The 101690-nt window shown below is 50.3% G+C and overlaps 1 protein-coding gene across 1 annotated transcript; it reads left to right on the forward strand.

Moving 5' to 3' along the window:
* The first annotated feature begins 11144 nt into the window (after positions 1–11144).
* LOC119715172 (scavenger receptor cysteine-rich type 1 protein M130-like) lies at positions 11145–96110 on the forward strand. The gene is made up of 12 exons (XM_072030365.1): positions 11145–11505; positions 11736–12050; positions 12159–12485; positions 12566–12880; positions 13006–13346; positions 13826–13859; positions 13947–14255; positions 14608–14643; positions 14905–15045; positions 15699–15794; positions 16501–16653; positions 96022–96110. Exons 1-12 carry the CDS (start codon positions 11145–11147, stop codon positions 96108–96110), a joined length of 2517 nt encoding a protein of 838 aa, XP_071886466.1.
* Positions 96111–101690: the final 5580 nt, after the last annotated feature.

The following is a 101690-nucleotide window of genomic DNA, read 5'->3' on the forward strand; positions in this document are numbered from 1 at the left end:
AGATCATTATGGTACTGTGCATTGTAACAGTGGCTTATGAGACGATGAAATATCTGGTCATGACTCTAACTTGGTATTTGTACTCAGCAACGTTGTCGACTCTATACTTTGGAAATGATACCTCGGAAACTATTAGCAATCATACCTATTGCCTTTTTTCAGCAGGGAGTCAATCTGTGGAGGGGAAAGGGGAAGATATTTTTTCTTACTCGTTCACTCTCCCTTTCTCCTTCACCACCCCTGTATCCTCCTTGATCACTCTCCCTTTCTCCTTTCTCCTTCACCACCCTCTTATCCTCCGAGCTTGTTACAGTAGCTCTCCAAGATACTGAATATCCTTGGGATACTTAGACCAGCATGGTCTTCTTGTTATGCCTCCCGAATGTGCTTCAGGTTTTGCTTAAATTTAAACAACTGCTTAGGAATCTCATCCGGAGATCTGCCCGGAGGCAGTATAGTTGTGAGTGGCAGGGAGTATGGGAGGATATGGGCAGGCATTTAGAGCAGTGGGCACCTGCAGGTTTTTGGAAATTCACCCCTGAACAACTGCAAAATCCTCAAAAACTGGTAGAATGCTTGAAAGAAAGGTGTCATGACTCTGGCAGTTCCTAAGTGACACAAATCATTGTAACGTGCTGGGGCCTGGCTCATGCCTATCGAGCTGCAAATGATATTACTATCAACTCAGTGACAGACCCTGTGGACACTCCGAGTCCTGTGAAAGATCCAATGGCCACTGCAACCCCTATGATGGACTCTGCAGCCGCTCTAGCTCCAGTTCCTGCAGCCACTCCAGTTCCAGTTCCTGCAGCTGCTCCAGCTCCTGTGGCTGGGTCAGAGAAACGAGCTGTAGCAGTGCAAGTTGCCCCTCTAGAGGAGGTAAAAAAATGGTATAGGGATTCAGGTCGTTTAGAACACAGAGAGTCTTCTGCCAAATCTAGGTATAGAGATGACGATGCTGGGCCATCAGGGATTCAGGAGGAGGAAGATGAGGATGCCAAAAAATCAATAGTAACTACCCAAAAGCTATACCAGCGTGAGCTATGAAATGTACGAAAAGATTTTGGTTGTTGCATAGGTGAGCAGCTTGTCACCTGGCTGCTCCGGTGCTGGGACACTGGAGCCAATTGTGTGGAATTAGAAGGCAGGGAAGCCAGGCGGCTGGGATCCCTTGCTAGAGATGCCGGCATTGACAAAGCAATTGCAGATGGAGCACAATCTCACAACCTCTGGAGGCGTCTCCTCTCAGCTGTGAGAGAAAGGTATCCCTTCAAGGAAGAACTTTTATGTCTACCAGGCAAGTGGACCACTATGGAGAAGGGAATCCAGTACCTGAGGGAATTAGCCATACAGGAGGTGATTTATTAGGACCCAGACCTCAGAAAAACATCCACAGATCCGGATGAAGTCAGGCGTACACGACCCATGTGGCAGAAGTTTGTACGGAGTGCACCATCATCATATGCCAGCTCATTGGCAATAATGGCCTGGAAAGAGGATGAGGAACCCACAGTGGATGAAGTGGCTAAACAACTCTGGCAGTACGAAGAAAGTCTCTCCTCTTCCTTACAGGCCTGTGTCTCAGCTGTGGAGAAACTTTCAGAAGAATTCCAACAACTTAAAGAGTTTATCTACCTCCTTATCTTCCTCCCCACCTACACGAACCAGTGTCCACCAACTAAAAGAGAATACGTTGGAGAAACTTCCTGAAAAGGTCCACCAACTTGAAGAGAGTTTATTTTCTTTCCCACCTGTACAAACCAGTGTCTCACTGTAAGCATTCATCCGCACAAGGAAGACAATATGGTGGGTACACACCCCGTGCCACACTGTGGTTTTACCTACGTGACCATGGAGAGGACATGAGAAAATGAGATGGAAAATCTTCCTTGACCCTGGAAGCACGGGTATGGGAGTTGCAAAAGAAAACAATTGGGGAAAACAGGTTCTCTGAAAAATTTGCTGCTCCAATTTCCAGCACGCAGTACTTTAGACACAGAAACAGAGATTCTGACTAGGATCAGAGGGGCACTGCCTCCAGCCAGGGGGAGGAGAGGGACAACTGAGTTTATTGGACGGTGTGGATTTGGTGGCCTGGCATGTCAGATGCACAGAAGTATAAGGCTTTAGTAGATACCAGTGCACAGTGTACTATAATACCATCAAGCTATAAAGGGCCAGAACCCATCTGCATTTATGGGGTGATGGGGGGATCCCAGCAGTTAACTATATTGGAGGCTGAAGTGAGTCTGACTGGGAATGAGTGGCAAAAACATCATACTGTGACTGGCTCAGATGCTCTGTGCATCCTTGGCATAGACTATCTCAGGAGAGGATATTTCAAGGACCCAAAAGGGCTTTTGGCATAGCTGTCTTAGAGACAGAGGGCATTAAACAGTTGTCTACCTTGCCTGGTCTCACAGAGGACCCTTCTGTTGTGGGGATGCTGAGGGTCGAAGAACAGCAAGTGCTAATTGCTACCACAACTGTGCACTGGCAGCAATATCACACCAACCAAGACTCCCTGATTCCCATCCATAAGCTAATTCGTCAATTGGAGAGCCAAGGAGTGATCAGCAAGACTCATTCACCTTTTAATAGTCCCATATGGCCAGTGCGAAAGTCTAATGGTGAGTGGAGACTAACGGTGGACTATCGTGGCCTGAACAAAGTCACGCCACCACTGAGTGCTGCAGTGCCAGACATGCTGGAACTCCAGTACAAACTGGAATCAAAAGCAGCCAAGGGGTACGCCACAATTGATATCGCTAATGCATTTTATTCCATCCCTTTAGCAGCAGAGTGCAGGCCAGTTTCCTTTCACTTGGAGGGGTGTCCAATACACCTGGAGTCGGCTACCCCAGGGGTGGAAACACAGCCCTACCATTTGCCATGGACTGATCCAGACTGCGCTGTAACAGGGGGAAGCTCCTAAACATCCGCAGTACATCAGTGACATCATTGTCTGGGGTGGAACAGCAGAGGAAGTTTTTGAGAAAGGAAGAAAATAGTCCAAATCCTTCTGAAAGCCGGTTTTGCCATAAAACAAAATAAAGTCAAAGGACCTGCACAAGAGATCCAGTTTTTAGGAATAAAATGGCAAGATGGACGTCGTCAAATCCCAATGGATGTGATCAACAAAATAACAGCTATGTCTCCACCAACTAACAAAAAAGAAACACAGACTTTCCTAGGTGTTGTGGGGTTTTGGAGAATGCACATCCCGAATTACAGTCTGATTGTAAACCCGCTCTACCAAGTAACCCGTAAGAAGAATGAGTTTGAATGGGGCCCTGAACAACGACAAGCCTTTGAACAAATCAAGCAGGAAATAGTCCATGCAGTAGCCCTTGGGCCAGTTCGAACAGGACCAGATGTAAAGAATGTGCTCTACACTGCAGCCGGGGAGAACGGCCCCACCTGGAGCCTCTGGCAGAAAGAACCTGGGGAAACTCGAGGTCGGCCCCTGGGGTTTTGGAGTCGGGGATACAGAGGATCTGAGGCCCGCTATACTCCAACTGAAAAGGAGATATTGGCAGCATATGAAGGAGTTCGATCTGCTTCGGAGGTGGTCGGTACTGAAGCGCAGCTCCTCCTAGCACCCCGATTGCCGGTACTAGGCTGGATGTTCAAGGGAAGGGTCCCCTCTACACATCATGCAACTGATGCTACATGGAGCAAGTGGGTTGCCCTGATTACTCAGCGGGCTCGAATAGGAAACCCCAGTCGCCCAGGAATATTGGAAGTGATCATGGACTGGCCAGAAGGCAAATACTTTGGGATATCATCAGAGGAGGAGGTGGGTCGTGCTGAAGAAGCCCCACTGTACAACCAGTTGCCAGAGAATGAAAAGAAATATGCCCTGTTCACTGATGGGTCCTGTCGTATTGTGGGGAAGCATCGGAGATGGAAGGCTGCTGTATGGAGTCCTACGCGACGAGTTGCAGAAGCTGCTGAGGGAGAAGGTGAATCGAGTCAGTTTGCAGAAGTGAAAGCCATTCAGCTGGCTTTAGACATTGCTGAACGAGAAAAATGGCCAGTTCTCTATCTCTACACTGATTCATGGATGGTAGCAAATGCCCTGTGGGGATGGTTACAGCAATGGAAGCAAAACAACTGGCAGCGTAGGGGCAAACCCATCTGGGCTGCTGCATTGTGGCAAGATATTGCTGCTCGGGTAGAGAACCTGGCTGTGAAAGTACACCACGTAGATGCTCATGTGCCCAAGAATCGGGCTACCGAAGAACATCAAACAACCAGCAGGTGGATCAGGCTGCTAAGATTGAAGTAGCTCAGGTGGACCTGGATTGGCAGCATAAAGGTGAATTATTTATAGCCCGATGGGCCCATGACACCTCAGGCCATCAAGGTAGAGACGCAACATACAGATGGGCTCGTGATCGAGGGGTGGACTTGACCATGGACGCTATAGCACAGGTTATTCATGACTGTGAAACATGTGCTGCAATCAAGCAAGCCAAACGGTCAAAGCCTCTTTGGTATGGAGGACGATGGCTGAAATATAAATATGGAGAGGCCTGGCAGATTGATTACATCACACTCCCTCAAACTCGCAATGGCACGCGCCACGTACTTACAATGGTGGAAGCAACCACCGGATGGCTGGAAACATATCCTGTGCCTCATGCCACCGCCCGGAACACCATCCTGGGCCTTGAAAAGCAAGTCCTATGGCGACATGGCACCCCAGAAAGAATAGAATCAGACAATGGGACTCACTTCCGAAACAACCTTATAGACACTTGGGCCAAAGAACATGGTATTGAATGGGTGTATCACATCCCCTATCATGCACCAGCCTCCGGGAAAGTTGAACGATACAATGGCCTGTTAAAGACTACCTTGAAAGCAATGGGCGCTGGGACGTTCAAAAACTGGGATACGCATTTGGCAAAGGCCACCTGGTTAGTCAATACTAGGGGATCTACCAACCGAGCAGGACCTGCCCAATCAAACCTATTACGTACTGTAGATGGGGATAAAGTTCCTGTAGTGCATGTAAAAAATATGCTGGGTAAAACAGTCTGGGCTACTCCTGCCTCAGGAAAAGGCAAACCTATTTGTGGAATTGTTTTCGCTCAGGGACCTGGATACACTTGGTGGGTGATGCAAAAGAACGGAGAGGTGCGTTGTGTACCTCAAGGAGATTTAATATTGGGTGAGAATAGCCCATGAACTGAATTGTACCATGTTAATTAGTATATTATACTGTATGTTATCACTACCATGATTACTATAGGTGACTAATTAGAATGTATAGAAAAGAGTGTAACCTGAGCATGACATAAATGGTATGGAATAAGGGGTGGATAGATGTCCTGGTTTCAGTTAGCACAGAATTAATTTTCTTCCTAGTAGCTGGTGGAATGCTGTGTTTTGGCTTAGGATGAGAAGAGTGCTGATAACAACCCGATGCTTTAATTGTTGCAGAGCAGTGCTTATACTAAGCCAAGGACATCTCAGCCTTTTGCTCTGTCCTGCCAACGGGCAGGCTGGGGGTGCAGTAAGAGCTGGGAGGGGACAGACCCAGGACAGGTGACCCAAACTAGCCAAAGGGGTATTCCATACCATCTGACGTCATGCTAAACAATATATAGGGGTGGCTAGCCGGGGGGAGGGGGCCGGACTGCTCGGGGTTAGGCTGGGCATCGGTCAGCGGGTGGTGAGCAATTGCATTGTGCATCACTTGTTTGTACATATTATTATTACTTTCCTATTATCACCATTGTATCATTATTTTTATTATTGTTATTATTTTTTTTATTATTATTATTTTCCTGTCTTATTAAACTGTCTTTATCTCAACTCACGGGCTTCACTTTCCATTTCTCTCCCCTGTCCCAGAGAGGGAGGGTGGAGGGTGAGCGAATGGCTGAGTGGTGTTTAGCTGCCGGCCGGGTTAAACCACGACATATGATAGGCAGGGACATGTTCCAATAGCTCATATGTGCTTACGAGGTCACTGTCAGCTGAAGATCTGATAGGCCATGAGCAGGCCCGTGGCAGGTGAATGTTCTGTGATAACAGTGGTGCCTGAGTAGTTGACAGGCCGAGAGCAAGGATGGCCTGTGCTAGACGCTATGAGGACCCTGGTTCCTGAGAAGCTTGCGGGTCAGGAATAAGCACATGGCTAGTGTGGGTCTTTGGGAGCTTATGATGTAATGTCAGATATGGCACCCCATGCTTGATTTCTCCTGAAATCCAACAGAAACCCCAGGCACCTGTCTACTGGTGCATCACACTACTTCATTGGGAACAGAAACCAAACAGGTGTCTATGTGGTGCTCAGGTCAGTGGTGCCTGTGGAGCTGACAGACCAGCAGCAGGCCCACAGCTCTCGTAAGAGCTTGTGAGGTCACTGTTGCCTGAGAAGATGACAGGCAGGATGGAGACCCATGCCTGGGGAATGTACTTGTGATGCCACTCTTGGCTGAGTAGCCGACAGGGCAGGAGCAGGTGCACGGCCAGATAAGTTCTTGGGAGGTCACTGGAGCCTGACTACTTCCATGGAGAGTATGCATCAGCTGCACGGATATCAGAGAATCACAGAGTCATAGAATGGTTTGGGTTGTAAGAACCCTAGTGACCATCTAGTCCACACCCCCTGCTACAGGTAGGGACACCTTCCATTAGGCTACACGTGCTTATGAGGTCATGGTCAGCTGAGGAGTTGATAGGCCAGGAGCAGTCCCCTGGCCTGTGGGTGTCATTTGGATGCCAGTGGTGCCTGTGTAACTAACTGGCTGAGAGCAAACATGGCCTGTGCTAGATGCTGGGAGGATGGGAGGACCCTGGTGCCTGAGAAGCCAGGAGGCCAGGAATAAGCACATGGCTGGTGTGGGTCTGTGGGGAGGTCATTGGTGATCAATTAGCTGATAGGTCAGGGCAAGGCCCACGGATTGTACAGGTACCTGTGAGGTCACTGGTGCCTGAGGAGGTGGCAGGCCTGGAACAGGCCAAGAACTTGTGTAGGTGTTTGTGAGGTTATTGCTGCCTGAACACAGGCCAGGAGCAGGCCCATGGCAGGTGAATATGCCATGGCATCGCCTGGAGCTGTGTTGGGTAGAATCATGAAATAGCCCGAGTTGGAAAGAATCAAGGGTCAGTGAGTCAAACTCCAGCCACCAGACAACAAAATAAATTATTTATGTATCTAAAAAACTATACAAACTGTAAATATATATTAAAAATTTTAAAATATATAATGTATATATTCATAAAAACCAAACCTTTTACATATGTATAATACATGTAAAATTAATGTAATGAAAAATAAAATAAAATAAAATAAAATAAAATAAAATATATAATATAATTAATATAATATATTACACTGTAATATAACATAATACTGTATAATATACTGGAATACTTTATGTAATATAAATATATATCAAATAAAAACATAATCTATAATATAATATCGGTAATTATATATTATATAATATGAACTATATAATAATACATAAAATATGTAAGAATAATGTTTAATCTAATAAAATAAATAAAAATATAATATAATAATGTATAAGTAATATATATATTGTATATATTCAGAAAAATGTGTGTTCTATTAAAAATATAATATATATGTGTGTGTGTATTTATATATATATATACATATATACATATATATATACATATATATACATATATATATATATATATATATATATATATATATATGTATATATAGTAAACTATACGTCTGAGAGTATTGTCCCAAAACTTCTTGGACCCTGCCAGGCTTGGAGCTGTGAGGAGGCTGGGAGGCACCGCAGGGCCATGCCTGGGCACGGGGCCAGGAGGAAACCACCGTCTTCCTGCCCGGGCGCCATGTCACGTGGGCTGCGGTTTGTGCACCTGCAGTGGCAGGCAGGCTCCAGCTCCCGACCCGCCGCGGGGAATAACGGCCCCTGGGTGACACGCTGAGAGCCAGGGAGACGCCTGAGGCTCTGGGCTGCAGCTCTGCTGCCAGGGCAGGCCCTGGACCAGCTCTGGCTGCTGCCGGGACCCCACAGGAGGCTCCCTGGGGAGGGACGGGACAGACAGCATCCCCATCATGGGGCTCTGGCCCTGCCCAAGGGCCTTTCCCAGCTGCTGCTGCCAGCACAGAGGGGGCTGTAGCAGGGGCAGGGGCTGGTCCCTTCCCAGCCTGACACAGCCCTGCTGCAGGACCAGTCCCCTGGATCCCATGGCGCAAGGACAGCTGGACAATCGCACCTTGGGCTCTTGGATGCTACAGCTCAGGAGATGCTCCGTGCTCCCACAGCAGGCTGCAAGGGGTGTCAGAGCCATCAGCCCCCACACCCAGCCCTACCCCATGATGATGTCCCACCGCAGTGACGTGAGAGCCGCAGTGGAGCCGTCCCTCATATATGGTCATGAAGAGCACTGGAGAAGTTCATTGGAGAGCTGGGCTGCGTCGGAGGGGAGATAAGTGCCGATAACGTCTAAAAAGGTGCCTGCTGCTTCGATTGGCTCCTCCTGCAGCTGGGACTGCATCTGCACAGATATATTGCCCTCCCATCATCTCCATTTCACTTTGGGTCCCCAAAAGCTCCAGCAGCAGGTCCGTGCTGTCAGGACAGGAGCCTGAGGATGGGGACAGAGGGACTCCTGTCCCCTTGGGTACTGTGGCTGTTCCTCTGGGTGCAGCCATGCAGAGGTAAGTGCCAGCTTCTCTGTTCCGTAGCCTGGGGCCAGTGGGCAGCAGTGGGTTCATTGGGATCCCTCTGGGAGTGGGGTTGCTTTGCAGGTACCACTGAAATGAGGGGTAGAATGTTCTCAGTCCCTCAGCCTGTGCCTGTCATGGATGGGAGAGTGTAATCCATTTCCACAGCTCCCATGTTTTTGGCAGCCCATGTCCAGTTGCATTTCTAGACACCTTGTCCTCAGGTACCCTTTTGGGACCCCTTGTTCCCCAGCACCAAACCTCTGGAGCTGGAGGAGGCCCAGGTGCTGACAGCCAATGCCTGGGGTGTCCTGGAGATGTTGCGTGCTGCTCCCTGCCCCTGCGTTATGGATAAACCCTGATCCTAGGAGGGAAGGTTGTACCCCCAGGCAAAAGGTGACTGGGGCTTCTGCACCAAAGGTGGCAGAGAGGTATCCTTCCTGGGAGGCCTGGCCAAGGTTAGAAGCTGGGCTGACAGCAGGAATGAGGAGAGGACACAGGTTGGGGGGGTACCTTGAGATTGACTTGGTGCCCCCTGTACAGACAGGGAGCCCTAGGTGTTTTGGTGCATTTTGGAGGAGCCTGGGGCAGTTGGGCCAGGGGGAAAGTATTGGTCAGGGAACATGAGGCTGTTCAAGGGGTGCTGGACTGGGGAGGAACAGGAGCCTTGTGCAGGGCTGGGGGAGGTATGCAAGTGGGCATGGGCAGGGGCAGGGAGCCACTGGGGTGGGAGAAGATGCTGAGGGCTGTGGGGTAGCAGATGGCTGAGGAGGACTGGAGCTGGGCACTCCCAGCCCAGCGCAGCGAATGGGGACATCCCACTGCCCCAGGGACAGCCCATGGGAGCAGGGCTCCCACCCTGGGGTCTGTGACTGTGCCTGATCCAGGGACAATCTGAGACCCTCACTGTGGGGATCAAAGCTCTCCTGACCGTTCCCCTGTTGATGTTTGAAGGGGCTGCAGAGGTGAGGCTGGCGGATGGCGGCAGTCGCTGTGCTGGAAGAGTGGAGGTGAAACAACAGGGCCAGTGGGGGACCGTGTGTGGTCTTTCGTGGGACAAGAAAGATGCTGCAGTGGTTTGCAAGCACCTGGGCTGTGGGGGTGCTCTTGGAGCTCCTCAGTACGGACACTTTGGGCCAGGATCTGGGCCCATTTGGATGTTTGCTGTTGATTGTCGTGGCACCGAGTCTGCCCTGTCTGACTGCAGTCACAGAGGACGCGGTGAATCCTACTGTTTTCACTATATGGATGCTGGAGTGATATGTTCAGGTAATCGCTCAGCCCGTTCCCCATGTTTTGGGGATGGGAAAGGGGAAAAGGGTAACACCTCTTAGGTCAGGGCACTGATAAGCTTGGTCTGTCACTGTTGTTGTCCCACATCCCAAGGCAAAGCCCAGTGGAGCCCAGCCCAGATACCCAAACCCAGACCTGTCCTTGAGCTGGAGCAGTCAACCCTGGGGAGGTGCCTGGGGCTGGGAGAGGAAAGCCCTCACCCTTCCCCACTGTGCTGCCTGGTTCCCATCTTTCTCCTCCATTCACCCAGGCCCTGTCTGGCAGGCTGGTCCCTATGCCAGGGGAATCTAGAGCAGCTCCCCCAGCCACCAGCAGCCTCAGGGAAGGGCATGCAATGGCCCAGGACTTTTGGGTTGTACCCCCAGCAGACAAGAGAACCTTGGCCAAAGCAGAGGGGCTGCTCAGAGGGCAGGAGCACTGGGCTTGGGCAGAGGAACATGGTGGCAAGTGGCACCTTGTTCCTGTCCCGGGGTCACCCTATGAGAGCCAGCCCCTGGAGACATGGCCCCTCCAGGCCTTGCTGACCCACTGCTCAGCCTTTCCTGCCTGCTCTGTGCCCCAGGGGCTGTGCCAGCACCTCCTGGCTCTCCTCTCTGCCTGCCCTCACACCGGGAGCTTGTGTCAACCCATGGCTTCTCTCTGCCTGCTCTCCTGCCCTCTGTCTGGCTGGTGGCTGGGGACGTGCATGCCTGGCACCACACTATCCCTCCCTGAGGACATCCCCCCCTTTACCTGCTCCCCAGATGTGCCCCATGTAACAGCAGCTCCCCAAGAGCCCCAGCAGCCCCTGGGAAAAAGGGGCTTTTTGGCAGCTCCAAGGATTTCTTCTAACTGGCCTGAGACCAGAACCTGGCCTGGGGCAGAGCAGGCTACAGCAGCCCCCAGTGCCTGGGCCCATTTCCGTGGGTCCACGTGCTGCAGGTGTTGCAGTGCTGGGTCTGGAGCCGGGCAACCCAGGGGATCCAAGAAACAGTTTATTTGAGCAGTGAACACTGCTGGGGGTTGGGAGAGAGGGCAGCCCATGGGTGCTGGGCTGGATTCTGAGGATCAGCAGGGGGGCTCTGATGTGTTTGTGCCATCAGCACCCACGGAGAGTTACTGGGCTGGCCATGGGGCTCTGCATGTGGTCACCTCAGGGATGAGGTGGGAGGTGGGCATGGAAGTGCCAGAGGGCTCTGGGAACTCACAGGTCTCCTTGGTTGCTCCAGGATTTGTCCGGCTGGTCGGAGGGGACAGCCCCTGCTCAGGAAGTGTGGAGGTCTACGACAGGGACCAGTGGAAAGCTGTCTGTCACTCCCACTTCGGTGCCAAAGCTGCCGAGGTGGTGTGCAGGGAGCTGCAGTGTGGCACAGCCCTGTCTGTCCATGGGGCGGCTCAGCTGGGAGAAGGGTCCCGTCCTGTCTGGGACAGAGAGCTGCAGTGTGTGGGGAATGAATCCACCATCCTCTTCTGCCCCTGGGGGGCCTCCAAGGACAAGGCCTGCACCCACAGCAGTGGCACTCATGTCACCTGCACACGTAAGGACTTGGGGTGGGATGATGGCCACGGGGGTTGTGGTGGTGGAAGGAGAGCACGGCAGGAACTTGGCTGTGCTGGGTGGGGGACAGGTGGGGTGAAGTGGTGGTCTGCAGCCCTAAAATGAGAGTGCTGCAGGAGGAGAAAGGCACGCTGTCCCTTTGGCCTCTCCTGCAGATCCTGTGGGAGCAAGAATACAAATGTGACCTCTCTCACCCTCCTTTGTCCCCAGAGTACACAGGGCTCAGGCTGGTGAACGGCAGCACAGCGTGTGAGGGCAGGGTGGAGGTGGAGGTGCTGGGGACGTGGGGGACCCTCTGTGCCTCCCGCTGGGACCTCTCGGACGCCCACGTTCTGTGTCGGCACCTCGGCTGTGGCTTTGCTGAGTCCATTCCTGGAGGAGGGCATTTTGGGAGAGGAACCGGCCCCGTCTGGAGAGACTCGTTCCACTGTGACGGGACTGAAGCCCACCTGGGGCAGTGCCCGGTGACTGCCCTGGGGGCCTCGCCGTGCTCCCAGGAGAACGCTGCTGCTGTCATTTGCTCAGGTGAGTGCTGGGCAGTGCTGCAAAGTCCATTTGCCCCTGGAGTGTGACACGGCCACCCAAAGCTTTGCACCCCATGGCATCAACAGGCTGAATTTCTGCTCTCACCAGGCCTGGTTCACCACATGTCTGTACGGTTGGTGGGTGGAGGGAGCCGGTGCGACGGGCACGTGGAGGTCTTCCAGCACGGGACGTGGGGCAGAGTCCTGGATGAGCAGTGGGACATGCAGGAGGCCAGCGTGGTGTGCCGGCAGCTGCAGTGCGGAGAGGCAGAGGCAGCCTACACCCCCGTGAGGGCCGAGCGAGGACGAGGACCTGTGGGGCTGCGTGGGGTGCGGTGTGCAGGGCACGAGGCTGACCTGAACCTCTGCAACACCTCCTTGCCTGAGAGCATACCGGCAGCAGGGATCATGGAGGACGTGGGGGTCGTGTGCCAGGGTGAGTGGTGCTGCACGTCCCCCAGGTGCTGGTCCGAGAGGGCAGCCAGCCCCTGACGGCCGGGGTTCTCCCCGCTGCAGGGAGCCGGCGGGTCCGGCTGGTGGACGGGGCTGGGCGCTGTGCCGGGAGAGTGGAGATCTACTACCAGGGGCACTGGGGCACCGTCTGTGACGACGCCTGGGACCTGGCTGATGCCGCTGTCGTTTGCCGCCAGCTGGGCTGTGGAGGGGCCCTGGAGGCAGCCGGCTCTGCTCGGTTTGGGGAGGGCTCCGGGCAGATCTGGCTGGATGGCGTCAACTGCTCCGGGGCTGAAGCTGCTCTCTGGGACTGCCCTGCCGAGGCCTGGGGGCAGCACGACTGCGGGCACAAGGAGGACGCAGGAGTCATCTGTTCAGGTCTGTGCTGGGAATGGGGCTGGGAGCTGGGGACAGTGAGGTCGGGGTGAGGGCAGAGCCAGGTAGGGCCAAGGCCATCAGTGGCTGACATCCAAGGACATCCCTGGGGCCTTTCCTACTTCCAGAGTTCATGGCCTTGAGGCTGGAGAACAGCAACGGCTGCTCCGGGCGCCTGCAGGTTTTCTACAACGGGACGTGGGGCAGCGTTTGCTCCAACTCCATGACCATTGAGACGGTGTCACTGGTGTGCAAGGAGCTGGGCTGCGGGAATGAAGGAGATCTGGAAACAGATTCTAACTATGCCGAGCTGTCTGGCATCACGTGGCTGGATCATGTGGAGTGTGGGAAGAGCAACAGCTCCTTCTGGCAGTGTCCCTCTGCTTCCTGGGATCCGCAGTCGTGTACGGACCGCCGAGAAGAGACCAATATCACCTGCAAAGGTAAATCTGAACCATCACAACACCAGGTCCTGTTCCCCACTGGGCATGGTGAAATGCAGAGAAGGAACCCAGAGGGGCTGTGACTTCCTGCATTAGACCCTGTTGCTACTGGTGCACAAAGGTGACTTGAGGTCTCAGAGCCACCCATGTCCACCAGCAGCAGCCAACAGCTGGGCTGCCCTCTGCCCCTGTGAGAGGCAGAGCCATCTCCAGGAGAGTTCTCATAGGAGACCATGTGGGTATGGGCAGGAGTTTGCACTCTATGAACAGCCTCCTGCTGCTCTGTGAATCAGGGACCCTGTGGGGATGCGTACTCAGTTCCTGCACACAGTGCTGTGTATGTCCCCTGAACAAATGAACAAATAGTGTGCTGCTGCTGCCCTGACCCAGGCAGCAGGGGCACGTGTGAGCAGAGGTCAGCTCTGCTCTCTTTTGCACGACCCCTAGAGCATCCCTTTTCAGCCCAACTTCTCTTTCCTTTGGGACATGGACAGAAAGGCCACAGGTGGCTGCATGCCCCAACTCCACCAGCTGCACAGGTAGGGAGCTGCCCCTGCACGTGCCCCCCTCACCTGCCAGGGCTGTCCCAGCTGTCCCGGTGCCATGGGACATCGCTGCCTCCCCAGACAGGGAGAAGATCCGTGCTGTGGGAGGCAAGGACGGCTGCTCGGGCAGAGTGGAGATCTGGCACCGCGGCACCTGGGGAACGCTGTGTGACAATGCCTGGGACATGCGGGATGCCGAGGTGGCGTGCAGGCAGCTGGGCTGTGGCCCCGCGCTCTATGCCCTGGGCCAGGCTGCTGCTGGAGAGGGGACAGGCCCCATGTGGCTGATGGAGTGCAGGGGGACGGAGCTGTCTCTGCAGGACTGCTGGGCCCAGCCAGGGGACAGCGGTGCCTGCCAGCATAAGGCAGATGCGGCTGTGCATTGCTCAGGTGAGCAGTGGGGCTGGGAGACATGGCTGGGGGCTTGGCAAGGAGCTGCCTTGGGTATCTGCCCTGCTGGATCCTGCTGCTGGCCTGAGCAAGGGTGTTCCTGCAGAGTGGGAGGCTGGTGGTGGGTGGGGAGCAGCCTCTGTGGGGCTGGATGTGCCAGCACATCCCCTGGGCTGCCTGCACTGTCCTGTGAGCAGCCCAGAGCAGTGGTGCTGGGCCCTGTCCCTGCAACCCTGCCCAGCCCCGCAGGAGGGACAATTCAGGTGGCACATGCTGGGGTCATTTGCCAGAGAGGCTGCCTGGTGCCACAGCCCCAGCCTCTTATCCCAGCTCTCCTTCTGCTCCCCTGCAGCTGCACCCAGGACAGCAACATTACCCCCACAAGCAGGTAAGCTGTCCTTCCCCTGGGCTGAGTCTGCCCACGGACAGGCTGTGACCCACATCCAGGGGAAGGGGCTCCATGTTGGGCTGTGAGACTCCCAGGAAATTGAGAGAGCTGGGGGAAGTCTGTGATGTACCCAGCAGGGTGGGAGCTGCCCCATCACCCAGCCTTGTCCCCCCCAGCCCCTGCTGCCTTGTGTGGTCAGGAGTGGTATGTCCTGCCTCCAACCTCTCCCTTGCTGCCCCTGCCGTGTTCCTGCCCATGCAGATTCCCCACGGGGCCGTCCGACCACCAGCAGCGAGGGACTCTCTGTGCCTGTCGTCATCTGCATCATCCTGGGGGCCCTCCTCTGCCTGCTCCTGGCCCTCCTGGCTGGGCAGGTGCGAAGTGCCAGGGCTCGGCGCAGAGGTGGGTTCTTCCCCAGTGGTCCTGGGGGGGAGATGCCTCCTGGCACGGCTGGGGGTGTTGGTGTCCTGGGACACAGAAACAGAGCCGTGTGCTGCCTCCTGCCCCATGTGCTGCCCCACTGACTGACAGACCATGGGGAACCAACATCAAGGGGTGGAGAGAGCCCAGAGCCTGAGGCATCTGTTCTGGGGTGAGGAAAGAAATGTGAGATCTGGTCTGGGTGAGACGGGGAGGATGCACTGCTGGCAGTGCTCTGGGCAGCTCTGGCAGGAGGAGCATGGGGCAGCGGAGTCCATCACCGTGGTGTCAGCCACCTCCCAGCAGGGCACAGGCTGTGCTATTGCTGTGTGGGGCAGAGATGGAGCATCTCTTGGGAAGGGAAATGATGGAATTGGTGCAGGGTCTGCACTGGGACATGACCCAGGGACGAAAGGGGCACAAGGGCTGTCTCCAAATGCGAGACTGACTCTGCCCCAGACCATCTCCATGGGGATGCTGCCCTCCCTGGGGATGTGGCTGCAGTGCCGACACAACACAGTGGGGCTGTGCTATGAGGACAGCCCTGTGCTGGCCCCGATAATGGGTCTGGGGGAGCCCATTGGGGTCCTCTCCCTCTCTGCCCATTCCCAGACCAGCCCTGCCTCTGTCCCCAGGCTCTGGGAGAGCTGGGGAGCCCTTCCCTGAGACCGTGTATGAGGAGATCGCTTACAGCCTGGCGTGGGAGAAGCAGCCGAGGTTCAGTCTCTCAGGTGGGTGCAGGTAACCTGCAGGGGCACATCTGCTGTGTCCATTCTCCCTGTCTCAGACCAGGGCTGTGCCCTGCAGCTCCTGCCCATGGTTCCTGAAATGGTTGGACCATGGGGTCTGTGGGAGAGCATCCAGGTGTTGGCCCCAAAAAGGAGCTTCCTCCACACCAGCTCTGCCCATCCCAGACGGGACAGCCCCTCTCTGCTTGTCCCTGAACCAAGGACTACGTGAAGGGCTTTCCCAGGGCATCTGTTGGAGTCCCTCTGAGAATTGTCTCTTTGCAAGGAACTGGTCTCCTCCCCATGCACCCCCAGCTCTGTGGGTGCCCATCCCCAGCAGTGCTGACCACCAGTCAGGGCAGCAGGGCTCATCCCACAGCACCCACTGCAGCTCTCTGCAGCCTCCTTTTCAGAGGGGTCCCTGACCCAGCTGCAGCCCTACCCCAGGCACAGAGAGGAGGAGGATGGTCTGGGGCCAGACCCAAGGATCAGATGCGGAGGGGGGGAGAAAGGTCTCCATTTCTCCTCCCTGCAGACAGACCAGACAGACAGCAGTGCCACCGAGTGTTATCATCAGAGCTGGAAGCATGAAGGCTCTGCTGTGACCCTGACACCAGCAGCATGTCAGCCCTGTGTCCCCACACACCCTCCTATCCTCTGCTCTGCAGAACATCTCTTCTCATTGCCACCACCTTCCCTCTCCTTTCAGATGTCCCTGTCCTGCCCGGAGGTTACCCAGCAGATGGCTATGATGATGCTGGGGAGGTTTCTGACCCTGGGGAGGATCCTGTCCCTGGGCAGGGGGACTGGGAAGTGCGCAGGACACCAGAGGAAGGAGATGGGCCCAGGGATGCAGCCACAGGTGAGAGGGCAATGCAGCACTGCCACTTCCTAGATGCCAACCCCAGGCCTAGGAGAATCCATGCCATATTGAAAGCCTGACCATCCATGGAGAACCTGTCCTGGGATATTTTGTGGGGGCTGGGAGAATGGGCCGAGTGTCTCAGGCTGGTGAGGACGAGGAAGGTGATAAACAGCCCCGAGGGGCACCCCACAGGCCCATCCACAGCAGCCTGCCTTGATGCTTACAGGGGGAAGCCTGCACTCCTGGAGACGTGCTGGGGACCCTGGAGCTGATGGAGACACCTCGTCACCTTTCCTGGGGACCACGGGCTATGACGATGTTGAAGAGGTGTCTCTGGCATATCCCCATGAGGACACCCAGGATGTGACACCAGAGTCCCATGCACAAGAGTTCCAGAGCCCCAGGCCAGCAGAGCCCAGCCCTGCTGAGCAGCTGGGTGCAGCTGGGAGGGAGGAGAGCTCAGTGCCACTGGGAGAGCCGTGAGTGCCAGGGAATGGTCTCCCTTTTCCAGCAGTCAGCAGACGCACATGGGTATTTCCCCTCTTCGTATTCCCCTGTTTTTATGCTGTGTGTTGGTATTTCCTCATATTAAAACCCTCTGGGGTCTTTGCCCCAGGTCCAGTGCTTCCCTGCCCAGGTGTCATGGTGTCTCCCTGAGGCTGATGGAGGGGAGAAGAGCTCAAAGATGCAGCAGTTGGGAAGGGGCACATCTTAGAGCCAGCAGGATCGTGGTCTTGCTGTGGTGTTGACAGAGCCCCTGGTCCCTGGACACTATTCCTACTGACAGAAACATTTCTGTCCTGCCAGCCACAGGCAGTTTCCAGACGAAGTGGATCTTTGGGAAGTTCCATGAGACACTCACTGGCATTTCCCACCCTCTGCTGCCTTGGGCCCCCATGGAGGCCAAGGATGCCTGCCCAGCACCCATGGGCAGAGATACCTCAGCTGCAAGACTTGAACAGGGAGATGTCTTGGACCCTTGGGCAGGATTTGGCACCAGCTCCTGCTAGTGGGTCCCCACAGCCCTCAAGCTCTTCCCCAACAGGCTCTTCTGCTGCAGGCTGGGAAGTGCTTTTGGTAGTGGGATGGTGGGCTGGAACACCTATTGGAGCATCTATTTAATCCCTTTGGGTCATCTCTCCTGGCTGTGTATAGTCTCCTTTGGGTGAAGAACTGTCTGGAGGGCCATGGAAGCCCAGCGGGTTGTGGTTAATGGAGTTAAGTCCAGTTGGCGTCCCGTTACAAGTGGCATCGCCCAGGGGTTGGTACTGGGGCCTATCTTGTTTAATACCTTTATTAATGACCTAGATGAGGGGATTGAGTGTACCCTCAGTATGTTTGCAGACGATGGCCTGAGCAGCCATTCCTGCAGCCTCTGCCCATGCTGCCCACAGCCCCCCAGCTGGTTATGCTGCTCTGTAGAGCAAGGGGGCTTTGGTGAGTGGAGCCGTGGGGGCACTCTGCAGGGCCGTGTTGGTCAGGCTGGGGAGGCAGAGCCAGCTGTTGGGGGCACTGCCACTGACTGCCTCCCACACAAGTGGTTCCTTGGCCATGGATAGCTGGCACAGATAGCCGGCCTTTTTCAGAGTCAGAGACTCATGGAATACTCCGAGCTGGAAGGAACCCACAAGGGTGACCCACTTCCCATGTCAGGTGATGCACAAGTGACCCACTTCCAACGTCAGGATATGTTTTGGGGTGATTCACTGTATTAAATCCATGAAATTTCACCAGAGGTGTAACAAATAACTCAACAGAGAGCTTTCCCCATGCCTGCTGTGTCCCTGGAGTTGCAGATCTCTTCTTTGCCTGTTCCCACCCAGATTTAACACCTCAGGGTGGCTCCACCTGGGACGTGCCCGTGCTCTCTGGCCTCCATGTGCTATTGACTCCTGGGCACACACTGTCACTGCCGAGTGCTTGGGCTCTCCTGGCAGCTCCCACTTTCCTCCAGAAAGAAGCCTGCCTGCCATCATCCCTCTCACCTATTGTGTATAGAGGCAGGTGAATTCACCATCTCTGTGGGTGCTGTCCAAGAACAGGGAACAATGACAGGTGCAGCCTGGCAATGCTGCACCCTGGCAGTGCTGCTGTGGCAGGACCCTTCTTCCCTCCACCTCTGCAATCTGCCACGTGCCCCTGAAGCTCCACCACAGGTCTACAAGGAAGGGTATCAGGCAAGTAAGTCAATGCATGGTCCTTTCTTTTATTAAAATACACAGAAAGCCTGACCCACAATTTTTACAAAGACTTGGAGTCACGTGAGACAGGTACATACAGTGTAGGAAGGTATGAACAATGATATTTCTTTGTGGGAAACACTATGAGAGATGAGGAAAAGGCAGAGGTGCTCAATGCCTTCTTTGCCTCAGTCTTTAGCGGCAATACCGGTTGTTCTCTGGATATCCAGTACCCTGAGCTGGTGGAAGGGGATGGGGAGCAGGATGTGGCCCTCACCATCCACGAAGAACTGGTTGGTGACCTGCTACGGCACTTGGATGTTCACGAATTGATGGGGCAGGATGGGATCCACAAAAGGGTACTGAGAGAACTGGCAGAGGAGCTGGCCAAGCCCCTATCCATCATTTATCAGCAGTCCTGGCTATCGGGGGAGGTCCCAGTTGACTGGCGGCTAGCAAATGTGACACCCATCTACAAGAAGGGCCGGAGGGCAGACCCGGGAAACTACAGGCCTGTCAGTTTGACCTCAGTACCAGGGAAGCTCATGGAGCAGATCCTCTTGAGAGTCATCATGTGGCACTTGCAGGGCAAGCAGGCGATCAGGCCCAGTCAGCATGGGTTTATGAAAGGCAGATCCTGCTTGACGAACCTGATCTCCTTCTATGACAAAGTGACGCGCTGGGTGGATGAGGGAAAGGCTGTGGATGTGGTCTACCTTGACTTCAGCAAGGCTTTTGACACCGTCTCCCACAGCATTCTCCTCAAGAAACTGGCTGCTCTTGGCTTGGACTGGCGCACGCTTCGTTGGGTTAGAAACTGGCTGGATAGCTGGGCCCAAAGAGTTGTGGTAAATGGAGTCAAGTCCAGTTGGAGGCCAGTCACTAGTGGCGTCCCCCAGGGCTCGGTGCTGGGGCCGGTCCTCTTCAACATCTTCATCAATGATCTGGACGAGGGCATTGAGTGCACCCTCAGTAAGTTTGCAGATGACACCAAGCTATGTGCATGTGTCGATCTGCTTGAGGGTAGGAAAGCTCTGCAGGAGGATCTGGATAGGCTGCACCAATGGGCTGAGGTCAACTGCATGAAGTTCAACAAGGCCAAGTGCCGGGTCCTGCACCTGGGACGCAATAACCCCAAGCAGAACTAGAGGCTGGGAGATGAGTGGTTGGAGAGCTGCCAGGCAGAGAAGGACCTGGGAGTGATGGTTGATAGTCGGCTGAATATGAGCCAGCAGTGTGCTCAGGTGGCCAAGAAGGCCAACGGCATCCTGGCTTGTATCAGAAACAGTGTGGCCAGCAGGGCTAAGGAGGTGATCGTCCCCCTGTACTCGGCTCTGGTGAGGCCGCACCTCGAGTACTGTGTTCAGTTTTGGGCCCCTCGCTACAAGAAGGACATCGAGGTGCTTGAGAGGGTCCAGAGAAGGGCGATGAAGCTGGTGAGGGGTCTGGAGAACAAGTCCTACGAGGAGCGGCTGAGGGAGCTGGGCTTGTTCAGCATGGAGAAGAGGAGGCTCAGGGGCGACCTTATTGCTCTCTACAGATACCTTAAAGGAGGCTGTAGCGAGGTGGGGGTTGGTCTGTTCTCCCACATGCCTGGTGACAGGACGAGGGGGAATGGGCTTAAGATGTGCCAGGGGAGTTTTAGGTTAGATGTTAGGAAGAACTTCTTTACTGAAAGGGTTGTTAGACATTGGAACAGGCTGCCCAGGGAAGTGGTGGAGTCACCATCCCTGGAAGTCTTTAAAAGACGTTTAGATGTAGAGCTTAGGGATATGGTTTAGCAGGGACTGTTAGTGTTAGGTCAGAGGTTGGACTCGATGATCTTGAGGTCTCTTCCAACCTAGAAATTCTGTGATTCTGTGATTCTGTAAAGAAAAGTAAAAAGAAAAAAAAAATAGAAACAAATAGAAAGGTTATTGGGTATGTATACAGTTAACATTAAGAACACAGACAGTTTATTCCTTCTGGAAAACCTCCAGTCATCACTTTCCATACTACATCCTTGAGCTCCTGATTCCTCATGCTGTAAGATGAGGGGGTTCACTGCTGGAGGCACCACCGAGTACAGAACTGCCAGCAAAAGATTAAGGGAGGAGGAGGACATAGAGGGGGGCTTAAGGTAGGCAAAGAAGGCAATGCTGAGAAACAGGAAGACCACAGACAGGTGAGGGAGGCATGTGGAAAAGGCTTTGTGTCATCCTTTTTGTCATTCCCCTAGAAGGGGGCTTAGCTGCCTCCCCGTGCCTCACAGAATCCCACTGGAGTTGGGATTCCTCTCCCTTGGTTCAGGTGGGCACAAACCAGGCAGCATGTAAGCTGCTTGTCTCAGCTCTCAGCACTTTGAATGGAGAAAGAGACCAAGAGGGAGCTGTTCAGAGGCAGACACCAGGTAATATTGGAGATGGCAGAGTGACATCTGAGTGACATCTGAAGTGCCAAATTCCTCTGGGCCATAAACAGATATTTTATTATTGCATATACAATATAATATAGCTGCAGACATTGATCAATAGCAAAGAAATAAAAGTCAAACGATGACTTGGTTGCCATCACTGAAGGGTGGTGGGACCACTCCCATGATTGGAGTGCTGCAATGACTGGTTATGGGCTCTTCAGAAGAGACAGAAGAGAAGGGGTGGTGGTGTGGCTCTCTATATTAGGGAGTGTTTTGATGTTGCAGAATTCAAATCTGGGAACATGATAATGTTGAGTACCTATGGGTTTGGGTCAGTGGGAAGGCCAACAAGGCAGGCAACATGGTGGGGATATCTTATCGACTGCCAAACCAGGATGAGGAGATGGATGAGGTGTTCTACAAGCAGACTTTGAGCTGGTCAGGACACTGGTTGGCAGAGTCTCTTGGGAGGCAGTTCTGAAGGGCAGAGGAGTCCAGAAAGGCTGAGCACTCCTCAAGAAGGAAATCTTCAAGGCTCAGGAGCAGACTGTCCATCCCCATGTACCCAAAGATGAGCCAGCATGGAAGAAGACTGGCCTGGCTGAACAGAAAGGTATGGCTAGAGCTTAAGAAGAAAAAGAGAGTTTAGAACCTTTGGAAAAGAGGGCAGGCCACTCAGGAGGACTATAAGGATGTTATGAGGCTGTGTAGGGACAAAATTAGAAAGGCCAAAGCTCATTGGAGCTCACTCTCACTACTGCTGTTAAAGAAAGCAGAAAATGTTTTTATAAATACAGAAACACAGAAAGGAGGACTAAGGACAATATCCATCCTTTACTGGTTACGGGAGGAAACTTAGTGACAAGAGATGAAGAAAAGGCTGAGGTGCTTAATACCTTCTTTGCCTCAGTCTTTAGCAACAAGACCAGTTGTTCTCTGAGTACCCATCCACCTGATCTGGTGGAATGGATGGGGAGCACAATATGGCCCTCATAATCCATGAGGACGTGTTTGGAGACCTGCTACAGCACTTAGATGTACACAAGTCAATAGGGCTGGATGGGATCCACCTGAGGGATCCCATTCCTCATCCTTCTGTAGAGAGGTGGGCACTGGTCTATTCTCCCACGTGCCCTTTTATAGGACAAGGGGGAATAGGCTAATGTTGTGCCAGAGGAGGTTCAGGTTGGATATTGGAAAAACTTCTTTACAAGGAAGGCAAGAGGAGCCTGGCCAGGAGAGATGTGAGATTTGGGGGAGGAAAGAGGAGCTTGGATAGCAGAAGGTAACGATTTTGGAGAGGTAAGAATATTCAGGTAATGTTGATCCTACCATAAAGCTGACTTAAAGCAGTTATGTGAGGCCCTTACCCTATTTTAACCTGATACATTAATACCTAAATCTAAATGCCACTCCACACCCTGACAGGAATCCACTGCTCTAATTTTTGACCACAATATCCCTTGAAGCCAAAATTAGTCCATCATCCCATTCCATTACCTTTCTTCTCTTACTCACCGTCATCCCTGCCCTTTACACTAGCATTAAAATGCTCTATTCAACCCTAGTCTTCTTGCAGACCTAAACAAAACCCTCAAACAAACAGCTTGCCCATACCCTAACCACAGACCTGACACCCAAAGCAGAACACCAAACCTTCCCACTAAACATCTGCTTAATCTCTCACCCAGAAGGGTTCATCATAGTCCCCAATGTCATACATGAACAATTATTATCCAAAGCCTGTCTTCCTGTGCATTAACCTTCTCACCTTTAACCCTTATCCTAACCCTTAAGTTTAGGTTCTTGTTCCCTTGGGGCAGGGCAGGAACCGTGAGGTTGCTGTGCAGTCACATGGCATTCAAAATGAATGTGAGGGGCCATGGATTTGATCAGCTTCTAGGCCACAAAGAGAAGATGGGTGAGAATGCTCTGATGAGCTCAGCTGTACCTCAGGATCTCCCGAACCAGCAGGAGGATTGGCCTGTGAAAGGGAATGTGAGGTCAGTTCTGTCTCTGCAGCTGATAGGGCAGCAACAGGAAAGTGTCACAGAAAGGGACTGTGAGGTCACTTTTGTCTGAAGTAGCTGACAGGTCACACTTCTACCTGGGATCTGTACTTTTCAGCTGATAACTACCAGTGGTCCTGGTAGGCCAGCAGAAGGCACCTGGTTGGCATGCTGACTGTGGGATCCCCTCTGCCTACACACCCAGGAGGACCCAGACAGAAAGAAGGCCCAGATATGGGTTGTCCTGTCCCTTTTACTTGAGTCCATAAGTGGACAGCGGGAGGCACAAGGCTTGGGTTTGTCTACACAAGAAGCTGCAAGGCCAGTAGCAGGCCCATGGTTTGGAAGATGCTGGTGAGGTGACTTGGGTCTGGTTGGCTGACAGGCCGCAAGAAGGCCAATGGTTTGGGAAGCCTACTTTTGGACTGGTTTCCACCCAGGTGGAACTTTCTTTGGTGGTAGGAAAGAGCAGGAGAGAAAAACCTGCCAGAAAATGCACCTTGGAAGGTTGGCACTGGCCATGAAGAGGAAGAAATGTCCCTCAAAGTGTTGTGCTGTGGTGCTAGAGGTCACCCAAAGAGTGTCTTTGATCAAAGACCATGGCTTTGTGTTTGAAGGAACAGCTGGTGAGGGTTGACGAGACATAGGTGAAACCACGGAAATGCCAGGATGAGAGCAAGGTGGTGAACAGAGATGGGTGTCTGCAGCCTTCAGGGAAATAGGACAAAGTGTGGGGCAGCATAGGAAAGTCTGGAGAGGACAAAGTGGTGGGTGCTGTCAAGAAGGGAAGGCCCCAGCAGCCCTGACATTTTTGTCCCCTTGGATAGAGCTTCTAAGGAGATGAAATATAGTCATTGCAAGGGGGCACATTGCTTTCCTGAGACCCTGTGCAGAGGCAGGAAGGAGTCATACCACTGTTCTTCTTATGGCATCACACTGCCCACCACACCCCACAAACACCCAGCAGGAGCCCAGAGCCAGACATGGGAGCAGGACATTCCCTTCCAGTGGCTGGAGTCAGGACCTGGCCCTTTAACTTCACCACAACAAACCCAGACTTTTCTCAGCACAGTGCTTTGCCTATCTGTAATCATGGCCTCCAATTATCTGCCCTAACAAGTCCCTGAGGAGAATCTCTTGGTAACGGCCCTCAGTGGGGCCCATTAATACTCCAAGTCACTTCAACTTTTCCTTCTGACTTTACTTGCTCAAGCAATTGCATCATTCTCCTCTTAGTATGTGACATTCACAGACTGAGTACCAAAATCCACCATGGAACTCATTACAATGCAGAAACTCCTAAGGAAACATATGTCTTCCATAGTGTTATTCATATCCTCAAGACTTGGACAGCTAATTGGAGAGCTTTCATGGTGTAGTTAAGGAGGAAGATTTCAAAAAGTACTTAAAAAAAAATCTCTTCTAATTTTAAAGGATGAATTTTGTTGCATTTCAGTTTTGAGCATCTTTCTTCAATTGATATTAATCAAGGACTTCTCCTATGGAGACATCCATAGGGAGGAAAAGCAGACTCTTGAGGTCTGACAGCGCATGGACAACCTTGCTCCTCACCACCCCAACCCTGACATTTCTCTCATTGGCCACCTGGTGTTTGCATCACTTTTCCTTACACCAGACTTCTGCACTGAAGTCTGCAGCTGGATGTTAGAGCCTCTTTGCACCAGCTCCCTCCTGCTTTCCTTAGAGACCTGGCTGCACACAGAAGGGTTTTTCCCTATTTCAAAACAATCAACAGGAAAACATGCAGCAATTTTCCAAACAGAAAAACAAGTTCCTCATCTTATTGCTCTTTACAGATACCTTAAAGGAGGCTGTAGCGAGGTGGGGGTTGGTCTATTCTCCCACGTGCCTGGTGACAGGACAAAGGGGAATGGGCTTAAGTTGCTCCAGGGGAGTTTTAGGTTGGATCTTAGGAAGAACTTCTTTACTGAAAGGGTTGTTAGACCGTGGAACAGGCTGCCCAGGGAAGTGGTGGAGTCACCATCCCTGGAGGTCTTTAAAAGACATTTAGATGTAGAGCTTAGGGATATGGTTTAGTGGGGACTGTTAGCATTAGGTCAGAGGTTGGACTCGATGATCTTGAGGTCTCTTCCAACCTAGAAATTCTGTGATTCTGTGATCTTGTATGTCTCCAGTCAGGTTTATCTCACTGGCTTATCCTCACAAAAGCATGACTGTAAATTAAGTATTTTATACTGATTGATAAGAAATTACAGGTATTAAGATTAGTATTATTCCATATGATCTTAATTCAACAATAAATGATGAGGAGCTTGCTACAGAAACAATTAGGCAGACTGCTAATCGATGGGCAAGCTTGAACTCAATGAAGCTCAAAGCAGCAACTGGGTCAGTGAGAGCAGTCTGAATGATCAAAGAGTAAGGGGAGGACAAAGCAGGAGAACCATGGGAAGTGCATAGGTCCAGACAGGCATCTGGAAAGGGGACATTCAACAGGGATTGTTTGTTCAAGGTAGGTGGAAGTACCTGGAAGATGAGGGAGTACACCATGATGGAGAAAGCAATGACAATGCAAGTATAGGTGAACATCAGTATTTCTTCTCCTGTGATGAATAGAGATCCTGAAAATTCATCTGAAGGATGTAAATCCTTTGGGGCCAGCCATGGCTCTGGAAATTGAGGTCTGTGAAGCTGTAGGACTCCTGGTCTCTTGCCTGGGTGATCCCCAGCACAGAGTGCCTGTGTCCCACAGGTCCAGCCCCACTCCCCAGGCCAGCACAAGAGGCCTGGCCCAGGCACAGGGCAGCTCCAGATTCCCCTCCAGGATACCATTTGCCATCAGTCCCAGCACCTATGGGACACTCCCAGGCCAGTGAAAGGCCAGCTACTATTTGCTAGGCTATGTGCAATCCAGAAAGCATCTCGCAGTCCTTCAGTGATCTCTGTGTGACTCTGAACCATGGTGAAGCCCAGAAAAGTAACAGGCCTGTCCAGGGAAGGTGAACTGGGCTGTATTTCTGACACTATCTTTGGAAGATGAGTGCAGAGATGCGGCAGAGATGCCACTGTGGAGACATCAAGACTGTCACCAAAGTACACGAGATTTGAGGGCTAAGAGAAATGCAAAGGAACAAGGGAACAAAGTGGAAGCCAAAAGAGAGCAACTGGGAAACAGCCATTTCCCGCTGCTGGCCATGGCCGTGGCTCCAGGGAAGCAGCAGCCCTGACCCAAAGGCAGAACAGAGGCAGATCCCAGTGGGCAGTGAGGGACAGCCCCAAACGCCACTGGGGCTGCTCCTCCATGTGGCAGCTGAGCTCTTGGTCTGAGCTCTTCGTGTATGCTGGGACTGCTCCCACAGGTGCAGAAGAGATGGGAGGAGATAGGACATGAGACCAGTAAACTTCTGCTCTCTTCTTTATTGTCGTTATCTGCACAAGAAGCCCAGTTCTATAAGTACATTAGAGGATTGGGTCAAAATTTAAAAAAAAAACAAAACAAAAAAACTAACATAGCAGACACTAAGAATAAAAGTAAGTCAAATTCACCAGCTTTAGACAGTATTAATAAATAAATAAAAATCAAATAAAATTGTCCTAACAGTTCATTTCAGAAAACGTCAGAGTCCTGAAATGATTGTAGGCACATGATTAATGTAGAAGAAGAATGTCTGCAAATACTTGCTTTAAGAATGTATTCAAAGAGTTTCCTCACTGCACCCTTGAGCTCCTGGTTCCTTATGAAGTAGATGAGGGAGTTCACTGCTGGAGGCACCACTGAGTACTGAACCACCAGCAAAAGATTCGTGGATGAGTATAGAACTGCCACCAGCAGGTCCGTGGATGGGGTGGAGAATGAAGGGAACTTCAGGTAGGCAAACAAGCCAGTGCTCACAAACAGGGGGACCAGAGCCAGGTGAGGGAGGCACGTGGAAATGGACAGTGGCAGTGTTCACCCTGTTGGTCCTCCCTGTGTTTCCTAGGAGGCCAGCACATCCCAGACCCTCCCCAGCTCTCCACACCTGCCTCTAGTCTCCCCAGCTAAGCCCAGCCCAGCCCAGCCTGGCCCAGCAGAGCAGCTTAGGCTGGGATGGCAACAAAGCATCAAATGGAGAAGTGGGGGTCAGTGCAGTGTCCCTGCTGCTGCCATCTGCAGGAGATACCCCCTTATGCTATTCACCAGGGAAGCCTGCAACCACCCAGTCCAGCCGTATTCCCCAGAACAGCACCACACTGCTGGCCCTGGGGCTCCTCAGGCACCACCACTGCACACACACAGCACCCTGCTCTGCTCCCAGTACACCCCATGTTCCACCCAGCCTTGTCCCATGCCAGCACATCTGGACTGGCCTGAGCAGCCATTCCTGCAGCCCCTGCCCATGCTGCCCACAGCCCCCCAGCTGGTGGTGCTGCTCTGCAGAGCGAGGAGTCTGTGGTGCATGGGGCTGTGAAGTACTCTGCAAGGCCGTGCTGGTCAGGCTGGGAAGGCAGAGCCAGCTGGTGGGGGGCACTGCCACTGACTGCCTCCCACACAAGTGGTTCTTTGGCCATGGAGGGTGCGTACAGATAGCTGGCCTCCTTCAGAGTCAGAGACTCATGGAATAGCCAAGATGGAGGGGATCCACAAGGATCATTGCATCCAACTTATTTGCAATGTCATTAGATGTTTTCGGGTGATTCATTGTATTCAGTCTACAAAATGTCAACTGAGGTATGACAATGCAGCAAACTGCTTTCCCTGTACCTGCTGTGTTCCCTGCAGTTGCAGAACTCTCCTTTGCCTGTTCCCACCCAGATTTAGCACTATATCTATACTTCAAAAAGTTATCTTTACTTTGCAATATCCATGAGAGTAGCTTTGGGAGAAGAGCTGAGCCTTCAGGCACTGCCCTCAGCAGATCCCCTTTTATGCTGCAGATGCTGGTACGGAGCCAGTTGTATTAGAGAATTGCCCCTGGCCTGTCCCTGCCTGTGGACACAGAACTGCCCCAGAGCAACACTGTGAGCAAGAGACAACAAGAGCAATGAGTCCTCGCAGCAACACGAGGGCTCTGTAGGAGAGTACAAGGTGAAAGGGAAAGACGAAGCTTGGGAAAGACGAAGCTCTGGAGCTCCTTGACAGTGCTGCTGTGCCAGGACACTTCTTCCCTCCACCCCTGTACACAGCCAAGTGCCCCTGCAGCTTCACTGCAGGTCTCTGAGGGAAGATCTCGGGCAAGCATATCACTGCAGGGTCGTTTTTTTTATTTAAATACACAGAGAGCCTGCCTCCTTGTTTACACCAAGTCCAGGAGTCACATGGGACATGTAGATACTTAAATGAAAGAATATGAACAAAGACATTTCTTTGTGGACAATAATTTCATAAATAATAGAAAGAAAAAAATATACTCAAAATAAAAAACAAACCTGCATCTGGGCCTTTAATCAGTTACATTATGAATGATATGCAGCTCTGCAGAGAAGATTCTTGTTCTGGTGGACATGAACTGTTCAACATGAGCTATCAGTGTGTGTTTGCATCCCAGAAGGCCAGCTGCATCCCAGAATTCATCAAAGGATGAGTGGCTAGCAGGTCGAGGGAGGTGATTGTTCCCCTCTACTCTGCTATTGTGAGGCCCCACTTGGAGTACTGAATCCAGGTTTGGTGCCCCAGCACAAGAAGGATGTTGATCTGTTAAAACAGGTCCAGAGGAGGGCCACAAAGCTGATCAAGGAGCTGGAGCACCTCTCCTATGAAGGAAGGCAGAGAGAGTTGGGGTGGATCAGCCTGCAGAAGAGAAGGCTTTAGGGTGAATTCATTGCCTACAAACCACCTGTCTGAGCTGGGGCAAAAGCCCAGTGCAGGGAACGGTGGTTACGAGGGGCTGTCTGTGATGATGGCATCTTCTCAGTAATTAAAGGGGGCATAATAAAAGATGGAGAACAACTCTTTGCTCAATCAAATAATGACAGGGCAAGGGGGAATGTTTTTAAACTAAAAGAGCAGAGATTTTGATTAGAGGTTAGAAGGAAATTCTTCACTCAGAGGGTGGTGAGGCACTGTAAGAGGTTGCCCACAGAACTTGTGAATGCCCCATCCTTGGAGCTCTAAAAGGCCTGGGTGGATGGGGCCCTGGCAAACTTGATCTAGTGGGTGGCATACTTGCCCATGGCAGGGGGGTTGGAACTAGATGATCTTTGAGGTCCCTTCTAAACCAGGCAGTTCTATGTTTCTATGTTTCTATGATTCTAAGACAGGCAGTTTATTCCTTCTGAAAAACACTCATTCGTCACTTTCCACACCGCATCTTTCAGCTCCTGGTTCCTCATGCTGTAGATAAGGGGGTTCACTGTTGGACTCACCACCGAATACAGAACAGCCAGCAAAAGATTCAGTGAGGAGGAGGACATGGAGGGGGGCTTCAGGTAGGCAAATATGGCAGTGCTGGTGAAAAGGGAGACTACGGCCAGGTGAGGGAGGCATGTGGAAAAAGCTTTATGTCGGCCCTGCTGTGAGGGGATCCTCAGCACAACCCTGAAGATCTGCACATAGGACAGCACAAGGAAGACAAAACACACAAATAATAAAGAGGCACTAACCACAATAAGCCTAGCCTCTTTGATATAGGCATCAGTGCAGGAGAGCTTGAGAGTCTGGGGAATTTCACAGAAGAACTGGTCCAGGGCATTGCCTTGGCAGAGGGGAAGGGAAAAGGTATTGGCAGTGTGCAGCACAGCATAGAGAAAAGTACAGCCCCAGGTACTTGCTGCCATGTTGACACAAGTTCTGCTGTCCATTATTGTCCCATAGTGCAGGGGTTTGCAGATGGCAACGTAGCGATCGTAGGCCATGATGGTGAGAAGAGAAAACTCTGCTGTGACAAATGTGACAAACATAAAGACCTGGGTAGCACAACCGAAGAAGGAAATGGCCGTGGTGTCCCACAGGGAATTGGCCATAGCTTTGGGAACAGTGGTAGAGCTGGAGCCCAGCTCGATGAGGGCGAGGTTGACGAGGAAGAAGTACATGGGAGTGTGGAGGCGGTGGTCACAGGCTATGGCGGTGAAGATAAGGCCGTTGCCCAGGAGGGCAGCCAGGTAGATGCCCAGGAAGATCCCGAAGTGCAGGAGCTGCAGCTGGTGTGTGTCTGCGAATGGCAGGAGGAGGAACTCATTGGGGAAGCTGCTGTTGGACATTTGCTGCTTCTCAGCATAGCAGCCTATTTATGGAGGAATTTAAAGAGGCAAGTTAGATAGTGTTTTCTGAGCAAAACCTAAGCCATACCTCATTGAAACATCCTCAACAAGACACACTGCCTTTTCCAGGGAAGAATACATGCTTCTGCCTGGAGCTTTTGATTTGGTTGCCTAAGAATGCCTAAGAGACCAGGTTAGTCAACTTCACTCTCTGGAAGGGTCAGTACTGCCCTGTAGGTACATGATAAAGACCACCAGGGACTGGTGGTGGTCTCTGAGACAGGTACCTGCCCCAGATAGCAGGCTCTGGGAAGCAGAAAGACTCCCCCTTACCCTTCTGGGTGGCCTCCTTCCTCCCACAGCATCTCCCCGCAGTGTCCTGGGCAGCTGCCCAGGCAGGCTGACTGCTGAGCCTGGCAGGCAGCAGAGGCCCTGCCCCGGCACACATTCCCTGGGGCACAGCAGGGACCCTGCTCTGCACCACAGCCCTGGCCACCCGTCTAAACGCCCGGCTGCAAAACTTGCAGCAGGCCCCACAAGAAGTAAACCTCATGTTTTGTCCCTCTGACAGCTTTGGAAGGTAATCCCTGCTCTGGAACTTGTCATTCTCCTCTTATGCAAAAAGCTCCTCCTGAGTCCTGAGTCCTCCTGAAAGCTCCCATAGGCTGTGGGATTTGCCAGCAAATCTGGAGATGGCACCAGGAATAACAGCTGCGTTTCCCTGCAGCCAGAGACTTACCCTGTTCAGGGTTGTGAAGATTTCTCTCGCAGTCAGCTCTCAGCATCCCCCCTTTAACATCTCCCTCCCTTCTCTCAGCTGCCCTTGTCCCCTGTAGGCAGTGCCCCCAGCCCTGCTGTGCAGTGCAGAGGAGCTACTCCTGGGCAGAGCTGTCTCTCTGCCCACTTGCCATAAGCTCCCCTTGGGCCCAGGAGCCCGGCCCAGCTCATCAGCACAGGGAGCTCTTGACAAGTCCCTGGGACTCCAGAAAAATCAACTTTGAATCACACTCAAGCAGTCTTTTGGGATACAATCACTTCTCTAAAGTTTTGATCAGGACTTATTTCCAGTGCTGTCTTTGCTCCTAATTCCATAGAAGATGTTAGCAGGAGAATCATAGAATCATAGAATCATAGAATATCCTGAGTTGGAAGGGACCCTTAAGGATCATCAAGTCCAACTCTTGACACCGCACAGGTCTACCCAAGTTCAGACCATGTGACTAAGTGCACAGTCCAATCTCTTCTTAAATTCAGACAGGCTCGGTGCAGTGACCACTTCCCTGGGGAGCCTGTTCCAGTGTGCAACCACTCTCTCTGTGAAGAACCCCTTCCTGATGTCCAGCCTAAACTTCCCCTGCCTCAGCTTAACTCCATTCCCGCGGGTCCTGTCGCTGGTGTTAATGGAGAAAAGGTCTCCTGCCTCTCGACACCCCCTTACGAGGAAGTTGTAGACTGCGATGAGGTCTCCCCTTAGCCTCCTCTTCTCCAGGCTGAACAGGCCCAGTGCCCTCAGCCGTTCCTCGTACGTCTTCCCCTCCAGGCCTTTCACCATCTTCGTAGCCCTCCTCTGGACACTCTCCAACAGTTTCATGTCCTTTTTATACTGTGGTGCCCAGAACTGCACACAGTACTCGAGGTGAGGCCGCACCAGCGCAGAGTAGAGCGGGACAATCACCTCCCTCGACCTACTAGCGATGCCGTGCTTGATGCACCCCAGGACACGGTTGGCCCTCCTGCCTGCCAGGGCACACTGCTGGCTCATATTCAACTTGCTGTCTACCACGACCCCCAGATCCCTCTCTTCTAGGCTGCTCTCCAGCGTCTCATCGCCCAGTCTGTACGTGCAGCCAGGGTTTCCCCGTCCCAGGTGCAGGACCCGGCACTTGCTCTTATTGAACTTCATGCAGCTGGTGATCGCCCAGCTCTCCAACCTATCCAGATCCCTCTGCAAGGCTTTTCCACCCTCATTCGAGTCCACAACTCCTCCAAGTTTGGTGTCATCAGCAAACTTGCTCAAAATGCCTTCTATTCCTACATCCAGATCGTTTATAAAAATATTGAAAAGTACCGGCCCTAAAATGGAGCCTTGAGGGACCCCACTGGTGACCGCCCGCCAGCCTGACGCAGCCCCATTCACCATAACCCTTTGGGCCCTGCCCGTTAGCCAATTGCTCACCCATCGTATGATGTTTTTATTTAGCTGTATGCTGGACATTTTGTCCAGTAGGATCCTATGGGAAACCGTGTCAAAAGCCTTGCTGAAGTCCAAAAAAATCACATCAGCTGGTTTCCCTTGGTCCACCATACGGGTGATCTTATCATAAAAGGAAATCAGGTTAGTTAGGCAGGACCTACCCTTCACAAACCCATGCTGGCTGGGACCAATGACTGCTTTGTCCCCCAGGTGCGCCTCAATACGTTCGAGAACCATCTTCTCCATGATTTTACCAGGCACTGATGTGAGACTGACAGGCCTGTAATTGGTAGGGTCTTCTTTCTGACCCTTCTTGAAAATCGGCACAACATTTGCCAGCTTCCAGTCTACCGGGACCTCTCCAGACTCCCAGGATCGTTGAAAAATAATTGAGAGAGGTTCCGCGATGACGTCCGCCAGCTCCTTCAGCACCCGGGGATGAATCCCATCCGGACCCATGGACTTGTAGGGATCCAGGTGGAGTAACAGATCCCGCACACGTTCAGGGTCGGTTGGGAGTTTGTCATCCCCACCGTCCCGGTCCTCCAGCTCAGGGCACCCTGGGTCCCGAAGCCCATCATCGGCATTGAAGACAGAGGCAAAGAAGGCGTTAAGCGTCTCTGCTTAATCATCTATTCTTGTCCCATTATGTGACCAGACACCCTCAACGTGAAAGGCAGGGTGAATACCACCTCTTCCAAGCACTTGTAGATATTGGTGGGATGCTGTGGAGTGTGTGTGGGGGAAGAGATGACATGACTTTTCTGCAGAAACTCAAATCTCTCTGTCTACATATGCTACAAAACCACTTGTCAGCCCACAGAGTCATAGAAACATACAATGCTTTGGGTTAAAGGGACCTCAAAGACCATCAAGTTCCAGGTCCCCCTGCCATGGGCAGGAAGAAATCCTACTAGTGTTGCTCAAGGTCCCATCCATCCTGGCCCTGGACACTATCAGGGAGGGGGCATCCAACACTTCTCTCGGCAACCTGTTCCAGTCCCTCACCAACCTCCCAGTGAAGATTTTCTTCTTTAGATTTAATGTAAATGTACTGTCTTGTAGTTTAAAGGGATTGCCCCTTTCCTAGAGCTACAATCCCTGATAAAGATTCTATCCCTATCTTTCTCCTATTTTTCTCCCCCGGTTCTGTTAAGGAGAGTCAGGAAGACAGTGGCTGCGTTGTACTTCGCTAACAGCTGGGGATAAACCACAGAACATCTGAGGACACAAACCTGACTGACAATTGATAAAGGAGTCAGTGAGGGAACCAGACCTGGTCAATCACACTGACTGAAGGTAGCATGGGAGAGAGAGAAAATATTTATTCCAGTGAGATTATCTGATCAGGGACTTGTTGGTCTGGAAACCAATAGAAAAGGGGGAATGCTGGTTAAAGGGTATGAGAAGAGGCTGAAGACACTTGGGTTGTCTAGTCTGGAGAAAAGAAGGCTGAGGGGTGACCTCATTGTCCTCGACATCTTCCTGAGTGGGGGAAGTGCTGAGGGAGGTGATGATCTTTTCTCCTTGGTAACTGACCACAGAAGGTATGGGAATGGCACAAAGCTGTGCAAGAGGACATTCAGATGGGACATCAGGAAAAAAAATTGTACTGTGAGGCTGGTTAAATGTGGAACAGGCTCCCTAGATGGGGCTGATGCCCCATGCCTATCAGTGTTCAAGAGGCATTTGGAAATTGCCAGAAATTAATCAGGGATTATTTTTTTTCCTATATATATGCCCAAAGTAATGTATATTTATGTTCACAGAATCACAGAATTTCTAGTTCATAACTATGAATATTACTATAGAATCATAGAATATCCCAAGTTGGAAGGGACACATAATGATCATTGAGTCCAACTCCTAGCTCCACATGGGTCTACCCAAATGTTTTTATAAACAATGTGGATGTAGGACTAGAAGGTGTTTTGAGCTAATTTGCTGATGATACTAAACTTGGAGGAGTTGTTGACTCCATTGAAGGTGGAAAAGCCTTGCAGAGAAAGATTAGAGAGCTGGGCAATCACCAACTGCATGAAGTTTTAAAAGAGCAAGTGCTGGGTCCTGTAGCTGGGATGGGGCAACCCTGGCTATGCTTACAGACTGGGGCACTAGACGCTGGAGAGCAGCCCCACAGAGAGAGATCTGGGGGTTGTGGTTGACAGCAAGCTGAATATGAGCCAGTAGTGTGCCCTGGCAGGCAGGAGAACCAACCGTATCCTGGGGTGCATCAAGCATGGCTTTGCTAGTTGGTTGAGGGAAGTGACTGTCCTGCTCTACTCTGCGCTGGTGTGGCCTCGCCTCGAGTACTGTGTGCAATTCTGGGCACCACAGTACAAAAAGGACATGAAACTATAGAAGAGTGTCCAGAGGAGGGCAATGAAGAAGGTGAAGGGCCTAGAGGGGAATATGTATGAGGAGCGGAAGAGGTCACTTGGACTGTTCTGCCTGGGAAAGAAGAGGCTGACGGGAGATCCCATCGTAGTCTACAGCTTCCTCACGAGGGGGAGTGGAGGGGCAGGTGCTGATCTATTCTCTTTAGTGACCAGCAGGGCCCAGCGCTTGGTCTTCTTAAACTTCATGCAGTTGGTGATCACCCAACTCTCTAATCTGTCCAGATCTCTCTGCAAGGCATTTTCACACTCAACAGAGTCAACAACTCCTCCCAGTTTAGTATCATAATCCAATTAGCTATAAACACCTTCTAGTCCTACATCCAAATTGTTTATACAAACATTTAATTGAACTGGCCCTAAAACGAAGCCTTGAGGGACCCCACTGGTGACTGGCTGCCAACCTGATGCGGAGCCACTTACCACAACTCTTTGAGTCCTACCCATCAGCCAGTTATTCACCCAAGGTATGATATTTTTGTCCAGCTATGTGCTGGACATTTTGTCCAGTAGGATCATATGTGAAACTGTGACAAAAGCTTTACTGAAATCCAAAAAGATCACATCAGCTGGTTTCCCTTGATCAATTAGATGGGTGATCTTATCATAAAAGGAAATCAATTTTGTCAAACAGGACCTACCTCTCACGAACCCATGTTGACTGGGACCAATGACTGCATTGTCCCCCAAGCACACTTCAATAGCTACCAGAACAATCTTCTCCATACTTTTACCAGGCACTGACATGAGACAAACAGTCCTGTAGTTACCAGGGTCTTCTTTCTTGTCCTTCTTGAAACTGGCACGACATTTGCCAACTGGGACTTCTCCACATTCCCAAGACTCTTATAATAATTGAGAGAGGCCCTGTGATAATGTCAGCCAGCTCTCTGAGCACTCTGGGATGAATCCCATCTGGACCCATTGTGGTTTAACCCGGCCAGCAGCTAAACACCACACAGCCATTCGCTCACCCTCCCCCTTCCCTCTCTGGGATGGGGGAGAGAAACGGAAAGTGAAGCCCGTGAGTAGAGATAAAGACAGTTTAATAAGACAGGAAAAATAATAATAACAATAATAATAATAATAACAATGATGATAATAGTACTACTACTAATAATGTGTACAAACAAGTGATGCACAATGCACTTGCTCACCACCTGCTGATCAATGCCCAGCCTAACCCCGAGCAGTCCGGCCCCCCTCCCCCGGCTAGCCACCCCTATATATTGTTTAGCATGATGTCAGATGGTATGGCATATCCCTTCGGCTAGTTTGGGTCACTTGTCCTGGGTCTGTCCCCTCCCAGCTCTTGCTGCACCCCCAGCCTGCCTGTTGGCAGGACAGAGCAAGAAGCTGAGATGTCCTTGGCTTAGTATAAGCACTGCTCTGCAACAATTAAAGCATCGGGGTGTTATCAGCACTCTTCTCATCCTAAGCCAAAACATAGCATTCTACCAGCTACTAGGAGGAACTCTGTCCTAACTGAAACCAGGACACTGACACCCATGGACTTGAATGGATCCTGGTGTAGCAGCAAATCACACACACTTTGAGGGTCAGTTGGGCGTTTATCATTTCCACTGTCACGGTTCTCCAGCTCAGGGCACCCAGGGTCCTGAAGCCCATCCTTGGCATTGAAGACGGAGGCAAAGAAGGCATTAAACATCTTTGCTTTTCCTATGTCCTTGTCTGTGAGGTGACCTTCCCCATCAAGTAGAGGATCTATTTTTTCTCTGGTCCTCCTTTTTCTATTCATATATTTCAAATAAAACTTTTTATTGTCACCCACAGATGTGGCCAGCTTCAACTCTAATTGGGCTTTGGCCACAGGAATCTTCTCCCTATGGGTCCGGATGCGAACAGCATCCCTGTAGTCCTTCCACTTTGCCTGACCTTGCTTCCAACAGCCATACACTTTCTTTTCACCCCTCTGCTCTAGAATAAGATCCCTGGTCAGCCAAGCTGGCCTTCTTCCCCACCTTCTTGACTACCTGTGTTTTTAGGATGCAGTGTTTAAAGACTGACCAGCACTGATGGATGCCGACACTTTCAAAAGCAGTTTCCCAGGGGACCTTGCTAACTAGTCCTCTGAGCAGCCTGAAGTCTGCTCTCCTGATATCCAGGGCTGAAGTTTTGGTAGCAGTTTTCCTCCTGTCACAAAACTTTTAAGCTCAACCACTTCATGGTCACTATGACCAAGACAGCCACCAATATCCACAGCCCCCACAAAACTCTCTGTATACTCCAGCAACAGATCTAGGAGGGCACCTTTCCTAGTTGTCTCCCTTAACACTTGCACCAAGAAGTTATCATCGCGGTGCTTTAGGAACCTCCTGGACCTGCTTGTGTCAGCCTTGTGATATTCCCACTTGACATCTGACAAGGTTTTGCACTCCATCACTTAGCTTATCACAGGCGGGCCTTATTTTATCCCTTTTCCCCTTCAACTCTAGTTTAAAGCCCTGTCTATCAGCCCCGCTAACTCCTGGGCAAAAATCCTTCTCCCCCTCTGAGAGGGGTGCATCCCATCTGGTGCCAGTAGGCTCAGTGTCTCATAGACCTTCCCATGATCAACAAACACAAAGTTCTGCCAGTTGCACTGGTCCCAAAGCCACGAATTAATATGGCGAGTGTGTTTGTCAACACTGATCCCTCCTATCAGAAGGACAGAGGCAAACACAACCTGTGCCCCTGATTCTTTAACCGGTCACCCCAAAGTCCTAAAGCCCCTTTTGATTGCTCTTGGACTTCTCCTTGCTACTTATTACCAGCCTGAAAAAACAGTAAAGGGTGGTAGTCAGAAAGCTGTACCAGGCAAGTGACTTTCCTTGCAATGCCTTTTAACCAAGCCACAGGGAGGCAGCAGACTTCCCTGTGGGCTGGGTCCAGTTGGCGTATCAGGCCCTCTGTCTCTTTCAGAAGGAAGTCATATAATCATAGAATCATAGAATATCCCAAGTTGGAAGGGACCCATAAGGATCATCAAGTCCCACTCCTTGCACCGCACAGGTCTACCCAAGTTCAGACCATGTGACTAAGTGCACAGTCCAATCGCTTTTTAAATTCAGACAGGCTTGGTGCAGTGACTACGTCCCTGGGGAGCCTGTTCCAGTGTGCAACCACCCTCTTGGTGAAGAACCTCTTCCTGATGTCCTTTCTGGCTCCTGGTGGCTCCCGAGTGGCCTCAGTGCAGGAAAGAGCCTTGCCTGCCTCAATGTCCTCTCCACTACAGAACACATCTACCCTGGAACCGATCTCCTTATTTGTGATCACAAGTTTGTGATTTCTTTATTCTGGAATGCCTGGTAGAGTTTCTGAGAAGTTTTCAGTAGTAGCCTTGTACCAGCTGTACTCCAGGTTCCCTTGGGGAAGAACATTGTTTTGAGAATTACCCCACTCACTGGGTAACCTTGAGAAGCAGGGATTACAAACACCATAAAGGCCTCAAAGCACAGGATTGTCATACACTCTGACTGCACAGTCCAGCCCCTTCTCCCCTGAGTCAGAAGGGACCTCTGGAGGTGTCCACTACCATCATCTTCTCTGAGCCGTGATAGCTTTACAGGTAGACGACATTAGCTTTCAGCATCCCCCCCTCCACGCTGCCTTTAACATCTCCCTCCCTTCTCTTAGCCACCCTTGTCCCCTGCAAGCAGTGCCCCCAGCCCTGCTGCGCTGTGCAGAGGAGCTGCTCCTGGGCAGAGCTGTCTCTGCAGTGCTGCCCGCTTGCCAGGAGCTCCCCTTGGGCCCAGGAGCCCGGCCCAGCTTAGCAGCATAGGGAGCTCTTGACTCGAGGGAACTCCAGGGAAATGATTTTGAATCAGGCTGAAGCAATCTCTGATGTCCCCTCTCTGAGCTGGGGAGAGACACTTATTTCCAGCAATGTCATTTCTCCTACTGGGAGAAGATTCATCAAAGAATCACTTTGTCTTCTTCCACTTTTAGGCAGGACACCCAGAATGTGACTGGCAGGGATCACATTTTCCCAGGCTAAAGGAAGTGACCACAGGGAGTGTCGTGGTTTAACCCGGCCGGCAGCTAAACACCACGCAGCCGTTCGCTCACCCTCCCCCCTCCCTCTCTGGGACGGGGCAGAGAAATGGAAAGTGAATCCTGTGAGTTGAGATAAAGACAGTTTAATAAGACAGGAAAATAATAATAATAAAAATAATAATAACAATAATAATAATAATGATACAATGGTGATAATAGGAAAGTAATAATAATATGTACAAACAAGTGATGCACAATGCAATTGCTCACCATCCGCTGACCGATGATGCCCAGCCTAACCCCGTGCAGTCCGGCCCCCTCCCCCCGGCTAGCCACCCCTATATATTGTTTAGCATGACGTCAGATGGTATGGAATACCCCTTTGGCTAGTTTGGGTCACCTGTCCTGGGTCTGTCCCCTCCCAGCTCTTACTGCACCCCCAGCCTGCCTGTTGGCAGGACAGAGCAAAAGGCTGAGATGTCCTTGGCTTAGTATAAGCACTGCTCTGCAACAATTAAAGCATCGGGGTGTTATCAGCACTCTTCTCATCCTAAGCCAAAACACAGCATTCCACCAGCTACTAGGAAGAAAATTAATTCTAACTGAAACCAGGACAGGGAGTCAAGTGATGCATCTCATTTTGAGTTTGATGTCCTAGGCCTGTAGTGGGGCCCAGAACCTTACTTCTCAGCCACAAACCCACACAATTTCAGATTTCTTTCACCTCTGCTCAGATATGTAAAAAATAATATAGGCTAAACTCCCACAGTAATTACAGGAGATAGAGAAGAGCAGTGAGTTGTTCAAACGTAAACACCATTTGCCATTTGAGGTGCACAAAGATGTCTGTCCTAGCGGTAATCCTTTAAGTTAGGACTTCAGAGACTGGGAATGTAGGTATTAGAGTTTTGTCAGTGCAGACTGCCTAAAAATGTGGCCTCCCTTTGTGCCTTGTCACTCATTTGGGAGCTGTCCCTTGTCATTTAGCTAAATAATATAAACCTCCCCTTTAACATATCCCTCTCCTCCCCAAAATTGGGAGTAGATTAATGGAGAAGTGGTAATTTAGAGACGGCACTTTCTAAAAGGTGTTTGAGAGCTTAGGCACATGAGTGGACTGCCCTACATCTAGTAAATTAGGAAGCTCTATCAATTGTCTTGAGGGTAGAGGGGCCTTACAGAGACATCTTGATAGATCAGAACGTTGGTCAGTCACTACAATATAAAATTCAATAAGAACTAATGCCAGATTCTGTACATCAGACCATGTATTCCTGAATGTACATATAGACTGAGGGACAAGTGGATGGAGCATAACTCTGAAAAAAAGGGATCTGGGGGCTGTGGTTCATGGTAAGCTCAAGATAAGTTAACAATGTTCCCTGCAGGGACCATGGTGGACTTGATCCTGCGGGAGGGCAGCATAGCTCTTCAGGAGAGCCATCTTTGGCCCCTTCAATATCTGCTTGCAAGAGTCCTTTGGAGTAAGGTCCTGTATTGAAGAGCAGTCCAAGAAAGGTGGTTAATATTCCAGGACCACCCCCTCCAACATCAAGGGCAGTCCAACCCAAGAAAAACGAAGTCAGGTAAAAACGGCAAGAGGCCTGCATGGATGAACCAGAAGCTTCTCACCAAACTCCAGTGCATAAAAGAAGCATAGAGAAGGTGGAAACAAGAACAGATACCCTGAGAGGAATACAAAGGCCTTGTCTGAGCATGTAAGGAAGAATATCGGAAAACTAAAGCCCAACTCCAGTGGAATTAGGACAAGGATGTCTAAGGCAGTAAGAAGAGCTTCTAGAAGTACACAGGTGACAAAAGAAAGGTCCTGGAATATGTGGACCCACTGCTGAATGAGGCCCAGGATCTGTTGATACAGGACAGGGAAAAGACAAGAGGTGTTGAATTCCTTTTTCACATCAGTCAGTACTGGCAAGACTGCCCTTCAGGAATCCCTAGTCACGAAGAACGGGGAGAGTCTGGAAGGAAGATGTACACTTGGTGGGAGTGGATCAGGTCAGGGCATACTTGACCAAATGGGATACACATATCTATGGGACCTGACGGGATTCACCCATGACAGCAGAGAGAGCTGGCTGATGTCCTTGTGAGGCCACTCTTGGTCATCTTGGATCATTCCTGGTGAGTAGCAGAATGTCCATCCTAGCTCCAAGAGGTATTACATGCAAAGGCAAATGCAATGTTTCCTAACATTCTCCACACCATCAGTAAAACAAAAAAAACTTTTAATGTTGTTTAAATAGCTCGATAAATGCATATCTTTTTAATTATGTCTCAGACTTTTTTTTTTTTTCCAGACTCATTTAGCCTCAATTTTGCCTTCCAGACAAAGACTTTTGTAGCCTCTTCCGTCTTCTAAGACTCAGTCACATGTTAAAGGAAAGATGAAAACAAAACACTCTTCCAGACAGCTGTTGCACTGGGGTTCTCCAGGGATAAGGTGTGTTAGTGCAGAGGGTAAATCATAGAATCATAGAATCATAGAATATCCTGAGTTGGAAGGGACCCTTAAGGATCATCAAGTCCAACTCTTGACACCGCACAGGTCTACCCAAGTTCAGACCATGTGACTAAGTGCACAGTCCAATCTCTTCTTAAATTCAGACAGGCTCGGTGCAGTGACCACTTCCCTGGGGAGCCTGTTCCAGTGTGCAACCACCCTCGCCGTGAAGAACCCCCTCCTGATGTCAAGCCTAAACTTCCCCTGCCTTAGCTTAACTCTGTTCCCGCGGGTCCTGTCGCTGGTGTTAATGGAGAAAAGGTCTCCTGCCTCTCGACACCCCCTTACGAGGAAGTTGTAGACTGCGATGAGGTCTCCCCTCAGCCTCCTCTTCTCCAGGCTGAACAGGCCCAGTGCCCTCAGCCGTTCCTCGTACGTCTTCCCCTCCAGGCCTTTCACCACCTTCGTAGCCCTCCTCTGGACACTCTCCAACAGTTTCATGTCCTTTTTATACTGTGGTGCCCAGAACTGCACACAGTACTCGAGGTGAGGCCGCACCAGCGCAGAGTAGAGCGGGACAATCACCTCCCTCGACCTACTAGCGATGCCGTGCTTGATGCACCCCAGGACACGGTTGGCCCTCCTGCCTGCCAGGGCACACTGCTGGCTCATATTCAACTTGCTGTCTACCGCCACCCCCAGATCCCTCTCTTCTAGGCTGCTCTCCAGCGTCTCGTCGCCCAATCTGTACGTGCAGCCAGGGTTTCCCCGTCCCAGGTGCAGGACCCGGCACTTGCTCTTATTGAACTTCATGCGGTTGGCGATCGCCCAGCTCTCCAACCTATCCAGATCCCTCTGCAAGGCTTTTCCACCCTCATTCGAGTCCACAACTCCTCCAAGTTTGGTGTCATCAGCAAACTTGCTCAAAATGCCTTCTATTCCTACATCCAGATCGTTTATAAAAATATTGAAAAGTACCGGCCCTAAAATGGAGCCTTGAGGGACCCCACTGGTGACCGCCCGCCAGCCTGACGCAGCCCCATTCACCATAACCCTTTGGGCCCTGCCCGTTAGCCAATTGCTCACCCATCGTGTGATGTTATTATTTAGCTGTATGGTGGACATTTTGTCCAGTAGGATCCTATGGGAAACCGTGTCAAAAGCCTTGCTGAAGTCCAAAAAAATCACATCAGCTGGTTTCCCTTGGTCCACCATACGGGTGATCTTATCATAAAAGGAAATCAGGTTAGTTAGGCAGGACCTACCCTTCACAAACCCATGCTGGCTGGGACCAATGACTGCTTTGTCCCCCAGGTGCGCCTCAATACGTTCGAGAACCATCTTCTCCATGATTTTACCAGGCACTGACGTGAGACTGACAGGCCTGTAATTGGTAGGGTCTTCTTTCTGACCCTTCTTGAAAATGTTTTTGAGTGTTTAGAAACAGTCATGGAGAGTGTCTACAAAGCATCAAGGGTTTCTGTTTCTCATACTGTACCCCATGCCATGTAGGTTGGAATTGTGCAGGACATGGTAATGGGACACAGCCAGGAGAGCTAACCCAAAGTGTTCAAACTGATGTTCTTCACCATCCAGAAACCCCCTGCAGCCTACCACCTGACTACCAAAAGCATGCCATGCACACCAAATACACCTGTGAAGAGCAGCTGAGAGAGATGGGATTACCTTGAAGAAAAGAAGACTCCAGGAGATATTACTGTGGTCTTCCAATGCATAAAGGGGGCCTACCCACATGTGTAGTGACTAGACTAGACTAGAACAGAGTAGTTTAGTTGGAAGAGACCTTCAAAGATCATCTAGTCCAACTACCTGACCTCTTCAGAGCTAAACAAAAGTTACAGCATGTCAATGAGGGCAATGTCCAAATGCTTCTTGAACATTGACAGGCCTAGAACTACAAGCAGGTCTCAAGGAATCCTATTCCAGTGTTTGACCACCCTTACAGTACAGAAATTTTTCCTGCTCTCCAGTCTGGACCTCCCCTGGTGCATCTATGTGCCATTCCCACACTTTCTCTGATCAGTTACCAGTGAGAAGAGGTCATCATCTCCCTCTCCACTTGCCCTCCTAAGACAGTGGCTGAAAGCAATGAGGTCACTCCTCAGCCTTCTTTTCTCCAGACTAGACAACCCAAGTTTCTTCAGCCTCGCATCATAGGACATCCCCTTTTACTAGTATTCCCTGTTTTCCCTTGGTTTCCCAACTGACAAGATTCCTGGTCAGATAACCTCCTGGCAGAGGTTTCATGGCCCCTGTCTGGGCTCTATCCCTGCACCAGCCAGTCCCTTCTGTCCCACACATGGTCCCATGGCCCCACTGTTCAGGCACAGCACAGGGAAGGGTGTGGTCAAGGTGGGCAATGGTCCCCCAGCATGATCCTCGCTGCAGCCCTTGCTTCCCTTTCTCTATAGCTCTCCCCTTCCCCCTGCGCCTGATGCCTGCCTTCCCCTGACCATGTCCCATGGGGGGTTTCACAGACATCCCTGCTCTGGGGTCTGAAAGTGTCTGGTCCAGGGAAGAGGTTGGACAGGGTTGGCCATTCCACCACACAGGCAGGGAGCTGAAGGTGAGGATGGGGGTGGCCTGGCAGCAAACCCCAGACATAAATCAGAGTGAGCAGCCAGTACTAGGAACAGCCATTGCTAGAGGCTGGGGATGACGAATGTCCTGGGCCACCTTCCCATGTTAATCATTCCACCAATGGCCCAGAGTGACCACCTGCCTCCTGCACTTGCATGTTACTCCTGTCCACGAGCTCTGCACCACAAATGCCCTGCTGTGAGTCCTCACCCAGCATGGCCACACAACTCAGACAATATCTGAGTTTTCCTCTGGCAGAATAGGACCTACCACACCTGTCCCCTTCCTGTGGTCCCTGTGGTGCCCAAAGCTGGTGGTGATGCTCTGCAGAGGGAGGGGCCTGGTTTAAAGCCATTCTCTCTTGTCCTGTCATTATTGGCCCAAGCAAAAGGTTACTCTTTATCTTATTTATAAGACTCCTTTAAGCACTGAAAAGCTGCATTGAGGTCTCCCAGGACCCTTCTTTTCTTCAGGCTGAACAGCCCCAGCTCTCTCAGCCTTTCTTCACCGGAGATGTGCTCCAGTCCTCTGATCAGCTATGTGGACCTCCTCTGGACCCACTCTAAAAGATCAACTTCCTTCTTGTGTTGGGGACCCCACACTCCAAATGAGGTCTCACAAGGGCAGAGCAGAGAGGCACAATCACCTCCCTCATCCTGCTGGACACTCCTCTGTTGATGGAGCCTGGGGTGCAGTTGGCTTCTGGGCTGCAAGTATGCACTGCTGGCTCATGTCAAACTTTTTGTCCACCAGAACCCACAAGTCCTTCTCAGCAGGGTTGCTCTCAAGGAGTTCTTCTCCCAGTCTGTCTTCATGTCTGGGATTGCCTAGGCCCAGGTGCAATGCCTTGCACTTGGACTTGTTGAACCTCTTTAGATTCACATGGGCCCACTTCTCAAGCTTGCTCATGTCCAAACAGATATCATCCCTTCCCTTTGTTGTATCAACAGCACCACTCAGCTTGGTGTCATTGGCAAAGTTGCTGAGGGTGCACTTGATCCCACTGTCCATGTCTTCTGATAATAATATGAAACAGTGCTGGTCCCAAGACAGGCCCTGAGGGACACTACTCCTCACCGGCCAACACCTGGACATAGAGCCATGGATAGCAATTCCATAGAGCAATGACCTCCACCTGATAATAAAACAATTTCTTCAGCCTGTTCCTGACCACAACATTGGAAGAAGAACCCAACATCCAGGCACCAGCACTGAGGAAATATCCTTTTATTAAAGAGATGTGACAGGGGTATCCAACTATACCTTAACAATAGATACAGATACAAGGGCCTCTGGGTAAAAAAGAGTGGGTTTAGGCCACTCTGCAGAAGTGGAGTGAAGGAAGAAAAACAAGATTATCGCAGAAAAAAAGCACAAAGACCAGAGATGAACTGGAAATCCCTTGTGAAGAGACGTGCAGCTTACTGCTGCTGAAGGACTACTGGTTAACTCAGCTTCTTCAGTGCATCCTTGAGCTCCTGGTTCCTCATGCTGTAGATGACAGGGTTCACTGCTGGAGGCACCACTGAGTACAGCACTGTCACCACCAGGTTCAGGGATGGGGAGGAGATGGAAGGGGGCTTCAGGTAGGCAAATAAGGCAGTGCTGGAAAAGATGGAGACCACAGCCAGGTGAGGGAAGCACGTGGAAAAAGCTTTGTGCTGTCCCTGCTTGGATAGTATCCTCAGCACTGATCTGATGATCTGTGCATAGGAGAATAGAATAAAAATAAAACACCCTGAAGCTAAAGAGAGACTAATCAGAACAAGCCCAAGTTCTCTGAGGTAGACATCTGAGCAGGAGAGCTTGAGGATCTGGGGGATTTCACAGAAGAACTGGTCCAGGGCATTGCCTTGGCAGAGGGGGAGGGAAAAGGTATTGGCAGTGTGCACCATGGCATTGAGAAAGCCACTGCCCCAGGCAGCTGCTGCCATCTTGACACAAGTTCTGCTGTCCATTATTGTCCCGTAGTGCAGGGGTTTGCAGATGGCAACGTAGCGGTCATAGGCCATGAGGGTGAGAAGACAATACTCTCCTCCAATCATGAACAGAAAGAAAAAGACCTGGGCAACACATCCTGAGTAGGAGATGTTCCTGGTGTCCCACAGGGAGTTGGCCATGGCTTTGGGAACAGTGGTGGTAATAGTGCCCAGGTCCAGGAGGGCGAGGTTGAGGAGGAAGAAGTACATGGGGGTGTGGAGGCAGTGGTCGCAGGCTACAGCTGTGAGGATGAGGCCGTTGCCCAGGAGGGCAGCCAGGTAGATGCCCAGGAAGAGCCCGAAGTGCAGGAGCTGCAGCTCACGCGTGTCTGCGAATGGCAGGAGGAGGAACTCTGTTGGCAAGGTGCTGTTGGACATTAAATGCCTCAGGGCATGGTTGCCTGTCCATGGAGGAAAATGCACAGTCAGGACAGGGTCTCTGAGAAAAATCCACTCTGTTTCTCATGGAGTTCCTGCACACTAACTTCCATTCTTCCCTTCTCAGGATAGCATATTTCCCTCTCCCCAGCTGGCACTCTGCCCTGTGCTGGGTGAGTGCACTGTAAGGAACACAATTCTCTGCCTAAGTGCCAGCATCTGCTCCTCTGCTGACCCCCAGCCTGCTGCCCCAAATTACTTACATATGCAAGACCTCCAGCGCAAGAGAACAAACAATACAGAGAGGTGGACGGAAAAGCAGCATGACTGAGAGAGGGGAGGGAGAGATGAGCAAGAAGAAAGGGGTCACCCTGCCCAGCCGTGCCTGCTGCCTGCCAGGCAGCACCAGGGCAGAGCAGTGGCTCACAGCCGTTTGCAAGGCAGTGGGACAGGGCACATGGCAGGAGAGGCAGACCTTCTTTATTCTGGGGCTCTGTCCATCCAACAGGCAGCTCCTGCCCAGGATCCCCCAGCCCAGAGGGCAGAGGCTCTGCTGGGTGGGAGAGCTGAGGGGGGTTGCTCGGGGATGGAACCTGCACTGCAGGGGATGGCAGGGAGGTGCCCGTGTATCCACTGCAGCAGGGTTTCCTTTTTCAATTCCCTTTCTCCCTGCCCATTTCTGCTGCCTGCAGGAGTCCCCTCCAGGAGCTCTATTTCTGTTCCCATGCCTGTGCCCTGCCAGTGCTCACACACCCCATCCCATCTGCTGTCTGCTCAGCTCTGTCCTGAACCCTATCAGTGTGTGCAGGTGCAGAAGAGCAGGTCACACAAACCCTGATGAAACTGGGAAGGTGATGCTGCTGCATTATGGACTGAGGGTGCTGAAGGCACTTTTTGAGGTTCCTCATAAAAATTGAGGTGACAGAAACTCCATATCTTCTGTACTCTGTACAGCTCTGTTTCCATTCCTATCCTGATGAACCAAAGAAACCCGAAAGCACAGCATCAGGAAAGCCCAGACCACATCAGGCAGCCACAGACTTGATCTTCTGTCTGAAGAGTCCCCTCTGATATGGTCTGGGAGTGCTGTGGTGCTGTGAGCATCCTGCCCCAGGCACCAGCAGGACCCTGCCCTGTCCTGCCCTTGTTGGGGGGCTTCTTCCATCCACAGCTTCTTCCTGCAACACCCTGGGCAGCTCCCCAGGCAGGCTGAGTGCAGAGCCTTGCAGGTGGGAGAGGCTCTGCCCCGGCACACAGCCCCTGGGGCACAGCAGAGACCCTGCTCTGCACCACAGCCCTGGGCACCCCTGCCTGAACCCTGCCTGCACAGCCTGTAGCCAGCCTGGTGATTAGGAAGCCTCATGTCCTGTCCTTCTGACAGCTTTGTCAGGTAATCAGTATTCCAGGGAATATCCCTGTCCTCTGTACTAGAGAAGCCAGCAGTGGTAGAGAAGCCTGCATGGGAAGTGGCAGCTATAGAAGAACCCTGTAGGATATTGCATTACCTGCCCTTACACAGACACTTACCATGTTAGAGCTGTGAAGATTTCTCCCACAGTGAGCTCTCAGCACTGCCTTTACACTGCCTTTTTTTTTTTTTTACAGTGCCTCCACACTGCCTTTAACATCTCCCTCCCTTCTCTCAGGCGCCCTTGTCCCCTGCAGGCAGTGTCCCCAGCCCTGCTGCTGTGCAGAGGAGCTGCTCCTGGGCAGAGCTGTCTCTCTGCAGCGCTGCCCAATTGCCAGCAGATCCCCTTGGGCCCCCGAGCCTGGCCCAGCTTAGCAGCACAGCTCCATCCCAAGGCCTCCCTGTCTCTACCCCTTCAGCCTCCCTAGAGGTGTCCCTGGACCTCCAGGGGAATTGACTTTGAAAGTGAAGCAATCCCTAATGTTCCTTCCCTGCACTGGGCAAGGAAACTCATTTCCAGCACTGTCATTATGCATTGTCAGATGAACAATATGGGGAATGACACAGAATCACCTTTCCATGTCCTGGTTTCAGGCACGTATTCCACGTATGCACGTATGCAAGGACCTTTTCTTCTCCCTGGTGAGGAAAGAGCTTCAGCTTAGTCAACCAAGACGTCTCATTCTTTGCAGTCCAGAAGCTAGAAGGGGGTTCAGCCCCCTCCCATGCCTTACACAAGCCCACAGGATTCCTCTTGCCTGGGCACAAACCAGGCATCTGCATGTAATCTGCTTGCCTCAGCTCCCAGCACATTGAATGGAGACAGAGGCCAGGAGGGAGCTGATTTGCCAGAGGTGGCCAGAGACAGATGCAGGTATCTGTATGCTCTGATGGATTAATTGTGGGAGCCAGGGAGCATCCGGGAGCATCATTTTTAAGTGCAGGGAGATTTTCTTGGGCTAACAGAAATGAGAGCAGATGCCTGCATTTAGCACCACTGAATCTTTTTAGTGTCCGTTAGTATTCTCTGAGCAACCTACACTGCTTTCACTCGATGATATGGAGTCATGTAGCACAGGGAGAGCTAACTTTCTGTGTTTACAATATCTCCATTACTGACCATAATGGCAGTGGCCTCATGGACATCTCCACATTGCCTAAGCCAATTCAGGGAAGGTTCTTGATTTTGTTATGGCCAAATACTGGGCCTGTAGCGCTACATCAGATGTCAAGACTCTCACACAAAACTTCCTGTGGCTGGAAGGGCCAGCACTGGTCCTGGGAAGGAAAGCCATCCCCATCCAGAGCAAATGCATGGCAGAAAACCAAGGCAGCAATTGCAGACAGTTTGCTCCCTCCCTCCACTTTTACTCAGCCTCTTGATGTCATTGAACAAGCCAACAATTTTCACAGAGAGCCTGACAGCAGCACCTGGTTGTCAGCTTCACCTCTGCCAGAGGCCTTCAGGGGCTGCAGAGACACACCTGGCAGCAAATCTGTTTCCTGCCAGGCCTGCCCAGGGCATCCCAGCTCTGATTCTCTCTGTCCTTGGGGACAGCAGGGTTTGCTCTCTCTGTTGGCATCCCATTTCAACTGTACGTTCCCAACTGCTGTCCACTCCAGCATGTCTCTGGCTTCAAACAAAATCTTTGCACACGTGGAGTTTTGGAAATTTGTTACCAGGCTTCCCAAAGGAAAAGAAACATCTTGGCCTGATGTCAGAGCTGAGGTACATAAGGAAGGAGATAGAGGACTTAGGTTCCAGACCTCAAAGCAGCATTTCTGGGCCTGTTCAGGAGGCTGTTAGTGGAGATCTCATTGTAAGTAGCCCTGAGAGGCAGAAAAGCTCATTGCCATAAAACATTCCTCTGCAAAAGTTGCATGCAGATTTCAAGAAGGTCCACAAGATGAGCTGGGGAGCTGAAGCTTGCTTAGTATTACTTTGGTTGAGGAATCTTTTCCAGAGCATGTCCTCTTAGATCTCATAGCTTGGAGTATTGATAAGAAGGTGACTGAAAGTGAGGGTAGACCATACCTGACCACCCGCAATATTTCCTAGGATGAAATGACCACATCTCTGTGTGAAAGGAGAGAAGTGGGTCCCATTTACCTGGATTCAATACAATCCCCCACAGTATTCCTTTTTCCAATAATAACAATGTTAGAGGGATAGGCCAATTGAAACTCCATGATGTCCAACAAGGACAAAACCCCATTTCTGCTTCTGAGGTGGACAACTGCCCTACCATGACACAGGCTAGGGGGTGTATAGATATATAGAATAGAATTTAAAAGGATCCAAACAAATTGAACCAAATGGAACAGAATAGTTCAGTCTGAAGGGACCTTCAAAGCATATCCGGTAAAAGTGACCAATATATCACACAGAACTTCTAGAATTTTCTAGAATTTCTAGGTTGGAAGACACCTCAAGATCATCAAGTCCAACCTCTGACCTAACGCTAACAGTCCCCACTAAACCATATCCCTAAGCTCGACATCTAAACGTCTTTTAAAGACCTCCAGGGATGGTGACTCCACCACTTCCCTGGGCAGCCTGTTCCAGTGTCTAACAACCCTTTCGGTAAAGAAGTTCTTCGTAACATCCAACCTAAAACTCCCCTGGCGCAACTTAAGCCCATTCCCCCTCGTCCTGTCACCAGGCACGTGGGAGAATAGACCAATCCCCACCTCGCTACAGCCTCCTTTAAGGTATCTGTAGAGAGCGATAAGGTCGCCCCTGAGCCTCCTCTTCTCCAGGCTGAACAAGCCCAGCTCCCTCAGCCGCTCCTCGTAGGACTTGTTCTCCAGACCCCTCACCAGCTTCGTCGCCTTTCTTTGGACCCGCTCAAGCACCTCGATGTCCTTCTTGTAGCGAGGGGCCCAAAACTGAACACAGTACTCGAGGTGCGGCCTCACCAGAGCCGAATACAGGGGGACGATCACCTCCCTAGCCCTGCTGGCCACACTGTTTCTGATGCAAGCCAGGATGCCGTTGGCCTTCTTGGCCACCTGAGCACACTGCTGGCTCATATTAGGCTGACTATCCACCAATACTCCCAGGTCCTTCTCTGCCTGGCAGTTCTGCAACCACTCATCTCCCAGCCTGTAGCTCTGCTTGGGGTTGTTGTGCCCCAGGTGCAGGACCCGGCACTTGGCCTTGTTAAACTTCATGCAGTTGACCTCAGCCCATCGGTGCAGCCTATCCAGATCCTCCTGCAGAGCCTTCCTACCCTCGAGCAGATCGACACACGCACCTAGCTTGGTGTCATCTGCAAACTTCCTGAGGGTGCACTCAATGCCCTCGTCCAGATCACTGATGAAGATATTAAAGAGGACTGGCCCCAGCACCGAGCCCTGGGGAACGCCACTAGTGACTGGCCTCCAACTGGACTTGACTCCATTTACCACGACTCTTTGGGCCCGGCTATCCAGCCAGTTTCTAACCCAACGAAGCATGCGCCAGTCCAAGCCAAGAGCAGCCAGTTTCTTGAGGAGAATGCTGTGGGAGATGGTGTCAAATGCCTTGCTGAAGTCAAGGTAGACCACATCCACAGCCTTTCCCTCACCCACCCAGTGCATCACTTTGTCATAGAAGGAGATCAGGTTCGTCAAGCAGGACCTGCCTTTCATAAACCCATGCTGACTGGGCCTGATCGCCTGCTTGCCCTGCAAGTTCCGTATGATGACTCTCAAGAGGATCTGCTCCATGAGCTTCCCTGGCACTAAGGTCAAACTGACAGGCCTGTAGTTTCCTGTTCTGCCCTCCAGCCCTTGTTGTAGATGGCTGTCATATTTGCTAGCCGCCAGTGAACTGGGGCCTCCCCCGGTAGTCAGGACTGTTGATAAATGATGGTAAGCGGCTTGGCCAGCTCCTCTGCCAGTTCTCTCAGTACCCTTGGGTGGATCCCATCCGGCCCCATCGACTTGTGCACATCCAAGTGCCGTAACAGGTCACCAACCAGTTCTTCGTGGATAGTGAGGGCCACATCCTGCTCCCCATCCCCTTCCACCAGCTCGGGGTACTGGGTATCCAGAGAACAACCAGTAAATTGCTTTCTCCATCATGGCCATCATTGGCCATCTCCATGAACTCAATCATTGCTTTCTCCATCATGGTGTACTCCCTCATCTTCCAGACACTTCCACCCGTCTTGAATAAACAATCCATATTGAATGTCCCCTTTCTAGCTGCCTGTCTGGACCTATGCACTTCCCATGGTTCTCCTGTTTTGCCCTCCCCTTACTCTTTGATCATTCAGACTACTCTCACTGACCCAGTTGCTGCTTTGAGCTTCATTGATTTCAAGCTTGCCCATTGATTAGCAGTCTGCCTAATTGTTTCTGTAGCAAGCTCCTCATCTTTTATCACTGAATTAACAACATAGAGAATAATACTAAACTTAATATCTAGAATTTCCTATCAGTCAGTATAAAATACTGACTAATACTTTACAGTCATGCTTTTGGGAAGGTAAATCTGACTGGAGACATATAAGATGAGGAACTTGTTTTGCTGTTTAGAAAATTGCTCCTTGTTTATTCCTGCCTGTTATATAATAAGGAAAAATCCTTCTGTGTGCAGCCAGGTCTCTAAGGAAAGCAGGTGGGAGCTGGTGCAAAGGGGCTGTAACATCCAGCTGCAGACTTCAGTGCAGAACTGTGGAGTAAGGAAAAGTGATGCAAGCTCCAGGTGGCCAGTGAGAGAAATGTCAGGGTTGGGGTGGTGAGGAGCAAGGTTGTCCATACATTGTCAGGCCTCAAAAGGCTGCTTTCCCTCCTAATGGATGTTTCCATTGGAGAAGCCCTGGATTAATATCAATTGAAGAAAGATGCTCAAAACTGAAAAGCAAAATTCACCCTTTAAAATGAGAGGAGACATTTATTAGGTGCTTTTTGAAATCTTCCTCCTTAACTACACCATGAAAGCTCTCCAATTAGTTTTCCAAGTCTTGAAGACTTGAATAACACTATGGAAGACATATGTTTGCTTAGGAGTTTCTGCATTGTAATGAGTTCCATGGTGGATTTTGGTGCTCTGTCTGTGAATGTCAGGTACTGAGAGGAGAATGATGCAATTGCTTGAGAAAGTAAAGTCAGAAGGAAAAATTGAAGTGACTTGGAGTGTTAATGGGCCCCACTGAGGGCCATTACCAAGAGATTCTCCTCAGGGACTTGTTAGGGCAGATAACTGGAGGCCATGATTACAGATAGGCAAAGCACTGTGCTGAGAAAAGTCTGGGTTTGTTGTGCTGAAGTAAAAGGGCCAGGTCCTGACTCCAGCCACTAGAAGTCCTGCACCCCAATCTCTGGCTCTGTGCTCTTGCTGGGGGTCTGTGGGGTGTGGTGGGCAGTGTGATGCCTCAAGAAGAACAATGGTATGACACCTCCCTGCCTCTGCACAGGGACTCAAGAAAGCAATAAGCCCCCTTCCAATGACAGCTAAATAAAAACATCATACGATGGGTGAGCAATTGGCTAACGGGCAGGGCCCAAAGGGTTATGGTAAATGGGGCTGCGTCAGGCTGGCGGGCGGTCACCAGTGGGGTCCCTCAAGGCTCCATTTTAGGGCCGGTACTTTTCAATATTTTTATAAACGATCTGGATGTAGGAATAGAAGGTATTTTGAGCAAGTTTGCTGATGACACCAAACTTGGAGGAGTTGTGGACTCTGTTGAGGGTGGAAAGGCCTTGCAGAGAAATCTGGATAGGTTGGAGAGATGGGCGATCACCAACCGCATGACGTTCAATAAGAACAGGTGCCGGGTCCTGCACCTGGGACGGGGAAACCCTGGCTGCACGTACAGACTGGGCGATGAGACGCTGGAGAGCATCCTAGAAGAGAGGGATCTGGGGGTGGTGGTAGACAGCAAGTTGAATATGAGCCAGCAGTGTGCCCTGGCAGCCAGGAGGGCCAACCGTGTCCTGGGGTGCATCAAGCACGGCATCGCTAGTAGGTCGAGGGAGGTGATTGTCCCGCTCTACTCTGCGCTGGTGCGGCCTCACCTCGAGTACTGTGTGCAGTTCTGGGCACCACAGTATAAAAAGGACATGAAACTGTTGGAGAGTGTCCAGAGGAGGGCTACGAAGATGGTGAAAGGCCTGGAGGGGAAGACGTACGAGGAACGGCTGAGGGCACTGGGCCTGTTCAGCCTGGAGAAGAGGAGGCTGAGGGGAGACCTCATCGCAGTCTACAACTTCCTCGTAAGGGGGTGTCGAGAGGCAGGAGACCTTTTCTCCATTAACACCAGCGACAGGACCCGCGGGAACGGAGTTAAGCTGAGGCAGGGGAAATTTAGGCTTGACATCAGGAGGGGGTTCTTCACGGCGAGGGTGGTTGCACACTGGAACAGGCTCCCCAGGGAAGTGGTCACTGCACCGAGCCTGTCTGAATTTAAGAAGAGATTGGACTGTGCACTTAGTCACATGGTCTGAACTTTTGGGTAGACCTGTGTGGTGTCAAGAGTTGGACTTGATGATCCTTAAGGGTCCCTTCCAACTCAGGATATTCTATGATTCTATGATTCTATGACTATCATCTCCTCATAAGCTCTATCCAAGGGGACAAAAAAGTCAGGGCTGCTGGGGCCTTCTCTTCTTGACAGCACCCACCTCTTTGTCCTCTCTAGACTTTCCTATGCTGTCCCACACTTTGCCCTATTTCCTGGAAGGCTGCAGACACCCATCTATGTTCACCACCTTGCTCTCATCCTGGCATTTCCATGGTTTCACTGATGTCTCGTCAACCCTCACCAGCTGTTCCTTCATAAACAAAGCCATGGTCTGATCAAAGACACTGTTTGGGTGACCTCTAGCACCACAGCACAGCTCTTAGAGGGACATTTCTGTGGGTGTGGGACCCTCCGATTTCGGCATGGGGAAGCAAGTGGTCAACTCAATATGAGTGGTAATACAAGCTTCAACTTGCACAGATGTCCATATATTTATACACAACAATAATTATGCCTACTGGTCAATATCCTATTGGCTTAGCCTAGAAGTGTTGCAAAAAACATGGTTCGTCCTACTTGCAGTTACAACGTATAAACTACTTCCTTATCTTCCCGGGACTCAGATCCAGGTGTTTATCTCTCTCTCAAGGACTGACTGCTTCTTGCATATTTCACAAGAATGCTTCTCATCTGGCCTCCTCCATGGCTATAATCTCTGTATTTTCATTGCCTTGCTTGTACAATTGCTCTAGGGACCCGTGTCCTTGCTATTTGAGCCATTCTTCAACACATTTCTTCCTCTTCATGGCCAGTGCTAACCTTCCAATGTGCATTTTCTGGCAAGTTTTTCTCTCCTGTTCTTTCCTACTACCAAAGAAAGTTCCATCTAGGTGGAAACCCCTCCTAAAGTAGGCATCCCAACCTATTGGCCTTCTTGCAGCTTGTCAGCCAACCAGACAGAAGTCGTCTCACCAGCATCTTCCAAACCATGGTCCTGCTGCTGGCCTTGCAGCTTCTTGTGTAGACAAACCCAAGCCTCGTGCCTCCTGCTCTGTTTGAGTCATGGACTCAAGCAGAAGGGACAGGACAACCCATATCTGGGCCTTCTTTCTGTCTGGGTCCTCCTGGGTGTGTAGGCAGAGGGGATCCCACAGTCAGCATGCCAACCAGGTGCCTTTTGCTGGCCTACCAGGACCACTGGCAGGTGTCAACTGAAAAGTACTGATCCAGGGTGTAAGTGTGACCTGTCAGCTATTTCAGAAAAAAAGGGACCTCACAGTCCCTTTCTGTGACACATTCCTTTTGCTGCTCTATCAACTGCAGAGACAGAAGTGACCTCATAGTCCCTTTCACAGGCCAATTCCTCCTGCTGGTTAGGGAGATCTTGAGGTAGAGCTGAGCTCATCAGAGCATTCCCACACATCTCCTCCTTGTGGCCTACAAGCTGATCAAATCCATGGCCCCTCACATTCATTTTGAATGCCATGTGACTGCACAGCAATCTCACGGTTCCTGCCCTGCCCCGAGAGAACAGGAACCTAAAGTTAAGGGTTAGGAAAAGGGTTAAAGGTGAGAAGGTTAATGCACAGGAAGACAGGCTTTGGATAATAGTTGTTCATGAATGGCATTAGGGACTGTGGTAAACCTTTCTGGGTGAGAGATTAAGCAAATGTTTAGTGGGAGGGTTTGGTGTTCTGCTTGTGGTGTCAGGTCTGTGGTTAGGGTATGGGCAAGCTGTTTGTTTGAGGGTTTTGTTTAGGTCTGCAAGAAGGCTAGGGATAAATAGAGCATTTCAATGCTATTGTTAAGTGCAGGGATCAGTGTGAGCAAGAGTGCAAAGCTAATGGAAAGGGGTTATGGACTAGTTTTGGCTAATTTTGGAAAAATTAGAGCAGTGAATTCCTGTAAGGGTGTAGCGTGGCATTTAGATTTGGATATTAATATAACAGATTAAAAAAGGATAATGGCCTCATATGACTGCTTGAAGTCAGCTTTATGGTGGGATCAGCATTACCTGAATATTCTTACCTCTCCAAAATCGTTACCTTCTGCTATCCAAGCTCCTCTTTCTTCCCCCAAATCTCACATCTCTCCTGGCCAGGTTCCCCCTGCCTTCCCCATATCAGTCATTTTCTTAGGGGCAGCTTTCTGATGGCTTTCATGAACTCAGAGTATCTGTCTCACCTCTGTTGGCCACTCTGTTCCTGAGAAAGAAGCAGTACCTAAGGCAGCATGGAGAAGGACACAAAGGCTGTCGGAGCACCCTGCACAATGTGCCCAACAGCTCTGCAACACCACAAAAGTGCACTTCCTTCCTACATGTTTTGGTTCCAGAATGGTTCCTATGGACCCAGGGTAACTTTTTCCCTTCACTCACGAAAGCTTTGTGATCCCCCAGACATCTCGGAGGCAGTGGCCCCCTCTGTGTCAAAAACTGAAAGCAGCCCTGAAGGATGAATTAGGCAAAAGCTGAAACCTCTGACAAGACAACACCTCTTCAAGACCTCTTCGTCTATGGGGCCTATCAGGTACTTAGGAAGAGAGGATCTCACAGACTATGTGCAAAGCAGGTGCATCTGCTGGCCTATCATGGAGACCAGCAGATGTGAGCCTAAAGGCACAGATCCCAGCCAGGAGTCAAGGGATGACCTGTCAGCTGCTTCAGAAAGAAGTCAACTCACAGGCTGTTTAACAGCCATTCACTTCCTACTGAACTTAGAGCTTCTGAGGTACCACTGTCCTTGTAATGCCACATGTACAAAACAGCCTGTTCTTGGACGAGAATCTGCTCAAGATGAAGTGAGCTGGTTGTGATCCTTCAAGCCCATGGCATTGCTGCTGGACTCCCAGCCTCTCTGACGCACAGGATCCAGTTCCATGCCAATCCTATGTGGTGCTAGGGCAGGAGGGACCTTGCAGGCAATGTTCCAGCCCCCTGTCTGTTGGTGCTCTCTCAGCTCCTTGTGCAGAATGAAGATCACATTATTATTCAGAAGCCATGTGCCTGAAGCTGGCCTAGAAGACACTCAGGGGAAGTGCCCTCCCAGCTCCAGCCCCAGCTCCAGCCACAGCTGGGGGTGCTGCTCTGCAGAGCAAGGGGCCTGTAGTGTCCAGAGTATGGGGGCATTATGCAAGGTCATGCTGGGCAGTCTGGGAGGCAGACCCAGCTCAGGGGGTCACTGCCATTGCCCCCAGGGCTGCAACAAGTCACTCGCCAGACTCCTTTGGTGGGGTTGCTGCGTGCCCTGGAGGCAGAGCTCTCCTCTGCCTGCTCACACCAGATTGAGCACTTGAGCCCTAGTCAGTCCACCTTGGACAGGCTCACGCTCTGCGGTTGTCTCCCAGGCTCATATTGTCTGTGCAGATCACCTGGGCTCTCCTGGAAGCTCCTGGCTCCCTCCAGGAAAAAATAATAATAATAAAACATTAAAAAAAAAAAAAGGAAATAAAAAAACTCATGTACCATCAGCACCATCATGTTCTGTGGAGCCTGAGTGTCTAGGAAATAGAAATATTCATCAGGTGCATGGCCACTAACAACTAAGACGGAACATGTGAACCAGCCCCAGATCCCTAAAAGTCCATGCTGGGACTCTGCTCTCACCACACCAAGCTCTTGTGGAAAGCAACAAAGCACGGAGCTTCTTTGGAGTCTCTTCCTTGGGATTGTTCTTGACAGCAACTGTGCAGGAAAACCTCAGCCTTCAGACAGTGCCCGGAGGAGATCCCCTCTCAGGAGGGAAGTGCTGCAGTGGGGGCCAGCTGTGCCACTGCCGTGCCCACTGCCTGTCCCTGCCTGCAGTCCCAGCACAGCCCCACAGCAGCACTGGCACCAAGTTCCAGGAGCAGCCAGGCCTGACCCCACCAGCAGGGCTCAGCAGGAGAGAGCGGCAGTGGCAAGAGAACAGCTCTGCATGCACCAAGCGCTGGTGCTCCCTGGCCGTGCTGCTGGGATGGGGCTCTTTTCCTCAGCACCTGTGCACACAGGCACTGCCCCTGCAGATCCAGAATAGGTCTCAGGGGAAGGACGTCAAAGAAGGCAGTGCATTCACAGAGAGCCTGGCTCGTTGTGTGCAGGGTTTTTGAACTATGCTCAACAAGTAGATACTGAAAGGGAAATGGGATGAAGAATACAGTTTTAATGTGCAAAATTAGCTGAATTAAAAATAAGAAAAAGTTGTAATAAACATACACACACACACACACACATAGAGAATACTGACCATTCCAGTAATAACTGACATTGTCACAGAACCATAGAATCACAGAATCATCATCAACACATGCACCTAATTTGGTGTCATCTGCAAAGTTACTGAGGGTACACTCGATCCCCTTATCCAGATCTTTGATAAAGATATTAAAGACAACTGGCCCTAATAGTGGTCACTGCACCGAGCCTGTCTGAATTTAAGAAGAGATTGGACTGTGCACTTAGTCACATGGTCTGAACTTTTGGGTAGACCTGTGCGGTGTCAAGAGTCGGACTTGATGATCCTTAAGGGTCCCTTCCAACTCAGGATATTCTATGATTCTATGATTCTATAATACTGAGCCCTGAAGCAGGAACAGACTCTTGTAGGGAGCAATTCTTTGGGCCTTTTCTTAGCACTGATTTGGGAAGGAAAGCCCAGCATTCAGGCATGGCATTGGGGTAATTCCGTTTTATAACAAAGATGTCATGAGAGAGTCTTCACTGACTCAGTGTTAGACACACATTTATACAGCCTCCATATTGGACAAAACAGGTTCATTCATTCCTATTCATTGGGGGGTGGGGAATCCAAACTCTTCTGTAGGAATGCAAGAAACACAAGCACACAAAATGACCAAAAAAATAAATTAATTAATTTTAATTTAATTTTTAATTTTAATATTAATTTCAATTTTAATGTTAATTTTAACAATGAGAACAACTAAGACACAAGCTGGGAAGGGGATGTACTGGGGTTTGTTATTGGTACTGGAGACTGAAGGGATTTTTGTGAGTACTGAAAAACATCCCCCAAATCAGTTTCCTAACTGCAACCTTCAGCTCCTGGTTCCTCACGCTGTAGATGAGGGGGTTCACTGCTGGAGGCACCACCGAGTACAGAACTGCCAGCAAAAGATTCAGGGAGGAGAAGGACATGGAGGGGGGCTTCAGGTAGGCAAATGTGACAGTACTAAGAAACAAGGAGACCACGGCCAGGTGAGGGAGGCATGTGGAAAAGGCTTTGTGCCGTCCCTGATGTGAGGGGATCCTCAGCACAGCCCTGAAGATCTGCACATAGGACACCACAAGGAAAACAAAACACCCCGATGCTAAAATAACACTAACCACAAGAAGCCCAACTTGTCTGAGGTATGCAACTGAGCAGCAGAGCTTGAGGATCTAGGGAACTTCACAGAAGAACTGGTCCAAGACATTGCCTTGGCAGAGGGGAAGGGAAAAGGTATTGGCAGTGTGCAGCACAGCATAGAGAAAAGTAGAGCCATAGGCAGCTGCTGCCATGTTGACACAAGCTCTGCTGTCCATTATTGTCCCGTAGTGCAGGGGTTTGCAGATGGCAACATAGCGGTCATAGGCCATGATGATGAGAAGAGAAAACTCTGCTGCAACAAAGACAACGAAAAAGAAGACCTGGGCAGCACAACCTACATAGGAAATGGTCCTGGTGTCCCACAGGGAGTTGGCCATTGCTTTAGGAACAGTGGTGGTAATAGTGCCCAGGTCAAGGAGGGCGAGGTTGAAGAGGAAGAAGTACATGGGGGTGTGGATGTGGTGGTCGCAGGCTATGGCTGTGAGAATGAGGCCGTTGCCCAGGAGGGCAGCCAGGTAGATGCCCAGGAAGAGCCCGAAGTGCAGGAGCTGCAGCTCGCGTGTGTCTGCGAGTGGCAGGAGGAGAAACTTATTGGGGAAGGTGCTGTTAGACATTTGCTGCATTAGGGCATGGTTGGCTGTCCATGGAGGAAAAGAAAGAGACATGTTACAGAGACTTCTCTGAGCAAGAAGGAAACCATATTTCATAGAAAACATCCTCACCAAGACTGTATCCTAACTCCATCTTCTTCTGAAGAAGACTTTCTCCTGCCCAGATCTCTGGGTTTCTCTGCCAAAGAGTGCCTCAGGGAAAAGGAGATACTCTGTAGGCTCAGCAGGAGTAATACTGCCTTACAGTATATAGTAAAGAGCACCAGGGACAGATCTCAGGCATCCAGTGGCCAGAGGCATCTTCCTATTTCAAGTGCTGAGAAGGACATGCAACAATCCTACAAGAAACAATGAAGGCTGTGCTGGTGCTTTCTGTAGGCTACAGGGTGCGGAGTGAAGTTGTGAGGTTCCTCAAAGACCTACACATCTCTTTCAGTGTAATGCTCTGTGAGTTTCAGACCTTTCTGCAATCCTGACAACACCATTATCATACCCCTGACTGCCCTCCAAAACACGAATTTGAAAGCAGAGATCTCAAAGAATGCCTTCCCTTCAGGTACTACAGGTGTTCCCTTTCAAGAATCTCCCCTAGAGATGCATTGGGGGTGCTTTGGAGCTCTAAGCAGCCTGCCCCAGGCAGCAGCCCCCTGCCAGCAACAGTACCCTGCCTGCCCTGCCCGGCTGGGGGAGCTCCTTCCACTGACAATTTCTCCCTGCAGTGCCCTGGGCAGCTCCCCGGGCAGGCTGAGTGCTGAGCCTGGCAGGTAGCAGAGGCCCTGCCCCGGCACACAGCTCCTAGGGCACAGCAGGGACCCTGCTCTGCACCACAGTCCTGGCCAGTCCTGCCTACACAGCCCGCAGCCAGCCCCTCTAGAAGGAGCCGTCACGTCCTGTCCCTCTGACAGCTTTGGTAGGTAATCCCTGCTCTGGAACTTGTCATTCTCCTCTTATTCAAAAGAACTCTGAGAGTCCTCCTGAAAGCTCCCATAGGTTGAGGGATTTGCCAGCAAATCTGGGGATGGCACCAGGAACAACAGCTGTGCTGCCCTGCAGCCACAGACTTACCCTGTTCAGGGCTCTGAAGATTTCTCCTGCAGTGAGCTCTCAGCATCCCCCCTCCACACTGCCTTTAACATCTCCCTCCCTTCTCTCAACTGCCCTTGTCCCCTGCAGGCAGTGCCCCCAGCCCTGCTGTGCTGTGCAGAGGATCTGCTCCTGGGCAGAGCTGTCTCTCTGCAGCACTGCCCTCTTGCCAGGAGCTCCCCTTGGACCCAGGAGCCCAGCCCAGCTCAGCAGCACAGGGAGCTCTTGCCAAGTCCCTGGGCCTCCAGGGGAATTGACTCTAAAACTGATGCAATCACTGGTGGTGACTTCTGTCAGCTAGAGAGAGACACCTGCTTCCAGTGCTATCTTCTCTCCTAGTAAAAAGGAAAAGTCCATTATTGGAATCATCTTTTCCTGTCCTGTTAGAGAGGATCCCCACAAATTGCCAGGCAGATGCATCCCATCTCTTCCAAGTACTTGTTGTTATGCAGGGGGAAGAAAGATTTTCACAGCAACTGAAATCCTGTCTACAGCAGCTGCAACACTAATTGTTGGCCTGCAGGCTCATACAATCATAGATTCTTTCTCCTTTTGTTCTGTTAAGAAGACGAGGTGTGGGGTGATGGGAGTGTGTGTGTGTGTTGGGGGAGGGGGTTAAGGTAGGGGGAACCAGTCCTTGCCAGTCACACTGATGTTTCTTCCAGTGAGGTTATCTGATCAGGGACATTGTCAGCTGTGAAACCAATGGAAGGGGGCAATGCCACTGGTATATGGGGATGTCCTGTGGCAACAGACTGTGGACCCTTTGGCCATCTGGTCTGGAGAAAAGAAGGCTGAGGTGTGACCTCATTGCTCTCAACGGGTTCCTGAAGAAGGGAAGAGGAGAGGTAGGTTCCGGTCTCTTCTGCCTGGTAACTGATGACAGGACTCATAAGAATGGCACATAGCTGCACCGGGGAAAGTTCAGATGGGGCATTACATAATAACTCTGTACCTTGTTAGTGGTCAAACACTGAAACAGAATTCCTAGAGACTTGGTTGATGCCTCAGGCCTGTCAGTGTTCAAGATACCTTTGGAAATTGCCTTTATTAATATGCTGTAAATTTTGTTTAGCCCTGAAGAAGTCAGGCAGTTGGACTAGATGATCTTTGAAGGTCCCTTCCAACTGAACTATTCCTGTCTAGTCTAGTCTAGTCTAGTCTAGTCACCACAGACGTGGGTAGGCCCATGTATTGGAAGGCCACAACAAGGCCTCCTAGAGACTTCTCTTCTTCAGGCTAAGAAATCCCAACTCTCTCAGACAGAGATGGTGGGCTTCAGGGATTGATGGTTGGTGTGGAACATCTATTTGCTCATTTTGGGTCTCCAGTCCTGGCTCTGCCTCATCACAATGTCTTGTTCATCCCCAATATAAATGTTTGGGGTGGGAGGGGGGGAGAGGAAGGGGAGGGGGGGAGGGGAAAGTATGAGAAAGAGAAGCCCTTGATCCTGTGCAGACATGGTTCAGAAATAACTGAAACACTGGTTGTTATCAACACTGTTTTTGTCTTAAATTAAAAACGCAGCTCCATATGAGCTGCTCTGAAGTAGAAGTATAGAATCATGAAACGTTTTGAGTTGGAAAGGACTATTAAAGTTCAACTCCCCTACCCACCATGGGATTCCGCTAAACCAGGGTGCTCAAAGCCCCATCCAACCTGGTTTTGAACACTTCCAGAGATGGGGCACCAACCCACAAGTTCTATGGGCAACCTGTTCCAGGGTCTCAACACCCTCAGAGTAAACAATTTCTTCCTTATATCTAAATTAAATCTACCCTCTTCCAGTTTAAAGCAATTACCCCTTGTCCTGTCACTACATTCCCTGATAAAGTGTCTCACCTCAGCTTTCCTGTAGCCCTCCTGTAGGTACTGGAAGGTTGCTGTAAGGTATCCCCAGAGCTTTTCCAGACTGATTACAAATAAATAAATAAATAAATAAATTCTCCCAGACTCTCTCTTCATAGCAGACATGCCCCAGTCCTCTAACCATTTTTGTGGCCCTCCTGTAAATGTGCTCGACTATGTCCATATGCCTATTGTGCACAATCACCTCCTTCATCCTGCTGGCAGTACTGTTGGTGCTGCCACTCCCATTAGATGCTGGGGGCAAGAGGTGGTGGGGAACTGTGCGGCACAGTGCTCTGAAGACAGGGATGGAGAAATGAATGCACAGATAGATGCAGGCTGTGACTGCTCTTGTGGCACCAGGAAGGGAGGGTGGGAGCTGACTGGGGTTTTGTTAAGATTATAAATAAAGACAGAATAAGCTACAAAAGACTTTATTTGGAAGACAAAGTTGAGGCTGAGCTGAGACATAAATAAAAAATACGCATTTATTGTACTATTTAGACAACACTAACACTAGTTGTTTTTTTTTGTTTGTTTGTTTTTTTGTTGTTGTTGTTGGTTTGTTTGTTTGTTTTCCTCACTGCTCTAGCTTGTTAGTAATAGGCAATAAATTTTTTTGATCTTTATATACTGAGTCTGTCGTAATGATTTTTGAGCAATCTCCTTCTTCTTATCTTAACCCTTAAGCTAATTTCATTGTATTTTCTTCCCCTTCCCCTTTGAGGACTGGGGGCCAAAGAGCCATTGTGGAGGACCTCAGATGTCCAGTTGGGTAAAACTGCCACATGTATTTATTCATTAATTTTCTTTCCCACTTCCTTTCTTACTACATTTTCCTTATCCCAACTCACAAGTCCTTGCATATATATATATGCATATGTACATATATTTATATTTACAGTTGTCTCCCCTGTCCTACAGGAGGTTAGGAGGTAAATGAACAGCTGTGTGGTGCTTGTCTGCCTGCCAGGTGTAGCCACACCACAGGGAAGCCTGAGAAGCAGAAAACCCCTAGACTAAATGTAAGAACCACTTAGCAATAACAAAAATGTTGGTGTGTTATCACTATTATTTCCATCACAAATGCAAAACGTAGCATCATGGGAACCTCTGTGAAGTAAATTAACTCTATCATAGCCAAAACACACACACACCAACAACCAAAAACAAAGGTAGGCATAATTCAATATAAAAGACATGACATTCCTCTGCAGAACATGATGGTAATTCTGCCTCCACTGATGTCCAGTTCAAAGTGGAAAGCTTTCAACCTATAGAAATTATATTTGTTTATCTTTCTCATTCCAAAGCAGATCCCAAGACCCCCAAAATACACCCTGATACCAGAAGGGATGATCATCATCTTTTCTAACATGAAACAACTTTCGTTCATTTGCCCAGACTTCTCTTTCTAGTCAAAGGAGAGAAATCAGATGTGTCAACTCAGATGCCTTGGACTAACCTGCTTCTGCACCACCTTCAACTTTCAGAAAGGTTCCTGTAGGTGCAAGGTCACATTCCCCAGCCCCATTGGAGGGCTTCAGCTGCCCCAAGAGGGCAGAGTCTCTCTCTGAATCAAGTATGCCAAATGTATGCCAAAAAGTTGGCTGTTCAGTAACAGCACATCTGGGAAGCCGTGTCCCTCTCTGTTTAGATAACTGAATCAACCCCTGCATGATGTTAGGCAAAAGTTGAACCATATGGAATAATATGGAATAAGAAAGGACATTGTTGTGATTGGTGTGTAAGAAGTCTTCGTCTTCACAATTTTGAAGGTTGTCTACAAAACCATTCTCATGACTTCTTTCATAGACTGTGGAGACGTAGTAGCAAATGATGACACTTTCCCTTTATGCAAATATACATTTACCCTGACATTTCGAAAAATGCATTTCCTCCCAACACTTTGAATGGAGAAACTGTTCCAATGACATGTTTGTATTGGCATATTTCACACCTACATTCCATATCTAAATGGATCTGGGAGCAATAAAGTCTTGGGAATTTGGATGGATCCTGCCTTTCCTTCTGTGCTCTGAAGCAATGACTACAGCTGCTAGCAGTTTCCTCCTATCATCCTTGTTTATGACACAGAAAAATTTTATGGGGTATCCAATAGCATAACACCATAGCTTTTCAAAAACCAGGCCCCAGATCCTACACAGAGGCCCGGTGCTTCTCGAAGTGGATCACTGCTTGTGCCACCATATCAGTGAGCTGCAACTGTTTTTATAAATACAACAACACAAAACGGAGGACTAAGGAAAATCTCCATCCTTTACTGGATGCGGGGGGAAACTTAGTTACAAGAGATGAGGAAAAGGCGGAGGTGCTTAATGCCTTCTTCGCCTCAGTCTTTAGCGGCAATACCGGTTGTTCTCTGGATACCCAGTACCCTGAGCTGGTGGAAGGGGATGGGGAGCAGGATGTGGCCCTCACTATCCACAAAGAACTGGTTGGTGACCTGCTACGGCACTTGGATGTGCACAAGTCGATGGGGCCGGATGGGATCCACCCAAGGGTACTGAGAGAACTGGTAGAGGAGCTGGCCAAGCCGCTTACCATCATTTATCAGCAGTCCTGGCTATTGGGGGAGGTCCCAGTTGACTGGAGGCTAGCAAACATGACGCCCATCTACAAGAAGGGCCAGAGGGCAGAACCAGGGAACTACAGGCCTGTCAGTTTGACCTTAGTGCCAGGGAAGCTCATGGAGCAGATTCTCTTGAGAGTCATCACGCAGCACTTGCAGGGCAAGCAGGCGATCAGGCCCAGTCAGCATGGGTTTATGAAAGGCAGATCCTGCTTGATGAACCTGATCTCCTTCTACGACAAAGAGACGCGCTGAGTGGACGAGAGAAAGGCTGTGGATGTGGTCTACCTTGACTTCAGCAAGGCATTTGACACCGTCTCCCACAGCATTCTCCTCAAGAAACTGGCTGCTCTTGATTTGGACTGGTGCACACTTCGTTGGGTTAGAAACTGGCTGGATAGCCGGGCCCAAAGAGTCGTGGTGAATGGAGTCAAGTCCAGATGGAGGCCAGTCACTAGTGGCGTCCCCAAGGGCTCGGTGCTGGGGCCGGTCCTCTTTAATATCTTCATCTATGATCTGGACGAGGGCATTGAGTGCACCCTCAGTAAGTTTGCAGATGACACCAAGCTAGGTGCGTGTGTCGATATGCTTGAGGGTAGGAAGGTTTTGCAAGAGGATCTGGATAGGCTGCACCGATGGGCTGAGGTCAACTGCATGAAGTTTAACAAGGCCAAGTGCTGGGTCCTCCAACTGGGGCACAATAACCCCAAGCAGAGCTACAGGCTGGGAGAGGAATGGTTGGAGAGCTGCCAGGCAGAGAAGGACCTGGGAGCGATGGTTGATAGTTGGCTGAATATGAGCCAGCAGTGTGCTCAGGTGACCAAGAAGGCCAATGGCATCCTGGCTTGTATCAGAAACAGTGTGGCCAGCAGGGCTATGGAGCTGATCGTCCCCCTGTACTCGGCTCTGGTGAGGCCACACCTCGAGTACTGTGTTCAGTTTTGGGTCCCTCACTACAAGAAGGACATCGAGGTGCTTGAGCGGGTTCAGAGAAGGGTGACGAAGCTGGTGAGGGGCCTGGAGAACCAGTCCTACGAGGAGCAGCTGAAGGAGCTGGGCTTGTTCAGCCTGGAGAAAAGGAGGCTCAGGGGTGACCTTATTGCTCTCTACAGATACCTTAAAGGAGGCTGTAGAGAGGTGGGGGTTGGTTTGTTCTCCCACGTGCCTGGTGACAGGATGCGGGGGAATGGGCTTAAGTTGTGCCAGGGGAGTTTTAGTTTGGATGTTAGGAAGAACTTCTTTACCGAAAGGGTTGTTAGACATTGGAACAGGCTGCCCAGGGAAGTGGTGGAGTCACCATCCCTGGAGGTCTTTAAAAGACGTTTAGATATAGAGCTTAGGGATATGGTTTAGTGGGGACTGTTAGTGTTAGGTCAGAGGTTGGACTCGATGATCCTGAGGTCTCTTCCAACCTAGAAACTCTGTGATTCTGTGATTCTGTGTACCTCAGGCAGAAAGCGTCCTCTGCAGAGGGAGATCATCACTTCCACTGCTCGTACAGCCTGAAATATCATTGGACTGCTTTGAAGGTGGCTCCTGTTTTGTCCAATGTAAACTAAGGCCCACCTGGGAGATTTCTGCAGAGTTACTATCCATCTGTAACATTTTCAGCCATGATCTGAGTGCGGGAATGAAATGTATCCTCAGCAAGTTTTCAGATGAACTGAACTGAGACATGCTACTGACTTCCTGGAGAGATGAGAATCCTTGCAGAGTGGTCTAGATAGATTGGAGCATTAGGTGATCAGCAATGACGTGAATCACAGAGTGGTTTAGGTTGGAAGGGACCCCTAAAGATAATTCAGTCCAATCCCTCTGCCTAGTATCACCTAGACAATGACAGGTGCCGCACCTGGGATAAACTAATGCTGGACACAGGTCCAGCACAGACTGGGAGACAAATGGCTAGAGAGAAGCTCAGCAGAAAAGGCTCTGGGGGTGCTGGTAGACAGCAGACTCAACATCAGCCAGAGGGTGCCCTGGCAGCCAAGAAGGCAAACTGCATCTTAGGATGCATTAAGCACAGAATTCCCACATGGTCAAAAGAGGTAAGTCTTCTGCTATATTGAGCACTGGTGCAGCCTCCCCTTGAATCATGCATACAGTTCTGGGCTCCACAACAGAAGAAAGATGTGGATTTGAAAGAATCCAGAGGAGGACAGCAAAGGTGGGCTGGAAGGCATGTCCTGTGAGGACAGCCTGAGGACACTTGGGTTGTCTAGTCTGAAGAAAAGAAGGCTGAGGGTGACCTCATTGCTCCTGACAACTTCCAGAGAAGGAGAAGTGGAGAGGGAGGTGAAGATCTTTTTTTCTCCCTGGAAACTGACAGGATGTGTGGGAATGGAACATAGGGGATGGTCAGACTGAACATTGGGAAAGATTTCGGTACAGAGAGGGTGGTCAACTACTGGAGGAGGCTTCCCAGAGACCTGGTTGATGCCCCAGGCCTGTCAGCGTTCAACAGGCAGTTGGACGTTGCCCTCATACATAGTCTCTAACTTTTGGTTAGCCCTCAGGAGGTCTGGCAGCTGAACAGGATGACTTTTGAAGGTCCCTTCCAACTGAACTATTCTCTTCCATTTGATTGAATTTGTTGCTATCCATTTAGATTCTATTATATAAAGCTCTACTGTCCCTAACCTGTGTTGTGGTACGGCAGTTGTCCACTTCATAGGCTCAACTTGGGATCTGTCCTTGCTGAATATCAGGGAGTCTCAATTGGTCTCTCCTGCCTAAAAGTGGAAGAGGACAAGGCAATTCTTTGATGAATCTTCTCCCAGTAGGAGAAATGACACTGCTGTGTCATTCCACATGGGGAATGTCTCTCCCCAGCTGAGAGAGGGAACATCAGGGATTGCTTCAGCCTGATTCAAAATCAGTTCCCTTGGAGTTCCCTCGTGTCAAGAGCTCCCTGTGCTGATGAGCTGGGCTGGGCTCCTGAGCCCAATGGGAGCTGCTGGCAAGCACACAGCACTGCAGAGAGACAGCTCTGCCCAGGAGCAGCTCCTCTGCACAGCACAGCAGCAGGGCTGGGGGCACTGCCTGCAGGGGACAAGGGTGGCTGAGAGAAGGGAGGGAGATGTTAAAGGCAGTGTGGAGGGGGGATGCTGAGAGCTCCCAAAGGGAGAAATCTTCACAGCTCTAACATGGAGCTCTAACATGGTAAGTGTCTGTGAGAGAGCAGGCAGATGCAGAATCCTAGAGGGTTCTTCTATAGCTGCCACTTCCCACGACTGATAGGACATGTCACAGGGGCTGTGCTGGCTTCTCTACTGTGGAGGACAGGGATGTTCCCTGGATCAATGATTACCTACATAAGCTGTCAGAGGGATAGAAAATGAGGGTTCCTTCTCACAGGGCTGGCTGCAGGCTGTGCAGTGGTGGTGCCCAGGGCTGTCGTGCAGAGCAGGGTCCCTGCTGTGCCCCAGGGGCTGTGTGCTGGGGCAGGGCCTCTGCCGCTTACCAGGCTCAGCACTCAGCCTACAGGGTGCTGACTGGGGTACTGCGGGGAGAAGTTGTGGTGGAAGGGGTCCCCCCAGCAGGGCAGGAAAGGGTCCTGCTGGTGGGAGTCTGCTTCCTGGGTGTCCTGGTTTCAATTAGGGTAGAGTTAATTTTCCTCCTAGTAGCTGGAAGGGTGTTATATTTTGGCTTAGGATGAGAAGAGTGGTGATAACATGCTGATGTTTTAATTGTTGCAGAGCAGTGCTTACATTAAGCCAAGGACTTTTCAGCTTCTCACTCTGTCTTGCCAGCAGGCAGGCTGGGCATGCATCAGGAGCTGGGAGGGGACAGACCCAGGACAGCTGACCCAAACTAGTCAAAGGGGTATTCCATATCATCTGACATCATGCTGAATAATATATAGGGGTGGCTAGCGGGGGTGGGAGGGCCGGCTGCTCGGGGACAGGTTGGGCATTGGTCAACGGGTGGTGAGCAATTGCATTGTGCATCACTTGTTTCATACACATAATTATTATTCACACTATTACTGTTATTATTATTATTATTAATTATTTTCCATCTTAATAAACTGTCTTTATCTCAACTCACAGGCTTCATTTTCCTGTTTCTCTCCCCCATCCCAGAGAGGGAGAGGGGAGGATGAGCGAATGGTGATGCTTAGCTGCCACCTGGGTTAAACCATAACACTGGAGCCGGCTGCTCACAGCTCAAGAGCACCCCCAGGACATCTCTGGGGTTGGTTATTGATAGGGAAGACCAAGGCAGGGACTACCTGAAGGGAAGGCACTCTCAGAACTCTGCTTTCACTTTCCTGCCATGAGGGACAATTATGGAGATTATAAGGGACTTACCAGGTTTTTAGAAGGGACTAAAGATCCTAGAACATTACAGTGAAATAGATTTGTATGTCTGTGAAGAACCTCCTAATTTTCCCTAACACCTGTACAGATTGCACAGGCTACGTCAGCAAACTGGGCACCTGAAGTCCATTTCTGGTGCCCTTTATGAGACACTATGAAGCAGTACTGACTGCTCCTAAGTGCACCAAGGATTTGCCTGGTCCTTATTGTACTCTTCGACAGCAAAACCCAGAGTTCCAGGAAGGAGCACATCCTCCTCACAAGGAAGTGACACTGTGTCTTCCTGAGGAGCTTTCTTTGAAATATAACTTACGCTCAGAGAAGTCTAACTTGTATCTCTCTTTTCTTCCATGGACAGCCAACCATGCCCTAATGCAGCAAATGTCCAACAGCAGCTTCCCCACAGAGTTCCTCCTCCTGCCATTCGCAGACACACGCCAGCTGCAGCTTCTGCACTTCGGGCTCTTCCTGGGCATCTACCTGGCTGCCCTCCTGGGCAACGGCCTCATCCTCACAGCTATAGCCTGTGACCACCGACTCCACACCCCCATGTACTTCTTCCTCCTCAACCTCGCCCTCCTTGACATTGGCACTATTACCACCACTGTTCCCAAAGCCATGGCCAATTCCCTGTGGGACACAATGACCATTTCCTATGCAGGTTGTGCTACCCAGCTCTTTATGTTTGTTGCATTTATCACAGCAGAGTTTTATCTTCTCACCATCATGGCTTATGACCGCTACGTTGCCATCTGTAAACCCCTGCACTATGGGACAATAATGGACAGCAGAACTTGTGTCAACATGGCAGCAGCTACCTGGGGCAGTACTTTTCTCTATGCTGTGCTGCACACTGCCAATACCTTTTCCCTACCCCTCTGCAAAGGGAATGCCCTGGACCAGTTCTTCTGTGAAATTCCCCAGATCCTCAAGCTCTCCTGCTCTGATGCCTACCTCAGAGAAGTTGCGTTCATTATCTTTTGCTGTTGTTCAGGTGTTGCGTGTTTTGTTTTCCTTGTGCTGTCCTATGTACAGATCTTCAGGACCGTTCTGAGGATGCCCTCAGAGCAGGGCCGGCACAAAGCCTTTTCCACGTGCCTCCCTCACCTTGCCGTGGTCTCCCTGTTCATCAGCAATATCATTTTTGCCTATTTGAAGCCCCTCTCCATCTCTTCCTCCTCCCTGAATCTTTTGCTGGCAGTTCTGTACTCGGTGTTGCCTCCAGCAGTGAACCCCCTCATCTACAGCATGAGGAACAAGGAGCTCAAGGATGCTGTTAGGAAACTGATTTGGGGGATGTTTTTCAGTACTCAGAAAGTTTCTTTCCCTCTCCAATAATGAAAATTGTGCATCCCATTTCATCCTGTTTTTTTTTTTTTTTTTTTTTTTTTGCTTGTTTGTTTACTTTTTTTGTTTTTATCATTATTTTTTTTCTCTCCTTATTTCTATTGTGACATCTTTGGCTTCTTGCATTTCCGCATAAGTGTTGGGATTCCTCCCACTGCAATTAATGAGTGAAACTGCACTTTTTTATATGGATGCTTTATACATATTCATGTAACAGTAAGTCAGTGAAGACTCTCTCATAGCACCTTTGTAATAAACAAGAGAACACAGGATATCATGGGATATCACACCACTGGGGTATGATTCTTTGTTGTTTTTACCTAGCTATGCAGTTGAACTCCGCCACAACCTCTCTCTCACTCACCCTCCTCAGAAGGGGAGGGGAAGAAGAAAGTATGCTGGGGAAAAAAAAAGAAAAGAAAACAGAAAAAGAAAAAAGAAGAAAGGAAAGGAAAGGAAAGGAAAGGAAAGGAAAGGAAAGGAAAGGAAAGGAAAGGAAAGGAAAGGAAAGGAAAGGAAAGGAAAGGAAAGGAAAGGAAAGGAAAGGAAAGGAAAGGAAAGGAAAGGAAAGGAAAGGAAAGGAAAGGAAAGGAAAGGAAAGGAAAGGAAAGGAAAGGAAAGGAAAGGAAAGGAAAGGAAAGGAAAGGAAAGGAAAGGAAAGGAAAGGAAAGGAAAGGAAAGGAAAGGAAAGGAAAGGAAAGGAAAGGAAAGGAAAGGAAAGGAAAAAGAAAAGAAAACATGGATTGAGATAAGCGTAATTTAATTGATGGGAAAAGGAAGAGGGAAAAATAAAACAAAACAACAACAAGCAAACAAGCAAAGGCCGTGTGGAAGCATAGAACGAGAGGAAAGAAATTGCTCTCTACTTCCCATCAACAAGTGATGCTTGACCATGTCCTTGAAGCAGGGCCTCAACACACATAGCCATTATTTGGGAGGACAGACATTTTGGCAACAACAGCCCACCCCTCCCCTCTTCTTCCTTTTTCTACCTCTTATTGCTGACTGTGACATCATATGGTATGGAATATCCCTTTGGTCATTTTAGGTCAGCTGCCCTGGTGATGTCCCCTCCCCACTTTTTGCCCACCCCCAGACTGCTGGCTTTTGGGGGAGTTGGAGGGAGTCTTAATGCTGTTCAGTATTGCTCAGAAGTTGAAAAAGCACTGGTGTGATATCAGTGCCATTCTATCTAGTGCTCTATATGGGCTGCTGCAGGGAAAGTTAACTCCATCCCAGCCAGACCCAGCATAGATTCATTTCCCCCTTCGTGAAGTACTTCTGCCTGGTCCAGCCCAGTGATCCGGACCTGGATGAGTCTGCTTCCCACCCTGACCAGCATGGCCATGCAGATTTATCCCACAGCACCACAGCCCATTTCCTCTGTACAGCAACACTGCCAGCTTGGGGACCACTTGTGGAGAGGACAGGGATGGCCATTCTCCACTGCCCAAGGGGAGCTGATCTTTGAAATTTGACCAGCTCCATCCTTTTGTTGGCATCAGTGTCTATACTGAAGGAATGGCCACCAAAATAGTGAGTCATGGGCTCAGAGATTTTCAAAACCCAGCCGCAGAAAACATTGACTAACAAAATCTACCTGTAAAGCTATCGGTGCTCAGAGAAGATGATGGTAGTGGACACCTCCAGAGGTGCCTTCTGACTCAGGGGAGAAGGGGCTGGACTGTGCAGTCAGAGTGTATGACAGTCCTGTGTTTTGAGGCCTCTCTGGTGTTTGTAATCTCTGCTCCTCAAGGTTACCCGGTGAGTGGGTAATTCTCAAAATAAGGTTCCCAAAGGGAACCTGGAGTACAGCTGGTACAAGGATACTACTGAGTTCTCAGAAACTCCATCAGGCATTCCAGAATAAAGAAATCACAAACTTGTGATCACAAACGAGGAGCTCGGCTCCAGGGCAGATGTGTTCTGTAGCGGAGAGGGTATCGAGGCAGGCAAGGCTCTTTCCTGCATTGAGGCCACTTGGGAGCCACCAGGACCCAGCATCCCTCATGAAGGAGGCTGATGAGGCATTGGCAGAGCCCACAGCAAACACCCCTCCCCCACCCCCAGTCAAAGCAAAGGCAGCCCCTAGGAAGCACGAGTGACTAGGAGTGTGCCGAGTAGGAAAGGCAAACAGTGTGGCATGGCAGTTTGCAGAGCAGTTCACACAGGCAGGGTGAGCAGGGAGGGCGTCCTCACTGCTCTTTCCCAACGGTGGTTGTGAACTGTTCATGAAAAGCCCAGCCATGCTATCCACCCAGCAGAAAGTCATGGCCTCTGCATCTCTGGCAGCCTCTCCAGCCACAATTACCGATGAGGCTACCTGGATAGAGGTCTTGGGGAAACATGCAACCATACAGGTCTTTGGCTGCAGGGTGTGCCTGAATCTTCTGTTGGTGTCTTACAGCAGCAGTGGTGGGTATGCCTGTGGGAGGTGTGCACAGGCTGAAGAATTGCTCAGCCCAGTGGCGAAGCTTTGGGAGGAGGTGAGCAGATTGAGGAGCATCAGGCACGTGGAGAGGGAAGCTGACTGGTGAAAGCATACTCTACCCTCCCTGAGGCAGACTCATGAGCCAGCCACAACACAAGTAACAAAGGTTCCTCTATCCCACCAGGCAGCCACTACACAAAAGACAAAAGTTCCCCCATCTTGCAAAGCAGGAGGAGGGAACCTAGGCCAAGGGAGGGAATGGAAGCAGGTTCCTGCTCGGGGTGGTAGGTGAGCCCTCTCCCTGCCCACCTCACCTTCCTGACTACCCATCTATAACAACTATGAAGCTCTAGAACATGGCAGTCAAAACAACGATGTAGACAAAAGCCCATCCCAGTTAGAAGGGGTGCCTAAGGCAAGGCAACCTACCCCTTGCAGGACTACATCTTCTGTCAAGAAAGAAAGAAGGGTTATCATCATGGGGACTCCCTTCTGAAAGGGACAGAGGGCCTGATATGCCATCCAGACCCAACCCACAGGGAAGTCTGCTGCCTCCCTGTGGCTGAGGTAAAAGGTATTGCCAGGAAAGTCACTAAGCTGGTACAGCTGTCTGACTACTACCCACTACTGCTTTTTTTCAGGCTGGTAATGACGATGTAGCAAGGAGAAGTATGAGATCAATCCAAAGGGACTTTAGGGCTTTAGAGAGACTGGTTAAAGGATATGGGGCACAGGTCATATTTGCCTCTTCCTTCCAATAGGAGGAAAATATGTTGACAGGCAGACTCGGCTCATCAATACGTGGCTCCGAGACTGGTGCCACCAGAAGAACTTTGGGTTTGTTCATCATGGGAAGGTCTATGCAACACCAAGCCTCCTGGCATGAGACAGGATGCACCTTTCTCAGAGGGCGAAAAGGATTTTTGCCCAGGAATTATTAAGGCTGATAGACAGGGCTTTAAAGTAGAGTCAAAAGGAGAAAGGGATAAAACCAGGCATGTCAGTGATAAAATAAGGGATGGAGTGCCAGAATTAGAAGGAATGTGTGCTAGTGAGGTCCTTCGGGCTTCTCCACCAGGTTCTGCATGCTATGAGGTGCATTTGAAGTGCTTCTAAACAAATGCACAAAATATGAGGAATAAACTGGATGATCTAGAATTCTTGGCCCAATTCTGGAGCAATGATACCATCAGTATAAGCGAAACCTGGTGGGATGAGTCCTGTGAATGGCGTGTTGCAATAGATGGTTACAGGCTCCTCAGTAGGGACAGGCAGGGCAGGCAAGGCGGTGGGGTGGTGCTGTATGTAAAGGAAAGGCTGGACTGCATGGAGCTTGCAGTTGATGATGGCAATGCTGAGATCCTCTGGGTTAGGATTAAGGGAAAAACAAAGAGGATGTAATTGTGGGAGTCTATTACAGATAACCCAGCCAGGATGACAAAACTAATTATTCTTTGATGAACTAAGAAATACATTGAGATTGACTGCCCTTGTCCTTATAAAGGACTTCAAATTGCTTTGTTTTCTCCCTTTCTTCATAGAGAAGATGCTCCAGACCCCATATCATCTTTGTGGCCTTCCGCTGGATTCTTTCCAGGAGATACCAGTCTTTTTTTTTTTTTTGTACCACGGAACCCAGAACTGGACACAGGATATCAGAAGTTAATAAGAAGCACAGAATCACAGAATTTCTAGGTTGGAAGAGACCTCAAGATCATCGAGTCCAACCTCTGACATAACACTAACAGTCCCCACTAAACCATATCCCTAAGCTCTACATCTAAACGTCTTTTAAAGACTTCCAGGGATGGTGACTCCACCACTTCCCTCTGCAGCCTGGCTCACCGGCTCGAGGTGCTCGCATAACCCTCACCTGGTGACATGAAGAGAAATCTGAGGTCACGGGTTCAAGACGCAGCATGGGGGTGCAACGTCCCTCCTTACTGAAAGGACTGTGGTGGTTTTACTCAGGTGGGCAGCCGAGCTCCACCACAACCGCTCTCTCACTCCCCCTCTCCTCAAAGAGGAAGGGGGAGAAAATACAACACAGGGAACTCGAGGTTTGAGATGAGACAGGTTTAATTAAAGGGAAAGGGAATGGGGAGGAAAAACAGAAACAAAAGAAACAATCAGTCCGCGCGGAAGCACAGAGAGAGAGAGAAAAAAATTATTCTCTACTTCCCATCAACGAGCGGTGTTCGGCCATGTCCTAGGAAGCAGGGCCTCAAATGCGTAGTGGTTGTTCAGGAGGAACAGCCCCCTCCCCCACGAGAGCCCCCCTTTTTATTGCTGAGTGTGACATCAGGTGCTATGGAATATCCCTTTGGTTGGTTTAGGTCAGCTGCCCCGGCAATGTCCCCTGCCCATCACTTGCCCACCCCCAGCCTGCTGGCTCTTGGGGGCTTGGAAGGAGTCCTGATGCTATGCCAGCACTACGCAGCAATAGACACAACACTGGAGTGATATCAGTGCTGTTCCAGCTACGAGTGCAGAGCACAGCACTGTGCGGGCTGCTGAAGGGAAAAGGTGACTCCAGCTAAGACAGACCCAACACAAGTGTCTAACAACACTTTCGGTAAAGAAGTTCTTCCTAAGATCCAGCCTAAAACTCCCCTGGCGCAACTTAAGCCCATTCCCCCTCATCCTGTCACCAGGCACGTGGGAGAATAGACCAACCCCCACCTCACTACAGCCTCGTTTGAGGTACCTGTAGAGAGCGATAAGGTCACCCCTGAGCCTCCTCTTCTCCAGGCTGAACAAGCCCAGCTCCCTCAGCCGCTCCTCATAGGACTTGTTCTCCAGACCCCTCACCAGCTTCGTTGCCCTTCTCTGGAGCCGCTCAAGCACCTCGATGTCCTTCTTGTAGTGAGGGGCCCAAAACTGAACACAGTACTCAAGGTGCGGCCTCACCAGAGCCGAGTACAGGGATCACTTCCCTAGCCCTGCTGGCCACACTGTTTCTGATACAAGCCAGGATGCTGTTGGCCTTCTTGGCCACCTGAGCACACTGCTGGCTCATATTCAGCCAACTATCAACCATCACTCCCAGGTCCTTCTCTGCCTGGCAGCTCTCCAACCACTCCTCTCCCAGCCTGTAGCTCTGCTTGGGGTTATTGCATCACAGGTGGAGGACCCGGCACTTGGCCTTGTTAAACTTCATGCAGTTGACCTCAGCCCATCGGTGCAGCCTATCCAGATCCTCCTGCAGAGCCTTCCTACCCTCAAGCAGATCGACACACGCACCTAGCTTGGTGTCATCTGCAAACTTACTGAGGGTGCACTCAATGCCCTCGTCCAGATCATTGATGAAGATATTAAAGAGGACCGGCCCCAGCACCGAGCCCTGGGGAATGCCACTAGTGACTGGCCTCCAACTGGACTTGGCTCCATTTACCACGACTCTTTGGGCCCAGAGAGCCCAAAGAGCGCCCAGCCTTCCTGGACTCCTCTGCCCTTCAGAACCGCCTCCCAAGGGACTCTACCAACCAGTGTCCTCAGCAGCTCAGAGTCAGCACTCCGGAAGTCCCATACAGCGGCTTTACTGGTTCCCTTCCTGGCCCCGCCAAAAATAGTGAACTCCACCATTTCGTGGTCACTCTGCCCAAGACAGCTCCCGACAATCACATCCTCCACCAGTCCTTCTCTGTTTGTGAAGAGAAGGTCTAGCGGGACGCCACCCCTGGTAGGTTCACTAACCAGCTGCGTCAGAAAGCTATCTTCCACTCTCTCCAGAAACCTCCTAGACTGCTTTCTCTGGGCTGTGTTGTGCTTCCAGGATATGTCAGGGAAGTTGAAGTCCCCCACGAGTACAAGCACTGAAGATTTCACAACTTCTGTCAGCTGCCTGTAGAACTCCTCATCCGTCTCCTCATCCTGGTTTGGCGGTCTATAGCAGACCCCGACCAGGACACTAGCCTTGTTGTCCCTGCCGATCCTAACCCAAAGGGACTCGATCTTGTCATTCCTAGCCTCGAGTTCTACAACATCGAAAGACTCTCTAATATAGAGAGCCACACCGCCACCCCTTCCATGCTGCCTGTCCCTTCTGAAGAGCCTATAGCCAGGCATCGCAGCACTCCAGTCATGAGACTGGTCCCACCACATCTCCGTGATAGCAACCAAGTCGTAGCCTGCCTGCTGCACGATGGCTTCCAGCTCCTCCTGTTTGTTACCCATGCTGCGTACATTGGTGTAGATGCACTTCAGCTGGGCCATTGCCTTATCCCCCGGCCTTGCCATTGTTCCCCCTGGCACAGCTCCAACAAGCCTTGTTTCAGCCCCATCCCTTTTCTTACCGAGTTTAAAGCCCTCTCAATGAGCCCCGCCAGCTCCTGGCCCAGGATCCTTTTTCCCCTAAAAGATATGGACCCGTCTGCTGCCATCAGACCAGGTGCTGAGTAAACTGCCCCATGGTCGAAAAAACCAAGATTTCTGCGTAGGCACCAGCCCCGGAGCCACGTGTTTAACAGGTGGGCTTTCCGTGTCCTCTCTGTACCCCTCCCTGCCACCGCAGGGATAGACGAAAACACCACCTGCACTCCTGCTCCATCCACTAACTGTCCCAGCCCCCTAAAGTCTTGTTTGATAGCCTCCAGGCTTCTCTCTTCAATGTTGTCACTGCCCGCCTGGACTATCAAAAGAGGATAATAATCAGAGGGGCATACCAGGTTGGGAAGCTTCCTGGCAACGTCCCTGACCCTGGCCCCAGGAAGGCAGCAGACTTCCCTACGGGTAGGGTCAGGCTGACAAATAGGGCCCTCTGTTCCCCTGAGAAGAGAGTCTCCCACAACAATAACCCTTCTGTCTTTCTTGGTGGAGGCAGTCCTGAGGCGTGGAGTCGACCTCCTTGCCCTAGGCATCCTCCTGGGAACACTTGCTTCCTCTTCCTCACCCACCCGTCTCTCGAGCTCCAGGGCCTCAAACCTGTTGTGTAAGGGCACCTGGGAAGGTGGGGCTGGAAGGGGTGGGCATTGCCTGCAATGTCGAGCAGGGACCTGTTTCCATTCCTCCTCAACTCCCAGATCCCCTCCCTCTGCCCGACGGTGACAGGGCAGGGGGTCCACCCTCATTTGGGGTGTCTCACCTCGATACCTCTCCTTGAGGCCCTTCAGGGAGTCGCTCCACAAGTCTATCTCCTGCTCACGCTCCCTGATATCCCTCAACCTCTCCACCTCCTCCTTGAGCTCCGCCACCATGCGGACCAGGTCATCCACCTGCTCGCACCTCACGCACGCAGTTTCTCTGCCTCCCGCCGATGGCAGGAACAGGCTCAGACACTCCTTGCATCTGGTGACCTGAACTGCTACGTTTTTTAATGGGCAGTCGGTGTGGGTTTGTACCGACTTCCTGGAGAGAGCACCGTGCCTGGTGGAGACCATTGTCACTTAGCTAATGGCTGTCATTAAGGAGGTGTTCGTATGGGCGGGGGGAGCGCTCTGCCCTTCCTGCTCGCCCTGCCTGTGCGAACTGCCGTGCTAACTGCCACGCCACGCCCTTCTGACGTGCCACGCCCTGTTTGCCCGTCCTGGTCACCGCGCTCCTGGTCGCTCGCGCTCTCTAGGGGCAGCTTTTGAACAGCTGGGGAGGGGGTGCTGCTGGCTCCGCCTATGCCTCATCAGCCTCCCTCACGAGGGCTGCCGGGTCCTTGCGGCTCCCTCAAGTAGGCTCGATGCTGGAAAAATTAGCCCTGCCTGGCCCGATCCCCCACTCCGCTGCAGAACGCGTCTGCCCCGGAGCCGATTGCCTCGGCAAATGGTGGGGCACAAGGGCCAGCTTGGCTGACCAGGGATCTTATTCTGGAGCTTAGGCATAAAAAGAAATTGTATGGGTGCTGGAAACATGGTCAGGCAATGTGAAAGGACTACAGGGACGCTGTTCATGTTTGTAGGGAGAAAATACGTGCAGCCAAAGCTCAATGAGAGTTGAAGCTGGCCAGGTCTGTGGGCGACAATAGAAAGTTTTATTTTAAATATGTGAAAAAGGAGGACCAGAGAAAACAAAGGTCCACTACTTGATGGGGAAGGTCACCTCACAGACAAGGACATAGGCAAAGCAAAGACATTTAATGCCTTCTTTGCCTCCGTCTTCAACGCCAAGGGTGGGTTTCGGGACTCCAGGTGCTGCGAAGACCGTAACAGTAGGAATGATAAACTCCCAACTGACCCTGAATGTGTGTGTGATTTGCTGCACCACACGGATCCATACAAGTCCATGGGTCCGAACAGGATTCATCCCAGAGTGCTCAGAGAGCTGGCTGACATCATCACAGGACCTCTCTCAATTATTTTAAAACAGTCTTGGGAATCTGCAGAGGTCCTAGTTGGCAAATGTTGGGCCAGTTTCAAGAAGGACAAGATCCTGCTAACTACAGGCCTGTTAGTCTCATGTCAATGCTTGGTAAAATTATGGAGAAGATTGTCCTTGTAGATATTGAAATGTGCTTGGGGGACGATGTGGTCATTGGTCTTAGTCAACATGGGTTCACGGAAGGTAGGTCCTGTTTGACAAATTTGATTTTCTTTCATGAAAAGATCACCCATGTAGTCAATCAAGGGAAGCCAGCTGATGTGATCTTTTTTGATTTCAGTAAAGCTTTTGACACAGTTTCATAAAGGATCCTACTGAACAAAATGTCCATCATATAGCTGGACAAAAATATCATATGTTGGGTGAATAACCAGCAGATGGGTAGGACTCCAAAGGTTGAAGTAAATGGGTCCGCATCAGGCTGGTGGGCAGTCCCCAGTGGGGTACCTCAAGGCTCCATTTTAGGGCCAGTCCTCTTCAGTGTTTTTGTAAATGATTTGGATGTGGGACTAGAAGGTGTTCTGAGCAAATTTGCTGGTGACACCAAACTTGGAGGAGTTGTGGACTCTGATGAGGGTGGAAAGGCCGTGCAGAGAGATTTGGAAAGACTGGAGAGCTGGGCGATCACCAACCGCATGACAAGAGCAAGTGCTGGGTCCTGCACCTGGGACGGGGCAACCCTGGCTATACTTACAGATTGGGGGATGAGATGCTGGAGAGCAGCCCTGCAGAGAGGGATCTGGGGGTTGTGGTTGACAGCAAGCTGAATATGAGCCAGCAGTGTGCCCTGCCAGCCAGGAGGGCCAACCGTATCCAGGGGTGCATAAGCACGGCATTGCTAGTTGGTCAAGGGAAGTGATTGTCCCACTCTATTCTGCACTTGTTCAGCCTCACCCTGAGTTCTGTGTGCAGTTCTGGGCACCACAGTACAAACAGGATGTGAAACTGTTGGAGAGTGTCCAGAGGAGGTCTACAAAGATGGCGAAGGGCCTAGAGGGGAAGATGTATGGGGAGTGGCTGAGGTCACTGGGCCTGTTCAGCCTGGAAAACAAGAGGCTGAGGGGAGACCTCATTGTAGTCTATGTCTTCCTCATGAGGGGGAGTGGAGGGACAGGCACCAATCTACTCTCTTTGGTGATCAGTGATAGGACCTGAGGGAATAGTGTCAAGCTACAACAGGGGAGGTTCAGACTGCATATCAGTAAAAGTTCTTCAATGAGAGGGTTGTCATGCACTGGAACAGGCTCCCCAAGGTCGTAGTCATGGCACCAAGCCTGTTGGAGTTTAAGAAGTATTTGAAATGTGCTCTTAGTCATATGGTCTGAATTTTTGGATAGACTTGTGTGGAGTCAGGAGTTGGGCTCAATGATCCTTATGGGTCCCTTCCACCTTGGGATATTCTAAGATTCTATGATTCTATGATCATTTTCTCTGAGCAGTGATAGTTTTACAGATAGATCAGGTTAGCCAGTGCTTTCTAGCCCATGACCCAACACTGATCCACTGTCTTGGTGGCTGCTCCCCCAGTATAGACACTGATGCCAGCAGAAGGATGGAGCTGGTCAAATTTCAAAAATCAGCTCCCCTTGGCAGTGGGGAATGGCCATCTCCATGCTCCCCACAAGCTGTCCCTCAAGCTGGCACTGCTGCTGTGCAGAGGAAATGGGCTGTAGTGTTGTACCAAACAGAGGTACTTCATGAAAGGGGAAATGAATCACTCCTCAGATTCCCTTCCCTCTGCCTTCTGGGTGCCCACTCTCTTCTCTGGGACTTCAGGGTTTCAGGTTCCCTGTGAATACCTGGCTTTAGTTCTTTCCCTGTGGCTGAGAGCACAGTGGGAGATCTCTCACCTTCAAAGGGGCTTAAGTCATGGCTCATACCAGGCTCTGCTGTCCCTGGAAGTACCCTGGGCTCCGCAGGCAGCTCCAGATGCCTCTCCTGAAGGACATCATCTATGGCTCAGATGTAGGAACAGTCCTGGTTATGTAATGCAGTGACCATTCACTGCCTCTGTTGTCAGTAGACATCCATGGGTAAGTCTTAAATCTAGCCCTTGGTCTCTGAAAGATCACAAATGTGACAATGAACCATTCCCTCCTGAACCAAAAGAGGAACAGACCCTTGTGGGCAGCAATTATTTGGGCCTTGGCAATGGTTTGGTAAAGACAACTCAGGCTCAGGCTTTGAGCATAGCATTGGGGTGTTTCCATTTTAGTACAGCAATGTTATGAGAGTCTTCACTGACTCCCTCACAGTGTTAAATGCACATTTATACAGCTTTCATATGTGAGCAAACAGGTTCGTGGATTCATAGCACTTGGGGGAATCAAAATATTTAAATATTTATGCAGGGATGCAAGGAGCAGGAACAGCCATAATGACTATATATATATATGTGTGTGTGTGTGTGTGTGTGTGTGTGTATAATGAGAACAACAAAAACACAAAAACACGCCTGGAAGAAGATTACTGACGTTCATTTGTGGAGAGTGAAGGGATCTTTATAAGAACTGAAAAACATCCACCAAATCAGTTTCCTAACTGCATCCTTGAGCTGCTGGTTCCTCATGCTGTAGATGAGGGGGTTCACTGCTGGAGGTACCACTGAGTACAGAACTGCCAGCAAAAGGTCAAGGGATGGGGAAGAAATGGAGGAGGGCTTCAGGTAGGTAAAAGTGGCAGTACTAAGAAACAAGGAGACCACGGCCAGGTGAGGGAGGCACGTGGAAAAAGCTTTGTACCGTCCTTGATGGGAGGGCATCCTAATTACAGCCCTGAAGATCTGCACATAAGACAGCACAAGGAAAACAAAACACCCAGATGCTACAGTGACACTAATAATAAGAAGCCCAACTTCTGTGAGGAAGGCATCAGAGCAAGACAGCTTGAGGATCTGGGGAATTTCACAGAAGAACTGGTCAAGGGCATTGCCTTGGCAGAGGGGAAGGGAAAAGGTATTGGCAGTGTGCAGCACAGCATAGAGAAAAGTACTGCCCCAGGCAGCTGCTGCCATGTTGACACAAGTTCTGCTGTCCATTATTGTCCCATAGTGTAGGGGTTTGCAGATGGCAATATAGCGGTCATAGGCCATGATGGTGAGAAGATAAAACTCTGCTGCAACAAAGACAACAAACATAAAGAGCTGGGTAGCACAGCCTGCATAGGAAATGGCCCTGGTGTCCCACAGGGAATTGGCCATGGATTTGGGGGCAGTCGTGGTAATAGTTCCAAGGTCAATCAAAGAGAGGTTGAGGAGGAAGAAGTACATGGGGGTGTGGAGGCGGTGGTCGCAGGCTATGGCTGTGATGATGAGGCCGTTGCCCAGGAGGGCAGCCAGGTAGATGCCCAAGAAGAGCCCGAAGTGCAGGAGCTGCAGCTCGCGTGTGTCTGCGAATGGCAGGAGAAGGAACTCTGTGGGGAAGGTTCTGTTGGACATTTGCTGCCTCTGGCCATGTGCACCTGTCACTAGAGGAAAAGACAATGACAAGGCAGAATTCTCTGAGCAAAACTCACACCTTCTCTCACAAAAATCACCATTCCCTGAGTTGAATGAGTCAGCTTGTTATCCAACCCACCCAACTGAATGACAGCATGCCTGACAGGTTATAATGGAGTTTGGGCACCTTGTTCCCAAGAAGAAATGCTCAGAGCAGTACCCAGCACTCCATGTCAGAACAGATGTTTACACCCACTTGCTTCCCAGACAAAGGAAGTAGGAGAGCCACGTACAGGTGGAGAAGTGAGAATGAGTACCACAATGCTCCAACCAGCTGACAGAGAGAAAAGCAGATGGGCATGCAGTGAAACCTACACCCTACCAAGCTTGCATGCCACCTAGAGACGTGACACTGCAGAGCAGGTACTCTTAGCCTCATCATTGTGTATCACCTTGCAGGACACAGGCTCCTTTCTTCCTTTGGAGGTTCAGCTGAGGAGATGGTGGTTCATGCCCTAAATCCCCAGGCGCTGAGAGTGGCTGATGTACTGGGTGGCAGAGGAGAGCAGGGGGTTGCTGCAGAGAAGGTGCCTGCACTGCAGGCCTGGCAGGAAGTGCCTGTATCCCCCCTCTCTTGGTGTTTCAGGCAGCAGCTCCCTCTCCCTCCCTACACAGATCACTGCTACCTGAAACTGTCCTTACTGGCAGCTCCTTCCCTGTCCCCACATCTCCTCCCTGCCATTGCTCACAGACCCTGTCCCACCTGCAGTGTGCTCAGCTCTGCCCTGCAGACACATCCTTTCCCAAGGCAATTTCCAGGGACATATTCATTGTGTTCAGTGGCTAAGGAGCTGCTGTGACTTGTCCAGAGAGCTCTTGAGGGCAGAAAAGTGAAAGAACAGACCCCACGGTGTTTCTTCCCTTCTGGCAGTGTAGCTGTTTATCTTCTTTTTCAAGAATATTCCCAAAGATGCCCTGGGAGTGCTGTGGAGCTCTGAGCAGCCTGCTCCAGGCATCAGCCCCTGGGCTCCAGCAGGACCCTGCCCTGCCTTGCCCTTGTTTGAGGGCTACTTCTAAACATGGCTTCTCCCTGCAGTGGCCTGGGCAGCTCCCCAGGCAGGCTGAGTACTGAGCCTCACAGGCAGCAGAGGCCTCTTCTGGCACACAGCCCCTGGGGCACAGCAGGGACCCTGCTCTGCACCACAGCCATGGTCACCCCTGCCCGCAACCCAGCTGCACAGCCTGGAGCCAGCCCTGTGAGAAGGAACCCTCATCTCCTGTAACTCTGACAGCTCTGGCAGGTAATTTCTGCTCTAGATCTTGTTATTCTTCTATTATCCAAAGAGAATTCTCCAAAGATAAATATCCAAAGAATTCTCCTGAAAGATCCCATAGGCTGTGGGATTTGCCAGCAATTCTGGAGATGGCACCAGGAACAACAGCTGCATTGCCCTGCAGCCACAGACTTACCCTGTTCAGGGCTCTGAAGATTTCTCCTGCTGTGAGCTCTCAGCATCCCCCCTCCACGCTGCCTTTAACATCTCCCTCTCTTCTCTCAGCCACCCTTGTCCCCTGCAGGCAGTGTCCCCAGCCCTGCTGCGCTGTGCAGAGGAGCTGCTCCTGGGCAGAGCTGTCTCTCTGCAGTGCTGCCTGCTTGCCAGGAGCTCCCATTGGGCCCAGGAGCCCAGCCCAGCTCATCAGCATGGGGAGCACTTGAAAAGTCCCTGGGCCTCCAAATGAATCAACTTTGAATCAGACTGAAGCAATCCCTGATGTTCCCTCCCTTAGCTGAGGAGCAACACTTAGTGCCAGCAATGTCATTTCTCCTATCATGAGAAGTTTCATCAAAAAATCACTTTGTCCTCTTTCACTTTTAGGTAGTGACACCCAGACTGTGGCTGTCAGGAATCACATTTCCCAAGCTGAGGGCAGTGACCACAGTCAGTCAATTCATGCTTTTCATTCTCAGTTTGATATCCCAGGCCTGAAACAGGGCCCAGAACCTTCCTTATCAGCCACAAATGCACACATGGGTGATGTGATTTCTCTCACCTCTGTACGGGTATGCACAAAATACTCTAGCTCAAGCTCCCACAGTAATTACAAGAGATAGAGAAGAGCAGTGAGTTGTTCAAATGCAAACACCATTTGACATTTGAGGTGCCAGAGGATGTCCAGGTTAGCAGTCATTAGGACTTCAGAGATTGGGAATATAGGTATTGGCATTTTGTCAGTGTATACTGACTAAAATTGTTGCCTTCCTTTGTGCCTTGTCACTAACCTGGGAGCAGTCCCTTGGCAGTTAGCTAAATCATATAAAACTCCCCTATAACATCTCTGTCTCCTCCCCAAAACTGGGAGAAAATTAATGGAGAAAGAGTTATTATCACTTGTGAGGCATCCAGCCACTGTTCTGAACTTGTGTGCTGCTCACCTGGGATCCCCACTAAAAGTCTTTTATTTCCTTTCTCACACCCTTTGGGATCCGGGACCCCACAATTTCAGGGTCACGACAGACAGGGCTGACACAGATCATCACATCCCTGACTAGCTCTTTCTGGCATGCAGGTATCAGATCCAGGTTTGTATTACCTCTGCTGGACTATCTGGAAGCTAGACAAGGAAGCTATCCCAAGACACTCCAGAAACCACCTGGACTGTTTGCACTCAGCTCTGTTCCCCTTCTGGAAAATGGCAGGGACAATAAAAAACCCTCAGGGAGACCCAGACTCTTACTCTAAGAGACTTCTTTGGAGTGCTTAACAATGACTATGTCCACTTCCTTGCCCTGGCTGCAGGTTATTTTCTCCCACCATGATAACACCCTTAGTGACCCCTTCTCTGATTGGCACCCACAAGTGCTCAGAGAACTTTTCACAGGTCACATAGAGGAGCTCCATATATCCAAGCAGCTTCCATGAGGAAATCTAACTCTGGATCATTCCACTCTGTCTGTCCTAAAGTCTGTATCCACCCATTGCAGCATTCCAAGTTGCAGGACTTGTCCCACCACGCCTTGGCAGTGACTTCACGAATGTCAAAAAGCACAGACTGCAGCTTGTTCTAGTCTGTGCTCCCGGTTGAGGGCATCGATACATTTTTGGGTTGTCACACCTCAGCTGTGGGACCATGGCAAACTATGCCTGCTGTCTCCAATGACAATGAGAAACAAAATAAATAGCAAGTTCGCAGCCCTGGTCTTTGGAATCTTCGGCCATCTGCTTGGAAGGGTCCTAGGGGATAAGGCCCTGGAGAGAAGAGCAGTCCAAGAAAGGTGGTTAATATTCCAGGATCACCTCCTCCAACATCAAGAGCAGTCCATTCTAAGAGTAAGGAAGTCAGGTAAAAATTACAAGAGGCCTGCATGGATGAACCAGGAGGTCCTGGAAAAACTCCAACACAGAAAAGAAGTACAGCAACAGTGGAAACAAGAACAGATAAGCTCAGAGGAATACAGAGGCTTTGCCCAAGCACGTAGGGATGAATATTGGAAAGCTAAAACCCAACTCTGATGGAATTTGATCAAGGATGAGAAGGGCTTCTAGAAGTATATAGGTGGCAAAAGGAACACTTGGGAATATGTGGACCTACTGCTGAATGAGGCCCAGGATCTGTTGACACAGGACAGGGAAAAGGCTGAAGTGCTAAATTCCTTCTTCACCTCACTCAGTGCAGGCAAGAATGGCCTTTGGGAAAAACAGGACACAGAGAATGGGGGAAGGACAGGGACAAGGAAAATGTACACTGGGTGGGAGTGGGTCAGGTCAGGGCATACTTGACTTAATGGGATACACAAGCCTATTGGACATGATGAGATTTACCCGGGAGAGCAGAGGGAGCTGGCTGATGTCCTTGCAAGGCCACTCCTAGCTGCAAGAAGCATTACTTGCAAAGGAAAATGCCATATTTCCCAATATTCTGCACACCATCAATAAAAGAAAAAACTTTTTTTTTTTTCAGTGTTGCTTAATTAACTCAATAAACAGATATTTTTTACTTAGTTCTCAGCTCAGCCTCAACTTTGTCTTCCAAAAAAAGACTTCTGTAACATCTGCTATCTTCCAAGACTTAGTCACATGTTAAAGGAAAGATGAAAACAAAACAAACACTCTTCAAGACAGCTGTTGCACAGGGTTCTCCAGGGATGAGGTGTTTTAGTGTAGGGGGTAACTGGCTTTGAGAAGGTTTAGAAACAGTCATGGAGTGTGTCTACACAGCATCAAGGGTTTCTGATTCTAATACTGCCCCTCATGACATGTAGGTTGGAAGTGTGCAGGACATTGTGATGGGACACAGCCAGGAGAGCTAACTCAGAGTGATCAAATTGATGTTCCTCATCATCCAGCATCCCTTGCAGCCTACCACCTGACTACCAAAAGCATGCTGTGCACACCAAATACATGTCCTGTGAAGAACAGCTGAGAGAGTTGGGATTAGTCTGAAGAAAAGAAGACTCCAGGAAGCATTGTTGTGGTCTTCCAATACACAAATGGGCCTACACACGTGTGTAGTGACTAGACTAGACAAGACTAGACTAGAACAGAATAGTTCAGTTGGAAGAGGCCTTCAAAGGTTGTCTGGTCCAACTACGTGATCTCTCCAGGGCTAAACAAAAGTTACCCCAAGCAGAGCTACAGGCTGGGAGATGAGTGGTTGGAGAGCTGCCAGGCAGAGAAGGACCTGGGAGTGATGGTTGATAGTTGGCTGAATACGAGCCAGCAGTGTGCTCAGGTGACCAAGAAGGCCAACAGCATCCTGGCTTGCATAAGAAACAGTGTGACCAGCAGGGCTAGGGAGGTGATCGTCCCCCTGTACTCGGCTCTGCTGAGGCTGCACCTTGAGTACTGTGTTCAGTTTTGGGCCCCTCGTTACAAGAAGGACATCGAGGTACTTGAGCGGGTCCAGAGAAGGGCGATGAAGCTGGTGAGGGGCCTGGAGAGCAAGTCCTACGAGGAGCGGCGGAGGGAGCTGGGCTTGTTCAGCCTGGAGAAGAGGAGGCTCAGGGGTGACCTTATTGCTCTTTACAGATACCTTAAAGGAGGCTGTAGTGAGGTGGGGGTTGGTCTGTTCTCCCATGTGCCTGGTGACAGGACGAGGGGGAATGGGCTTAAGTTGCGCCAGGGGAGTTTTAGGTTGGATGTTAGGAAGAACTTCTTTACTGAAAGGGTTGTTAGACATTGGAACAGGCTGCCCAGGGAAGTGGTGGAGTCACCATCCCTGGAAGTCTGTAAAAGACGTTTAGATGTAGAGCTTAGGGATATGGTTTAGTGGGGACTGTTAGCGTTAGGTCAGAGGTTGGACTTGATGATATTGAGGTCTCTTCCAACCTAGAAATTCTGTGATTCTGTGATTCTGTGATTCAATGAGGGCAATGTCCAAATGCTTCTTGAACACTGACAGGCTGGGAAAAAAAAACAGGTCTCAAGGAAGCCTATTCCAGTGTCTGACCACCCTCACAGTACAGACAACTTTCCCACTCTCCAGTCTGGACCTCCCTGGTGCATCTGTGTGCCATTGCACACTTTCTCTGATTATTTACCAGTGAGAAGAGGTCATCACCTCCCTCTCCACTTGCCCTCCTAAGACAGTGGCTGAGAAAAATGAGGTTGCTCCTCAGCTTTCTTTTCTCCAGACTAGACAACCCAAGTGTCCTCAGCCTCTCCTTATAGGACATCCCCTTTTACCAGTATTCCCTGTTTTCCCTTGGTTTCTCAATTGACAAGAAACCTGGTCAGATAAACTCGCTGGAAGAAACATCCTCTCTCATACTCTCACCAGTCAGTGTGACTGACCACGTCTGGCTCCCCCACTGCCTCCTTTATCACTTGTTTGTCAGGTTTGCGTCCCCAGATATGTTGTGCTTTATCCCCAGGAGGTAGCCAAGTACCACACAGCCACTCTCTCCCTCCCTACTCTTAAGAGAACAGGGGGAGACACATAGGATAAATATCTGGAGAGACTGTATCAGGGAGTGTAGTGACAGGACAAGGGGCGGTGCTTTTAAGCTAAAAGAGAGCAGATTTAGATCAGATCTAAAGAAGAAATTCTTCACGCAGCAGGTGGTGAGGCTCTAGAACAGGTTGCCCAGAGAAGTGGTGGGTGCCTCATCGCTGGTAATGTCCAAGGTCAGGTTGGATGGGACCTTGAGCAAACTGGTTAAGTGGGAGATGACTCTGCCCATTTCACGGGGACTGGAACTAGACCTTAAGGACTTTTCCAACCCCAAATATTCTATGACTCTATGAGCTTGCTGGGTTGTGTAGTCTGTGTAGACAGAGGGATTTCATTTGCAGTGAAAAAGATTCGTTCTCCGGAATATTAACAGGTGCTTGAAAGAAATGGAATAAAATTTGTGGGTGTCCTAACTAATAAAAGGACAAGAAAAGGTGATTCCCATATCAAACATTTATTTTGATCTAAGAGAAAAGATAGCACTGGAAATAGGTGTCTCTCCCTAGCTGACAGCAGGAAGAACAGTGATTGCATTGGTTTGATTCCGAGCTGATTCCCCTGGAGGACCAGGGACTTGCCAAGAGCTCCCTGCGCTGTTCACAGTAGAGGCAGTGAATGGTCACTGCGTAACATAGCCAGGGCAGTTTCCAAATGTGAGACACGGGAGAGAGCAGGGTAATACATCTGGATTACATTAGGGTATCCTTCTAGCCTCTGGACAGCAAACAAAGAAGAAGGTGCCTTGGTTGACTCAGTTGAAACCTTTCCCTCAGCAGGGAGAAGGAAGATCCATCCCTGTCCTTGCAGGAGTGTCCTGCCTAAAAACAGGGCATGGAAAGGTGATCCTTGGACCTCATCCATTTTCTGAATAAGGAAGGATGGAGCTGGAAATGAGATTCCTTCAGCAGCTGAGGGAAGGAACATCAGGGATTACTTCAGTGTGTTTCAAAGCTGATTCCCCTGGAGGCCCAGGGACATCTCAAGGGACATGAGAGAGGGGAGAGACAGAGAGGCATTAGGCTGGAGCTGTGCTGCTGAACTAGGCTGGGCTTCTCAGCTCAAGGGGAGCTCCTAGCAAGTGGGCAGCACTACAGAGAGACAGCTCTACCCAGGAACAGCTCCTCTGCACAGCACAGCAGGGCTGGGGGCACTGCCTGCAGGGGACAAGGGCAATGAGAGAAGGGAGGGTGATATTAAAGGCAGTGTGGAGGGGGGATGCTGAGAGCTCACTGCAGGAGAAATCTTCAGAGCCCTGAACAGGGTAAGTCTGTGGCTGCAGGGCAACACAGCTGTTGTTCCTGGTGCCATCTCCAGAATTGCTGTCAAATCCCACAGCCTATGGGATCTTTCGGGAGAACTCTTTGGATATTTATCTTTGGAGAATTCTCTTTGGATAACAGAAGAACAACAAGCTCCAGAGCAGGGATTATCTACCAAAGCTATCAGTGGGACAGGACTTGAGGGTTCCTTCTCACAGGACCGGCTGCAGGCTGTGCAAGCAGGGTGCAAGCAAGGGTGCCCAGGGCTGTGGTACAGAGCAGGGTCCCTGCTGTGCCCCAGGGGCTGTGTTCCGGGGCAGAGCCCCTCCCACCTGTGAGGCTCTGCACTCAGCCTGCTTGAGGAGCTGCCCAGGGTGCTGTGGGGAGAAGCTGTGGCTGGAAGGATCAGAAGGCCAGGGCCGGACAGGGTCCTGCTGCTGGCAGGGGACTGCTACATGGGACAGGCTCCTCATATCTCCCCAGCACCCCCAGGGCATTTCTGGGGGAGATTCTTGAAAGGGAAGAACAACACCTGCCATAATTGAAGGGATGGCACTCTCTGAGGTCTAATTTTTCAACTTCCTGCTTTGGACGGCAGTCAGAGAGACGATAATGGTGTTGTTAGGATTGTAGAAGGGACCTAAACTCATAGAGCATTACAGTTAAAAGAGATGTGTAGGTCTTTGAGGAAACTCATATATTCACTCCACACCATTTAGCCTACAAGCAGCACCAACACAACCTTCTTTGTTTCTTGTGGGATTGTTGGATGTCCCTTTCATCACTTGTAAAGGGAGATGCCTCTGGCCAGTGGATACCTGAGATGCACCCCTGGTGTTCTTTACCAGCAGCACTGATTACTTCTGAGATTACAGAGGATCTTCATGGTCTCTGTGGCATCTTTAGGCAGACAGATGCAGAGCTGCAGGCAGGAGCAAGTCTTCTTGAGATGAAGATGCAGTGAGGATACAGCCTTGGTGAGGATGTTTTCTATGAAATAAGGTTTAGTTTTTGCTTAGAAAAGTCTCTCTAACATGTCACTGTCTATTCCTCCATGGACAGGCAACCATGCCCTGAGGCAGCAAATGTCCAACAGCAGCTTCCCCACAGAGTTCCTCCTCCTGCCATTCGCAGACACACGCCAGCTGCAGCTCCTGCACTTTGGGCTCTTCCTGGGCATCTACCTGGCTGCCCTCCTGGGCAACGGCCTTATCCTCACAGCCATAGCCTGCGACCACCGCCTCCACACCCCCATGTACTTCTTCCTTCTCAACCTCGCCCTCCTCGACCTGGGCTCCATCTCCACCACTGTTCCCAAAGCCATGGTCAATTCTCTGTGGGACACCAGGGCTATTTCCTCCTATGGATGTGCTGCTCAGATTTTATTCTTTTTCTTTTTCATTTCAGCAGAGTTTTCTCTTCTCACCATCATGGCCTACGACTGCTACATTGCCATCTGCAAACCCCTGCACTACGGGACCATAATGGACAACAGAACTTGTGTCAACATGGCAGAAGCTGCCTGGGGTAGTACTTTTCTCTATGCTGTGCTGCACACTGCCAATACCTTTTCCCTCCCCCTCTGCCAAGGCAATGCCCTGGACCAGTTCTTCTGTGAAGTTCCCCAGATCCTCAAGCTCTCCTGCTCAGATGCCTACCTCAGAGAAGTTGGGCTTCTTGTGGTTAGTGCCTACTTAGCATTTGGATGTTTTCTTTATGTTGTGCTCTCTTATGTGCAGATCTTCAGGGCAGTGCTGAGGATCCCCTCACAGCAAGGACGACACAAAGCCTTTTCCACATGCCTCCCTGACCTGGCTGTGGTCTCCCTGTTTCTCAGCACTGCCACATTTGCCTATCTGAAGCCCTCCTCTGTATCCTCCTCCTCCCTGAATCTTTTGCTGGCAGCTTTATATTCAGTGGTGCCTCCAGCAGTGAACCCACTCATCTACAGCATGAGGAACAAGGAGTTCAAGGATGCAATGTGCAAATTGGTAACTGGATATTTTCAGAACCAATAAACTGCTGTTTTTCCTCTGCATATCACTTGTAATGTAGCTCATTACAGGCTCAGAAGCTGGAAATTTTTGTGTGGTTGTGTTGCATTATCTTATCTTTGATTTATTTGTGATAGTGTTGAACACAAAAAATGTCATTATTCATCCCCTTCCATTTCAGTATCTACCTGTCCATGTGATTCTGAGACATGGAGTAAATGAGAAGCCAGACTCTCTGTGTATTTCAATAAAAGAAAGAACCCTGCTGTGATTTGCTTGCCTGAGATCCTTCCTCAGGGATCTGTGGTGGAGATGCAGGGGCACATAGATGTGTGAAAAGGTGGAGGGAAAATGAGCCCTGGCACAGCAGCACAGCCAGGGAGCCCCAGGATTTATTTTATTTTATTTTATTTTATTTTATTTTATTTTATTTTATTTTATTTTATTTTATTTTATTTTATTTTATTTTATTTTATTTTATTTTATTTTATTTTATTTTATTTTATTCCTTTTTTTTTTTTTTTTCCAAGCTACTCTCTTTCACCTCCCACATTTTTTTCGGAGTCCTTGTGTTACTGCGAGGACTGATTCTTCTTGTTGCTGAGGAGAGTAAGCAGAGCATGGAACATACAGAACGAGTCTGTCCAACGTGGAGGCACCCGGGTGCTAAAGCATTCATGGTGCTAAATCAGGGCAAGGAGAGCTCTGCAACTCCAGGAAGCACAGCAGGCATAGGGAAAACAATCTGTTGGATTAGTTGTTATACCTCTGGTGAAACTTCATAGACTGAATACAGTGAACCACCCTGTTATAAATGAAGTCTCAACTCTGAATTTGGTAACATAAAAGAATATTTATAAAAGGCAAGTAAACAGCGCTGGGTGCGCAGGGAGTCTATGCTCTACCAACACGCACACGCACCCGTCGAACTTTCCAAATATATATAGGACATTGCTGTTACATATCTACAAGAAACCCGAGTACACCTATACATATGGATATCCTATCCCCGCTTCATATTATAATTCTCTTTGTGGTGGTCTTTGTGGGTGAAAGGCTCACTGTTTCCCCTTCACCATTAGCAACCTTTTGTTCCAGAATGCAGGAGCGGCTTCGACTGTCTCCCTTTTCTTCTGCACATGCTCTGCCCACCACAAGGTTCCCGAAAGCAACAAAACGTGATTGCTTTTCCCGCATTTCGTTAACCCTTGAAATCACACTAATAATATTATTATCATATAACATTAAACAATAAATGTTAACAGTTCTAACCAGCAGCCCCCCCAGCAACTTCCATGCCTTAACAGAGGGGAAAACAAGCAATCCCAGATGGCAGGGTGTCACCTCAATCATCCTTCTTTGTTTCCTCTAAACTCTTTACATTCCTGATGACTTCATCATTAAGAGTCTGATGTTATCACCAACCACTAGGCTTTCCAACCCCCATTGCTACATTCCCAAATCTCCCCCTTCTTTATTAATATCAACCATTTTTCTGACATGAATTACCACTCCGTATATAACAACCCCAAAACATCTAATGACATTGGAAATGAGTTGGACTTGATGATCCTTGTGGGTTCCTCCTTGTCAGGCTATTCCATGAGTCTCTGACTCTGAAGAAGGCAATCTGTCTGTGTGTACCCTCCATGGCCAAAAACCACTTGTGTGGGAGTCAGTCAGTGCCAGTGCCCCCCACCAGCTGGCTCTGCCTTCCCTGCCTGACCAGCACAGCCCTGCAGAGTGCCCCCATGGCCCCACACACCACAGCCCCCTCGCTTTGCAGAGCAACACCGCCAGCTGGGGGGGGCTGTGGGCAGCATGGGCAGGGGCTGTAGGAATGGCTGCTCAGGCCAGCCCAGACGTGCTGGGCTGGGGCAAGGCTGTGTGGGACATGGGGTGTCCTGGGAGCAGAGCAGGGTGCTATGTGTTTGCAGTGGTGGTGCCTGAGGATCCCCGGGGCCAGCAGTGTGGTGCTGTGCTGTGCTGGGGAGCGGGGCTGACCTGGGGGGCTGCAGGCTGTCTGAGAAGGTGGTGTGGTGGGGTTAACATACTGCATATGGCAGCAGCAGGGACACTGCTACTGATGTCCTCTTCTCCATTTCCTGTTTGTGTGTCATCCCAGCATGGGCTGTTCTGCTGGTCTGGTCTGGGATGGGCTGGGGAGAGGACAGGGAGGTGTGGAGAGCTGAGGAGGGTTTGGGCTGGGGTGGCCTCCTGAGAGGAGAGCAAATGTCCAATAGCAGCTTCCCCAACGAGTTCCTCCTCCCGTTGTTATATCTGGAGTGGTAATTCGTGTTGAGAAAATGGTTGATATTAATAAAGAAGGGGGAGATTTGGGAATGTGGCCATGGGGGTTGGAAAGCCCCATGATTGAGATAACATTAGACTCTTAATGACGAGGCCATCAAGATTATAAAAGAGTATAGAGGGAACAAAGAAGGGTGATTCAGGAGACTCCATGCAGTCTCCGGTTTCTTGTTCTCCAGATGGTTCTCTTGTTCTCCAGCCCTTAAGGCATGGATGTTTCTGGGTGTTTGCTGTTGTTGTATACATTCAAAGTTGTTTGACCAATGAAAAGTTGTTTTGAAAAGAACTGCTGTGGAGAGAAAGGTATAAGAGGGGAGCCTGCCCTCAAGATAAAAAAAAAAAAAAAAGGCAACACAATGAAGTTACATCATCAATAAAGAAGCAGAAAAAGAAGTGAAGAGGAACAGGCTGGCAGAATGGAGACAAAGATGGGAACAGGCATTTTGATTGCCTCATGAAGATAGGTTCGGCCAGACTCAGCAAACCGCTCAGAGAAGCTCGTTGCTGGAAATAGGCGCACTGGAGCTGGAGAAAAGCTCGAGCTGATAGAAGTGGACCTGTGCACACAACTGCCTCTCGCTGGTAAGCAGTTGCGCATTATGGGGAATTATATGTCCTTAGGAACAAAGACTGTCCTGGTAAACTTACAGCTTATTCTCCTTATTAACAATTGGACAGTTTATGAGCCTGAAATATGGGACCAAACTGCTGTCAAGGTGTGGGACTCTGCAACTAAAAATGACAAGGTTGCGGTGGGATTGCTTGGCACCTGGCGAGCCATCTCTGAGGCCTTAAAGAGCCCTGTGGAGCCACAATCACAAATGTGTGGCTTGCCAGATAGTGAGGGAGCTGCAGGCTCCTTTACTGATCCAACTGCTACGCCACGGGCCTCTCTGCTGCTGCAGCCATCGAAGGCTTTTGCTATTACGCCCCCTGCTGACCTGGACGTGCCTTTTGACCCAGACCTCATTGGCCTTGCAAAGGAGATGGATATGTTTTTCTTCGATCCGGGAAGAACTGGATACAAAAGGCCTGAAGACCGAGTTGCTTGACAACTTAACGTGAGACATATTGTTCAGAAGCAATGGAAAATGGAGACTTGTTAGTAATCAAGTAAAGGAATGGAAAATGGAGACTGTTAAGTCATGGAACTTAAATGATTGTTTGTTACCTTTCCTGAGTGTACGTATGTATAGGCATACTCAGGTTTAGTATGTAAAGCAATGTTCTGTATATTTAGAATGTTTGATGTTCATGTGTGAATGTTGGTGGAGCGTAGACTCCCCGCACACCCAGTGCTGTTTACTTGCCTTTTATACCTTTTAAAAATATTTGTTTTATAAATATTAAAAAATTCAGATTGAGACCTCATTTATAACACTGCCATTCGCAGACACACGCCAGCTGCAGCTCCTGCACTTTGGGCTCTTCCTAGGCATCCACCTGGTTGCCCTCCTGGGCAACGGCCTCATCCTCACAGCCGTAGCCTGCAACCACCGCCTCCACACCCCCATGTACTTCTTCCTCCTCAACCTTGCACTCCTCAACCTGGGCTCCATCTCCACCACTGCCCCCAAAACCATGGCTAATTCCCTGTGGGACACCAGGATCATTTCCTATGCAGGTTGTGCTACCCAGGTCTTTTTCTTTGTTATGTTTGTAGCAGCAGAGTTTTCTCTTCTCACCATCATGGCCTATGACCGCTACATTGCCATCTGCAAACCCCTGCACTATGGGACAATAACGGACAGCAGAGCTTGTGTCAACATGGCAGAAGCTGCCTGGGGTAGTACTTTTGTCTATGCTGTGCTGCACACTGCCAATACCTTTTCCCTTCCCCTCTGCCAGGGAAATCTCCTGGACCAGATCTTCTGTGAAATTCCCCAGATCCTCCATTCTCTTGCTCAGATGTCTTGATCCAGGAAATTGAGCTTGTTGTTTTTACTGCTTGTTCACTTTTTGGGTGTTTCTTTTTCATTCTTTACTCCTATATGCAGATCTTCAGAGCTGTACTGAGCATGCCCTCTGAGCAGTGTCGACACAAAGCCTTTTCCACGTGCCTCCCTCACCTGGCTGTGGTTTCCCTGTTCATCTGTACTGGATTATTTGCCTACCTAAAACCTCAATCCATGTCCTCCTCCTCCCTGAATCTTTTGCCAGTAGTTCAGTACTTAGTTGTACCTCCAGCAGTGAACCCCCTCATCTACAGCATGAGGAACCAGGAGCTGAAGGATGCCATGTGGAAAGTGATGACTGGACATTTTTCTGTAGCAATAAACCGCCCATCTACTACATATAGCTAAGGTAAATTCTGACAGCTGCAGACCCAATATATATTATTATTTTTTTTAATGTTATGTTTTAAAATTCATTTCCTTTATTCACGATAGAATAAGAAATGTATTTTTTCATCCTCTTCCATTTCAGTATCTACCTGTCTCTTGCTACATAGAAACTTGGTGTGAAGGAGCCAGGCTCTCTGTGTATTTGCATGATAGAAAGGACGTGGCAACGAATTGTTGCCTGAGATCCTCCCTCAGAGACCTATGGTGGAGTTGCAGGAGCACTGGGCTGTGTGCAGAGGTGCAGGGAAGGAGAATCCTGGCACAGCAGCACTGTCAAGGAGCTCCAGAGCTTTGTCTTTCCCAAGCTGCTCTCCCTTTCACCTTGTACTCTCCTACAGAGCCCTTGTGTTGCTGTGAGGACTGATTGCTCTTGTTGCTTGCTCACCGTGCTGCTGTGTGGCAGTCCTGTGTCCACAGGCAGGGACAGGCCAGTGGCACTTCTCTAACACAAACAGCTCCGTACCAGCATCTCCAGCATAAAAGGGGATCTGCTGAGGGCAGTATCTTAAGGCTCAGATCTTCTCCTAGAGCTGTTGTCATGGATATTGCAAAGGAGTAGACTTGAAGGAGGCTCCTTGTTTAACTTATTTCTCTTCTATGAGTCTCTGACTCTGAAAAAGGGCGGCTATCTGTGCGCAGCCTCCATGGCCAAGGAACCACTTGTGTGGGAGGCAGTCAGTGCCAGTGTCCCCCTCCAGCTGGCTCTGCCTTCCCAGCCTGATCAGCATGGCCCTGAAGAGTGCCCCCACAGCCCCACGCACAACAGTCCCTCACTCTGCAGAGCAGCACCACCAGCTGGGGGGCTGTGGGCAGCATGGGCAGGGGCTGCAGGAATGGCTGCTCAGGTGAGCCCAGGCAAGCTGGGCTGGGGCAAGGCTATGTGGGACATAGGGTGTTCTGGGAGCAGAGCAGGGCGCTGTGTGTGTGCAGTGTTGGTGCCTGAGGAGCCCCAGGGCCAGCAGTGTGGTGCTGTGCTGTGCTGGGGAGCGGGGCTAGCCTACACGGTTGCAGGATGCCTATGGGAGAAGAATCTCCTGCAGATGGCTGCAGCAGGGACACTGCCACTGACCGCCACTCCTCTATTTGCTGCTTTGGGGCCTTCCCAGACTGGGCTGCTGGGCTGGGCTGGGCTGGGGAAAGGAGAAGTAGGTGTGGAGAGCTGGGGATGGGCTGAGCTGGGCTGGCCTCCTGGGAGAGACAGGGAGGACCAGCAGAGCAGGGGCTGGGCTGGGCTCTTCTTCACTGGACACCCTGGCAGATGCTGCCCCAGGAGGTCAGCATCAGCCCTAGATCAGCCCCGTTCAACCACCGTTCACAGCACTGGGCTCCAACCCCAGCTCACACAGGCGGTTTCTTTCTTTCTGTGAGAAGAATCCAGAAGTTGTTCCATCTTATATAAGGGGCCTGCCACTGGTCAGAGCTGAGCCAGTAAGCAATGTTGTCTGTGCTTCTCTGAGAGAATATTTAAGGAAAGGGAAAATAAATAAATAAATAAATAAATAAATAAATAAATAAATAAATAAATAAATAAATAAATAAATGCTGCTACATGGCAGCTGGGAGAGAGAGGAGTGATAAATAGCCAGGCAGTGGCCAAGTGAAGGAGGGGAAGGAGGTGCTCCAGGTACCAGAGCAGAAGCTCTCTTGCCGCCTGTGTTGAGGACCGTGGTGGAGCAGGTAGTCCCCCTGCAGCCCATGGAGTACAAGGGTGGAGCAGATCTCCATGCTGCAGTCCATGGAGGAGACCACGGTGGAGCAGATGGACCTGCACTGATGGAGGCTGAGGCCCATGGAGAACACCCACCAGAGCAGATTCCAGGCTGTAGCCCATGGAGAGGAGACCACAAAAGAGCAGGTGACCTGGCAGGAGCTGCTGCCTGTGGGGGACCCAGGTTGGAGCAGTTTTCTCCTGAGGGATGGACCCCGTGGTTTGGAGCCATATCTAGAGCAGTTCTTGAAGAGCTGCTGCCTGTGGGAAGCCCACTTAGGATCAGCTCGGGAAGGACAGCATCCCATGGAAGGGACCAAGCCTTACAGCATGGGCAGAGAGTGACCAAGAAGGAGCGGTGGAGACGAAGTGCTATAGATCACCCATAAGCCCCATTCCCTCATTCCTCTGTGCCACCTAAGTGGAGGAGATAAAAGAGGGTGGATGGGGGGAAGGTGTTTGGGGTTTCTTTCCTTTGTTTCTCACTTTTCTAACTTGTTAGTAGTAGACAGTAAATTTTATTATCTTCCTAATCTGAGTCTGTTTTGCCCATGATGATAATTATTAAGCGATCTCCCTGTCCTTATCTCAACATTTGAACTGGTTTCATCATATTTTCTCCTCCTTTCCCTTAGAGGAGGGGGAGTGATAGAGCAGCTGTGATGAAGCTCAGATGCCCACCTGTATAAAAGGACCACAGAAGGCTGCAGAAAGTGGAAGCAAGGACAGGTAACCTGAGAGGAATGCAGAGACATCACCTGAGCAGCCAGGGATCAAGTCTGGAAAGCTAAGGCTATGGTAAAATTGAATCTAGATAGAAAGTTCAAGGGCAACAAGAAGGGCTTCTATAAGTATGTCAGTGATAAAAGGAACACTAGGGAAAACATGGACCCTCTCCAGAAGGAAACAGGAGACCTGGTTATCCGGGATGTGGAGAAGGTACTCAATGACTTCTTTGCCTCATTCTTCACTGGAATAGCTCCAGCTACACCATCCAAGTCCCAGAAGGCAAAGGCAGGGACTGGGAGAGAGAAGAACCACCTACTGTAGAAGATCAGTTTCAGGAGTATCTGAGGAAACAGAAGGTGCACAAGTCCACGGGACTAGGTGAGATGAATCCCAGAGTCTTGAGAGAACTGGCAGATGAAGTTGCAAAGCCACTACTCGTCATAGTTGAAAAGTGGTGGCTGTGCAGTGAAGTTTCTACTGATTGTAACACAGAGAACATAACCCCCACTTTTTAAAAGGGAATAAAAGTAGGCCCAGGGGAGTCTAGCCCAATCAGACCCACCTCTGAGCCCAACAAGATCATGGAACAGATCTTCCTGGAAACTCAGCTAAGGCACATGACAAATAAAGAGGTGATCGGTGACAGCCCATACCTCTTCACTAAGGGCAGAGCATGCCTGACATATCTGTAGGCCTACTGCAATGGTGTTACGGTGTTTGTGGGTAAGAGAAAAGTAACTGACATCATCTACCTGATTTGTGCAAAGTATTTGACACATCCCATGTGGCATTCCTGTCTCTAAATTGGAGAGACATTGATCTGACAGATGGACCACTCAGTAGATATAAGAAATTATCTGTATGGTTGCACTCATGGTGTTGTGGTCAACAGATCAATGTCCAAGTGGAGATCTGTTACAAATGGTGTTCTTCAGGGCTTGGTACTGGGACCAGCACAATTTCACATCTTTGTTGGTGACATAGATGTCCTGGTTTCAGTTAGAACAGAATTAATTTTCTTCCTAGTAACTGGTGGAATGCTGTGTTTTGGCTTAGGATGAGAAGAGTGCTGATAACACCCCGATGCTTTAATTGTTGCAGAGCAGTGCTTATACTGAGCCAAGGACATCTCAGCGTCTTGCTCTGTCCTGCCAAAAGGCAGGCTGGGGGTGCAGTAAGAGCTGGGAGGGGACAGACCCAGGACAGGTGACCCAAACTAGCCAAAGTGGTATTCCATACCATCTGACGTCATGCTAAACAATATATAGGGGTGGCTAGCCAGGGGAGGGGGCCAGACTGCTCGGGGTTAGGCTGAGCATCGGTCAGCGGGTGGTGAGCAATTGCATTATGCATCACTTGTTTGTACATATTATTATTACTTTCCTATTATCACCATTGTATTATTGTTATTGTTATTGTTATTGTTATTGTTATTGTTATTGTTATTGTTATTGTTATTTTCCCGTCTTATTAAACTGTCTTTATCTCAACTCACGGGCTTCACTTTCCATTTCTCTCCCCCGTCCAAGAGAGGGAGGGGGGTGGGTGAGTGAACGGCTGCGTGGTGTTTAGCTGCCGGCTGGGTTAAACCACGACACATGGGCAGTGGGATTGAGTGCACCCTCAGCGAGTTTGCTGATGACAGCAAGCAGTGTGGTGAGGTTGATGTACTGGAGGGAAGGGGTGTCATCTAGCGGGGCCATGACAGGCTTGAGAGGTGGGCCTGTGTGAAACTCATGAACTTCAAGAAGGCTGAGTGTAAACTCCCACACATGGGTTAAAGCAGTCTTATCCATAAATACAAGCTGGGTGGAGAAGGGAGTGAGAGCAGCCTTGTGGGGAGGGTCCTG

This window comes from Anas platyrhynchos, chromosome 32, assembly GCF_047663525.1.
Source record: "Anas platyrhynchos isolate ZD024472 breed Pekin duck chromosome 32, IASCAAS_PekinDuck_T2T, whole genome shotgun sequence".
Lineage (NCBI taxonomy): Eukaryota > Metazoa > Chordata > Aves > Anseriformes > Anatidae > Anas > Anas platyrhynchos.

Coding starts and splice junctions, on each gene's coding strand:
- LOC119715172 (XM_072030365.1), top strand. CDS start 11,145: ATGGAAGTGCCAGAGGGCTCTGGGAACTCACAGGTCTCCTTGGTTGCT. Junction 12,051..12,158: donor TGCTGCTGTCATTTGCTCAG/GTGAGTGCTGGG, acceptor TGCTCTCACCAG/GCCTGGTTCACCACATGTCT. Junction 12,881..13,005: donor CGCAGGAGTCATCTGTTCAG/GTCTGTGCTGGG, acceptor TCCTACTTCCAG/AGTTCATGGCCTTGAGGCTG.